This window comes from Arachis ipaensis, chromosome B10 (genome assembly GCF_059453495.1).
Source record: "Arachis ipaensis isolate K30076 ecotype BB chromosome B10, ASM5945349v1, whole genome shotgun sequence".
Taxonomy (NCBI): Eukaryota; Viridiplantae; Streptophyta; class Magnoliopsida; order Fabales; family Fabaceae; genus Arachis; species Arachis ipaensis.
The window spans coordinates 10,145,957-10,253,421 of record NC_142435.1 but is presented as its reverse complement, the minus strand read 5'-3'; the positions used below and the strand labels follow the sequence as shown (position 1 = coordinate 10,253,421).

Genomic DNA, 107,465 nt, shown 5'->3' with positions numbered 1-107,465 from the left:
CAGAGACGAAGAAAACTTGGGCCAGAACGATCCCAAGTTGTGGAAGAACAGGTGCAAGCACTACTAGAGGCAGGATTCATAAGAGAAGTCAAGTACCCACTATGGCTAGCCAACGTCGTCTTGGTGAGAAAATCAAATGGGAAGTGGCGAATGTGCACCGATTACACTGATCTCAACAAAGCCTGCCCAAAAAATCCTTACCCACTCCCAAGTATCGACGCTCTAGTAGATGCTTCCTCCAGATATAGATACCTCTCGTTTATGGACGCATACTCGGGATACAACCAAATTCCCATGTATCCACCAGATCAATAAAATACCTCATTTTTAACGCCGAAAGTAAATTACTGCTACATCGTGATGCCTTTCAGTCTCAAGAACGCAGGAGCTACTTATCAAAGGCTAATGAATAAAGTCTTCTCAGATCACATCGGAAAAATCATGGAAGTCTATGTGGACGACATGTTGATAAAATACAAAGCGAAGATACATTATTGTCCAACCTAGCTCAAGTGTTCGACACTATAAGGAAGCACGACATGCGACTCAATCCCGCAAAATGCACCTTTGCAGTAGAAGCAGGAAAATTCCTAGGTTTCATGCTCACACAAAGAGGAATTGAAGCAAACCCGGATAAATGTCAATCCATACTCAACATGAAGAGCCCCACCTGTGTCAAAGAAGTACAGCAACTCAAAAGGAGATTGGCCGCCCTATCCAGATTCTTAGCAGGGGCAGCGATAAGATCTCTCCCCTTCTATGCTACTTTAAGGAAGGGAAAGCAGTTCGAATGGACGACAGAATGTGAACAAGCCTTCCAAGACTTCAAAGAATTCTTAGGACGGCCGCCTATCTTATCTCGACCACGAGAAGGAGAACCGCTCATATTATATCTCGCAGTAGGAAGCCGGGCAATAGCCTCAGCACTAGTCAGAGAAGACGAAAAGGGGCAACAACCCGTCTACTTCATTATCAAAGCGCTACAGGGATCCGAGCTGAACTTCCAGAAAATAGAAAAATTTGCTTATACTCTCATCCTAACATCTCGACGACTTCGCCCGTACTTCCAGGCTCACACCATTAAGGTTCGAACTAACCAGCCCATAAAAGGAATACTACAGAAAACAGATTTAACAGGCAGAATTTTACAATGGGCAGTTGAGTTATCAGAGTTTGACCTCCAATATGAAGCTCGGACGGCCATCAAATCACAGTATCTGGCCGACTTTATCGCAGAATTCACAGATGCCCTGGAAAACCCCACAGAATGGAATCTCTATGTGGACGGTTCTTCAAATAAAACTGGAAGCGGTGCAGGTGTGATAATAGAAAGCAACCAAGGAACCCAGGTTGAGCTCTCCCTCAAGTTCGGGTTCCCGGCCTCAAACAACCAGGCGGAATACGAAGCGTTATTAGCTGGTTTGAAGCTGGCTAAAGAGGTTGGAGCTCAAAAACTCAACATTTACAGCGACTCACAAGTAGTCACCTCACAAATAACAGGGAGCTATCAAGCCAAAGATCCCACCATGAAAACATATTTGGACAAAACCAAGGGACAGCTCGGACAACTCGGGGAATATAAGATCTGCCACATACCCCGCAAACAAAATGCCCGAGCTGACGCACTCTCGAAACTAGCCAGCACCAAACCAGGGGGTAACAATAGAAGCCTCATCCAGGAAATGCTACAAAACCCGTCAATCTCAGAAGAGGAAAAAGTCCTAGCCATAACAAGTCAGGACTAAGGATGGATGACCCCCAAAATCAACTACCTCAAAGCAGGAACACTCCCCACAGAAGAAAATGAGGCAAAGAGATTAAAAAGGGAGGCACAGTACTACACCATCATAAACAACATCCTGTACAAAAGAGGGATCTCAATACCATTACTAAAATGCGTGCCGACCTCCAACACAAGGGAAGTGCTAGAAGAAGTACACGGCGGCATTTGTGGTAATCATCTCGGAGCACGATCTCTCGCCAAAAAAGTACTCCGGGGGGGATTTTATTGGCCAACTCTGCAGAAAGAAGCTACAGATTTGTAAAGACATGTCCACCATGTCAGAAACATGCCAACTTTCACATCGCCCCACCAGAAGAGCTCATCAGCGTGACTTCGCCTTGGCCGTTTGCAAAATGGGGACTCGATCTTCTCGGTCCCTTCCCCCAGGGGTCAGGACAAGTTAAATTTCTCATAGTACGGGTAGACTACTTCACAAAGTGAATCGAGGCAGAGCCCCTAGCCAACGCCACCGCCCAAAGAAGCCGGAAATTCTTATATAGAAATATTGTCACAAGGTTTGGGATTCCATATTCAATAACCACAGACAATGGCACTCAATTCACAGATGCAGGCTTCAGAAAACTAGTAGCCGACTTAAATATAAACCACCAGTACACCTCCGTTGAACACCCACAAGCCAATGGACAGGCCGAAGCCGCCAACAAAGTTATATTGGCTGGGTTAAAATGGAGATTACAAGATACAAAAGGAGCTTGGGCAGAAGAGCTTCCACAAGTCCTATGGGCGTATCGAACGACGCCACATTCCACCACGAAGGAATCCCCCTTCCGGTTAGCATATGGAATATAAGCAATGATCCTAGTGGAGATCGAGGAAGGATCGCCTAGAGTGGTTCATTACAATGAGGGAGCAAACTCCCAACTTCAGAGGGAAGAGCTCGACCTACTACCCAAAATCCAAGAAAGAGCTCGGATCAGGGAAGAAGCACTAAAGCGTCGAATGGCTTCCAGATATAATCAAAGGGTAGTGCCGAGAAGTTTCGCGGAGAATGATCTCATTCTAATCCGAAATGATATTGGAACAACTCGACCAGGAGAAGGAAAGTTGGCAACTAACTGGAAAGGACCCTACCGAGTTGTAGAAGTACTTGGGAAGGGCTACTACAGACTGTCCGGACTCGATGGACGAGAGCTTCCCAGATCATGGCACGCCTGCAACCTAAGAAGGTACTACAGTTAGAAAAAGTAAAAGACCTCATTATTGGATGCACTCTTTTTCCTAAAAAGGTTTTTTAACGAGGCACCAAGTTGAGACTCAGACACTATCTGACTTAAAGGGATGAAAAATTTCCACATGTATATATTTGCACTTTCCTTTGAATAAAATATATTTTAGATATTCTACAAGATTTCAAGACGCATTAATCTGAATCATTCATCGTCCGATTATAAAGCAACAGATTGGCAGAAAGTGAAAAACAATTTCACTGCACGATCACGATAAAGATAACCGTCCGATAAAGGTGAAAACGCAATTCACCCAAAAGACGATCTAAAGATAACAACCACTTTCTACAAATCGGCAAAGATGAACACAGAATAATGTAAGAAGTTATCGAAAGCAATCCGGAAAAGAACCTGACGAGGTCTTATGAATTGCTAAATAATAACTTAAAGACTGGCCGACGTTAAGAAGTCGGACCAAGTCAACTCAAGTTATAAGTAAACCCTGGAAAGAGGTCTGGCCAATCCTATTAAAGAGGATTACTTTAACTTAGAAGGGTCCGACATGACAAAGTCAGCCCAAAATGAAAAAGTTATAAAAGTAATCCCTGAAAGAGACCTGACAAAGGTCCAAGAAAGAGGATTACAAAAAAATAACTTAGAAGAGATCGACCTAACGAAGTCGGTCTCCTACAACAAAAAAGTTATAAAAGTAATCCCTGAAAGAGACCTGACAAAGGTCCAAGAAAGAGGATTACAAAAAATAACTTAGAAGAGATCGACCTAACAAAGTCGGTCTCCTACAACAAAAAGTTATAGAAGTAATCCCTGAAAGAGACCTGACAAAGGTCCAAGAAAGAGGATTACAAAAATAACTTAGAAGAGATCGACCTAACGAAGTCGGCCTCCTACAAAAACCAAGTTATAAAAGTAATCCCTGAAAGAGACCTGACAAAGGTCTAAGAAAGAGGATTACAGAAATAACTGGAAAGAGGACCAACGTAAAGAAATCGGTTATGAAGTGCTAAAAATACAAGCAAGAGCGAGAAAACCGAAAAAGCAAGTTGGACCCACAACCTCAAAGGATCCAAGCTACAAACAATAAAGTACAAAGCAATCCAAAGAGGTCGAGCCGCAAGGTTCCAACACTCTTAGAGAACAGAAGAGATACCAAGTCAAGCGCAAAAAGCATGATATAATCTACAAAGTTATAAAGCTTCAGAGGCCACCAAAATTTACCTCAAAAGGCTAGCAAGCTACTTTTGTTTTTCAAAGAAAAAGTTGCTAAGCAAGAAACTAGAAAATGTCAGCAATTAACAAAACAAAGTTTAAAAGCCCACAAGCTGGGCCAGCTGCATAAATATCCAGAGAGAGATCAGCAAACATCAGGAGCCTTCTTGGCAGCATCAGGACAAGGAGAAGGAGGGCGAGTCTAAATAGGCACAGCATCCACAGTTCCATCCTCCCGGTTCAGAATCTGGCAATCCAGATCGGCTACAACCGGAGGAGCTGAAGAAGTCGACACTTTGACAGAGGACACAGGGGGAGGTTCAACGTCATCATCCTCGTCATCAGGGACAATTTTGCCATCCCTGACAACGTTATCCAGGCTGAAGAGGGTAAGGTCGGCCTCGGGAGCAATAACCCGAACTTGTTCCTTCAGGTTCTCGTAAACATCAGTTACGCTGCCAATAAGATGACCTTGAAGCTCGGAGTAATCAGCTCGAGCATTCTCCAACTCCTCCTTTAGGCGCACAACCTTCCGATAAGATGTCACATAACTGTCCTTATGTCTCATAGCCGTATCCTCGGCCAGCCTCACCGAAGCCGCCAGAGAGAGGGAACTCGCCTTCTCATTCTCCAGATCCTTCTCCAACTTGGTTACCTTTACCTCAAGCTCTTCCTTCAGGCCCTTCATTCGGTCGAACTCCTGTTTAGCCTCTTCCATAAATTCCTTAGTGGCATGGAGAGGAAGATTCTGAGCAGTTCGGTACAGAGCAGCCCTCATATACGCCATCTTAACGCTGTTTCGGGTCATAAATTCCAAATGATGAAGGATGGACACATCGTCCATGGAAAGGGCACCATAGGGACCGATTTGCTGATCCACAAATTCAATTGCATTAAAGTCGGGAGCATCAAGGTTGAAAGGCTCAGCTGTTTTTTGTTTCTTATTGGGAGGAGCGCCAGAAGGAGCGCCAGAAGTTGGGTGAGAGTCAGCCAGACGAACTCGGGGAGTGGGGATCACCTTCCTCGCCCCAGGAGAACTCGGCATGGACGGCTTCACACGCACTTGGGAATATCCCTCCCCGGCCGCCTTGGCCGAGATGTTTTTAGCAGAGTCGCCTGCTGTGCTCTTTTAAAAGCCTTCATGGATCCATTATTCTTCATTGCCTCTGCAAATAAAACACAACAGTAAGAAATTAAGCTGCAAGTTGGAAAGGCATTTACGAGCAATATAAACAGATAATAAAGGGAAAATCAGGAACGCAAAATACCCAGCTCAGTTTGAAGAAGAGAGGGATTGGTTAAAAATTTCTTTGTATCAAGATGGGGAGGTTGACCCCAGTGTTCTTCCAAGACAGTCACGAAAGCCTGCTCAGCTTCATCCAACATTTTCCATGTGTATCTGGACACTCTCACATCTTTTTGCCATTCCAAAGGAAAGGCGGGCTCATCATTTTCATCCAGAAAAAAGGGCCGAGCTCCTTCAATAGCTCAGACCTTGAAAAAGTAGTTTTTAAAATCACGAAACGATTCGTCAAACATGGAAAAGACCTTCTTTCCCTGGGAAGATCGAAAGGAGACCCAAGCCGCCTTCTTTTTTACTACTCCAGGCTTCGTCAAGACAAATAGATAGAAAAAGAGAGATTGCGAGGCGGGAATACCAAATCCATGACACAACAATTGGAAAATTTTTATGAAACCCCATGAATTAGGGTGAAGTTGAGAGGGAGCAACATTACAGGACCATAACAGGTTGGTCTCAAATTCAGTGAAAGGAAGGGTGATACCCAGCTGACCAAAGAAGAAGTCATAAGCGTAGAAAAAAGGGCGATCTCTAACAACCCGAGTAGAGAAACAAACTCTCTCTTCAGAAGAGGGAGGGACAAGTTCATAATTCTTCTCATCACCAGCATTACTAAAGACCCTATGAAACTGCCTAAGCTGCGCACAAAACTCGGAATCAACCAAAGAGACACACATAAGAACCATTGAGTCCACCCAATCGGCCATGCCCTCGGGAACCTGGGAAGACATCTCTACAACGTTATTGCGAGAAGACATGAGACCAACTAATCCTACAATAAGAAAAGAAGACGGGATTACCAAAAACATCTCAGACGAGGGGCAAAACAACTCGACCAATATGATACAGGCGAACAAACAGAAAAGAAAAACCCCAAGACTCAAACCAAAGTCCTGGGGCATCCTTTGGAGGCAGTAACAAAGCAAGGTTTCAGGAAATTTCTACAGCTTACGTCCCGGCACTCATCAAACAAGAAAATAAGGTTTCAAATGAAACAAAGGAAGTAAAAACACAAAGTCATCTAAGTCACTACCTTTCTACAGTCTATCAGCAAAAAGCATTGTCAAACATAAAAAATGCCAAGCAGAAAATTATCAAAGACGCAACCTTTTTCAGAATCAAGCAAAAACCATCATCGAAGGCGCAAGCAGAAACGGCGACAACATGCAAAAGCCCTAAAAAAGATTCAAGCAACAAGAGAAGCAAAAAGATTCGCACAAAAAACGAAGAAATTCCAGAACACGCAACAATCAGGCACAGTAAAAGCAGAAAGATCCAAACTTTCTCTGAGCAAAAATCAAACTTTCTAAAAACAGACATATAAAGAAATAGAGGAAGAAAAATCGAACCTGGAGAATAGAAGAAAACCTCGAAAGAAAGCTGAAGAGCAGAAGCAACAAAGCCACCCCTCAAAGCGGAAAACTGCGAAGATGGAAGGAGAAATCTGGAAATCACCCCTCTTCCACAGAAAGTAGTAGCATAACAAACGTCGCGGGAAGAAACTACGAACTCCAGGCAAGAAACAGAAAATGAGTGAGTAAAGGGAGAAGTTACGAAGAAGAGCGAAGAAGAGAAACTGTTTTTGATTGAGAAATTCAAAATAAAAAGCCAAGAGAAAACGGGGCAATTAATACCAATTAATGAAGGTATTAAATCCTCTCACGTTCCCAAGAACAAAGCACTGATATAAAAGCGCGCGTTTTTTGAGAAAAACGTTCTACATTCAAAAGATTCTACAAAAGGAAGAAGTCGACAAAATGCTTGAGTTCGGCTTCGTCAGAGAAGGACCGAAGTCAAAGACTCGACCTCAACAAAAAGACCGAGCTCAAGCAGGGGCACTGTTCATACCCTGGGTCGAGCTACCCAACCTGGGATTATTGGCGACAAAGCGACCAACCTCTTCAGGTCAGGCTACCCGACCTCTTCTCAAAAAGGTCGGCCAAATCAACAGGAGAGCCCAATAAAGGGCCCAAATAGAGGAACACGACCCAAATCCAAAGGCAATCCAAGCCTATAGAGATAAAGGCGGTTCCATTGAAGATAAGCTGACCTCACCAGAAGATAAGATAAGATAAGATAACCAACTTATCTTATCTAGAAAGGTCACTCTACAACCACTATAAATACACTAGAGCACCCAGGTATAACTCATACTCTGATTCTACATAAAACCTGCTTAATACCCATGCTAACTTAAGCATCGGAGTCTCTTGCACGTACCCCACACCCTCCGGTGACCAAGGATCAGCAGTACAGCCAGTTCAACAAGTCGGACACAACAGCTCCGGCCGCCACCAGCCAGCCGGACACGTCATCTCCGACCAGTACAGAAGATCTCGTCTGAGATCGACCTCCAGTTTCAGGTAACCCTCGGAACAGTACGTATGCATAGGGTTGTGCGTATGCACTCCCAGAAGAGTTTTCTCAAAGTGTGCGTACGCATAGAGGTGTGCGTATGCACACAAAGTAAAATTTTTCATTTTGTGTGCACGCATGGATACGTGCGAACGCCCTCAACAGAATGTACTTCCCAACGTGTGCGTACACATGATGATGTGCGTACACACCCAACAGTAGTCATATCCCTATGTGTACGTGCGCACTAGAGTGTGCGTATGCACGTTTTCAAAAATTTACAGGGTGTGCGTGTGCACAAAGGTATGCGTGCACACAAGTGAAAACATGGCCCCTGTTCAGAGCACGCGCACAACAGTGTGTGTGGGCACACATACCAGAAATCACAAATTCTGCAACATCACAGAATTTTAGATTTTCGATACCAACTTCCAACGATCATATCTTTTTCTACAAAATTTTGATTTCTACAAAATCTATACTGTTTTAAAACTCTTTGAATTATCCTTAATTTGATACAAAATCAATCAATTCCAAAATTGTAGTTCAAGATATGATCTGCCAAAGTTGACCTAAAATTCATTTTTATCAAAAACCTCAAAACTCAAATTTCTCTAAAACTCTCAATTCAAAGCCAATTGCTCTACATCCAAACCAGTTCTAATTTATCTAAATTATATTCATATATATTTCAATTCACTCCACATCCTATGATACACATTTTCATCCTTTCCACACCCAATCATCATTCAATCTATAACTCTTTCAAACAATATACAACAACATCACACATCAACGATTTCTCATACATAAATTCATCACTTACCACCCCTCATTATCATAATAGTCATCCACCACCAATCATAGCTCAACATCAATAATTCATCATCATACAACATTAACTCAAAATCAACACCATTTATAAACAACAACCTCATTTCAACATTTATCACAATCAATTCAATCCTATCCTAAGGTTCACTAGCCTAAGTATCCAGAAATATACATATTACATATAAAAAATCAAAACTATACTTTGGCCGATTCTCAATATGCACAAAACACCAAGATGAGTCCAATTCAAGCCTCCAATCACCAATCAACTCCAACAAGCATCAACAATCAAATTTTTCCAATCTATGCACATTAATTTACCATAAATCAATACCTAGGGTTTCTAAATACACAAATTCACAAGGAATAAGAGCAAGCTTACCTTATCAACAGTTTTGAGAGCAAAACTCAATAGCAACCAAGTGCTAGAGTGTACCTAAACACCCAAAATCACAAAAATATCTCAAAAATCAAACCTAAAATTTCAAAATTCTTATAACAGCAGAATAGGGAGTGAAATTCGAAATATTACCTACACAAGTTAGATAGGACTAACGGACTCGGCAAAAGCTTCGGGTAGCCGCTGACAGCACGCGAATCGAAGTACCGTAGCTCAAGTTATGAGCAAAAAAATGAGGAAGTGAATAGTGTTCTTCCTCTCTTCTCTCTCAACTCATGCAGCTGTGATTTTTGAGTTATGAAGGGTGAAGTGATTAAAACGGCCTTTAATGAGAGTATTTATATGTTGAGTTTGGGTCCAACTTAGGTCTGGTCTAACCCGTTAGCGTTTTTGGCCCGTTTGGCCTAACTTTGGGCCAAACCTTTAAAATTAGCGCCCGGTTTAGAAGTCTAATTGTTTTCTTAAGCTTTTCTACTGTTTTCATTATTCTCGCACAGTACCAGACAAATTTAAGCCGGTACTGCCAGTTAATTTATCAGTACACGTTTTTACGTAATTTTTTGCAGAAAATTACATTTTCTAACTCAGAAAAATCTATTGAGTCCAAACATCATATTTAAATTTTCTAATTCACATTCTAAATTTTTTTTATCCTATTTTAGACAATTAATTTAATTTAATTAAGCTGTCAATTAGTCGCAATTCTTACATTCTGGGCAACAAAGGTTATTTAGTCAACTTGGTGGTTCATTATTGTTCTCCCCCTAAATGCCATGTTGGTGGCTGAAGTAAAACTTAGATTCTAAAAAATCACAATGAATGGTCACATGAACACAACGAGTGATTGAATTGTAGCACCTATACCCCTTTTGGTGTGTAGCATACCTAACGAAAACACATTTTTCTGCAGAAGGATCAAGTTTGGTTCTATTGACTTTAGGGGTATAGACAAAGACGGAACATCCAAATACTTGAGGTGGTAAGGTTAGAATAGGCGAGATTGCGGTCTGAGTAGGCAAGACTTGTAAGAGTGTTTTGCGGTAGAGAACTTGGGTAGGTAGGTGATTCAGTAAGTAGGCAGAGGTCGCTATAGCTTCAGACCAAAAAATTTTTGGAACTTGTGCATAAAAAAGCCTGGCTCGAGTCATCTCAAGTAATTTACGATTTCGCCGCTCAGTCACACCATTTTATTGGGGTGTATTTGGGTAGGAAGTTTGATGGATAAGGTCATTTTGCATAAAAAAATTACGCATTAATTAGTTTATAAATTTTTCACCATTATCTGAGCGAAGTATTTGGATTTTCGTGTTGAATTAAGTTTGAATCATTTAGAAGAAAGCAAAGAATTTATCAGGTACTTCATATTTGTGTTTTAAAAAATATACCCAAGTCATGCGAGAGAAATCGTCTACAAATAACACAATATTGAAAATTATTATGGGAAATAGGAGATGGGCCCCCACACATCAGAGTGTATTAGAGAAAAAATAGAATTGACTCTAGTGTTGGTGGGAGGAAAAGAAACTCTATGATTTTTTGCACGAATACAAGTTTCGCATTTGAGGGGTCTAGTGCTACTTGTAAAAAGACTAGGAAATAAAAATTTGAGGTACCCAAATGAAGAATTACCTAGTAACCGTGTTCTGTGAGCAAGCATGGCATGACCCTGGTGTGCTACTTCATCAACGTAGTAAAGGCCTTCTCGCTCAGTATCACGCCTAATGATCTCCTTCATAAGAATGTCCTGTAAAAGATAAAAGGTAGAGTATATCAGTACCACACAATTTAGTTCCTTTGTTACTTGACTAACAGATAATAATTTTGATGATAGTGCAACGACATAGAGGCAATTTTTTAATTTTAATTTTTTTGAAAAAGTAATAGAGCCTCTTCCTTTAATATCAATTAATTCTCCACTAGCTGTTTCAATATGGGCTTTTGAGAGTATAGTCAAGTTGTTGAAATCATGGAGGTCATGAGTCATAGTATCGGTAGCCCCATAATCGAAAATCCATTCATTTATTTTTTTTTAATTGGATTCTAATTTTGGGTCTCCCTTTTTTCCTCCTTTCCTTCTGGCACAGTTTCAGCCCTTACCGCCGCTACTACCTTGCCATTGCGACTTGCTTCCTCTCTTCTGGCTTCGCTGCCACTACTGCTGGTGACCTCTGGAATGCTCACAGCAGCGGCTCCTTTGCTCTGATTTTTCGGTGACTTGGAATTTTTTTCACCAATCTGGGTAATCAATTCACCAATCTGGTAGGTTTCAAGATCTGAAGTCGGGCTGCCTCCCTACGGATAGTGGTGTAGGCGAATTCGACTGAAGGAGATGTCTCTTGCTTCAATAAATTTCTTCTGATTGTTTCGAATTTTTCATCAATTCCAGTAAGCAACTGATACAACCTCTGTTCTTGTTTTAATTGGTTGAAAATCATAATATCTTTAGGGCATTTCATGGGATTTGGTTGTTTTCTGTCGATGGCCATCCATATTGCTTGCAATTTGTTCCAAAATTTTTCTTAGGTATCCTGCCATTGTTTCTGAGTGTTGGCTCGTTGATGTAGGTCATAGATCTGCATCGGATTGGTACTGCTTCCATAAGTGGTTGACAGACTGTCCCATAGTGCCTTTGCAGTTGGAAATTGAGACACGTTGTTCATTAGGTTTGCTTCGATATTCTGGATAATCCAGGTAAACACTGTTTGATCTGCTTGTTCCCGTTGATCATATGCTGGTTCTGTCTCTGCCGGTGCTGGAGGTATCCTTGTTAGGTGAGCCTTCTTTCCTCTTCCACCAATTGCTTTTTTCACCAGAGTTGCTTATAATGGATAATTATCTCCATTTAATTTAAAACCAATTGACAAATTGTCAGAATTAGTTTGTAATAATTACATTCCAAGACTATTGCGTAGCATATTCACAATTTGTAATGTCAATTCGTCAAAAATGGTTGATTTGGATTGATAGTGCTGCTGGTTTCTTCAGATACAGACATGTTGGGTTTTGGTAGTATTGCTGGGACGGTGATGATACTTTTGAGTTTCCAAAATCTAATTCTGCTCGGATACCATATTACGTCGCTACAAAGAATTTAGAAAAAAAAAAGGATAATTTAAAAAAATATCATATTCATTCTTTCTTTTGATTACAATATTTTTACCAATATATAAATCAAGAGTACATTACTACGTACGCTAATTATAGAATAATATCCTAATAAATTACATTAATTTTTTTTTATTCTCTTTAATATTTTCCTAATTTTGTTCCTAACGATGATGTTCTAATAAGTCAAACCTACGTATCATTTACAAGTATATCTAGGCAAAATTAGTAGTACATTTGAAAGAAGAAAAAATAGGTAAAACTAGAGTAGGAAATCAATTACTTACTTGTACACATACTTTTTAAAGAATAATAAATAAATAAATAAATAAATAATTAACTAGTTCTATTTGTTCAGTATGTTGGTGCTTGAAATTTTCTCCTTTAGATTTAGGGTAGAAAACAAAAGGTCAAGTCAATTTTTATTCTTAATAAATCAAACTTGTAATATATTTAACTGATCTAAATTTAGTTAATAATTTATTATAGGCTTTATTTTAAATATTGAACCTGACATAATCTGTAACCTAATAAAAAGTTTTATATATATAATTTTTTATCAAAATATTTTTTTTAATTTAAAAAATATATATTTATATATAATATACTAAATTCAATCTTTATAATAATATCTAAACTTTTAAAATATAAAAATATTTATCATAAAGTATAATAAATTTAAAACTTTTTAATAATATTTTAATTATAAAAAATTATTTTTATATTTATTTATATTTTAATTAGTCCAGACAATTCTAACAGGTCTAATAAATTATTTTGTGAGTCTAAATTTGACCTATTAACAGAATTAAACATTTAAATTAAGTTAGAGTTAAAATTATTTTATGACAAGCCAGAGACTATACCTTATCGTGTTTTTTCTTCACAAAAAAGTCATGGAAGAATGGAAAGATTTATGGCTTTTCCTGAAGAAAGGATTAAAAAGAAAAAAAGTGCCCCCTTTTGAAGACTTTGATTTAAATTATTTCTCATGAAAATGGCAAGAAGCCAAATTGGAAGTCAAATGGGTCCTAAATAATTCATTTGAGTTTGAAATTACCCTCAAATTTGTAAGGCCTGAAAGCTGTTTTGTGGAAAAACCAATATTGTTTTTGTTCATGATATCGATCTTCAAAATCACTATTTTATCTAATAATCAAAGTCATTAATCAGTACACTAAACAAAAAAGTCATTAATCAATTGGGAGTAGTATTTGGGTGCTGAAAGAATACTACATATATACAAATTAAAAAAATAATTGTGCATTTTTATATGTTAAAGTACATTTTACATTTTACCAGGTTTAGAAATATATAGATATATATGATTAGTCTTAAATAAATTAAATAATGTGATTAATTATGCTAATGTCTGCTTTTGAGCTGACAAAATATCTTGTAGCATCCATCAAGAGAGGCCGGTGGTGGTAGTAATTAAGACCTAAGAAAAGGGAATGCGTCAAAATCGGTGTTCAATCTTTTAATGATAAAGAATTATCAGTGTATATATATATAATTATATATATAATGAACTAGAAACTCTAATATAAGAAGCAAGCAATGCAAGTTTGATAAGTGTTTGCTTTGATTTGGGGTCTCCACCCTTTTAAAGTATGAATAATAATGTTTGCTTAACTAATTAAGATTATTGCTGTTGAGGGGTCATTAGTTAAATTAAAATTTTGGTATGACTAGGACAAGTATGACATTGGTCATGAACCATGTATCTCATAGCTAGAAAAAGAATATAATAATATGCACCGTACCTCCTCATATACAGGGGTGGCAATAGGGTGGGTGGGACAGATTTTTTTTTCTACTCGATTATGCTCTATCTTATAATAACTTGTATTGAATTCGTTTAGTTGTTATTTACGAATAATAAAAAGTTAAATTCTAATCCATTTTTGTATGTATTCGTTATCTCTATTCACTCTTATAATTATTAAAATTTAATAAATAAAATTTAAATTTAAATTTATATAATTATTATTACATACATAATATAAATTAAAATAAAAATTTAAATATGATTAATATTTTATATATATATATATATATATATATATATATATATATATAGCAGGTAAAAGTGAGTTTAACCTATATCCTGTATTTACCTCGCTCAAGAACCCACACTAGTACGGAAGCAAATAATTATCCATTCTGAGCAAGTAAAAATAGAATGAATACCTACAAATTTAAATAGTGTTGTCACCCTATTCATGTATATGTCATTTTAACATATATTATATCAATGTGGGGCAATTAAAACTTAAGTGGGATATGTTGAATGAATAAATACATATTTTGTAATTAAATTTTAATTCAGTTTTTAAAAGGTTAAGCTTTTTAAACTATTAGTTTCTTTTAATAAAAAAAAAAAACAGAATATTTATGAATCTAATTTCTTATAATAAATATATAAATTTTGTATATTTTTATTTTTTTCTATGCTTTTCTTTTGTTTTAAGAATAAATTATTATTTTTACTCACAAATATTTTGAATGTTAACAAATTTATCTACTAAAAATAAAAAATAATTTGATACCTATAAAAAATTTGTTTTTCGGCTGATAAAAATACCTAAATTTTAAAAGATTATTTAAATTTTTTTAAACTACCTACTTAACTTAACAAGGTATCCTATCTCTAATTCTTAACATTTTTTGCTACCAAAATTCATTTTTCATAAATACAAAATTATTTTCATTTTTTCGTGAATAAAACTAATTGTATTTGGTTTTGGTGTCCAACACAATCTCATTTTAATCACATTTTCTTTTTTTTGTCTCTCTCCCTTTTTTTCTCTCTCTTTCTCTCTCTCTATTTTATCTGAATACGAGTTGAGTATCCCATATATTAACACGGATGATGAATTAGAGCTCATCATGTAACATATTTGTAAACAAAATTATTTTCAATTTCAAATTGAATCCGTTCGAACAATAATAATCATGTTATATATATATATATATATATATATATATATATATATATATATATATATATATATTAAAAAATATATATCTAAAAACTGAAAAACGTAGTTTCTAATTGAGGCTAGACATATACAAGAGCAGCACCAAACACGTCCCAATGAAATGGTGGTGGGGCTACTTGAGTTGCTTGAATATCAGAATCATAAGTCGCCATCCCAATATTACTACTATCCATTTAGAAATGAATTAGTCAAAGATTTAGGCCATGCTTGGGGTTATGGCATCGCAATACTCATAATTTGAAAAGTTCCGTGGCCGAATTATATTGGTATCTAATATTTCAATAATATAGTTTCGCAATGTTATTATCGGCCATCAATGTATGGAATATATATGTCGCAATTGAAGGCTAAGATGAGTGTTACGAATTTTTTTTTCAAAAATTTAAATTATATAAATAATCATATTTCTAATATGATTCTTTAAGTAAAAATATCTTTTAGAATTTGTTTAAATTTTTATTAAGTTTAATTATTCTGTTGGTCCCTATAGTTTTGCGAAATTTTTAATTAGGCCTCTATACTTTTTTTCTTTTTAATTGGGTTCCTGCATCAATTTTTTTTTCAATTAGGTCCATTTTAGTAGTAATTGGCTTAATTGTATAAGGACTCAACAAAAAAAATTAGTGCAGAAACTCAAATAAAAGGAAAAAAAAGTATAGAGACTCAATTGAAAAAAAATTGGTGCAGGAACCCAATTAAAAGAAAAAAAAGTATAGGGACCTAATTGAAAATTTCGCAAAATTTTAAAGACCAACAGAGTAATTAAACCTTTTTATTATAATTTCTTTTATTTGTCTTATACTTTTTTTTAATAATAATAATTAAATTTTAAACTTTTTTATTATAGAAAATTTGATATTATATTATAAAATTATTTTTTTCAGAGACTTAAAATAATTGGTTAATAAATTAATTGGTTAATTATTATTTGTTATTAATTGGCAAGGTTGTTAGGCAGCATGCATATATTTATATGCATGCATCTTCATTTCGTTTAGTTAGATTGTGTTCATATGTGCTTTTCATAGCATATTATATATATGATGGATTCCCTACATCTACTAATTATGATTTGATATTTTGATTGTCTCTAGTCTCTACCATTATTTAAATGTCACGCTCACTGAACACACCAAATAATTTGGAATATATTACTATTATTATACTATGTATATACCCTACACAAGGTTGTATCTCTCTCCAACCAATATTCAGATTACAGAAATTGACCTTCTGAATTTTTTTAATTTAACTTTTGAACCGTTAGTGCTTGCTTAGTGACTGCTTGTGATTGGTTTAAATATTTTCAAGGATTCTCAACAATTTTTTATTTTTCTGGTTAAAAAGTACAGAACAACATAGAGCATTAGCCTTTAAGAAATATAGACAGTATTATTTGAGAAATGCTAAAAGATTATTAAAATTTATTATTTTTTATTATTATTTTTAATTATTAATTTAATTTTTTTAGTTTAGTAATTTAATAATATATTTTTATTTTTTATTATTAATGACTAATTAATGACAAAAAATAATAAATTTTGATAATTATCTAACATTTTTTTTAATTTTAAAAGAATGTAAGTCTATTGATCAAGTAGATTTTTTTCAGGTTTTGTAACAAAATATGATCGATAATATATTCTTCAGGTATTATTTGTTTTTTTTTTTTTGGGATTCGATCGGAAAAGTTAGTTTCATAGCGACTTTGTAAAAATAAAAAGAAAGAAAAAGAAAAATATGTTGATTAGTTATGTATGTGATACATCCAAATAAGTAATGACAATATGAAATAAACACATCTTCAAATAATAACTTTGCTTTATAATAAATTAATTAAGAAGTGAAGAAAATTAACTTTTAATTAATATTAATTTTTTTGTAATATTTTAATTCTCATTTTTGAAGGATTTAAAATTAAAATTTAGTATTTAGAATTTAGAATTATTTAAAATTTAAAATTTAGTGTAAAAAAAACACTTAATTGACAATTGAATAATATTGATTAATTGAATTGTTTCAGTGCATTGTTTAATGTTTTCACAAAATAATTCTACATCACGGGTATGCATATAATGGTTCATATTGGAAAACTGAATTCTTCAGTTGTTGTATATATGCTGACATTATCATCATGAATATTGAATAAGTGCATATTATTCGGACCAACTTGGATAGACAGCTATAGTCTATCCTTATAGATTATTAAAAACGTGAAAGGTTTAACTAATACGTAATATAATGGATACAACGTAAATTAAAGTTATTCCGGAATATTCATCCAAAATTAATTTATGTACTGGAATATTAGTTGATAAATCATAACTTCATAACATATATAGTCGTTAACCAAATTAATGGTGCGGGTCTACGTGAACTTCTCAATTTGATAAAAAAATATATATATATATATATATATATATATATATAATAATTAATAAATATTAAATAAAATAAATTCTGATTATTTTTTATTTTTTTAATATTATCGTTTATTTAATACATAGGTTAAATAACTTTAAATAATATAAACCTGTTTGTTTACATTATATGATTCTCAGATCGAAAATGTTTGATAACAAAAAAATTTAGCCAAAAAATAATCATAATTTACTTTATTTAACATTTATTAATTTAAAATATTAATTATTGTGACAATTAATGAATATAAGACAAATTCTGGCTGTTTTTTTTGTCTTCCTAACATTACTATTCTCAGATAAATATATATATAATCGATAATACTAGAAAAATAAAAAAAAATAGTCAAAATTTATCTTATTTAACATTCATTAATTATTACAATAATTAATAAATATTTAAATAAGATAAATTATAACTATTTTTTGTTAATTTTTTGTTGTTATCAAACATTTTTGATATACAATATTAAACTGAAAAAAAAAAGTGAGTCATTATAAGTAACATGTGTAATTTAGGTTCAGAAATCAGAGTGAACATTCTTGTTAGGTTATCGTAGCAGTTATGTGGATGGCGAATCAGTGGTTGAGCAGTATAATTAAGAGAAGAATTTTATTATTAATAACCAATAATTCAAAAACACCCTTTAAGAGAATTCGGTACTTTGGTGCATAGAGTTTGAAAAGTACACAATTTAATTAGTAGTTATAAGTTACAATCAACTTGGATTAATCGAATAGTGAATTCATTTAAATTTATGATAAATTAATTTTTAGATCATTGGATTGAAAATACTGTAGACAAAAAAAAAAAACTAATAGTTACATGAACATTATTTAAAAGTATTTTTTAAATAATATAAAAATAAAAAATAATTATCTTTTAGATAAATGAATTCATCTAAAAAAAGAAGGCTAAATAGTAATTCAGAATAGGTCTTTTTTTTTTAATTCAGGTTTGGCTTATGACTTCTTCTTGAATTGCTAGGATCCAAAGAACTTTGTTCAACGTTGAAAAACAACATCTATTTTTCCTAACAAGAGATGCTATGCTTGGTCCCCCCAAGTTGCATTTATTTATTTATTTACTTATTTATATGAACCATATAACAAGGGTCAAATGTCAACTGAGTCCACAGTCCATACCCTAAAGGAAGAAAAAATCTACCTCTAAATGAACCAAAATTCTAAGACAGCTATTAGTGCCACTTTCTACACTCTTTATTACAAAGTTTCTCCGCACGTTTTGTATGTGAAACCAATGCATTTTATTTTTTAAATTTTTTCACACTAAATATATCCAAAATACTTGAAAATTGTACGTAGAAATTTCAAAACTAAATACATATAAATAATTGTGCCTTGTTGGTGCCCATTATTGCATACACAGCTTTAGGTTTTTCGTTTTAACACTACAACACAACTGGCATTTTAAGGCGGTTCTGGAATCATATTGCGGTGGTTAAATTAAACGCAAAAAAATAGACCGGAAATAAATAGTTAGTGACGATTTTAGCTAACCGTTGAAATAACCACCACGTAATGAAAATAGTTTTGCAAAACCGCCGTTAAATGGCGATTCTAGCTTTTTTTTTTAATTATTTTATCTCTTTTAAAATATTATGTTTATTCAACTTTACTTTATTAGTTATCGATTAATTTAAAGAACTTCCAACTAAATAGAACACCCAAATAACATAACAAACCAAATTATATATATGCAAACATAACTTATATAAAGAGATTGCAATAAGTGCATGATTCAATATAAAGTAAAATTTTCTAATTTGAAGAAAATAAACATAAAGCACTAAACCAACTTAAATTCAATAGTATCTAATAACATTGATTGAAAGTCATTATTTTTGTTGCGAATCATGGTTGCCAGATGAAGTTGGTCTTGCGCGCGACGAGGTCGGTATACTGCCCAAATCATCCAGCACTGCAGCAACGTCAGCTGGCAAATTGCCTCCTTGTTGTTGGATTATATATCCCCAAACCTTCCCCGTCGACTGTCTCTTCGCCTGCTCTTCTTCTATCTTAGCAGTTAATTCTGCAATTCTCCTCTCATACTCTTCATTTTTCTCACCAGAACCCGACGGTTGTTCAATAGCGTTACCAAATACTTGGGTGGGACATGGTCCAGCACCTAAGGCACGAACTCATCTTGGGTGCTCCTTTCTAAGAACTTTTGCTAATGAATCATTTTGTGAAAGGTGCTTAGAGGATTCATACTGCCTCTCAATATTCGCAATTGCTTCCTACAAATATACAAGAAATTGGAAAGGCATGATTTAACAGTAGCACGATATATACAGTAATCTAAGTTTAAAATTTTCAGACGTTACTTACACTAACAGCACGCGCATCGGAATGGATATACGAGCCATTTTTTTCTTATGAGTGATGATAAACAACTCTCTTCTAGTAACGGGCCTCCCTTGTTCTTTTTCCTGTATCATTAATATCGATACAATTATGTAAATAACAACACCATATTCAGGAAGTTTAATCAAAATCTCAATGCAAATAATTACTTATTACCACTTCGTCTTTTTTTCTAGCCAATGTTTTAAAGCCTCCAGTATGTGTGTAAAGTTGCTTGCTCCAATTTAAAGCGTTTTGTTTACACTTTTTCTATGAACAAATAACAGAACAAATATAAATGAGAAAGGGATGTTGAATATAAAATGTAAAGGGTATAATATGTATACACAATGTATGCTTTTGTGGAAATAATAAAAAATACCGAGGCTTAGCTTTGTTTCTTCCTTCTGGCGATATTCAAGGAACCATTTGCATTCATTTTCTTCTATTCCTGACGGGCGATGCTTAAGATTTTCCTCAAAAGTCCTTATTTCTTTGTAACACTTATGATACAAGTTGTTTCTTGTATCCTTCCAATTTTTTCCTATCCTTTTTATAATTCCGCGCTTTATTTTTCCTCTGGCGTCGTCCTCATAGTGAAAGACTCGCTGCAATTAGTTGCCATTGTTATTAACCAAAACCAACTAACAAGCATAAGACTGGTAATTTGAAGAATAACCACAACCATTATAAGCTACTTTAAATTGAAATATTATAACACTCAACTCCAGTACAAGCAGTCGCAATTATGTATAAGATAGAAATGCTGAAATAAACATGTGAAAAATAAAATTTGAAAATATAACCAGCCATATAATTTACCCATGCAAAAACTCTTACCCCAAAAAAAATTGGATACTAAAATTGCTTAAAATGTTGAAACTAAAAGATGTACCTTAATCATGTCGTATGCATGTTCCTTCTTAGTTTTGTTCACGTACTTCCAACTCTCTTCATATATGGGGAATTGGTAATAGTCAGCACCCAAACTCCCTAAGAAACCACTGAATAGTCCAGTTGCCTGACTAATTGATTGCATCTCTTTGTTAAATGGGAGTATTATCTTTGTATTGGAAGGAAGTGCTATGGCCTCCTTCATGCTCAGCTTAGACTGTTTTCTCACCCCGTCCTCTAAGAAGTATATGAAAAAAAAATTACTATCTGATCATTGCACAAAAGAGAAATAGAGGTAAAGGACTTTCAAAATAACTATTTACAAAAACAGGAGGAAAATATTATATACCGATGATAGTAACATTCCAGTAATCTGTATCTTTGCATTTCTCGTCGTTGTTCTGACTTTCGGCTTCTTGGGCAGCAAACAAGTCGTCAGTGTGATCATCAAACGAAAGAACTTCATCCGTCTCCGGGTCGTAATCCTCATCCTCCGATTCATGATCATCCACTTCATCGTGATGCTAAGTCTCTGTGCGTTCTGTGAGAGTTTGAGGGTCATTAGCTGTACTTGAAGGTGCAAGTCTTTTATCGTTGCACGGTGCACGAAACGATTCATTGATACGGGAAGCTGGAGCTCTATTAGATGACGACAAAAATGGAGGAGCTCTATCACGTGGTTGCTCACGTGATATCTGAGGTCCTCTAGTCATGGATCCAACCTTAATGCAATATGAAATCATTTAACATTACATTGAACAACAAGATTTAATATTAAATATTAATTGAATTCATAAACTAGTATATTTTCGACGAAAAGTTTACAACATGGATCAATAATTTAACTGAAGGTTACATAATTTTCACATTAGGTTACGTAAAGAAATGTTAACCACGAACACTTACCGTAGTCTCCTCAGTTTTGGAATTAGTTTCGGCATTTTCTGGGGGTTCCCGTATAATGTTGTACCATGATTTTCGAGGCATTCTTACAAATCTTGACAAAAAACAATATTACTAGACAAATATAAAGATTATGAACAATTTAAAAAACCATTAACACAATGATTAATAGATAAATAATAATGTTACAAAGCAAAGCAAGCATAAAGTATTTGTTATAGATAGATATATAAGGTGCCAACATAGGTTAGTGACTACTTCATAACAAGGGAAATTCTGCTGGCTTTGGAAATAGACCTCTCAAAATCAAAATGAGCAATTAGATATAAGATAGCAAGAATCTTCAATTCAGAAAATGATGCTCTATGTTCACAAAATAATCCTTACACTTAGTCATTTTTAACGTATATATATAACAGTTTTCCAAATTAGATGCATGTGCGACAATTTTTGTGTTTGTGTTTTTTTTTTCAGAAAAGTAAGTGTAAAATTTTGCAGGCCTTATTCGGTGATAGCTTGTGTTGGATGATAAAACAGGATTTTGGCAGAAACACCTGCATGCTTGGCATTCATAAAACTTCTTTGTTAGGATAACGTGTAGTACTATTCTTTGTCAGGATAACATGTAGTACTATTCTTATTCCGTATAATCTTCCGCTCTGGCTTTGTATGAAATAGACATATTTTATTCTATCCACGTTTATTCCTGGGCCAAAAATGCCAGGCAACAACATAGATGTTTACTTGTAGCCTTTGGTAGATGAGTTGAAGAAATTATGAATGATGTTGAAACGTATGATGCCAAAGAGGGAAACACTTTCAAGATGTGTGCGGCACTAATGTGGACTATTAGCGACTTTCTAGGATTAGGAAACCTATCTGGTTAAAATACGCACAGTGGGTTAGCTTGTCCTACGTGTAACTTGGACGCTAAGCCTCATCGGCTGAAAGACAGTAAAAAATGGTATTTCATGGGCCATTGCCGCTTTTTGAATTAGGGATACAAATACAGACTAGACCGGAATAGATTTGACGGGCAAGTCGAAGGTAGAGATCCACCGAAGAAGTTATCCGGAATAGATGTATTGAGAAAACAGTCTAATGTGCACGTTTCATTTGGGAAGAGGTCAACTGTGACATCCAAAAAAAGACGTAATGGCCAGGATGCGGATGAAAATGACTCGCATTGAAAAAAGAATAGTGTTTTCTTTGATCTCCCATACTAAAAGGATCAGATGTTGCGTCATAACCTTGATGTAATTCATGTAGAGAAAAATGTCCATGACAATGTGGTGTTCACTATCTTAAACGATAACGAAAAATCAAAAGACAATCTTAAAGCTCGCAGAGATTTATAATGCATGGGCATAAGGCCTGAATTGTGACCGGGCGAAGGTGGTAAATATCCTTCTGATGTATTTGCGATGTCAAATTTACAGAGGGGTGTATTTTTGAAGACTCTGCAGAATGTGGTCTTTCCAGATGGTTACTCTAGTAATGTTGCTCGTTGTGTTGATTTGCGATAACGTAAGTTGTCTGGGTTTAAAAGTCATGACTGTCATATTCTGATGGAACAATTACTTTCAATTTTGGTAAAGAATTCCCTTCCGAGTCCCGTGTCCAATGTGATTGCAAATTTGTCATCATTTTTCCGAAAACTTTGTGGGAAAGTCATAAACCCTGTGCAGCTTGCTGACCTTCAGAATCATGTTGTGCAAACCCTGTGTCAGATGGAAATAATTTTCCCTCCATCCTTCTTTACTGCCATGGTTCACCTCACGGTGCATCTTGTTGATGAGGTAACTCTTGGTGGACTAGTACATTATCGGTGGATGTATCCAATAGAAAGGTTAGCTTGCTGATAAACCCCTTTAATACAATCAGTTGAGCTAATTGTGTATATAATAAGCGTTATGTTGTATTTATATAATAGGTATCTAGGACGTTTAAAGCAATATGTTCGTAATAGGGCACAATCAGATGGCTCAATTGTAGAAGGCTATTTATCTGAGAAAATCCTGACTTTCTGTTTTAGATATTTAGATAATATTGAGACTAGAATCAATCGACTAAGGCGAGTTGATGATCAACCCGTTGATGTTACCCATAATTCAGGGAAAACTATGTTCCCAACTATTGGAAAAGCATTAGGGGATATTTCGCATTTCGAACTCACTCCAATGGAAAAACATCAAGCACATCATCATGTGCTAGTCAATTGCGATGCCATGGTTCGATTTGTTGAGTAAGTATATACATATATTTTTAAAATACCAATATAACTCTTTTCTCCTAGTGACTAGTTAGACTAATTTTCTTTTCTCTCATAAAGTACATTTAGGGAAAAGACAAAGCGAAGCTTGCGGACTCAGACAAAGTTGCAAGCTAAGATAGACAGTGTTGTGCATACGAAATTTCCTTGGTGGTTCAAGCACGAGTTGATAGAATATTAACCTGACCGATATGTGTTTTTAGCCTAGAATTAGTGCTTTATGAAATCCGATTTTAATATAAAGTATGTTGCAATTATGTGGTTCCAGGTTTTAATGGAAATTACGATTCATTCGAAATAAATGAAGTTGCTTGCGTGCGGCCCCATGATTCAGGGAAGACGTTTTGGGACGTATAACGTTAACAGGTACAAGTTTAGAACTATCACAAAGGAAGACGGGCTGAAAACTCAAAATAGTGGAGTATATGTATCATCTAATACAAGAAGTTATGCAAGCATTCGTGATAATAGAGTGGTTGTTGGCAGTGTTTTGTATTACGAAAAAATTGTAGACATAATTGAATTGAATTATATGTAGCTGTCATTTCACAGTGGTATTATTCAAATGTGTTTGGCTGATACCACTACCAGTAGAGGCATCAAACAAGACCATTTGGGCCTTACCAGTGTTAATTTCTCTCGTCCGATACACACTGGTGATCGAGAAGAAGATGGACTGTACATATTGGCCTCAGAAGCTCAGCTTGTATACTATATGGATGATGAAGTAGCTAAGGAATGGAGTGTTGTGGTTCATATGAAACCACGAGATTTGTATGACATGGGAGAAGAGAAAGAAGAAGTTGAAGTTTGTTTTTTTCCACAGCTAGGGTTGAACATGTCAGCGGAAGGTGACATTGAAGATTTACACAAGGGAGGATGATATAGAAGACCCACAGAAAATGCTTTAGAGAATATCGATGATGTTGCGTAATGCTTATATGAAAATTTTTAACATAATTTGAAAAGGATCTTTGTGTCATGAACTAAGTTAAATAAACTCAACGTTGTACGTTGTTTTCTTTTGTTACAAAAAACTTTGTGTATTTTCGATTTGCAATTAAGTATTTATTGTATTGTGAATTTTCATGAGTAAAAGCAGATTTTTTGTTTATTTGAACAATTTTTTTTATGAAAAGTTAGTTTACATTAAATCTTTAATGTTGCGTCAGTTGTTGTTTTTCTTAGTGTTGCAATTTTGATAATCTTGATATCTATTATTCAATATCAATTCCAATAGAGTTACATTTTTTAAACATTAGTGAACATAACATGATGGTGGAACAGGACAAATGAAAACTGAGGATTTTTCATCATCCTCTGCAAGGACAACATTCGCTACAGAGTTTTTGTTTAAGAAATTTGTCCAAACTACCAACAAGGGAGATGGTAAATGTCAAAAATTTGCGTTCAGTTTTAAAAGTGTCTTAGCATATTGTCATCTGGTTTTTTCTAAATCAGTATTTAATGACTTGAGAGTTCTCAGTTTCTTTTATGTATACTTATTTTGTTGTATGCATGTTGATATTTTTAATATTAACTAAATATTCCGGAGAAATAGTTCCTGACAGTCTAGATGGAGAAGAGTCTGATTCAAAAGACAATTTAGATGATATCTCCTCTGTTACAATTGACTGATCCATGCAGTTTGATCTCAATAAGGTTCCGAAAGAAGACAATGAAAGTTTATAAGAGCAACAAAGAGAAGATGATATACATGTTAAGAAAATGTGCCTTGATCTGAACAAAAGGCCATGCTATGGAAATAAAACATAAAATCCTGTAAAACGTGAAGCCCATAGATTCTCGACAGAGTATTTTTCGCTAGGTCAATACGATGTTGAAGAGAAATTTTGATATTTTATTATAAGAGTTGCGTTGATTTCCTTAATTTAATGATTTGGGTCGCAGTTATATTTATCTACTTTTAGAGTTTCTTGATTTATGTTTAGTAAGGCATAACTTCAGAGAGGAGTAACTTTAATTTATGCTCGTTAGAACTTTATTTTAACTTTATAAATTCATACTACGACTTTATTTTCTTATTTTACATTTATGTTTGAATGCAAATTTAAATGACAATAAAGTAAATAAGAAAATTTTATTGGTAAATTTGTTAACATGACACTACAAGGGATACGGGACATTGTGGCGGTTCCTGGAGTGATTTGCGGTGGTTTTTAGCCGCCGCAAAACATGATTCCAGCGGTTCCTTAAGCGTCGCCTATTTGGGGCTGGTTATATGATTTTGCGGCGGTTCTCAGGAACCGCTGGCACAACCGCCGCAAAACCTAAAAATAGCGTCGCAATGTTTGGAGTCGATTTTAAACCGCCGCAATCTGCCCAACCGTGATCCACACGAGATAATCGACGGTTTGAAACCGCTGCTGTTTAATGGCCACGGATTTGTTCACATGTAATGGCCGGCGGTTTGCAAAAGGCTGCTGTTTACTAGCCACTGTTTTTTCGAATGTAATTGGCGGCGGTTTCAAACCACTGCTATCTCCTAACATGATTTTTCAAATTTCTAACGGTTATTTCGCAACCGTCGCTATTTTTCAGATAAATGGCTGCAAAAATACTGTATTTTACACTGGCAATCAACGCTCTTTTTTATTTTAATGTACAATTTATTTTTATTTTTATTTTTTTATTGAATCCTTAATATTAGTAAGTTAAATTATTTTATATCTCGAAAAATAAATTGCAAGGTAAACGACACTAGCAAAACCATTAATTTAATATATATAATTATCCGAATATCAATAAAGTGTACTCCTTACTAAGAGTTGCATAATCAACACCAAAAAAGTGTATATCTGAAAGAAAAAAAAAGTTCCACAATCCTAAGATCTACTTTCTATTCTGTCCCTCCAATGCACTCATCCATGCGGCAACGTCTGATGGCAGCTTCCCACCTTGCCCTTGAAGTAGACATATCAAAGCACTCTCCATTGGCTGCATCCTGACCTTCCCAGCTGTTACTTCATCCTCCACTGCCTGTCTTTTTGTCTTCTCGGCTGCTACTTCATCCTCCACTGCCTGTCTTTTGGTCTTCTCGGCTGCTACTTCATCCTCTACTGCCTTCCTTTTCAATTTCTCTGCTGCCAACTCTGCTTGTAGTTCAAGAAGCACCCTTTGGGTCTCCTCCCTTTCAAAATTATTGCTCGGCTGATGGGAATTCATATCGAAGACTTGAATAGAAGTCGGCCCCAACCCCATGCCACGCACCCTACCCGGGTGCTCCTTTTCGAGAGTTTGAGCAAGCGAATCATTCTGAGACAATAGTCTAGAGGATTCATCACGTTGCTCAATAGCCTCAATTCTTTCCTACACACATAGATAACCAATTATAAGCATTTATTAGCTAGTCGCTAACCGCACAGACTTCCAATAAAATTTTAAAAACTAAAACATAGGAGAAACTACTTCCCGATTCTCAACACATTACTTACTCCAATAGCCCGAGCTGCATCATGGACATAGGAGCCATTAGCTCTTTTGTGCGTTAAGAGATACAACTCTCCTCTACTAACTCTCCTCCCTTGTCGTTCCGACTGTACCAATAATGATGACAAAGTGAATAAGTAGAGGAAGCGATAGTTCAAAAACATTCCCAAAATTAGATTACCTCTTCTTCTCCGAGCCTTGCCAAGCTTTTTGATCTGCCAGTGTGGTTGTAAAGCTGCTTTGATCGATTCTCAGCATTTTTCTTACACTTCTCCTGTCATGCCATCAAATTAAGAGTTACTAGAGACTAGTTCTGACTAACTCAATGTGACATAAATGGACTTTTTCTGTTATGAAACAAAACTATATTACATGTGTCTCTTCGCTATTGCGATAATCGAGAAACCATCTCCAATGGTCTGCAGTAATTCTATCTGGGCGGTTTTCAATATTTTCTTCAAGTGAAAGTTTTGGGTCATAGCAGTGATGGTATAATCTGTTCCTCGTTTCCTTCTAAGCCCTTCCTAGCATTTTGAATATTATATGGTTGATAATTCCTCTACTATCTTCTTCAAAATGGAACATTTCCTGGAACATTAAAATTAAGTTGTCAGTAGTGTTCAAATTATGAGTTTGGAATGGTACGAGGAAATAAAAATAACATTTTACCTTTACACATTCATTATAGACCTTGTCCCTGGTGCGAACTTTCTCTAGTCCTTCTCGCAGATTGGGAATTTAGTGTAGTCAGATCCTAGCAGTCCCATAACGCCGCTCAGTAGACCTGCTTCATCCCCAACTGGTTGCAGTGCACTGTTAAACCTGAGTACGATCTTTCTTCCATTAGGTGGCTTCATAGCTTCTTTCACACTCAGTTTGACCTATTTGATTGTGCCATCAGATTCTGTAAAACATATTTATTCTTAGTTAGTTACCATTGGAGCCAAGCTGCGATGACATCATAGAAAAATAGCTAAATGAAAAATAGAATTAAATGAATTCTCTTATACCAATTGTTTTAACATCCCAAAATTCTGTGGTCTTGCGTCGCTTGCGCTTCTGAGCATCCGATGCAGCAAAAAGGTTATCAACATGTTGGTCAAAAGAATCTACCTCATCTGCCTCTGGGTCTAAGTCTTCGGCGTCTGGCTCCGAGTTTTGAACATCATTCGTGCAAGCCTGTGGAGTAGGCAGTGGTTCGCTGCAGGGCAGACGAAAGGGGCGTAAAGACGAGGATGCGGGAGCACCACTGCCATTGGGTGGCGGAATTGGACAGTCTGCTCTCTACGAAGTTGAGGCTGCATCAAATCCTACTTGAGGCTGCTGACATGCTATGTCTACACGGGCTTTCTTCGTGAAACGACCTATCCTGGGCATCTTTTCTAGCTGCATTCGGATCAAAACAAAGTGATAATAATTAATATATAGATAATAATATGTATTAACATGCAAAAATGACACTGGCATACTCTAGTTACTATTATTTGAACTCGGGTATTTATGACATTTTGATACTAAACAATTTATAAAATGAGACCAAAGACCGCAGTTAAGGGTGATAATAGATAATTTAATCAGAATTATGAAATACATTAACAATTAAAGGTATTAATAAGTAATGATAGTTATGGTAAATCAATATTATGTGATACTAAGCTTACTTGGTATACAGGAATTATGCCCAAATTTGTGGTTTGGAATACACTACCAAGTCATACCTATTTCAATTGTATATATCATCATATAGCTCATTATATTAATGGTGGGACATAGCGTGTCATCACCAAACAAAACACATACATATAAACTATAATAAGAATAATATATAGCATGTGCAATTCACAATTCATAAATTCATTCCAAGCTCATATATAGATTAGGAGAGTACATGAGTACATGAGTTGAGAGACTCTATTAACAAAGAACTCAAAGTTGGGTCTAAAAAGGTTAACCATTAATGTATTCATAATTACTCTATAATGCCTATAATCATCATAATATTCTGCACTATTGGAGGTTAATTTTGGGATTGAGACTTAGCAGTAGCATGTTTATCAATTAGAAAATATCATGTTTAGTTATAATAATTAGGGGAATGTTGGAGAGTTGAGACTTGAATACTAAATGCAAACTAACCGTACTAGAGAGGTCATTACTTATTTCTATGTTAACAACGTCACAAGTCATTGCAAAATTTGGACAATGAACATTGTTTGCAAGAAATTTCTATGTCTTGGGTAGCAACATTGATAAACCACTATTTTATGGTTTATCTTGTATTTAATTGAGTGGTTTCATCAAGTCTTTACCCACTTATTCATATGATTTGTATGATTTTACAATCCCTTCCTAGTTTTGTTCTATGGTTGAAAACTTGCTTCCTAGAGATCTTTAATTTGTATATTTTAATCCTCCTTTATACCATTCGATGTCGTGATCCATGTGTTAAGTGTTTCAGGCTTTATAGGGCAGGAACGGCTTAGAAAATGGAGAGGAAGCTTGCAAAAATAGAAGGAACACAAGAAACCAAGGAGATAACCAGCGAGCATCGACACGCACGCATGGCTCATGCGAGCGCGCGACATGGAGAAATTTGCAGTGACGCGTGCGTGTGCCTCACGCGTACGCGTGGATTGGAGTTCGTCACGAAGACGCGTGTGCGTGGATGACGTGTCACGCCAAAATGACCAGCGACGCGTGCGCGTGACTAACACGTATGCGTGACATGCGCAATCTGCAGAAATAACAAAAAACGCTGGGGGCAATTTCGGGCCGAGTTTTGACCCAGTTTTTGGCCCAGAAACACAAACTAGAGTCAGAGAACGTGCAGAGACTCAACAGACATTCTCATTAGCATAGTTTTTAGTTTTTAGATCTGAATCTAGAGAGAATTTACTCCTCCTCTAGGTTTTCTTTACATTCATAGTTTTATAGTTTTATGCTTTTGCTTTGGATATTGAAGAGTCATCATCTCCGTTGAAGATACTATTCTAGTTTGTTTTCCTATTTCCTGTTTATTTATTCCATATTCTTAATTCTTGTTTAGAGCTACAATTGGATTACTTTTAGAATTTATTTATGCAAAGGATTACTTTTACTTTTAATTAATTTTGAATCTCTATTTTATTTAAATTATTATGTCTCTTTTCTATTCCAAACTTCCAATAACGAAGATGGTATCCATGTGGATAGAGTAGTCTCCCAACTTGACATGGGGGTTGATTAAAAGGAGACACTTGAGTTGGAATGCTCAAGTGCTTAGTTAAATTGAAAGTTGTTGGCTAATTCTATATTTACTAACGCTAGACCTTCCCAAGGGAGAGGACTAGGATTTGCGAATAAGAGTTAGCTCAATCACTTGACTTTCCTTTATTTAGTAAGGGTTAACTAAGTGAAAATAACAACCTCTTTATACTACACTTGAGAGAATCCCAACAAGGATAGAACTTCCGATTAATCATTCCCTCAGTCAAGGCTTTTTAATTTGAATATATAAATCTCTTTTAATTTTTATTGCTTTAATTTACAATTATTTATTTACTCATTGCCCAAACTCAAAATCACCCAGAAACTCTTGATTGATAACTTAGCACCCTTTCTAGCAACTCGTTGGGAGACAACCTGGGACTCATACTCCCAGTATTTTTATTCTAAACTTTTGTGACAACCTTTCTAAATTGATGGAGCGGATTTCAGCCGGTTAAGAGCTATACTTGCAACGTATTTCCTATATTGAATTCTTAATCGGTCGACTTGCCGCCACGCATCAAACATCTTCCGTGGTTCACACTTTAAGTTGATTATTAATTTCTTCCTATCGCCTAAATAGTGTCACTGTTAACACTGCTCACTTATAGACCAGTCACTTCAAAGTTGAAACCTGAAATTTAAGTCAATAGAAGTATCTAGAAAAGTAAAAAACTCAAGGAGCACTACAGCCTTTAGAGAATTCATGTTTTGTTATTTGATTATGCTTATATTGATCATACACGTTATTCTAATACTACATTTTCTAAGTTTGAACTAAGACAATTCATTTGACCCAAAATATATAGTCATGGATACATAACAAAAGTGCAAAGTCTTTGATATATAGCAAACAATATTTGATAATTAGAATCCTAATTCTTGTATATAACACTCCATGCCCATTCTTATTAGTTTAAATCACCTCTCCTGTATTTGAAAGTTACTAATTTCTAAAAGATTGAAAATTTTCCCCTTTTCTAAGGTCTAATTGTTCGTGTCATCATCACCAAGCATTAGATATTTTTTAGCATGAAATATAAGTTAAAAGATCCTATATGGTAAGTGGGGAGTGGGAGACTTGAGAATTATGATAAACTGGTTTAGCGTTATTAGTATTGACTGAGAAAATACTAATCGCAGTCAAACTGAGAATAAAAAACGCAGGCAACCATTATCAGCAGCAATATTCAAATATAACAGTGAGAAAATAAAAAACGCAGTCAAACTGAGACTTAATACCCAACTTAGAACTCATGCTCCTCATCAACAAAAGCCACTCCCCATTAACAAATTAACTCAGCTAACCACATTAGGAGAAACTTGCATGTAAACTTTAAACTCATTATTGGCCTCTTTTTCAAACACTAAACAAGCAATTGAGCACAGGGTGTCCAGTGGTGCTTACCCGCAGGTGGATGATTGGATTGAGGGTGAGAGTGGAACCACCGGGCTTTGGGCAGAGCGAGAAGGGGCTCCAGGACACTGGATCGCCGCAGAGAAAGGCGTGGAGGAAAAGAACCAGGATGAAGAAGGCTTCTTGGTGGTTTGACAATATTGAATGGTTTAGTATTAGGTGAATAATAAGGATTAGGGATGTGGCAGTGGCTTTTCTGGTTTGAAATTTAAGCATAAACAAAAATGTGGTTTGAAGTTTGAACTTTGAATCGATTTAACAAAAACAAAAATAAAAATAAAAATGATCTCAATTACTATTTTAATTTCTTCGTCTTTTATTTTATTTTATTTTAATCTTGTCCGTATATTTTTAGTAAATTTTAATCTTTTAATTTATTGAAAGAGTAATTATGAAATTTTAAGAATCAGTTTAAAAATAATGAAAATAAATGCAACGTTTAAAAAATAGGTGAATGGAAATATCAAAGAAACTTCTAAAAACTTAAGATATGGAAATATTCTGCATGAATTATCGATTAGTTGCAAGCACACAGAACTCAGAAAAATCACTTATAAATCAAGTATATATCCTTCAAAAAAAGTGTAATAATATCTGCATCCAAATAAGTGAATTTATATCCTTTTACTAAGTTTTTTAGTTTAATGAAATAAAACAAGATATAAAAATTCTACAGACATATGTTTCAAAAATTATTCTTCTAAGGCAGATTGACCTCTCTTGTTCTTTTAATTAATTTTATAATATATATACATATTAGAAAAATAAGTTTTTAATAAATTTTATTATAAGATAATGAGATCTTCAAAAAATATGTTTTAACATAAATTATTCTTCTTCAAATTATACAGAATTAACCTGTCATACAAAAATAATTCTCAAAAATTTTTAAAAATTAAAAATTTCTTAAGACAAAAATGTTCCATTCAATTTTTTTTGAATCAATTTTAGGTATTTATTCTATAAATAATTTATCCTCTATAAAATACAAGGTACAAGTCAGAGAATGTCATTTTGTCAATATGATAGTCATGATTACAGAATGTAGTTCATTAAGCAATTTCACCACCTAGGTTTATGCATTTATATTTGTATTACATTTAAAAACGTATATATATGACAAATCGGTAATATAAAAGTCTTGAATTCGTATGAACCAGTAATCCAACAACTCACAATATAAATTAATTCAAGAATTATATACTAATTTGAGATTAATCTCCTCCGAATTCATAGCTACTTCATCAAATTCAACATCCAAAGGAAAAAATACAAACAGTCACTTTGTTCAATTTAGTCCCAACATTTCATAAGATAAGTCAGACTAATAATAAAGCGTTGAGTCAACAGATATCATTTTCCTCTGGAGTTTTATTGAGGTCAAAGGTTATGATGGAAGGTTGGTGTCCTTTAGAGACAACCTCATCAGAACTATCTGGCACAACGTCTTCTTCGAGCAATGAATCTTGAACTATCTCGCCTGTCTCTTCTGGAACTTCTTGAGTCTTTTCCCAAGCCAAATCTGACGGATACACCATAAACAACCAAGTTAATAAAATTTACAAATTTTACAAAAACCAAATCACAGAATAGCTCCGTGTTATAAACTGCTGGTTTGGATTACGTTCCCAAAGTTTTGTAAGACCTCTTTCTATAAGAGTGAATTCCTCTCGAGATGCAATTTCAAGTTCAACCTGCAGACTATTCTGATAGCGTGCCTGCACAAATTTAAAGAGGTTCCAGCTAAAAAGGTGTAGTAATTGGTAGCTAGAAGTCATCAACAACACTAACCAGAGGCACTTTCTAGATACTTCAGCAACATTTAATGCTTCACGTTTCAACTTAAGAACATGTCAAATGGACATCGTGGTATCTAAGTAACTAATAAAGTACCATTCAAAAACTCTCATTTTTAGAACCAGCTAGACCAAACAGAAATATAAATCAAGTATAGGTGTTCTATTCTACCTACACATGAATATGCTAAGGTCAACACCTGGAATCTGGAAGGGGAGTATAAGATAGAAGAAAAAAAAGGAATACAAGATACAATAAGGAGGAATAATGTATGAAGCCATCCTGAATCAAATTGATAAAATAATCTTCAAAATAAATTCCAGGAAAGATATCAAAATCATTCAAGCACACAAAGTACTAAACAGAAGAAAGAGTACAGAGAGTATCTTAGAGACACCAGATCATTCAATAAAACAGGAAAAAAAGAAGAAAGAGCAAATTACCGTGTTTGCACCTCAATAATTATCTATGGAAGTAAATTTACTAATATAACTTCTACATCAGCAAGTAAATTATAAAATAAAATCTGTATCTTTTCTAAAGCTTGATGCCAAGTGCTAGGTCAGCTATTGTAAATATCTTATTCCTAGGTCAGCTACCTGGCTGCCAGCAACTACATACAGTCAACAAGAGCTAGAATTCAACCCATTTATAATATTCAATCACGTTCATTGCACTAATAGGATACACTAACAATGTTCCAACTAAAACAAGAAAATATCACACTAATACAGTAATACTACAATTAATAATCTGGAAAATCCTTCATCATGCTTCAGTGTACAAATCATGCTTATTGCAATATTCAATGAAGAAAATTAACTTACTAAATTACATCCACCTCCAGTTCTTGGTTTTCAACTCTCTTCTTCCAAACAATCTCCTTAGGAAGTAAAAAGAAAAAAAATAGAACAAACTAAGAGGAAAAGGGAACGACTTGAGGTATACTAACTTAAATTGCTATGATCCTGTTGGAGTAAATAACAATTTACTATAACATGCTATCGTGCCTGCTCAGATTTGAGAGCCAATTATTCAACATTTAATCTATGAACATGCATATATTTATTTGCTTTCCCATTCAGTACCTCATTTCACAAAATAAAGGTCAGCAACCAGCCATATCACCATTGAATTAAACAATTGTACCCAACTAGATGGCTAAACAAATAACAAGAAATCCAAATTTTACCTGCACCTCCTCCAGTATTTGTTGCGAAAGAAACAGGTTCGTGCTAGTGACGAATCCGAAGCCGAATTTCTTGCGGTACTTTGTTGCAAATTGAAGCAATCCCTGCAATGTTCAGGGTTTCAAATATGTTAGGCCCTTCGAAAGTGCCTTGTAATTTATGATAATAAAATATCTGGATTGACTATGGCAGGTTGAAATATAGCCAAACAGCCGTTTTACGAGCAGACATATGACAACGTACCATCCTAACATCCCCATGCGCAATAGTAATAGCATCACCTATGTGCCTGTGTGTTGAGAATGTATCCAGCCATGACTGAATTGGCAATGTGTTGAACCACAGGTCTCTTGCGAATGATGTTGCATGCTCCAGCGAAGCAAACGGGGAGGCCTCAATCATCGCCTTACAAAACAAGATGCTAGAGGCACAAAGAAAGAGGTCCCTCTCTTCCAATTTCCCTGGCAACTCCGATCATGTCAGTCAATATATAACGTCAATTACAATCTACTAACATCTTGCTAAATTAAATAATTTGAGGACAAAATATGTTAATAAAATCACATTCTCCAGGTAAATTACGTGTAAATAATGAGCAATATACATCAAGTGTTTCCATGTTCTAAAAATCTATTATATTTTAGTTGCTAATTAATAATTATGTAAGTTTATAACCCTCAACAGTGCTATACACGGAAAAATACTGCACATGTCCTAAATTAGTATCTGAAGACATCTATATATAGGCAGCCTCTTCGCAATTATCGATGGCATCAGTGGTTGGTTCCTCTAAATCGTTGTCCCGTCTCAATGACAAACCTTCAACGTCAAACTCAGCCAACCCAGTCAGAATCGGTTGGGGAGAAAGTTCGAACTGACACTGTCCTATGTCTTCACCCATTTCAAGCATGTCCCTTGGGTTCACATGGACTACCACAGTCCATTCTTTATCAGCGTCATCCTCCACATAGTATACTAGGCGAGCCTCGGATGCAAGAATATACGGTTCATCATCGTTTCGATCACCGGTATGAATTGGATGAGAGAAGTTAACCACTGTATGTCCCAAAGAGTCTTGTTTTATACCTCTGCTAGAGGTGGTGTTTGCCCAGATACATCTAAACAAGATGACTGTGAATTGAACATTGTAATTTAACTCAATGATGTCCACTATTTTCTGTAATACGAGACGCTACCAACAGCAACATTACTGTCGCACTTGCTTGCATAACTCCTAATGTCAGAAGTGACATACACCCCACTATTTTGGGTTTTCAACCCTCCCTCTCTCAAGAGGGTTCTGAACTTAAATCCATTTACGTTGTAAGATGTATAGCGGCTAACTTGAACACTGGGCTCACATGCAAGCCACTGCAATTTGTTCGGGTGCATGCTGCTTCCCAATGGAACCTGGCAGTGAACAAATTAGATGTTCATTATCTTGGGTTACGAACAATATGACACCATTTGAATATGTAAATGGATTAATGATACCAGGATTCACCTGACGCTTGAACCAATCGGGAAATTCTCTGTGCACAACACTGTCTATGTGAGACTGGGACCTTGTCCTACTTCATAACTTTCTCTTTGTGATCACCATAAACTCACTGGAAACGTCACAACAATTTCATGTTAGGTTCTCCAACTATAGTAGATCATACGAAGTCAATACTTTCAAATGCACTTACTCTATAAATTTTTCCACGGCCAGGCAATTGACCAATACGTGACGGTGAGGCTTGGAATTTTTCAGTTGGTGTGAGGGTGTAAAAAGAAGCAGCCCTGACAGCCTTTCCAACCTCGGAGAACATGGTTGCACTCTCATCAGGCATAAGTTCACACGGTTGATCGTCAACACGCATTGGCCGATTAATCCTACTCTCGACATTATCTAGGTACCTTGAACAGAATACAAGAATCTCCTCAGATAAGTATCCCTTTTGCAATTGAGCCCTCTGGTTGTGATCTGTTATGCACGTACTGCTTGAGATGGCATAGGTACCTTTGGGAATATAACACGTGTCATAAGCACTGATTAAAAGAAAAATAAAAATTTTGTTTGATAATTACCGTTCGATTGGGTACATCCACTGATAATGCACTGGGCCACCGAGACGCACCTCCTCGACCAGATGCACTGTCCAGTGAACCATGACTGTGAAGAAAGAAGGAGGGAAAATCATCTCCATGCGACATAGCGTATGAACCACGTGATCTTGAAGGAGAGGAAGTTGTTTAGGGTCTATGGATTTTCTGCATAATCGGCGAAAAAAGGATGACAAATCCGCCAGGACAGAAGACACCGGGGCAGGCAATGCATTCCTTAATGCGATTGGAAGTAGATATTCCATTAGAATGTGACAGTCGTGGCTTTTCAGGCCCGACAACTTACGCTGTCGTAAGTCCACACAGCGGGAAATATTGCTAGAGTATCCATCCGGAAAGACCACGTTCTTGATAGTCCTTAGAAAGAGCTCCTTCTGTGAATTGGTCATAGTAAAGATGGCGGATAGGTACTTTCCATCTTCCTGTGGCCACAAATCATGCTTGATTCTCATTGACTGGAGGTCTCTTCGAGCTTTAATGTGGTCTTTAGACTTAGCTTTCTCATTCATTATGGTGAAAACTATGTTATCGCACACATTCTTCTCTATGTGCATGACATCAAGGTTGTGACGCAATCCATTGTTCTCCCAATATGGCAGTTTACTGTCCGCGTGTCCTTTTCCTCGTAACCGATTGCACCTTGCCAAGTTGCACATGCACACCCTCTAACTGCCGGTTTAATGTCTCCACCAGAGACTTTGATAGGTGGAACTCTATCCTCTATCTTTCCATCAAAGGAGTACCGGTCTTTTCTGTATTTGTGTTCATGATTCAGAAAGCAACGATGACCCATGAAACACCATTTCTAGCTGTGTGTGAGCCGGTTAGTTTTAGCATCCAAATTGCACGCAGGACAGGCTCTCCCACCGTACGTGTTCCACCCAATAAGTTGCCCAAGCCTGAAAAATCATTTATTGTCCACATCAATGCAACATACATCTTGAAGTGGGTTTAGGTACACATCTATGTCTTTTCCAGTGATCAACGGCTCTAGGTACACATCTATGTCATTTCCAGGTATTTTAGGACCAGCAATAATCATAGAGAGGATAAACGAAGTGGGTTTCATGCAAATCCAGGGGGCATGTTATACAGGATAAGAACCACGGGCCAAATTGAGTAATTCGAGCTCATGTTCCCAAAAGGGTTAAAGCCATTGCTAGCTAATGCTAGGCGAACACTACGCAGATCACCAGAGAAATCGGGATATCGTATGTCAAATGACTTCCATGCCTCGGCGTCCCTTGGATGCCTATACATACCATCAGAGTTAGGACCTCTCTTATGCCACAGCATGTCAACGGCTGTCTTACTAGACATATATAACCTCTGCAATCGTGGAATAAGGGGGAAGTAACGAAGAATCTTCACCGCTTGTGGTTTGCCGTTCTTCTTAACAACCATCTTGATCCTCACCCTAGAGTTCTTCTTAGTCTTATGCTTCCATCTCGATGTCCCACAATGCTTGCATTTAGTCAGCTCTTGGTCATTGTCCTGGTATAACATGCAGTCATTTGGAAATGTATCTATCTTCTTGTACGCGAAACCGAGTTTTCTTATGACTTTCTTGGCATCGTGCACAGTGGATGGAATCCGGGCATGCTCAAAGGCGTCCACGATCAACTCCAATATCATTCCGAAGGCCTTATCGCTCACTCTGCACATGGACTTTATGTGATAGAGCCTCACCAAGAAAGACAACTTAGAGAACTTTGAACATCCTGGGTATAACTCCTGCTCCCCATCTTCGAGTAGGTCATGAAAGTTGCGGATCTCTCGACTAGGTTCATTGTATAAGTAAGGCAACTCATCCACAGCGCCGCCATCATGTTCATTCTCAGAGTCTTCTTCATGGCCGGGAAGTCCTGAGAAGTTGAATGCCTCGTGGACCATATCAATCATCGGGGCGTTGAAATTTTGTTCAGATTGATCTTCTTGTCTGTCACAAGAGCTCTCGACCCCGCGTCTCTTACCGTGATGGATCCAAAATGTGTAACTAGACGGGAAAGGGTTTATCACCAAATGATCAAAAGCATCCTCTCTATTTTGTAAGAGGCGGAACCCACACTTCGGACATGGACAACGTATCATCCCATCGGATGATGCATTGGCAAATACAAAATCTAAGAATCTGGTTAAACCGTTCCTATATTCTGCACCAACTCGCGACTTTGAAATCCAACTCTTATCAATATCTAGTTTAATGAAAAAATAGAACGATGACAAATCATAAAACAAAGTCAGACCACGAGAAAAAAAGTAAATAATTAACACTTGATATAGAATGGGAGAATAACTCTTAAACCGAATAATAAAACACACATTTACTAGCATCCAGGATAATACACAGCTAACAGAAAATTGCAAGAAATTTGCTTACTCATTGAATAATTCTGCACTTTCAAAAAAAATTACTGAAAGAAAGAAACTCTGGGTCCAATGCCAAATATTTGAAATGGAAAATAAAATTCTTTCCTTAAAAAAGAAAAAAAAAAGAGGTATATTATATTAATCTGAGAAATAATAGAGAAATTAATATAGTATTACAATATAATGTATGGGTTGGCGAACTAACCAATATAGAAATGGAAATGGGTTAATCGAAATGGTAAAAGCGATAACATGGAGGATAGTTTTATGCTTGGAAACACGCAAAATGAAAGTATCAAAATTTATAGTAGAAATATGACCAATATAAAGGAGAAGCTGAACAACACATTCCGTATTTATCCACAGTCATATGCGTATAGGTGGGTTATTCTTACTCTTCTACTTTCACGTCAATAATTTGATGATACGTGGCTTAATAAGTAATTATCCGCTAGTTCCTAACCCAAATGTCTCCATGTTTCACAATTGAGAAAACATAGTCGTGTCAAAGCACATAGATAACTTGATAACTAATTGGAACATGATGATTGAGTTTATGGGGTGTTCAAGTTTAATTGACCTTTTTATGTTTAATATTTAATTCTTAAAGAACCAGTTTGAAGTTCTTATATATTAAAATTGTGGAACTGAAACTATATGAAATCTAACTGACCCATTAATTATTTCAAATAAGAACACAAGATATATAATAAAGTAAATGAAGACTTCACTTGAGTATGGAATACATAGGATTGACTCATTATTTTGTACATCTTGTGAGGTTGTAATTATCTTCACCTAACTTCTAAACTATTAACTGTATATTATTCAAGAATTTCATAACCAATAATTGCTTTCTTTCTTTCATTCGTTCAAGCATTTGCTGGTATAGTTCTTAAAAAATTCACATTAAAAGTAGTTAGCAAAGCAGAACTATAAGCCATCTTTGTTAATAGGATAAGATTAATTATTTGGATTCAATGTACCTCTAGAACCAGATATGGAAGTATTTTAAATTCATCATTATTTTAAAGTTTGATAGACTTATAATGTATAAGCATTTCTTATATAGTTTTAGATGCAGCATGATGATGAAATATAATGTATAAAAAGTTCTGAAATGTTTCAACTTTTAACCCACCTGAATGGACAAGTGTAAGCTGAAGGAAGCTTTGATTCTGGAGTAGGAACTGTGAAGTTATGGGATAATATAGCTCCAAGGACTGTGATAAGTCTAAGTCAATGTTATCAAGCTGAAACAAGCAGAAACATGAAAATATTAATGTGTGAACAGTGATATGATACATGTCACAGTCAACGCGCTAATAATTTACACATAATTTTCAACCCCTTTGAATTGTAAGTACCTAAGCTAAAGTCATATGGTCATCAAGCAATCCCATAATAACTGTAGTGGTTATGAGAAGAATAATGAATTTATAGATTAAGAGGGAAGAAGATTGTGTAAGGAGCACATTTCGTAGCATAAGAAAAGGGACTAGAGAAAAATTAAATAATGCATAGGAGGACAATCAATAATATTTAAAAGATGAACTTTAGGAAGAAAAAGAACTTAATTAAGTTTAAAAGTTCCATCAGAATAATATATTATATGGAAAATAATTATTTTTTTAGTGAGGAATATGATGCCTCGGTGTAACTGATCAAGACAAAGACTAAAATAATCTTGGAAAAGAATCAAAAGAAAAAGATAAGCTGACAATTCAGTTATACTAAGAGAAGCCAAGTTGTGAGCTTTTTTACCCAATGAACAAGTGTAATAATTTTAATCTTTGCCTCTTATTTTCAATGGCATAGAAAAACATTGAAATACAAAAGTTCTTTGAATATATATCACTTTCTATCAAACTTTAAAATAGTGATGAATTTAAATCCTAGTATAGAACATCTCAATCTCAGAAAAGATTAACAGGACAAGAGTAATTAATTGGATTGATTATTTGGAACATGATGATTGAGTTTAACTAGATTCCAATTATTGAAGTATAAATCAACAAGAAAAAGAAGCAAGAAGCTCTAGTTCAACTTCAGGGTCAATTGACCTTTTCAATGTTAATATTTCAGTCTCAAGTAACGACGTACCATATTCTTCCCTTTCAAGTTCAATCACTAAAATTACATTTATAATAATACCTGTCACAGTTGCAGGTACAGGAATACACCCAAAGTAATTTATTTCAGATCTCCGAGATATCCGCTCATCCAAGAACCTGCTTCAAGGCAAACAAATTAAGTTAAGACAAATTCAGAATGTAACTCCGAGAATTAGAGGAAACATTGAACAATGGTAACCAAGATATTGATAAGCTGATGAGAGATCTTGCGATTAAAACCATGGAAATTTTAGCATTGAAACAAGAAGTAAAAACATTCAAAAGAGATTCTCGAAAAGATGTTACTAAGGTGGTGAATGATCTAGAAAAGAAAAATGCAGAACTCTTAACAAAGAAGCAAGAATTAGAAGAGGCATTGAAGGAGAAATCAACGGTGCTAAAGAGGCATTGGAACAAGAAATAAAAACATTCAAAAAAGATAATCATGATGTTACTAAGCTGGTGAATGATCTAGAAAAGAGAAATGCGGAACTTTCAATGAAAATTATAGAGAATGAGGCCTTTTTTTATAAATAGAAACTTTACATAATCTCATCATTCAAATTGGGTTCCACTCGGTCAACCAAAACAACTAACCCTCATTCCCTCTCTCTATGATACACTTTTTTTTTACTTAAAAAAATGACGTATTAAAATTATGTTTATGCAAGAATAATTTAATAAGTTGGTACTCCCTTAGATAGACATTGACTCATAGAGCGAGGATCATATCTGAAACGTGGACAAGGGGGGATGTGAATATAATTCCATACTCAATAACACATGAGGAATTGATTCATCAACTAAAAATATGGTTGTGTTCAACATGTAAACCTTAAATTTAGCACAGAATATATTGCATTTTAATTCCATAATCAAATTTTTCTTGACAAATAAAAATAGTAACAATAATCACAAAGATTTGACTAACCTTTTTATTATGATTCATTCTCCACTAATTTAACTAATCCAATAAAATTTGTTCTAACTCACAAGTTGGGAATGAAGCTACAGTGTCCAATGTGTGGCCCTATAATAACACATAGCCCTTTCCCTTAGAGTTTGTACACACAAAGAACAATTTAGAAAAAAACATGTTGAAGATTATTCAGAGTCTTATTACCATGACTACTAGTACGAGACAAGAAGAGTTGCATGTCTCTCAATCAGAGTATAAAAATCTCTGTCAATACAAATTCTTTCCAACTAATTTAGCTGCTAAGGTTATCCAGATAAAAGTAGAAGATATACATCAAGTGCAATGAAGCTACTTCAAGATTTATAGCAGCAAATAATGGAACAGAGCTCCGCCAGAGTGGCTTACTTGGGTAAACATTATATTCATAAAAGTTGTAATCAGAGAGCTACAACTTTTCAGCTTAGTTCGATGAAGCTAAAACGACAAATGTGTTAATATCAGTCTTTTTATTTATTTAATTACATTATTTCAAATCTTACAACTTAGAGAATTTTCAAAAATTTAGGTCATGAAATTGTCTTAGGAAACTGTAGAGCAGCACATGCTAAATGAGCCGAGGCAATAAACACAAACACATCAGGGATTCAGATATTGGAAAAAAAATAAATTTGAGTGTTAAATTGAAGAAAATTTTGGCCAAAATTAATCAAAGAACGTTGTTCAAACCAAAATTTAGAAAGCACAAAGAGTAAATTGATGCAATATTAATTTCTCAACAGCCACAAAACTTAAATTGAGACATGGGAGAGGAACATACGACTGAGAGGGGAGTCTCTTGTAATCGGCAACGCACAGCAGGGCCAAAGGGGAGAAGGCTGCCAAAGATGACATAGGGACGGATGGCTTGGGACGACGCCGACGACGTCATAGACATGCACGGCAGAAGGAGAAGACTCGGACGACCCCTTCTACTTCACCTTCGTGCATCGGAGGTACACGGCTGAGGGAGGAGACTGGTGACCGGAACGAACGATGAATCGGACGCAGTTGGATCTGACAGCGGGAAGGGTAACGACGGCGGGAAAGGAGACCAGTGCTTGACTTACCTTGGCTCTGACGAAGGGTTCTCGCGCCAAATACTGAAGGTTTATGGCGCAAAATAATTTTGGTTTGGGTATTTTAGTGAAGCAAAACCCCCTTCCCCCCAAGATTATTTGCTGCGGTGAGGGCCCAACACTGCCTCGGGTCAAATTATTTGGAGCGGGGGTTAATTACGTAGTAGGAACCGCAACAATTCAACTAAATTGGGGCGGTTGGGGACAACGGCCAGCAATTTTTGGCTGCTAAGTCCCGCGTCTCTTGTGGTGTGAGTTAACATATATAGCTTATTTAACTTGTGCACTTTTTTACGTAAAACGAATCTAAAAAAGGTGTTACAAGTTTAAGTAACAATGATTAAAACATATATAATTTAAAATAGTAGTGTTAACTTAACTGGATTATATCCAGATAGTTGTTACTAAAGAAAACATTGAAATATTATACGCATTTTGCGGCGGTTGGAAGAAAACTGTCGCAAAATGTAAAACAATAACTCACCCGACGTTATACATAGTGGCGGTTCGAGAAAAACTGCCACTAAATACAATACTGATTGTAGTCGCACTCTTAACCGTCGTGATATACATCGCAGTATGTCATTTTGCGACGATTTTATAAAACTGCTGCCAAATTTCCGCTGCTATACATTATTATATTGTTGAACCCTTTTTGGTTGTGCATGTATAGATTTTGACTCTACTTAAAGGATAATAAGGCGTTGGTTGACGACCACCAAACATGAACATTATTATATTCATTTAATTTTTAGTAGGTAGCTATATATTCTCCCCCGTGAATGTAAAATTTTTATGACTCTATAGTCTCTACTTTCTAGGCTTCATGCATCTACATTAGACTTAGCTTACTTCACAATCCACAAAACTCATGATTTGGAAATGGAAAATAATATTGAAAAGTTTTTAAATGTATATGATACATTAATATTTCAATAATCTTAATTGTTGATTTTAATTAATATATATTATATATTTTTTATAATTAAAATTAATAATTAAAATTATTCAAACATTGGTGTACGATATACATGAAATATAATTTTTTAATAATATTTAATTTACTACACTACTAAACTCATGTTAGGCCGACCATGTAGCATTATAATTTAGAGTTAAATTGATAAATTATTTTTTTAGTCAATATTAATTAATATTTTAATATTATTTTTTATTTTAAATTTTAAATTCTCAAAAAAAATGTTACAATAAAATAAATTAACAAATATTAATTAATTAAAAATTAAATTTTTATAATTATTCTATTATTTATTAATCATGCCATATGCAATGAACCTCTTTATTTAATTTGTTTATTTGGATATGACGTTGGTGTAAATATGCATATTTTTCACGTCCTCTAATCTTTCCCTGTGAGCTATAAATTATTCCCGAAATTAAATAAAAGTCCTAATCCAAAATTACCCAATCAAGATGGCTTATAATTGACATACTAAAAAACGAAACATGTCTTAATCGCCATAATATTGTTAGGTTTGCATGGTTGAAAATTATCCACACATACAGTGATGCTCTCCGTGAGTTCCATCGTAACAAAAGTTGTTTATCGTCACATAATCCAAACAAAACTCATTAATTCACGGACAAATTACGCCTCTGCCCATTTTGGACTTCTTCCCTTTCCTTTTCATATATCTTCCACAAAATTCACAATATTTCACTATAATCAAAGTTCTTATTATTTAGAGTCCCGCTAGAAAACTAACAAGATATTTGTACAATGTGTACAATGGACCGTTTATTTAGTCATATGAGTTAAAAATAAAAATTACTCATAAAATAATAAATTTAAAAACTCTTATTCAGTTATTTCACATCAAATTTTAAATTTCAAATTTTTAAAAAATCTAATTAGTTATTTCAAAAAAATAACCATCTGAAATCCTCCAATACTCTCTTCTTTTTTAATCGGCGGCCTACCCACCTTCATCAATAATCATTCCATTTCACCGTCGTTACTTGGGTTGCCACACGCCACTCACCCTTAATAAAAATAACCATCCACTTAAGGATAAAAATAATCATCTGCATACCTAATGAATTGAACATCTAACATATTTTAATTATATATAACTAAACTCAATCCGATCAGAATAATCATCTATATAAAAATAAAATAACCATCTGCATACCTACTAAAATGACTATCCTAAATTGACCATTAAAATAGAAGAAGAAGATGAATAAACAGAAGAAACTATTATTGTAGTGAAACATAATTTTGAAGGACTAGTCATAACAAAAGCGGCACTGTTGTAAAGCATAGGGCTCAAATCATGAAAGAAGCTAACCATGCTTGGATCCGAAGAAGAAGAAGAGCATGGTATCATCGGTGAGAAGAAACTTGAAGGAATGGAAGAAAGCGAAGGCGTATCGGAGGAGGTGAGGATGGTGTCGGAAAGAAGGCACACACCAGCTGCGACGGAAGCGCTGGATGTCCGGATTGCTGCGGTGCCATTAGTTCGACCCACACAATATGCGCGTCCTCCCTTGGCGGTGGCCTGTGCGGCAACGGCACCAGTTGGAACAGTGTCGGTGCGATTTCCGATGGTGGCTGGTGACCGTGGCGATAATGTACCAGTGAGACTCGATGAGAAACGCATAGAACGCTGACAAACTATATTGAGAGAGAGGAAGGTAATTTATTTGTTTCTAAAACCGACGGTAATCTTAATATTTGATTTAAATTTTAAATTGAAAACTATTTTAAAATTAATTAGTTACCTAAAATTTAGTTTTAATTTCAAATTAACTCTATTGTACACATTGTATAAAATATACATTGTCTCTTCATACTTTTCCTATTATTTATAATACTGCTATATATATATATATATATATATCTTCTTTATAAAAGAATTATAGTTATGTACAATAAAAAATGATAGTACACCGCCTGTCAATATTGCTGCTTAATTAAATTATTGGAACGCATATTTTCCAATAACTGTTTATTAACTGAATACATATATACATGCATGGATGCACGTAAGTATGTAACCCATGGTTATTGATTATTATTTATGAGATTCATGTGGTTGAATTCAATAATACACAACAAATTCGTTTAATGGTTGCATAACAAGTACCAACCAAAGTAACTAACAATGTGGAAAGGTGACGTTAAATGAATGTGTGTTAGCACTTAGCAGTGAATATATATAGTATAGTATTGAGTGGTGGTACCTGCCATATATATTGCGTGTGTTGGTATTCAATGAATCTTCAATGATAGAGGAGTTGTTTAATTACTGCTCCATTTAGGGCAAATAGTAATATTCAGAACCAATCCTAACAAATATACAACAATATAATTATAAGCCCATCCTTTTTTGATGGTTCGATTATCATTTTAATTTATACATCCACAAGTTTTAAAATTTCATAATATACTGATGTTAAAGGAGTAATAATTCTAATTCATTTTTTAAATTCTTGAAAAAGTTAAAAAAAATTCAAATATACATGTTATTTCTAAAATCATAAAATTAAAAAATAAAAATAAAAATTTTATTTATTTAAAATGTATTCTTAAAGTATGTATTAGAAAAAAACTTGTTAATAAAAATTAGAGTAAATATTTTTTTCAATCTCTAACTATTTGTGTGAAAAATAAAGTGATCTTCTACAATTGAAAATTCTAATTAATTTTCAATTATTGAAATAATTTGTCTAAACTTGCGGTCCTGTAAATGGCGACTTGCTAGTGTATTTATCCGGAAGTCTTTAGATTAATAATTAAAATTGTTTAAACTAATTACTTAAATAGTTAGAGATTAATTAAAAATGTTTAAATTGTAAAAGACTGATTTATATTTAGTCCAAATAATTATTATGGACCAAAAAAGAACATAGTGAAAATTTACATATAATTTGATAATATTAGGAGGACAAAAAAATAATTAGAATTTGTCTTATTTAATATTTATTAATTATCAACAATTAATAAATGTTAAATAAGATAAATTATAGTTATTTTTGATTATTTTTTTTACTATTAAATATTTTCGTATATAATTTATACGAAGTTGATAATTAAAAATTATTAAATAAAAATTTAGTCAAATTTATTAAATTATATAATAATTTTTAATATCAATTTCGTATAAAAACAGAAAGAATTGGGATTGCGTGTGATGTTTCGGTTTGTTATGGCTAGCGCGAAAATGGAATCACTGATTCATAAAACGAACTGGTTGGCTTCTTCAATCTTCGTTCCCCCAACTCGCACGTGAATTACCATTGCTCATTCTTTTCATTTAAACCAAAGTGGTATTTCTAGCTTTCAATTATACCGCTTCATTTGTTGTTTTTGTTTGATAATCTATCCTCATTACTTTCTTAATAATGATGTGATTGTGACTTTAATTTATTAAGAATCAAAGACTGGTGCATGAATCTTCATGGATTATCTCTACTAACTACTTTTTTAATTATAATCCCCTTCTCCTAATCTAATCTCATGTGGTGTGTGTTAGCTTTACCTTTAATAAATAATTTGTCTCTTTTTTTTTTTTGTTAAGCCACTACTCTCTCTTTATATGCATGGTTCATCATGTACTTCCCACCAATATAATAGACTAAACAAATTAAAGCGAAAACCACTTCTGTTCAAATTCTTTATTATCATTAATTCTTAAAAAAATTTATGGATATTAGTGTGATTAGGTCAATCTCCTCAATATACTGTTGGAAACATTTTAAGTGCACTGGAAGTACCGGTGCACCAGTTATTTTAACCGTTGATCTGAATTATAAAAAATATATATAATATATATTAATTGAAATCAACACAACTGGTGCACCGGTACTTCCCGGTGCACTTGAAATGTTTCCTATACTATTATATATATTATGAACAATTTATGTTTTTTAATCGAATGTTTTTTAAATTTATTTATGGCTGGTTTTTAGCACTTTTTATGACATTACAACACTCAGTTGTCTCGTACATCATTACTGAATCCTTATTTAGTACTGTTTTAGAATAGAAAATGATTGTTCATATTAAAAACAGTATATGTTCTTTTGAAAGACTATATATATTATATACATAGATAATCTATAAATATTAATTTGAATACGACAAAGTGGAAGGCCTATAAAGCAATAGAGAATTCAAAATGGCCTTTGCAAATATATTATAACTAAAGGCCAGGGTTCATCAAACAAGGAAATTGTCATTATCTTAATATCAAGTTGCATGTAAATTAAATAATGCTAAGGTTACTTGGAAGGTATCTGATAATGATACTTTCTCGCATTGTATCTTAATTAATAACTACACTGCCTAGCTAGCCTCTATGCAATGGAATTTTGGTTTATGTCTTTTTGAATTATCCAACAACCGCCAAAACAAATGCATGTACATCGATAATGATATTAGTGAGTGGCCATTCAGTTTAAGAATTATTCTATATATTGGTTTTCAATATCGATAAAGTGAGAGAGGATAAATAGTTTATTTTGTATATTATAAAAAATATATAATTTTTCATTCAATTTATGTAGTTGGCTGGCACCGTCCCATGCCATTATGTGCTTCTAGTGTTTAAAAAGTGAAAATTGAAACGCTGAATTTGCACAGTGGCCATCCAGATTCCAGACCGCACTATGGTTTTGATTTCTGAACCAAGTTGCGCTTCTGTTTTTAAAATTAAATAAAAAATCAATTAATAAGAGTAAATAAATGTGTTTATTTTATATCATTTATAATTAAAATAGTAATACTTTGACGTATTGAGTAGGATAATGGCTCAGAAGCCATAGTCTGGGGAACCATCTACTATTCTCATCAATTTGATTGCTCTACACTTTCTGATGATATGACGTCAGCTTCACGGGGACCCTCTGGCCGTCTGATTGGAATCAGAGGGTGCCCATTGCGTGTGGATTTCCACTAAACAGAATAACCAAAGCACTCTACTCTCAGTCTGGGGATTGTCAAACTTATTCAGCGTAGACCGCCACGTCACCCGCCCGATACTCCAGAACATCCAATCAGATGCTCCCACGTGGACCCTCTCCAACCATACCCGCGTATAAATACCCCCTTCCCTCCCGCTTTCCATTCACCTCATCCTTCAATCTTCATAGAATCTTTGACCTTCTAAGATGGCCTTTAATTACCACATTGCCACGCTGTTGGTTCTGCTTCTCGTGAACTTCACGGCAGGGGCGCTAGTACAGCAGCAGCCCCTCGTTCTCAAGTACCACAACGGCCAACTCCTCAAGGGAAGGATCACCGTTAATCTCTTATGGTACGGCACCTTCACTCCAATCCAACGCTCCATAATCGTTGACTTCATAAACTCCCTCAGCTCCGGTGGTCCACCACAGCCTTCCGCAGCATCCTGGTGGAAAACAACTGAAAACTACAAAGGTGGAGGCTCCTCTGCTCTCCTCGTAGGGAAGCAAATCCTACACCCGGCTTATTCCCTCGGAAAGTACCTCAAATCAACGCACCTCCTTTCTCTCGCTTCCAGCTTCAACGACGTGTCCGCCATCAACGTCATTTTAACGGCTAAGGATGTTTCCGTTGATGGTTTCTGTTCGAGCCGTTGTGGAACTCACGGCTCTACTCGTTCCGTCAACGGGAAGGCCCGGACGGCGTACGTGTGGGTTGGAAACTCAGAGACTCAATGCCCGGGCCAGTGTGCGTGGCCCTTCCACCAGCCCATCTACGGCCCGCAAACTCCGCCGTTGGTGGCGCCAAACGGAGACGTTGGAGTTGACGGCATGATCATCAACTTGGCTACACTTTTGGCGGGAACCGTAACTAACCCGTTCAACAACGGTTATTTCCAGGGGCCGGCGACGGCGCCGCTTGAAGCGGTGTCGGCATGCACCGGAGTGTTTGGAAGCGGGGCGTACCCAGGGTATCCGGGTCGGGTTCTGGTGGAGAAGACGACGGGAGCGAGCTACAATGCGAACGGAGTGAACGGAAGGAAGTTCCTGTTGCCGGCGATGTGGGACCCGGTGACGTCAGCGTGCAAGACGCTTGTGTGATAGTGAGAAAGAGGTTTGTACTTTGTAGTGTGGTGGTGTAGATATACTGATTTAAAAGTGAATTGTGATGAAGTTGGGGAAGGAAGAAGATGATGCAGGTTTCGTGTTGCTTTTGAAAATTACTAGTTTGCCATTTTAGATTGTTCTTGTCATTTACTGTATGACGTGTAAATTAAATTCTGTTTCGTCACTTCATGTAAAGAAGTTAAGGGGGGGAAAATAGTGTATGTATAAGTGTATAACGAGGAATAAAGAAAAATGAAATTTATATTTATTATTTATATCATGTGTTAATAATAAAAGTTCACATATAATTATTTTTATTTAAAATTAATAATTTTTTATTTTTTATTATTAATTTTACATAAATACAAATACTTGTAAGTTTTCACCATAGTTATTTAAGATTGTTCTTTTGGAATTTGAAAACCGAGAGAGAGAATTTGTGTTTGTTTTTCATTTTAAAATTTTCCTTCTATAGAAGTAAAGTGAGATGATCCAAAAAAGGTGATGGATGGTGAATGAATAAAGTATGAAGGGGTTTCTTTTTAAGAGGAAAAAAGAATGGTAGGAAATAGGAATGATGAATTGAGGGGGTGTGACATAGGAGGCCACATTGTTAAATGTTAAATTTTAGCTCCCCGTACTTCATTCATTGTTAATTGTTAAGTGAAAGCATTGTAGAGGAGATTAGGTTTATCTCGTTTTGTTAGTTACTACTGCTACATCTGCAATGTCTTTTCTCTCTTTCTATCATCTATTCTTTCTTTTCAAAACAACCAAATCAAATCAAATCTTATCCCCATCAATTATAAATTGTTAGCCTTGTGTATGCAATGGATGAAAGAAATTTGGTACTTGAGTGATACATCAATGTAAAGAAGAGTACCAATATACGGTGTTTCATTGATTTTTAAAAATTACTGAAATACCGATGTATCGGTATACTTAAAAACTTTTCTATCTTATGTGGCACTCGCTAGTCTATCGGTGGAGCTATGCATTAAGATTTGTTATTCCAAAACTTCTTTCATCCATCATGAATCCACGAACAAAACAAGATCCTCTTACTCTCAGATCTAGAGTGAGCTTAGAAACCCTTTATAAAAATTTTGTAGTTTTTTACTATTAGGGAAAATTAAACCCTTCAAAAAATTGTGACAAAAAATTATTGATTAGAACGCTATAAAAATGCGCAGCTTTTTTTCTCTTTTGGTAATTGTGTGCCCATGAAGATATACTTAAAAACATTAAATTTTCATTCATCACTCATTACTTAATCTAAAATAAATACGCACATACTTGTCCCCAACAACACTAGAACAAAACTTGCTACTATAACCTGATGCACCCCCTTCTCCATACTTTGACTTAACTGTCTTATAACACTTACACAGTATATAATTTAATAATTTATGTTCTTATGGCCATGGTGGGATTGCTCACAGAATTTGGCCACTCTATATTGGAGAGTGTAATTTATGTTCGTACAACACCATGCTGTGATCCAAGAACAAAGGAAGACACCTTCTTACTCCAATATTTAAAGTGAGGTTAGAGACTGCATTCTTTTCTTGCGCAACCTCTCAGCAATGTTGAATGCAAGCTCTAGAGATTGAGAGGCGTTAAGCCTTGGATCACAATGCGTGTGGTAGCGCGAGCTCAAGTCGTCATAAGTGATGGTCCTCGAACCTCCAACACACTCTGTCACGTTCTGCCCAGTCATTTCCAAATGAACCCCTCCAGGGTAGCTTCCTTCTTGGTCATGGACATCGAAGAATGCCCTCAGCTCAGCCTATTGCAAATAACAACATACAGGAACATGAATTTGTAGTCAGTTGCAATAGAAGTTATGGTAATATGCAATAGCATTCAACCTTGAGACTATGATAGAGCCAGATCGTGAATGCCATTAAGAAAGCACAAACATAACAGATAAATAAAAAATCAATTTGATTCTACTATGTTCAGTTCATCTGCATTTTTAATGTACTGCTGTAATTTTCTAGCACCTACGAAAGTAAATGAAGAGCCAAATAATCATTTAACTAATTATGTGTCAGATCCGTATACTCGCTTTGTTCATCATTAACCTAACAAGGATTACAGCATCTGGTATTTTCCATATTGGTAAAACACTTCATGGAAATTTTGATGGATCATGAGGGTTGGAAAAATCTTATTGGAAATTCTTATTTGAAAGCTGTTGCCAACCGCCAAACAAAAGAAATATTCCAATGATAGTTCTGCAGAGTGTTATGTGAGACAACACGAAAGTCTCTAACATCATGATCCAGAAGCAGACTTTTTTTCCCCAACATTTCCATAGGATCAAAAACAAGATGTATTATAGACCACATAGTCTTTTCAGTGAAAACTTCTGCATTGTGTGAAAATTGATATAAAACAAGTACATATATTTAGATGGAATAAAGTATATATGAAAATTACCCTGATTGCATCAAAAGAACGGGTTTTAAGTCCAGATGGAGCTTTGATGGTGTTGCCATGCATGGGATCACTAACCCAAGTGACAATTTGACCTGCTCCGCGCACTGCTCTGATTAGATGTGGAAGCTTCACTCGCATATTCTCTGCTCCCATCCTAACAATTACAGTAATTCTTCCAGGCTTGTTTTTGGGGTTCAGAATATCTATCAGCTTAACAAGTTCATTTGGATCCATCTTATCACTCACCTGAAAACCACATGGCCTTTTCAGTGGGAGCAAATGCATGCATAGCACATTAAAGATGCTCAGAACTAATTAACAAAGTCTATCAAATGCAAAAGTAATTTTGATAATCAAAACAAAGTTGGTTTAATACAACGTAATCAAACTAAATAGAAAAAAGCGCAAAAGTAATTTGATCAAGCAATATAGCGCTAAATCCTTTAAAGGGACAGTATACCTTAATTCCAAGTGGATTTGCAACTCCTCTCAGGAATTCAACATGAGCACCATCCAGTTGGCGGGTGCGTTCCCCAACCCAGAGCATGTGAGCTGAGCAATCATAATGAAGCCCGGTAGTAGAGTCCTCCCTGGTAAGTGCTTGTTCATAAGGAAGAAGCAAACACTCATGGGAAGTCCAAAACTCTGTTGTAGTCATGATTGGATGCTCCGATGTTAGTCCGGCAGCAATCATGAAGCCAAGAGCCTCATCGACTCGATGAGCCAATTCACGATACCTGTAACCCCACACCACCAAACAAGAACTAATGTAACAGGATGTTGAAAACTTTCTGAGAGAACAATCTCAAGAATAAAAAGTCTCTTTTTCAATTTAAAATGATCTGTAGTTCTGTATATCATTTGCAGAAAGCACGAAAAAGAAAAGTACTAATGCATGAACTACCACTTTAGATCAGAGATGTAAATTAGTAGAGGACCACTACAAGAAAGTTGAAGATATTGGAACAACATAATGAACATCATCCCATCTTTTATTGTTTCTACTTTTTTATTCTGATTTTTCTTCCCATATGTTTGTGCCCGAGATGCCATTTTCCGAATTAAAATTAAGTGCAAATAATCTCAGACTACTTCCAATTTCGTTCCCACTTATTCTAACCCTTTTGTTTCCATGATCTTTTAAGCAAGATGGGAAAAAAGTGCATTTTCAAATACATCCATCCCAAGCGCAAACCACATTAAAGTTTAACCATATAAGAATAAGATTTTTAAATATGGCCTGATTTGAGATTTTAGGGGATAGAAAAGATGCCTGTCTCCCTGCTCACTACGCTCCATGAAATCCAGATTCCATTGGTTGACCCTTTGCATGGCAGCATAACCTCCGGTGGCAAATGCACGCAACAGGTTCAGAGTAGCCACAGATTGGGTGTAGGCTCTTATCATCCTCTGCGGATCCGGAATTCTCGATGCAGCATCAAATGCATCCCCATTCACATTATCACCCCTGTAACTAGGCAGCTTCACTCCGTTCTTCTCCTCAAAAGGGTCTGACCTTGGCTTCGCAAACTGGCCCGCCATTCTCCCCACCTAAACCACCATATCCAACAGTTTTAAGAATATCATACATTCTGATTGATTCATAATATAATGCTAAAGCATACACATAAAACAAGCTAAAACTGAATGCCTAAATGGAAATTAAAAAATTGTCTCCAACTTTCCATCAAATCATTTATAAATGTAAAACATGATTCATGACAGTAGTTGTGTGCAAGTAATCATTGCTATTTATAGATCAAATCATTAATTGAGGGATTGGATAACCTCCAACCCAAGAAAGGCACCCAACCTTTTTTTACCAAGGTAAATTTGATCAACCACAATACAACACTCTCCTGATTCTTCATCAAAATGGCTCCAAATTTCAGATTTAATTACAATTTGAATGAATTGTTGAGAGAATTGAGTAAATTAGGGATGACGATAAAAAAAAAAAAACCTTGATAACAGGCATTTGACCACCGAACATAAGAACAACGCCCATCTGAAGAATGACACGGAAGGTGTCACGGATATTGTTAGCATTGAATTCCTTGAAGCTCTCAGCGCAGTCACCGCCCTGAAGGAGGAAGGCGTTGCCCATGGCGGCCTGAGCGAGCTTCTCCTCGAGGCTCCTGGCCTCTCCGGCGAACACGATCGGAGGGAAGGTCTCCAGAGTGTGAAGAACCTGATCGACGGAGCTCTGATCTGGATACTCCGGAAGCTGAAGCGCCTTCTTCGTTCTCCAGCTGTTGAGGCTCCATTTCGTGGATGCTGGAGCTGAAGCAGAGGCAGAAGCGGTTGATGGTGACGCTGATTTTGATGAGGGCTCTGCGGAGTTTGCAACGACAATGGATCTGCGTGGTTTCTGGAAAGGTGCGAAGAGACAAGGTTTGAAGCTGATAAGGGATGATGATGCCAGAGCCATTGCAATTTGCAGAGACACTCCTATATCTGATTCAGCGATAAACAACTTTATGGAGTAGTAGTTTAATATTACCCTAAATTTATACTATTATAATTTATAATCCTAAATTCTAATTTTTATAACTTAAATGTACACTGATAAATTTATTAATTAAAAAAATATTTAATATAAATGATATCTAAAATTATTTGTATTAGTATATTAAAATTAAATCTTTAATTTATATATATTATTTTTCAACTAAGTTTTGTTTTGTCTTAGTTGGTTTTTTCCCATGTGAGAGTGTCCGAAAGGGAATCTGACAAGGAGCGATGAGGATCTGCGCAGACATTAACGGTGTCTGAGTGAGTCGGCTGTAATCTTGGCAACTTGATACTTTGAAGGGTAAACAGAAACAGAATAGAGAATACAAAAGTTGGTATATTCTACTATTCGAGGGAGTAAAATAATGATAAATGTCCTTTTTGTGAGTTGAATAATTCAAGCCTTATCCTAAAAGTTTCCAAGTTGACATGCTAAATATTATAATCATCAATAATACTCTTCAATAGTGTGCTTAGATCTTTGTTTTGTCCTTTTGAGGGTAGAAATAGAATGGAAATTTCTGGGGGGAAGAAAAGGTTGGTTTAAGTAATTGATCATTTTCGGCCAAAAAAAAAAAATCTAGATAATATTAATTTAATCCTTTTATTGGATACTATTATTAATTCAATCATTAGCTTTCTATTATGAATAAACTCGGACAAATTAACGAACTCAACTACCCACCCATAGGTGCTCAAATGTTATGAATTTAAATTTTAACGATTTTATTTTTCACTAATTCAATCGTAAAAATGACCGTGACAGCTTAAAAAACTATAATTCTTAATAATCAACACTAAAGCCATCTGATTTACGTTTTCTTTTCACTTAATTGGTTTAGTGGGTTCATTGGACTAATTAAACAACACGCAAACAATGGGGTACAAAAGAGTATGTGACGTATAAAATAGCGAATGGTCACAGTCTATGCATGGCCCATTTTCATAAAGAAAAATATCGGCAACAATAATGCAATATAGATGAATAGGCAACTCAAAACAAAACCCACGAATTACCACATTTACCAAGGATAATTTTACAATAACTTCATTTTAATATTCTATACTAAAGCAATGCAAAGTAAAAGCAGGCCCAAGCACAACAATTTTACAAGGTTTGCTGTTTAAGTCAAAGCTTAATCCTCACAGAACAAAAGAACTCAATCAAATGAATATATGGTTGGAAAACTCCCACATAGCATGCCTAAAACCCTATGGTAGTTGGTACTAGATGATGGAGAAGTGGGGCATTCTGTTCATCCAACCAGAATTGGACAATCAATAGTAGGGGCTATAGCGCATTGGCATTCTGAACCTTGGAACCTTTCTGTAATTAACAGACAAATCTGGTTAAGTTTTACTATCGCAGCATAAAAACAGAACACATTGGAGAGGGCAAGAAGCCAAGAACTAAGTGCATATACCCATATCCATAAGGAGCATAGGCGAAAGGAGGTGCATATGGCGGTCTGCCTCTAAATCCCATGTGTGGATTAGGTCGGCGGCCACGGAACTGCTTCATCCCGGGTATGTTCGTCCTCTTAGCTGTTACCTGAAAAATGTTCAAATAAGCATACATGGTTAAAAAAATTGAAGTGAACGGTGAGAGCCTCTAGCTGTAACCTTTAATTGACGCCCATGCAATTCAGATTCATTCAGCAAAAGGGCCTCTTGAACAGCCTCTGTTTCAATAAACTCTACATACGCATAACCCTTGGGTTGGCCAAACTTATCAGTCCGAATGGTGACTCTGTTTACTGTTCCACATGATTGAAAATGCTGCTGCACTTCTTCAGGAGTGCATGAATAGTCCACCTGTGGAGTGTGTCAAATCCAAGAGATTACATGATGGCATCACAGCTAAGAAACAAGCAAAACCAAAATGATTATTAAATGGAAATGGTTTCAAATAATTGTCAACACTTAAACACCAGCCTTTCAGGATAAAAGATGAGTCATCAGTGTCCTATTTACTAGTACAACCAGATAACTTATTATCATTTGCCTAATTATCCATGCAACATTCAATGGAAAAAATAAATATATCTGAAAATACAAGCTTTATCAACAAAAGCATCTTAAGTATATATATAATAAGCATATTTTATAGTAATTTTATTGTGATAGCTTTGGTCACCATGCCAAAAAGATAATCAGCCTTATTTTGCAGGAACACTCCTCCTTGCAAGTTGCAAATAATTATGTTAGTACTGGTTTTCCCGCAACTAAAACGCAAAAGGCTTGATATGTCTTCAACCAATGGGCAACAGCAGGCATGCTAACATGCAGGAAACCTTCCGGGACAAAATACTTTGTCCTGGCCTATATGACTGCAAGTATCAAGATGCATCCTCCGAAATGCAAGGTACACTTTAAAGAATAGAGTACCATATTGCCATTAGACAACCACAAATGAAAAGATCTGGGAAGCTAAATTTCAAAATCCATCAATTAGTATTCAGATTCTTGGTAATTTATAAAAATATAAACTTTTCTTTTTTTTCCTTCACAGCTATCCATTGTGCAAGTTACTCTCTATAGTGCACCTCAATTCTTTTTCTTTCTTTTTTCTTTAGTTTTTGAGGTAAAAGCAGTGTTAAAACAGGGGAGACAATTAAAAAGACCCAAGTTAAAAGAAATCCCTTTTGATCCTACAAAAGGATAAAATAAGAATGTCGAGGATCTCTCACCATGGAAAAAGGAGGTCTACATATTTCTCGAGCACTAGGCACCACTAAAAGCATCCTTTGAACTTGCAACCAAAATGATATAAAGTCATATAGTACTTGACCTAGAGAGCATGTCCTCTTCTCACCAGTAGGAGTCCTGGCTCATAATCTCCAATCTAACAATTCCTCAGTCAATCCCAACGCAAAAAGTTGGCAGTATGCCAATTAAAACTTCTAGCTAAAGGCTTATCATTTTTATCCTTAAATATAACAAATTGATTTTTTTTTCCTTTTCTTTTTTTCTTGGTTCATTATTTCTTTTCCCTCATTCTCTCAAAATATGAAAATTCACAAAACCTCAAAGATCACTTCCCTTAACTAATTTTACCCTCTCTTCTATCCCTCAAAGGTTTTTTTTTTTTTTTTGCATTTTATATTTTATTTTTTCACTCTCAGTTAATTTCAAGTTCTTAATGAAAATTTTTTTCTCCTCCAGCCATATGTTATCCTATACTTTCAACGGCAGCATTACAATAGCAGAAAACTCGTAGATGGAAGCATAACCTGCGATTGTAGTCAAAACATCACGTCAAAGCAGGATGCCACCAAATGGAAACACAATCCAAATGCAAAACAGAACAAGCATATTCAACAGCAACGAAAGATTTGAACTTCCCAGGATAAAATATGCAAAGTCCAATGTATTTATCCACCAATACACATTGGCTCATAAACAAATGAATTAGACAAAAGTTATGACGTTGATATCTTCGAAAGAAGTTAAGACATTAATATATTCAGTCCATATCATGAGTGGTGAGGAAAAGACAGCCAAACAACATAAAAATTTCTCAAGTAAAGAGGGAATGAGAGAGCTCACATTGCCTACAAAGACTGAACGAGAATCTATCTCCTCTCTGTTGACCTGACTAGCAGATGCAGTTCCGAGATCTATTGGGAGATTAGAATCAATAACAGACAATGGAGTCTAACAATACACTGGAATAACATTGTTTACACATTAACATAGATAAGAATGAGAAGGGAATGAAAAAGAGAGAGAAAAACATAACAAACCACATAAAAAATGGTCTAAAAGTATAATGCAATAATATTAAGCATGAAGCCCTGTGAACTCTAAAACAGAGGTCAACAAAATTCAGTTTGAATTTGTTCATAACATGAATATTCAAATGAGTATACAAGAATATAGCTTCTCTTCACAGCCAAGTGAGAGAATGCTACTCATTAGCCAGTAACAAAACAAGCCAAATCGTAATCATCCAACCAGAAACAAAACATCTTGTAGGCAAAGGAGTTAGGACACGTTCTATGATCAATGCAGAACGAGAAATCATTTACAAAATAAAAATTAAAATAGCTACCCTGAACAGATCCCATTTCCTTCTCGACCTTGGCTTGCATCTCTTTAAGAGCAGCAGTTTCATCTTCTATATCCTTCAAGCGCTTATCCATGTCATCAAAATCCTGCACTCACAATAGCAGTGGCGTATCATCAAAATTAGGGTTTCGGATTCGAACATCAGCAGCACAGAAGAGGGAAGCGCGATTCAATGAAATCAGGTGAACTCAAAGAAACAGAGAATAGCAACAAAAGAAGAAAGAGATAATACAGGTTCGTTGTTATCTTCGGCGTTCATGTCGACGTCGTCGTTTTCCATTTCTCCGTCAAAAGAGAAACGCCGGCAGAAGCGCACCCTCCTTTCCCTTCGCCTTCTCTTTCAATTTGCGAATCAGGGTTCGTATAATAACTTGGGCCCCCTACCAAGATATTTTTTCGTAATAATTCAAGTTTCAATTTTTCAATATTTATTTGAATAGAACTCGGATTCGCCACCATAAAAAAAAAAATAAAAAATAAAAATTTAGGTACAGACTACAGTCAACTTGATTTGAAGTTAATAATTGAGAATTATTAAATAATTTAATTAATTTGATTAAATTATTATGTAACGATTCTTAATTATTAACTTCACATAAAATAGATTACACCTAAATTTTCACCTTAAAAAATACAATTTTAATAAAAATTAATAAAATTATAAAGTTATATTACATAATTAGCTAACAAAAATATTGATCCCAATAATCCAACAAGAAAATATGGCTTTTCCACCCATTAAAATTGGGACTTATAGAAAATATACCATTGAAGTTGTCATAGCATATGTTTGATTGGATAATAATATTGACATATATATAAATTTTTTTACAAATAATGATTATGTTTATAAAAATTTTCAATTTACTTTTATTCTCCATAAAAAACTTTAGCATTTCAAAAGTTACTTTTATTGTAAGTCACTATCACAAAAAACAATGATTAATATCTTATTAAAACTTTAGTTGTCTAACCATTTGCATTTGTAAGTTACATTTTTTAATTGACCATAATTATGGCTTTGAACTTTTGATCATAATGATGAGTAACTATATAAAATTCTTTGCACAAAATCAAAATTTGAAATCTTAGTATAACAAAGCTAGATAGAGTTTTTGAAGTGATAAATTTTTATAATGGTATTTTAGTCTAGGAGTATCTATAGCAGAAACAAAAATAGTGTTTCCTAAACAATCATGCAAGATCAGCTTAGTTGTCATGCACTCTCATCACTCAATAATGCAGAAATTTTGCACCAATCTTATGCTATTTCCACTTGAAGGCTGCAACAATAGGCTTCACTTTTTCCATGGCCTTGATGATCACCAAGAACAAGACTCTATACAAAACCAACATCCCCAACAATATGAAAAGATCAACCCACTTTGAGTGACACATTTCCACTTCCCATAAGTCTCTTAGCATTTCTTCACCACTAATGTTCTTCATATGCTCCCCAACTTGATCATTATTATTTTTGTTGGTAAATATTAGACCTTCAAACTCATTCTTGAACAATCCTTGGTATGCATACTTGTGAATTGAAATGTAGTATAAAGGGTATTTCCAAATTGGTTTAGGAAGATCACTTGGCAACTTATAGAATCCACCATTTAACATCATTACTCCCAGAATTCCACAGCCAGTGATTATTCCAGTCAAGAAATTTGGAACCATGCTGGCAACAATCATCATAAGGCTCTCAACTAACATCACAGAAACAAAAAGGACACAAGTGAAGTACACAAAGTGTTGACAACTATGGTGAAGATTAGTTAGGTAATAAACAAGTGCTCCTGGTATCAGTGATATCAATAATATGTATGGAATGGATGATAATGTTTGTCCAATGATGTATGCAGTGACACCATAATGCCCATTAAGTCTCTCTTTTTCAAATACCTGAATGAAAAAAAGCAAGAGAAAATAGTCAAATACCCCATTAGTTAACTATATTTGGTGCCAAAAATTTGCATTTGCAAATGACATGAACATAAAAGGATTAGCCTACCTTCATTTCCTCTACAAAGGAAGGAAATCCACCAATGGTTATGAAAGTGAGGAATGTGGCCACAAACATGAGCAATGAGCCTCTAGCCTAAAATCATTAACAAGATTGATGAGTTGGTTATTCTTTGGTATATCTTTTGTATCTAGATATACATTAAGATTTGTGTTACCTGAGCTGATTCTTTGCTTGAACCAATGTTGTAGAAAATTGTACCAAGGCATATAGCCAAAGCGCCATAGATGAATAGGCGTAGCCAGTAGTAGCCTAAATCGCGATACATATTCAAGTATGATCTTCTTGTAAGAACAATGCATTGAGTAAAGAATGCAGCATTGCTTTTCTTCTCCATTGCACTAGAATCCTGCTCCCATTAAGTTTGTTTATCACTAGGTATCATATTTATACCAATCAATAAGAATGTAAGTAAATGCACTTACACCAGTTCTTATGGCAACTATTTCTGTTTGAATTTGTTGACTAATTTCAGATGATTGGTATGATTTTACAAGCATATAAATAGCTTCTTCTGTGGTAAGTCCATCAGTTAATCCTTGCTCAGGGTCCTCCTAGGAATATAAAAGTACATCAGCAAAATAAACAAATTAGTTCACAAGAGGTAGAAAAAAATTGCACTAACCAGCTCAAAATCCTTATTAATGGCTTTCACAAAATGATCAGAAGGATTCTGGAGAGTTGGGCAGGGAAAACCATTCAATGCAAAAAACTGCATGCAACTAAGAACAAGTTAGCTTCAAACTACACATGATAATAATTGTGCTGACACACATACTAGGCTTCTTCAAATTCGAACCTTATTCGCAGCAGAAGCAGGGCCAAAGTAGACTAATTTACCATTAGAAAGAAGACAAAGGTTGTGAAAGAGTTGGAAAACTTGAGTGTTAGGTTGATGAATAGAAGCAATAATAGTCCTTTGAATGCCATCAGTTTTATTCAATCTTGCTATTCTGTTCATAACATAAAAAGAAGCTGCACTATCAAGTCCACTAGTTGGTTCATCAAGGAATAGAAGGTTAGGACGTGTAATAATCTCAATGCAAATGCTAACTCTCCTTTTCTGGCCACCACTAATGCCTTTGGAACCACACCCTCCAATCCTTGTGTGAATGGCATCTTGCAAACCCATTTCCTTGATTGTGAATTCAGCTCTTTCTTTCTTTTCAAACTTGGACATTGAATCAGGTAATTGGAGTTGAGCTGAGTAGTACACTGCTTCTTCAACTGTTAGTGTGGTCAACATAGCATCATCTTGTGTTAGATATGCCTGTATATAACATGTTAAAAAAGGCTTCAGTTGAGTGTGGAAATGGTTAGAGGGAAACAAGAAAAATAATATTGTAGAAATAATTGTATTAGTCTCTTCTTACTGATGTTCCATAAGCAAGTGCTTGTTTTCGTCCATTGATTAAGATATCACCTGTCTGTTTTGCTTTTGAATTCAACCTACCTGCAATATAATTTGAACATGGCAATTAAGGCCTTAACTTGGAAGTTCTTCAGCTTTTGAAAAGGTTCGTTTTGTTGATATAATTATAATCTCTCTATGTTGCAGCACATTTTGTGTTGGTTTAGAAACTAAAGAAACTCATATTTGCCTCTATTTCTATTTATTACGATTTAAGAAAGTCGCACGTTTATTAAAATTTGGCCAGCACTTAACCAACAAAAGAAAAGTGAGTAATCCCACACAATTATATGTAATCTCACACCATTAAAAATACTAATGATGACTAATTAATGGCTATAAATCATAAAATTTGCTGACTCCTAACACTTCTCAGATAGGTACCTGCTAAGGCATCGAGAAGTGTGGTCTTGCCACAACCAGAAGGACCCATAACAGCAAGAAGCTGTCCTGGCTTGGCATACCCTGTTTGGCTTTCAAGGATTATTGCCTTCTTCCCATCCTTTCCACTTGGTTTTGACATTGTCACCCACAACTCCTCCCATGTCAAATAAACACCCTCTCTCACCACAATTGGAACATCTTGTCTTGATGACCCATCTTCAACATAACCACCTCTTCCTCTTCTTGTTCCAAGAGGTGCACAAAGAAAGGAACTCATGCTATAATTGATTAATTATTTTGTGTGTAACTTGCCTTTGTGAGTTGCGTAGCTAGTAGTTTGAGACGCAAGCTTAGTAGTTAGTTACTAACATAATGATCCAAGTGTATAGAAAATGACCTTGCATTTTAAGTCTGCTATGATGTTATGAACTTATGATGTTATTTAAAGCTGTGTTTGTTTATAAGGATAGGACATTGAGATATAGATACAGAGACATAAAATTATTTTTGACAGGTGAGATATGGAAAAAAATATTGTATCATGAGACACTAAATTGATGTATTTTGTATATTTTCTGACTGGAAAAATACAAAAATACAATATAGGTACGATCACACGTGATAGTCTTGTTATGTGCTTGATGGAGAGACAAAAAACTTAAAAGGTCAATTCTATAGTACCTATGAATTGGTATCTAAATTTTGCGTAACTTACCTTTGGTAGTAAGTTTTGATTTTTTTTAAAAAATATTTATTATTATATCTTTTAAATTAAATATTATTTTTTAATAAAAAAGCACTGTGTTTTAGACACCATAGTATTCACCGACTTTAAAAAACGTGCATTATCTTTTTCCACTGAAGAAAAGTTGGGGAAGTTAAGTAAGCTATGTATGTACTATGTAACAGTATATATGAAAGGAAAGTAGTCAGAAAAGAACAAGAGTGCGCAAATTACAGCGCCATATGCGCATATATATCCAGATACACATATACATACATGGTATTTGGTATGAGTAATTGTCTTTAAGTAGTCGCCGCCCCCACCCAATTATGAAGCTACGTACCCAATGCAACAACCAACAAGTTAACTGATCTCTTGTTCTCTTTTTTCTCTTTTTATTAGGATAGGAATAGAATATAGCACTGTACAATAAGAGAAAATTACACTCCCCTCCTTCGAAATGTTAAAATAACACTCTCATTCCCTCTATTTTATAAATGTACATTTTCTTTTCTTCTAACTTTTAAAAAACCTTCTCTTTAATCTATTTTAAACTTTTTGTATTAACTAATGTTAACTTTATCCATTTTTTAAAAAAAATATTTTTTTTTAAAAAATACCCATTAATAAAAATTTTATTTTTTATCATTAAATTTTGCTTACCAAAATATCTTTTAATAAATTATTCTTTTATTGATTAAATTATATTTTTTAAAAAATTTAATAATTATATAATTTTTTCTAAAATACCCTTCAATAATTTTTTAATTATTAAATTATAATTTCACCAAAATTTTTGTTAATAATTTTTTTATATTTTACTATTAATTTTTCGATATCTATATATATTAATTTAACATTAAATAAAAAATTTTAGTAAGATTATTTTTCAATATCAATATATATTAATTGTTATATATATATTAACAGTAGTAAGATTTTTTTAATTAATGTTAAAATAATATATATTGATATTAAAAAATTAATAGTAAAATATAAAAATAATTGTTAACAAAAATTTTGATAAAATTATAATTTAATAATAAAAAAATTATTGAAGAGTAGGTATCTTAGAAAAAAATAATTTAATTATTGATTTTTTAAAAAATATTTTAATAAAATACAATTTAATGAATAAAAAAAATAATTTATTAAAGGATATTTTGGTAAGCAAAATTTAATGATAAAAAATAAAATTTTTGCTAATGGGTATTTTTTTCAAAAAATAATTTATTTTTTCTTAAAAAATGGATAAAGTTAATATTAGTTAACACAAAAAATTTTAAATGAATTAAAGAGGAGGTTTTTTAAAAGTTAGAAGGGAGGAGAATGTACATTTATAAAATAGAAGGGAGGACCGTGTCATTTTAGTATCTCGCAGGAGAAGGGAGTGAAATTTTCTCGTACAATAATCGCCAAGGTTCAAGGACTATGGAAGCTGAAGTTGCCCCCACAAAGTTAAGATCTTTATTTAAAAAGCTCTACATGACTATCTTTCGGTCTTTACTCATATTCACTGTCATTGTCTATTTACATCGTCAAGTAATAGAAATGATCCTTCACTGTTTGTTCTACTGCTCTATAAGTAAAGAAGTATAGTCTCAAAGTTCTTTTAGAGACGGTCTTCTCTCATAAAATTTTGATAATTTTTGAACATGATGGATTGCAGCAATAAAAATGATTAACTCGTTGAAAAATATTGACTGAAACTCTCAATTGCTTATCATTATTTGTTGGCACTACTAAAAAACTCACAACTAGTTAGTTAGTCTTTAAAAACTACACTTCGATGTCATCTGCCATTTTTGCAAATTCGGTCAAGTTACTTTATAAAATTCCGAAAAAAAATCTCTTCTACCTCATCATGTCGTCATCTTCCTGAAGATAATTCTTAGTTTCACTCAATTCATCTTATTACTTTCTTTTTTCTAACTTATTCTTAATTTGTCTATACACAGTTGAATGTATATTATTAGTGTATTTTTTAAAAGATTCTCACCTTTTCCTATGCTATCCTATTTTAGATATCTTTATATTTTTTTTTTACTAATTAATAAAATATAACCTACTACTTTTCAAAAAAAAAAAAAAACAAAACAAAACAAAAGACGTTTATTTGATTGATTAATTTTTTTGCCTTAACGGTTTTTTCATAAAATGACAATATTGTGTACAATAATTTCCATCGTTCCTACTGACGTCGTGCTAGTTTAGAAAACAAACATCCTTGCTGAATTCAATGCATGGCACTAGTTCTCATAGTTTTTCATGGAAAATTTACTATTCAACTGTTCAGAAGTGATCTTTTCATTTATACAAGACTTGAATCATAATTATAATGATTGATTATTGATTATAAAATCAAATATTTTGATCATCTTTAACTAATTCAATAATTGTTAATAATCCTACAACATTAGTTATTTTTTAAATTATAACATAAATAAATAAAAGGGTGGATTAATAGGTATTTTTCACTAGTCTAAGATTTTTTTCAATTGCACATAGTTATTTATCATATTTAATTAGTTATAATTTAAATACAAATTAAAAACAATTGTCATAATCTTTGGAGCAAATGTTAAATTAATATGCTCCAAAATATCCAGTAATATTTATTTTTTTTGGACAGAAAATTTAAGCCCAAAGCTAGGAGGGCCTTAGGCCCAAAGTAATATTAAAAAGGCACAAACAGAGGGTCAGCTGCTGGATCTAGTAAGTAGTAACACAAGACATCAGCAAACCCTTCACCGGAGCAGTCCTGAAGAAGATCGCCGTCAAGCATTGAGGGAGGAGCCTCCCATCGCCGCCACCTTTTCCAACTTGTGCCCATTAACTTCCTTCTAGGTATCATTCAAACTTTCTCTCTGGGTCATTACTCATTAGGTATCATTCAAACTTAGAACCAAACAGAGTGTTTTTGGGCCTGGAAGAGCATGGTTCAGGCCCATAAATGACATCCAAAAACCGACATTGAGAGTCGGTTATTTCGCAAAGGATTTTTATTTTTCTAGAATTTCATCTTTGAATCTGTTTCATTTCTTCTCACTTCTCAGAACTCCGTTTTCGCCTTCTTCGTCACTTTCTCACTCTTTCAAACCCTAATCTTCAGACTCCCTAGGGTTTACGCTAATATCAATTAAGAAGCATCAGAAACGCAACGAAAATGGCGTCTTTGGATCAAGAGATTGCAAAGACGCAGGAAGAGCGCAAGAAGACGGAGCAGCAACTCGCATCCCTCACTTCTCTCACCTTCGACACTGACCTCTATGGCGGTTCCGACAAGGGCTCCTACCTCACCTCAATCCCTGCCAACGAAGATGAAGAGAATATCGATGCCATGGATAACGAGGTTCATCGCAAGCTTCCCTCCTATACTGCCCCCAAATCTCTGCTCAAGGAGATGCCCGGTGGTGATGACAGCGACGCCGGATTGGGATTAAGGAAGCCGCAGAAGATTATCGACAGGGAGGGTGAGTACCACCAAAAGAGGCTCAAGCAGGTCATCTCGCCGGAGCGCCACGATCCCTTCTCTGCTGGCGAGAAGACACCGGACCCCTCCGTCAGGACCTACGCCGATGTCATGAGGGAGCAGGCGCTGAAGAGGGAGAAGGAGGAGACCTTGAAGGCCATTGCTAAGAAGAAGAAGGAAGAGGAGGAGGCTGCTAAGGCGGCGCCACCACATGCTCCACCGGCGCAGCAGCAACAGCAACAGCAGAAGCGGAGGAACAGGTGGGACCAGTCACAAGATGAGGGTGGTGCTGCAAAGAAGTCGAAAACCTCGGATTGGGATATGCCGGACACAACTCCGGGGAGGTGGGATGCCACCCCTACCCCGGGGAGGGTGACTGACGCGACTCCGGGAAGGAGGAACAGATGGGATGAGACTCCTACGCCTGGGAGGTTGGTGGATTCAGATGCAACACCTGCTGGTGGTGTTACCCCTGGTGCTACGCCTGCTGGGATGACTTGGGACGCTACCCCTAAGCTCTCCGGCATGGCTACCCCAACCCCGAAGAGGCAGGGTTCTAGGTGGGATGAAACTCCTGCTACTATGGGCAGTGCAACCCCTTTGCCCGGTGCTACCCCTGCGGCTGCTTATACCCCTGGTGTGACCCCTGCCGGTGGGTTTGGATTGGCCACTCCAACCCCCGGGCAATTGCGTGGCTCTGTGACCCCGGAGCAGTATAATTTGTTGAGGTGGGAGAGGGATATTGAGGAGAGGAATAGGCCTTTGACTGATGAGGAGCTTGATGTCATGTTTCCTCAAGAAGGGTATAAGATTTTGGAGCCACCTGCTTCATATGTGCCTATTAGGACCCCTGCGAGGAAGCTTCTCGCAACGCCTACTCCGATGGGGACTCCTCTTTATCAGATCCCTGAGGAGAACCGTGGTCAGCAGTTTGATGTTCCTAAGGAAGCACCTGGTGGGTTGCCATTCATGAAACCCGAGGATTACCAGTATTTTGGTGCTTTGTTGAATGAAGAAAATGAAGAGGAGTTGTCACCTGATGAGCAGAAAGAGAGGAAGATCATGAAACTTCTGCTCAAGGTGAAGAATGGAACGCCCCCTCAAAGGAAAACAGCTCTAAGACAGCTCACTGATAAGGCTCGTGAGTTTGGTGCTGGGCCGTTGTTTAACAGGATTTTGCCTCTGCTCATGCAACCTACACTGGAGGACCAAGAGAGGCACTTGTTGGTTAAGGTAATTGATAGGGTTTTGTATAAATTGGATGAATTGGTTCGCCCTTATGTGCATAAGATTCTTGTTGTGATTGAACCTTTGTTGATTGATGAAGACTACTATGCCCGTGTGGAGGGGAGAGAAATCATCTCTAACCTTAGTAAGGCTGCTGGTTTGGCCACTATGATTGCAGCCATGCGACCTGATATTGATAACATCGATGAATATGTTAGGAACACTACTGCTAGGGCTTTTAGTGTTGTTGCTTCAGCTCTTGGTATTCCTGCGCTCTTGCCCTTTTTGAAGGCTGTCTGTCAAAGTAAGAAATCATGGCAGGCTCGGCACACGGGGATTAAGATTGTTCAACAGATTGCTATTTTAATTGGTTGTGCAGTTTTGCCACATTTGAGATCCCTTGTGGAAATTATTGAGCATGGTCTGAATGATGAGAATCAGAAAGTGAGAACTATCACTGCTTTGTCTCTTGCTGCTCTTGCAGAGGCTGCAGCTCCTTATGGTATTGAAAGTTTTGACTCTGTGTTGAAGCCACTATGGAAGGGTATCAGGCAACACCGTGGTAAGGTGTTGGCTGCATTTTTGAAGGCCATTGGTTTTATCATTCCATTGATGGAAGCTCTATATGCCAGTTACTATACTAAGGAAGTGATGCTTATTCTGATTCGTGAATTCCAGTCACCTGATGAGGAAATGAAGAAAATTGTTCTGAAAGTGGTGAAGCAATGTGTGAGCACCGAGGGTGTGGAGGCGGATTATATTAGAAATGATATCCTCCCTGAGTTTTTCAGGAATTTCTGGGTTAGGAGGATGGCTCTGGATAGAAGAAATTATAAGCAACTTGTCGAGACTACTGTAGAGATTGCTAATAAAGTTGGTGTTGCTGATATTGTTGGAAGGATAGTTGAGGATCTTAAAGATGAGAGTGAACCTTACAGGCGAATGGTTATGGAGACTATTGAGAAGGTGGTCACGAACTTGGGATCATCTGATATAGATGCAAGGTTAGAAGAGCTTCTCATTGATGGTATTCTATACGCATTCCAAGAGCAGACCAGTGATGATGCTAATGTGATGCTTAATGGGTTTGGTGCTGTTGTGAACTCCCTTGGGCAGCGAGTGAAACCTTATCTTCCTCAGATTTGTGGTACCATCAAATGGCGTTTAAACAACAAGAGTGCAAAGGTGAGACAGCAAGCAGCAGACCTTATTTCAAGGATTGCTGTTGTTATGAAGCAGTGCCATGAGGAACAACTGATGGGCCATCTTGGTGTTGTGTTGTATGAATATTTGGGAGAGGAATATCCCGAAGTTCTTGGGTCAATTTTGGGAGCTCTCAAGTCAATCGTCAATGTTATTGGTATGACGAAGATGACTCCACCTATCAAAGATTTGCTTCCCAGGTTGACACCAATTTTGAAGAATAGGCATGAGAAAGTGCAGGAAAATTGTATTGATCTTGTGGGGAGAATTGCTGACCGTGGTGCAGAGTTTGTGCCAGCTAGAGAATGGATGAGGATCTGTTTTGAGCTTCTTGAGATGCTGAAGGCACACAAGAAGGGAATTCGAAGGGCGACTGTGAACACTTTTGGTTATATTGCAAAAGCCATTGGTCCACAGGATGTCTTGGCAACTCTTCTGAATAACCTCAAGGTGCAGGAGAGGCAGAACCGTGTCTGCACTACTGTAGCAATTGCAATAGTTGCAGAGACGTGCTCGCCTTTCACAGTGTTACCTGCTTTGATGAATGAGTACCGTGTGCCAGAGCTCAATGTGCAAAATGGTGTCCTCAAGTCACTCTCTTTCCTCTTTGAATACATTGGTGAAATGGGAAAGGATTACATCTATGCTGTGACTCCATTGCTTGAGGATGCTCTCATGGACAGAGATTTGGTTCATAGGCAGACGGCAGCTTCTGCTGTGAAGCACATGGCGCTGGGAGTAGCTGGATTGGGTTGTGAGGATGCTCTAGTTCATTTGCTGAACTATGTCTGGCCAAACATTTTCGAAACCTCTCCTCACGTGATCAACGCTGTGATGGAAGCCATTGAAGGGATGAGGGTAGCCTTGGGTGCTGCCGTTATTCTCAACTACTGCCTCCAAGGGCTGTTCCACCCAGCAAGAAAGGTTAGGGAAGTGTATTGGAAGATCTATAATTCACTGTACATCGGAGCTCAGGATGCTCTTGTAGCTGCATACCCCATCTTGGAGGATGAGCAGAACAATGTGTACAGCAGACCAGAGTTGATGATGTTCGTGTAGATCATAGTTTAGGCACTAATTGATATCTGTTGTTTTAAGCACTTGTCAGTATTTTTATTATGTCCATATTAACAATAATGTTTTATCATAGCTGGACTTACCTAGTGATGCCTACTTTTGAACGCTAAATTTATATCCTTCTACGTCGTACTATTATTATGCATGAATGAATGAGGAATTCTTCTATCAGCGGTGTCTTGTTAATATGCAGTGGCTTCAAGAGTTCAATAAGTCGCTTGATGATTTTGATACATGAATAGCATTTAGGGGTCGAGTACAATGGTATATGCGTGAATTTCCTGTGTTCCAGTATATGACTAACTACTGTAATGCTTAAGTTATACCCTTGTGAGTTCTGTTTTGGATTGGTGATGTTATTAGCGATTTTTCGTGTATCTTATTTATACACTTCTAAGTCTAAACAAATATATGAACCCGTTGGACTGATTTGTTGAGAATTGATCTGAAGCATAGTCATATTATTCATTAGCCTACTGAGTTGGCTTCATCTCTTGGCAAGGTTAAATTTTTGGTAGCTGGTTAATGGGGTTTGAAGTGTGCTTTTCGAGGTTGTTAAGAAGTTATTTACTTATTTTCATTGTTTGATCAGCGAAACTAGAAAAGATTGTGTTTTTGAGAATGAAAATTGCCTTAGGATTACTCATAATGCTTGGTATAATTAGGACCAAAGATACCAATGAAAGCCTTAGATAGCTAGCTTTCTGAGGCTGTTATACCAAAAGAATACTACTGTTAAAATTAAATTCAATAATGTAAAGAACTGGAAGCATGACGAAAACTGATCATGACCCTGCAATTAACGCGTGTAATTTCTTGTGGTTTGTGATCATTTGCTATCAATTCTAATCAATAATGCAAATAAAGGAATAAGTTTGCCACGTAAGCAAGCAGTTCACAATATCCTATCCTTTCTTCTTCACAGCATGCTTGAATATAACATTTCTAATCCCTTTCAAATTCCGATTACATTTCACAACCACCTAGGGTCAGTATTGATAACTACGATCACATGATTGAATGTGGTTTTCGGGGAAATGAACCAGTTGCAGGATCTCCGATTGTCATTGCAAAAATTGTAGGAGGCAATGGCATGATTCGAAAATATCAGCTGCTAGTGAATGAATCATATGAATGTGTCTGAAAATCACTGCGGATTGGCGAAAAGATACTGAAGTAAGGGAGCAACAACTGCTATGCTTAAACTGTTTCCTAGCAAAGCATACCTGCAAAAGAAAGTAAGATTGATAAGATAAACAAAATCAATAGAATTAAGCATGCCAATATGGACACTTATCTGACCTTGGGTCATGAAAAGCAGGTAATATTGAACTCAAATTCTAGACAGCAATAACTACATCCAATGGATGTTTCTACATGGAATTGACGCTAAGGTATGAAATAGTAAATGGCATACCGTTGTTTGAGACTAATGTGATCTGGAAACTTGAAATCTTCAGGAAACGAATGAATGTTTGCAACCTAGTCATGGGACAGCAAGAAGTACCTTGTAGATTAGTTATATGCACTGAAATGAAGACAATACAATTTTACCGAGCATTAATGCTAAGTACCAAAATAGAAGCTATAGAATAATGGGATATAAAGAAATCACCCACCTCTCTAGGGGTAAAATATCTAAGGCACTGCTCCTTCAATGATGCTTTGTCCCTCTTCTCTGGCTAAATGTACAAAATGGATGACATCAAAGAGTGAGAACAGTTTCATAGGTACCCAATGTGGTAGACTGGTAGTAATCCCAAAGATTGTATCAACAATTTAGTCCATCAAAGTCACAACTATGAATAGCTACCAAAAATGTTAGATATAATGATGATTGTAAAGCACAAACAGCATCATAGTGCTTGAAAGGCAATAACATGAATTACATTGTTATGAGAATACATTAAACAATACATCAAAAAAGATTTCTACCAATTAGAAATCCTACCTGAACAGTCGCCAAAAGGGATCCAGTTCCCTTCACATATCTGTAATAACTTTTTGTAAAACAGCAGCAGCGCTTTGAATCAGGATAGACAACATCTAGGCTCTTTTAAGGAAACAAGAGTTCAGAAATAATACTACTACTAAACACCCCCCCCCCCCCTCCCCAAAAAAAAAAATTATAATACGCCGATTTGAATATACTGCAATAATTAATGTAAGGGTGGATACCCATAGCACTTCCCCACCGCTCAACCAAACTCAGGGGAACATAATACTGCTGTAAAGAGTCACAGACATTATCATCACCTTTGCCCAAAGTTGCAGATTCAGCCTCAATATTATTGCTAGGATTCTTTAACTCAAGAAAACTTTCAATAGGTTGACATGACTGCAACAACTTATGCCTGTCCTCTTGTGATAAATCATCTTCAATAAAGGCTGTATCAAAATGCTCATATAATGGTCCTGGAGATTGAATCAGTTGTCTGTTCCAAATTTCATTAACAAAAGAGTAGGGCTTTCTCTTAGCCTGAAACAATTAGATAACAATCAGATGATCGTATCCCAAAGCATATAGGATAGCTCCAGCTGTTTCCTTGATGACATAGAATACAACCGAAACCTTTTAAAATTCTCATTTAAGATAAAGAAAGCATACATCAAGGACCATAATACCCTACCAGACAAAAATATCGAGGCCTAGAATATGGGATTCCAAACTGTAGTGGGCTCAAAATGAACTCCTGTGTAACAAAATTTGTTCTGTCCAATATTTCAATCAGTTTTGCATGTGTGTCAGATGTCTGTATGCAACACGAGTACAAAGAAAAAGGAAGTGAATAGAGAAAATCATTAATGAAACGAGACTTGTACTTATGAGTTAATCCAAGTTGACAAACCTCGAAGCCTACAACATTTTCTACGAATAACAAGCTTGGAGGCTTCAATAAGAATGGCATAAGCTCAAGAATCTGAAGAAAAGAAAATGCCCGAGCATCACCAGTGTCCTTCTGGAGACCTAACACAAGATCATTGAGCAACTTTGGCTAAAATAAGATAAAGTAACCCATAAAATAGGAAAAAGAGAAGGAACAAAAAAAAGGTTCACCTTGCCGCGTGTAAGGTTGGCAGGGAGGAGAAAGAAGCCATGCATCTGCGCCATAGCCGTCGAGATCAGCCGCAGTCAAGCATTGAATATTTCCCTAAGCAAAGAAACATAAACAAAACCAAGATCAGCAGCACAATATTTTTATCTCGGCTATGTCTCTGTAGCTAAGTATCCAAATTCATGTAGTATCGAAAACAATACCCAAAGTCAAACTCCGAACATTGAATGACGAGAAGACAAGCCATTCATCTAAATGAAGAATAACACTAAAACCTCATAATCTACAAATAAATCCCATTCATTTTGAACTTAAAGCGATTACATAACATAGCATACTATACTAAAACCTGACTATTACTAAGTGTGAATAACCTGGAGACACTGAACTAACTAGAACTATGCACAAGCACGAAACTTTAATTACTGTACCAGAATTCATTAACTGAAAGAATTAACCATTACGCAGAAGCACAAAAAGCAAAAAACCTGATAAGGACGATGACCGAAATTATGCTCGTAAACGTCGTTGGCTCTGTCGTTGATTTCAAATGCTTCAACCACTTGAGCTTTCACCCCTGCTCGAATCAGAGAGTACCTCTAACAGAAACAAAGCATTTGAATTCAATGAAAAGAGGATTATAGGTTTTTATGGGAGGAGGGGGGAAGGGAGCGTTAGTTACCATGCCGCCGATTCCACTGTAGAACTCCAGCACTCGCTGGGGTTCGTTTCCGCCGCCATGGGACTCTGCTGCATCCGCCATTAAAGCCGATGTTCGCTGCTTCTGCTAAGGTGTGTTTGGCTTCATTTCGGGAAAAAAGCGTTTATAGTTTGGGTAAAGTTTTTTCAACAGAGATACTTAAATATAATAAATATAAATAAATTAATTTTTTAAAGTAAGATGTTTATATTTTTATGTTTATTAAAACTATTTTAATATTAAAAATAATTTTATCAAACAACAATTTTTTTTGTAATGTGTTTATTGAAAATCATGTTTATTTTAATTTATCAAACACAATTGACAATTGCTATAAAACATTATATTTAAGAAATTAGTCTTAATAAACTAATTGTTTTTTTCACTTTTTTTTTTGGTAAAAATTAAAATTTGGGACCTAAGTCCAAAAGAAAATTACAAAATGGGAATAAGTTGGGATAAAGTTCTCTGTCTACAATTATCATTTAGGATTAATCTAAGATTATAAGGAGGATTATCAATAAATTGATATCGTAATTGATTTTTCGCTATTTTAGATTAGGCTAATTGTAATCAGTTTAAATTAGTCGAGCCATCAGCTCAGTCATCTGCAAGTAAGCTTTTTCATAACAGATTAGTAGTTGACTTGGGCGGTTAAGAAACACCAGGAGCAACTAAAAATTTCAGGCTAATTGTTTGCGCAGGAAAAAAAAAATAGGCCCATTGACATTTGCCAACAAGTCCAAATGAAAAACAAAAAAGTTGTGACCTTCCTTGATTTGGCGCCAAAACCCGCGACGATTGCAGCAGTGTGAGAGTGATGGAGGTGCAGTTGCAGAGCGATCCATGGGAGTGGGAGAAGCCAATGGCCACTTATCTGCTCCGCTACCACTCCGACCAGCTCCGATCCATCGCTTCCTCTCCCGATCCCAATCTTCACTATCCTCTCTTCATTGAGTAACTCTTCTGTTTCATCAATTTCACTTTTTACTTTCTACAACGCATATTTAAAACTGAAACAAACCTCTTTACTCTTTCTTTAGCTTCGCAGAGTTGATGGAGGAACATCCTCACCTTGCGCGTCTCATATTCTCCCAACCCACCCCTTACTTGCAAGCCTTCGACAATGCTGCTCTCTTGTCTCATGTTCGTTTTCTTTCTTTTTTATCTTTTCATATTTTTATTCATTTGGAGGAGAAAGCTGCAATTCACTTCGATTTGTGTTGCGAGTCGTGCAGAGAATTGTGGTGAGAGATTTAGAGCAAGAGAAGAATGTTGTTGAGAAAAATTTCATTCATGTTCGAATTAACATCAGTGGTTCTCCCCTTGAATGCTCTGGTTTGTTAGCATTAAACCTATTTGTTGTAATTCCCCTTACTTAAGGAATAAGGACACTTTATATTTTGACATTTTTTGGATGATGGAATTAGAGACGTTTCCGACCATAGGGCGTGTTCGAGTGCAGCATCGCGGAATTCTTCTCACTGTGAAAGGGACTGTAATCAGGTCTGGAGCAATCAAGATGCATGAAGGAGAGAGGAAGTATATGTGCAACCAATGCAAGAAGAGGTCAGCACTTTTTTTCTTTTTTCAATCCATGTTTTTCGTTAAATTATATGTCCTAAGAATAAGATTAGGGATTATCTCAGGATTATCACGTATTCACGTGTGATAGTAGATGTTAAGATGAAGTTTAGTAAATGATCGTTAGCTTTGCTGCATTTTGTTCATCACATTAAGCAATATGTTAATTGGATTAACAAAGCATTCGTACAGCTTCACAGTTTATCCTGAGGTTGAAGCTCGAAACTCCATATCATTACCTTCAATTTGCCCCATGCAGGTATCTTCTACATCTGAGATTAAATATTTCATTTCACCACAGATGGACCATGTATTAAAATGTAACATTAGAAATGTGTTCGCTTGCACTGCTGTGTTAAGTTTCTTTCTCTAAGTTGGGGAGTGCAGCATATTAAACCTGCAAATTTTCCCAGGAAGCTTAAAAATTGATTTTGGAAACTCCATCCCGCAGTACTATGTCTTTGTTCTTCTGTAGATCCGATGATAGCATATCTTTCATTTGGTTATTTTAATTGTTCCTAATGGCAGAAATTGAAGCCCTGTGGAGGCACAAAATTTCAGTATGTAGAAAATACTGTAGTATGCCATGATTATCAGGAGATAAAAATCCAAGAAAGTACACAGGTGCTAGGTGTTGGGGCCATTCCTCGTTCAATTCTTGTCATCTTGCATGATGATCTGGTTGATGTTGTTAAAGCTGGAGGTATTTACATCAGCTTTGATTCTTTTTCTCTTCAATATGATTGCATGCATGCACATGGTATTTTAACAACTGTTTTCTTCCTAGACTAAGAAGTATGTAAGAAAGCTGGTTAAAATAACTTAATGTATTATGTCTCTACCTAGATTGAATATTCTGGACATACATTCTTCTATTTTTAGTTAAAATAAAAGGTAACCTTTTTTTCCCCTTAACAATTGATGATCTCTCACAAGCTAAAGCTAGAGTGCTGGAACATAAATGCAATTTTTTTTTTTTTTGGCTGGTTGAGGACTTCAATTCTCTTGTACTTGCAGATGATGTGATTGTCACTGGTCTCTTGACTGCAAAATGGTCTCCAGAGTTGAAAGATGTGCGCTGTGACCTTGATCCTGTATTAATAGCCAACAGTGTAAGGTGAAGAAGTTCTCTTTCTTTGCCTTTAAAACCTTGTTAAGCAAAAAGAACTTACTAGCATTTGTCATTCTTCTTGTTTCTTTTCATGGAAAAATGTATAAATATTTATTTATGCATCTCCTAAACTCTCTCCCTTACTCATAATTTATGGGCAGTCTGGTGATACTTGTGGTTGTGATGCAAACCTTATCTCCTAACTCGGCTAGTCATTCATTTCTCATGTTCTTTTAACTGGTACTGTTTTCTTATGAAATTCCTCCTCAAGAAGATGAGTTTTTCTCAACCTGCCGTTGAATGATGATAATTAATGCTAACTACAGTTCATATAATAGAGTAATCATTTTGGTTGATTGTGTTTTGGCACAGTAGTTTCTGTGTCAGCGCCCCTTTGGTAGCTGGTCTGAGGATAGATCCGTGCCACCCATATTCTTCAGGACTTAATTGTAGATTTTTCTGGCTTCACCATCTTCCACCTTCAAAATGCTTTCTTTCCTTTGGCCGTGTCTTCATTTGCAAAATTTGGTCTATCATGAATGTTCCTTAATGATTTAATTATTCCTAGGAACTGATTTGCCACTGCTTGTCTGCTTCCCTTTTCTGTCCTATTGCAAACCACATAATAGGTTGTCAGTCAGAGAGTATAATTCACATATTATACGTATAAAATCCTATGTGGAGCACACATTGAATGATTTCATTAAATTAAGTTATACTATAAATTGAAGTCAGTTACTCTCAGTTTAATGGAAGCAGAGCATTCTCCTTGTTTCAGGAGGACCAATCAATTGAAGTCAGAAATGGACATTTCTGATGACTTAGTTACAAAATTCAAGCAGTTCTGGGACCATTTCAAAGATGCACCCTTAAAAGGTGGTATCCAAGAACACGTTTCGTCATTTAATTTCATATTTTCTTAACTTCTTGGATGTTTCAAAATGATCCAGGGAGGAATGCTATTCTTCGAGGAATTTGCCCACAAGTATTTGGCCTGTTTACTGTCAAGCTGGCCGGTAAACACATATTTATGGTGATGGCTATTTATATATTGCTATTTTTCTCAAGGATTTGTTGTTGCTTTGACATATTTTATATTTTCCATTTTGATAAACAAATGACGTCTATCTATGATGGATTCTGACTTTTAAATTCCAAAATCCCAAATACTTTTGTGCATGTTGGAAAGAAAGTTTATGCAACAGACTTAAATATGATACAGAGAAAGACAAGGTAGAAGGGGTTAAATTTATGAAAAATTTTAAATCAAAACAATTTTTTTTGCAAACCATAAATAAGTACTTAGATTAGATGCAATAAGACTCAGTTGATCTAGGCATGTGGAAATGAGGATCTTATAGATGATAACATGATCTCTATAGGTCCCATTTAGTTTCTTTCAAGAGAGGAACCTCATAAAGATCGTAGATGGAAATACTTGAATTTGCAAAGATTTTATATAAAGAAATTAGTCCTGGACTGGAGTTAGATGGGCAGCAAAAGTGTGATATGGAGGCTCTCATTCATTTTGTTTCTATATTCATGTCAGTAAACTAAAATACTACTATCAAGATATCAGTTATGATCTTTCTCATTTCATGTCTGTTGTCTTTCAATCAGTTGCATTAACACTTATAGGAGGTGTTCAACATGTTGACGCTTCTGGAACAAGGGTAAGAGGGGAATCCCACTTACTCTTGGTTGGTGATCCCGGTATGAAATCTATTGCTAATGTGATTTATATGAGCAATGCTACTATTGTTATTACTTGTTTCAAGTTTGTAGCATAGATGGTTTTTTTATTGCTTCATGAATACTACAACAACCCGTGAAAGTGACTTCAATTAGACAAAGAAAGGGGAGTTCTACCAATTAAGTTCTTTGTTGTGCTTCAGTTATGCCACTACTTGTTTAATGATGTTCAACCAAGAAAAGGAAATTTGAAAAGTGATCACATAATAGTCGGACTTATACTAGAAATTTCTATATGCTGTTAACTTTAGTGCAGTTTTCTTAATTATATATCTGAACTGTTTGTTAACTGTTCTGTCAATTCTTATCATCGACTTAACGAGATGACAAAATAAAGTTGGTCCTCGTTTTCTCTAACTTGCCTCTTTATGTTTGATATAGGCACTGGAAAGTCTCAGTTTCTGAAATTTGCAGCGAAATTGAGCAATAGATCTGTTATTACCACTGGGCTGGGAAGCACAAGTGCTGGATTGACGGTTACTGCAGTCAAGGATGGAGGCAAATTTCCATACATCAATTTTTACTGATAAATAGCCCACATTATTAACTCATCTAAATGTAGACATGCATGAATCTGTGTATCTTGTAATTGGTTTAGCTAAGTGCATGGCCAATTTATGGAATTTTTAGGTGAGTGGATGTTGGAAGCTGGAGCCCTTGTTTTAGCAGATGGAGGATTGTGCTGCATAGATGAATTCGATAGGTAAGCACTTTATGAAGGATACAAGAATGCATATAGTCACAGTAAGAGGGTTAACAAGATTTACATCACATTTGTTCTACTCTTCATCATCATACCAAATTTGTCACTTCAAGTTGGTCAGGGTAGTTCTCAGTGGATGCATTTATGAGAAGTTTAGATTTATGGAAATTCCAGCAGAGTTGTTTATGATACTTAGCATTGTTTATATAAACTTCCTTTTTCCCAGCATGAGGGAACATGACAGGGCAACAATACATGAAGCCATGGAGCAGCAAACAATAAGTGTAGCCAAGGTAGAGTGGAATATTTGAATATTACGCAAAACCTGAATGAACTTTGCTTTTCTCAATACAGACGTGTATCTTGTGGTCAAAAGCATCGCTTACATACTCTCATGCTTTGTCCAGGCTGGTCTTGTAACAACACTCAGCACTAGAACAACGGTATTTGGTGCCACAAATCCTAAAGGGCAATATGACCCCGATCAACGTATCACTTCAGTCAATATATATTTGTGTAATACTATTCTAAATTGACGTTTAAAAATTGTTCGGTATTACTGATGTACAATTTCTAGTCCACGAAAATTTTTCCTCTAGCTGCTAGCTTAGAAATTTCTGAACTATCAATGTAGTAATTATAGCAACCTCGTTTGCCGCTAAATTCTGAATTTACAGTTGCTTCAGTTTATTACTTGTCCAACTTAACACAAGGTAGCTCTGTCTGTCAATACAACACTCTCTGGTCCTTTACTTAGCAGGTTTGATATTGTCCTTGTGCTCTTGGATACAAAGAATCCTGAATGGGATGCAGTAGTTTCATCTCATATTCTTTCTGAGGTAAACTATAACCATGTGCATTAAAAAGCTTCCTGTGGGTACAGATATAACACTTTTATGAAAACTAATATTCAGGCAGAACCTGATAGAGCCAACAACGATGAAGATCTAGCAAAAGTCTGGCCACTTTCTACACTCAAGAGGTGAAATATGCAGCTGACGACCATGGATAACATGCATAAAAAGGAAAAAGAAGTTTGAATGCTATCTTGCATTGGTTTCTCTACATCCCAACTTAATTTCTTGCTTCCTTTTTTTCCCTCTTGCTATCCTAATTAAAAATAGGATAAAGCATTTCTTTCTCATTTAAAATAGTGAAGTTAGTTGTATACCAAATCAGTCTCAATTGAATTCTTTTTGTCCCATAGAACGTTTTCAAATTAGATAGAGCTTTTAAGTTTCTGAATTTCTTAATTTTTATGTAGTTGGCTCGGTAAGAGACTCTTGGTTATTTCTAATCTTGCAGGTACTTACACTATGTGAAAGAAACTTTCAAGCCAGTACTTACAAGAGAGGCCGAAAGAGTCATATCTAGCTATTATCAACTTCAAAGGAAGTCTGCAACTCATAATGCAGGTTTCAGATAAATATGTCCCTTTCTAAATCAAGTTTAATACTCATCAATTTATGTCGTTAAATTAAGTTGCAAATTTGCAATGTAGCCAGGACCACCGTCCGGATGCTGGAAAGTTTAATACGCCTAGCTCAAGGTATGTAACTGGAACTATGGTGAATTTACCCATTTAACTTCCTTAACCTCTTATGTGCTTTTGATCTTTAATGACAGCTCATGCAAGGCTGATGTTCAGAAATGAAGTGACCCGATTAGATGCCATCACAGCAATTTTATGCGTAGAGTCCTCAATGACTACCTCAGCTATAGTGGATTGCATTGGGAATGCCCTGCACTCCAATTTTACTGAAAACCCTGATCAGGAATGTATCCTTGCTAGGTATCTCTCCTTGCATTATGTAGCTGTATATAAATTGTACAATCAAACTTGTCTTCATCATGAACCTATGCTCCACTAGAAAACCATTTTTTCCAGAAAATCCATTGGTAGCATGGTATATTCTTTATCTAGACATTTTTCTCGACGGCATTTTGATTTGCTTTCAACAAGAACTTCTTAACTACGTGCAAAACAGATGCTAAGCAAGAAAGACTGATCCTGGAAAAGTTGGGATCAATAGATGACTTCTCTGATATGAACAGAATGGGAGACTGAAGGACAAGGGAGGATAACAAAATTGAAGTCCTGTATATTGAATCATTAAAGTGATTATTTTTAGTTAGCTCTGCTATTAGTTGGCACAGGATAACAAAATTGAAGTCTTGTAGATTAATCACGAAAGTGATTACTTTTAGTTAGCTATGTTATTTAGTTGGCATAAGGAAGGGGACAAAACATTTTATTTCTCTTACTAGACAATTAGATAGATGCCTTTCCTATCTTTGTCTTTTCTATAGTCTTTATTTACTATGTACTTTCGGTCTGTTCAGAGGGGCACTCAATTTGAATGATGATTTTGTTGTATTAGCCTGAATATAAATGTTTGTAGGTTTGCAACTCTTATTTGGCAATTAAAGCGAGTGTTAAGGTGAATTTCTTTTCAAATTTTTACTTTCATTTAATAAATCTCAGAAGCCCTACGCTTACTTTGCTTAATGAAACTAAATTGACTCAGTTTAATTTCATTTAATATATATTCATTGAACTAACACTTCCAAACCATAACTAAAATTTGACATGTAAATTAGATAGGTAGGACAGCTAACAGTCAAATGCCACTGTTGAGTCCTTTTGCTTCAAAATGGCTTGAAGAATAACGGTTAAACTCAACCTTGTGACCTTACATTCATATCCATCTTTGCAGACAATAAATGAATCTCGCAGAATATCAAGATTTCAAGCTTCACTTACTAGTCTCGTCTTCTGAATTCTAATTCTGATGTGGAAATGCATAATGACTAATGAGGTATTTCTTGCAGCTCTCTCAAACACGTTTATTTACCTAGTAGTACTCATTTCTATTCGACTGGATAAAGTATAGTAATAAATATAAGATTGAGTATTGTTGTTATCGAGAGTTAATACCTCCTAGTTCTTCCTTTCACATTCCTCAAGTGCATCACAATTGAGTATCTGAGTCTTCTGCAATGTCTCAGATACTCATACAACAGCAGCAGCAGATTACACATTTCAAAGCTCATCATAACCTCATTTATTGATGAGTAATTATTGGATAACATTATTTGCAAGTATTGTATAATAATTCAATCTGTCACACTACAGTACAGGATAAGAATGATGCTGCACCGAAACCAGAGCTTCACCTATCACAGGGCCACTAATTCATAATTAACACTAGTAATCAACTTAAAAATGATATTAGTGTACTCCATCATGGTACATCCTTGAATGTACGACATGACTTGTTCAATGCAATTATATTTTGTCAATTTACAGTATCCTAAGTGGGAAGAAATAATAACATATAGTCTTAATGTTTATTAAAATGCCATGAATAAAGTAAGCTTGAAAATAGCACCACATTATAGATAACACTGACAAAAGAAAGAATAAATCACAAATAGGAACACCGTCAAACCAGGCTAAACCTCCATCAATGAAGATCATATCGATTTCAAATCTTGAATGTAGGTTTCCATAAAACCCTTTATCAGAATTTCAATTATTGTTTGTAAACTAAATGTGACCCTGCTAAAACTAAGAAGACAAATAAAGCTGAAGGCAGAAAATTGAAAAATTGTGTTTAGCTCAATTGTCCTTTACATGAAGGACCTTTTCTTTCGTTTTCTTTTGGCCGGGAAGAAGAAAGGCCAATTGAAACTGGGAAAAACTGATATTTACTTACACTGAAATGGGAATCAATACAGTCCCAAAAATTTCCACCAGAAAGCGCCAACACCTCCCCAGATGATAGCATTGATAACAAACATAACGAACCCCATTTTGAATATATCAGGAAGGTCGATATAACCAGCTGCCAAAGAAGGAAAATCACAACAATTTCAGCCAAGAAATTCCAGATTAGAAATATTATGCACGGTATGAAGAACGGGGATAGAATAAAGTTGCTAAACAAACACAAGCTAAATAATTGAATAGCCGGAAAGACAAAAGAGAAAAGAAAAAGACGGACAAACCTCCGAAGTATACAGCAGCCTGACCACTACTATAGTGTGTTATTGCACCAAAAAGATTTGTGTTGTAACCTAAAGCGAGCGCAGCCAGAACACCAGGAACACCAGCTGCCCTATGCATAGCAAGAAATGCAGAGTATAAAGCCCCCACGTGTCCTGTCTGACTTGCGAAAAGGTAGTGGATTAAGAAATAAGCTGCCTGAAGAACAGCTAGTGAAGCTGGCCAGCTCAAAGAGAATGACCGAAGCGAGTTGGCTACACAATCAGACATCCAGGTTACGATACCAAGGTTTGTCAACTGGCCTGCCATGCCCACAAGAATGGCAAACCAAGCCAAGGTATCCCAAGCCGATTTCTCATTCAAGCAGTCATTCCAGTCAAGAACTCCTAATACAAGTAGTATTGATAACCCAATCATCGCAGCTACAGCACTTGCTATGCCGAGACTGTCTCTGCAAGAACCCAAAAAATAATGATGATTCTGAATTCAATTCAATGATAGTTTATACAATCCAAAAATGTCAACAAACCAATAAATCATTCAAGAAAAAATTCATGTATATTTATAGTATGAGTATACCAAGCATACCCAAAGATCCACAAAGAGACGGCAAGAAGCATCGTAGAAACCATAATCCATTCATTTTTTGTGACAGGGCCCATAGTTTCGAGTTTCTTTGCAGCCAGGGCAGGAGCTTCCGGTGTGTCTTTAATTTCAGGGGGATAGAGCTTGTATAAAACCAACGGTGTAACAAGAAGACAAACAAGTGCAGGTAAGCTAGCTGCCTTGAACCAAGTAACCCAAGGGCTAGAAACAATGACCCCAAGCTCCTCTGCTAATTTGATACACAGCAGATTTTGAGCTGCAGCAGTTAGGAAAAGAGCACTAGAGTTACCAGCAGACTGTCACAGGTCACAAAGGCAATGCACAAGTCACTTCATTATCTCATGATCGCAATTTGCAAATAAGAAACAAAATACAGAAGAGTAGAATTCAGCTACATCAAAATAGATTATGATCATTACTATGACACATTTGTAATACCCAGATATAGTTGCAACAGCTTTCATAAAACAATACTTATACTAAAACCAAAACATAGCCAATAAAATTAAAAGAAAATAGTAATTTATACAAATCATTGAAACATACAGCAATTAAGCAATATTTAAGATAGATTTTCAGTTCTTTCACAAAAGCCAAGCTGAAAAAGAACCTAAATTCTATGTTGCACAAATACAAATACAATGCAAGTATCACACAGTCCAGTGTGATACTAAATATAAGACATTTTATGAAAACTCACAAATTTAAGAATTTTAGGATAGCAGTATTTGATGCAGATGCTCATATGCTAGTGAACATGTAGCATTTGTGCATCATAGCTAAAAACCTTATGAAATCTCTGCCTGAAATGGTTAGAAGTTTTATAGCGATAATTCTCATATAATACTGTCCAGACATTCCGTTAACCAAAATCCATTAATTATTCTAGCCATGATTACAAATCTGTGAATACTATTAACACCAAACCGACCTGAAACTGGTTCTGAACGAGATAAGCACCAAGCCTCTTAGCAGTAGGATTGCCAGGTTCACTGCCAGCGGAGAGTGACAGTGACTTGATGATCGGCAAGAACACACCACCAGCTCTTGCGGTGGTGCTCGGCATTGCCGGAGCAATAAGCACTTCACTGAATGTCAAACCGTAAGACAAACCCAAAGTGCTCTTCCCCATCCACTTCACAAAGTAAGTTGCAATTCTATCTCCCAAACCAGTTTTCACAAATCCACGGGCAAAGAAGAATGAAATCACAATCAACCAAATCACTTCGTTGGTGAAGGCACTGAAGGCTGCACCAAAGGTTAAAGTTTTGGTTACCACAGCAGTTGTAAGGCCCAGAAAAGCCCAGGCTCCAACGGGCAACGGGCTCAGGACAAGGCCCGCGATGGTTGAGAGGAAAATTGAGAGCAATTGCCATGCCTCTGGAGTAACTTCCACTGGCTTGGGAACTAAGAAACGAACAATGAGGCCTATACATACGGAGATTACGAAAGGAATGGGCTTTGCACCCTGCAGTGGCGGTGGCGGTGGTGACGGAGAATTTGAGGAAGATGAAGAAGCATGAAGTGGATTGTAATGGGGTCTTGAAGAAGTGTTAAATTTTGAAGCTTTGGAGGGAAAGGAGAAAACTTGAGAAATGAGGGGTGATTTGGGAGATGGGTTTGAGCGTGGTTGTGGATTCAGTGGAAGTGAGAGTTGGGATCTGTTTGTCATGATGGGTCGAGAACGGTGGTGAAGGGAGAAGCGTGAAGATGAGAGTGAGAAAGAGGTTGAGGTGGAGAGCGAGTGCAGCGCAAAGCTCTCCATTGCTAACAGCAACAACGGAAACGAGTGATTCTCAGAAGGAGAGAGTAAGAACCAGCAAGCAAGAAGGCGAGAAACAAGCAGATTGGGGAATTGGAGAGAGCCTTTTGTTTTTTGAAGTTTTATGACTTATATAATAAAGTTTTTTTGTGATTTAATTCGGTAATTCCAAAGTGGGGTGTGGCCATTGTTGTGGCAGAGGAATGGGATCTTTTAATCTTTTGATGTGAGGAGGGAAATCATAGGAAGTTTCTTAACATCTTCTGTTTGTTGGGTTTTACACAAAATATGCAATACTCTTATTTCAACATTTAGGTACCCTCATGACGAGGATTATGTTAAAATCTAAGAGCTAAAAGAAATATCATTTTGGATCTCATAAAGTGAAAGAGAAGGTAAAAATTTCATTAATTTTATATAGAATTAATAGTTAAAAATTATTAAATAATTTAATAAATTGATTAAATTATTATCTAATAACTCTTAATCTTAGCTATTAACTTCGGGTAAAATTAACTATATCATAATAGGAGGTTCTCTTATAAATAGAGAAGAAAACTATGATGTAGATTCCCTAACTATTATTGGTGGCTTACATGATGCATTTACAAAGTTACATTACTATCATATAGTAACATTTTTTTGGGCACGTACGCAGGCTCCATTTTTCTCATGGTTTGGGATTTTGCTTGCTTTAGTTGAAATTTTTCTCTTGCCAAAATTTTGTGACTCATGTTCCATTTGTTAGATGTCAGTTTCTGCTATTTCAGACAACAGGATGAAAAGACTTTCATTTTTCCTCTATTATCCTCATGTTATAAATATTAAAAATTCCAAACTAACAAAATTTCTTGACATATGTGACTAATTTTCTTATGTTGTTCTTTTTGGTTACCATGTATTTGAAGAAAGAATGAGAAAGTGATGTGAAAAAGAAGAAATTACAATATTGATCTGCGTAAAAATTTATATTTTATAAACAAAAATTACAAATTTTAATGAAAAATTATATTTTGCTTTTATTTAAGAGCAACAGGAGAAGGGGATGACAATACACAATTTTGAGTTTAAATGAAATATAGGAGATTTAATTACTAAATTATGAGTTTAATAGTTCTTCTAACAAAAAACTTTTTATTTTAATAATTTGAGTTAAGTTTTAAAGTGGTATCTAAAGTTATATTTGAAATTTAAAGTGGTCTCTAAAATTAATATTTACTTAATTTTGTCTTTAAAATTATACGCGAGGATTTATAGTAGTTTTTCGGACAGTTTTCGTTCATCACTGATCATCGAAAAATTAAGGTGGATTGATTTCTGTCATATTAACACGCGAACAGTTATTAATGTGGCAAATAAAATTTTTTTGTTTGAGGGAGTTAGAACATTGTGTGTAATAAATTGATTAGCAATATGCAAAATTATACAAAATTTTTTTTTTTTGAATGAACAAGCTCAACACAACAAGTGGAGCGATGAGAATAAATAAATAGGAGAACACCAGTTAAAGGCATAAACTATTCAGTACTACATGATACCCCTTGTCATCTTCGGCATTGCCATCAACAACAAAAGGGATCCACACCTAACCACTCCTTAAAGTTCATGAACGACTGGTGGATAATATCTTCAACCCCTTTTCCTTTATTCTGAAAGATCCTCCTGTTCCGTTCAAGCCAGATATTCCATATTATAGCACAGAAAGATACCATCCACCTTTTGCGTTCCTGCTTACTAGTTGATAACTCAGTCCAGCTCTGAAAGTGTTCTTTTAGTGTCCCTGGGCATGACCATTGCCTCCCAGCAAACGTTAGCCATGCACACCAAACCTGCCAAGCAAACTCACAAGCAAGAAACAAGTGGTGACCAAATTCAACACCTTTATTACACAAAACACAGACCACATCTTCTTGGTTAACCACTCCCAACCTACTCAGTCGCTCCTTTGTATTGACCCTTCCAGTCAAGACGAACCAGATAAACAATTCAACTCTTGGTGGGACTAGACCCTTCCATATTGTCCTAGTAAAGCTGAAACTCGCTATATCCTCTGGAAGCAACTCCACCTGCAATTCCTGCACAAAGGAGTTAGTCGAATATACACCATGTTTATCAAACTTCCACACCACTCTATCCTCTCTCTCATATACAAGATTAACCAGTCTTAATGTTTCATGCATCTGGTTCAGAAGGTCCAGCTCCCATTGGAACAGCTCTCGCCTCCATTGGAAGTTCCATCTCCACTCTAACCCGTCCCAAAATCCACAATCCCCTATGACGGATCCTCTTTGGTTTGAAACTGAGAAGAGCCTCGGAAACATATCTTTCAGGAGCCCACCACGCAGCCAGATATCCTCCCAGAATCGAGTTCTTCTCCCATCACCAATCTCCATAGACAGTCCATTAATCATCTTCTGTCTTACTTGTTGATCCTTGAACTGTATATGGCAGATATCCTTCCATGCCCCCCCCCCCGAGTGGGTAATGCCTGGGATGACAGCATCACCCTAGGGTTCAGATTGTAGCAAGAGCATACCACCTTCTTCCATAAAGGGCAATCCTCCTTCGAAAATCGCCACCACCACTTAAATAGAAGGGCCGTGTTACGCACCATGGCATCCCCTACACCTAATCCGCCTAACTTTTTGGGGGCCTGCACCACCTCCCACCTGACCATGGCCATACCAATCCTACCATCCTCCTTGCTCCATAGAAACCTTCTCTGTAGAGAAATCAGTTTCTCTGCAACAGTCTTTGGCATCTTATACAAACTCAAATAATAGACAGGCAGACTGTTTAAAACAGATTTAATAAGCACCAGTTTACCAGCTTTATTGAGAACCTTGGATTTCCAGATGCTCAGCTTCTCCTCCATTTTTTCTATAATGGGTTTCCAAGTCTTCACCAACCTCGGGTTTGCTCCTAGTTGGATGCCCAAGTATTTTACCGGAAGAGATGCTGCCTTACAGCCCAGTACTCGACACATACGCTGTACCCACTGAGCGTCACAGTTAATAGGAATCAAGCTAGACTTATCAAAATTAATACTCAGTCCTGACATAAGCTCAAAGCAGCGAAGCATCCTCCTGTAATTCTTTATGGTCTCTTCCTCTGGGGGGCAAAACAGAACAGTATCATCCGCAAACTGAAGATGTGATAACTCAACATGGTCTCTCCCCACCAGCAACGGCGAGATTCGCTCATTTCTCACCGCCTCACCAAACATCCTATGTAGAACATCAACCACCAGTACAAACAGAAACGGAGATAGCGGATCCCCTTGTCGCAAACCTCTTTCCATCTTAAAAGGCTTAGATGGCGATCCGTTTATCAGCACTGACATAGAAGTAGTACATACACACTCCATAACCCAACTCCGCCATCTCTGTCCAAAACCCATCTTCTGCAGCACCAGGTCAACGAAGCTCCACTTGACTCTATCATATGCTTTCTGGAAATCTAACTTTATGATTACCGCTTCCTTCTTCCTCGCTTTTATCCATTGAACAGTTTCGCAAGCGATCAGTGCCCCATCATGAATCTTACGTCCCTTAACAAAGGCGCTCTGAGTCTCCCCTACTAGTCGTGGCATGATTGCTCGCATCCTCCTAACCAGTATTTTCGAAATGACTTTATACACACAACCTACCATACTGATTGGTCTCAAGTCTTTGATCTCCTTTGCACCAGTGAACTTAGGGGCCAATGCTACCCAAGTGAGATTCGCGTCCGCTAGTAGCTTGGATGTAAGGAAAAAATTCATCACCGCTGCCGTAAAATCAGATCCAATTTCAGCCCAACACTTCTTTATAAAGTTCATGTTGTACCCATCACTTCCCGGTGCCTTGCAAGATTCACAATCCCACACTGCTTCTTTAATCTCTTCAGGATTCGGCATCACCTCCAGAGCCAGAGCATCATCTTCACCAATTCTTTCTACTAGTCCATCCCTGAACCCCACCAAAGGAGACTCTTCCTGATGATACAAACTCTTGTAGAAGTCTCTAATCGCAATCTTAATCCGAGCTTGATTCCTTACCAATCTTCCATTAATGAGCAGCACATCAATCCTGTTGTTTCTCCTTCTTGCAGAAGCTAAATTATGGAAGTACCTCGTATTCTTGTCAATGTCCTTCGCATGTCTAGATCGCGACATCTGCTTCCAATGTAGTTCCTTCCGTACATACCATTTCTCACAGGAAGTCACCAGCGCCTTTCTTCTAGCCTCCATTGTTCCATCATAAACACCATCTCCCACCTTGTCATCAATCTTCTTGATCTCTTCCTCAAACTTCATGATTTTCTTGTCCATCTCCCCAAAGTTATCTTTATGCCATCTTCCCAGAGGAACTGTCAGAGCCTTCAACTTATCAGTAAATTGTGCCTCACCAAGCCCTCTCCATTCCTCCTTAATCATTCTTAGGAAACCTTCATGGGTAAACCACGAATCAAGACTTCTGAAAGGCCTCGGCCCGTCACTCCGCCTCCTATCTTCCACTATAATAGGACAATGATCAGACAAACCCCTAGGACCACCTCGCATTCGAGTCTCTGGAAATTTTTCAAGCCATTCCAGGCTAACCAGAACCCTATCAATACGGCTGCACGATCGACCTCTGAACCATGTAAACTTGCGATCAGTAATCGGCAAGTCCACCACACCCATGTCATGTATCCAATTCTTAAAGTCTTCGGCTGATAAGGGTAATGTATCGGTCCCCCTTCTTTCTTCCACCTGTACAATCTCATTAAAGTCCCCCATGAAACAACAGGGAACCTGACATAACCCAGCTATGTAGCTCAACTCCTCCCAAACAACAAGCTTCTCATCTCTAGTATGCGCACCATAGACCAAAATAAAAGCACAATTAAAACTATACTTCACCATCTCCCCTTTAACACACAACCATCTCTCTCCTTTATGGCTATTCCTTATTTTAAAAAATTCTCCATCCCATATTAATAACAACCCACCAGATGCACCATCAGATTCAACAAATTCCCACTCCGCGCAACTATTCCCCCAAATATTTTTTATATCAAATTTAGTCACTAACTGTCTTTTAGTCTCTACCAGGCCTAACATGTTTAATCTAAAAATTCTTTTCAGGTCCTTTATCATCCTGAGCTTACCATCCCCCCTCAACTCCCTAACATTCCAAGAGCCAAAAATCATTTCAAAAACTTATTGCACACCTTTTTATGAGCTTTTGGTCTGCTTCGCCTCGCTTTAGCCCGTTGTTTCGCCAGCTTTTTTTTCAGAGCAATTTCTTCATTCTGCTGCTGTAGGATCGCCATAATGTCATCTTCTTCGTCATAGAACACAGCTCCGGATTCCTTTGCTAAGTCCCAAGTTCTTTTGTTTTCTAACATCTGTTCCTCCAATGTTAATCCCTCATTGTCGCTGGCTTCATCGACGTTGACCTGAGCTACATCCTCCAAGCCACCGTTGTCCACGTCATAATCAACTTTCTTGTTAGGCTCCGGTAAGATTCTGACATCAACTGATCTTATACCAGGCCCATTCTCACCAACCTATGCATCTTCTTCACCGTTCCAATTATTATCATCACCGTATTCAGCATTTTCTTCCGCGCCCATAGCTACTGGACTGCCATCAGGCCCTATTCCATGGAATACCAATCTGCCTTCTCCCACCTCCACCTTCTGCTTATTCGGTCGCAGCACGTTATGCCCACCAGCACGCTCCAAACCTGTCACGGCGCAAGGGAGAGATTGGGCGTCTTCTGACTGGGAAGCCACCGCCGTTGACGTCTCGCCGATGCCCTTCCCTTCTCGGCCTCCTTCTTCTTGGTTTCCTCCAACCGCGTTCGCCCAACATGCACCACCAGCAGTGTGATCTGGTCGACGCAGAGATCCTGAGCTCGCGGTCGCCAGCCGTTCTTCCAATGGGCATGATCGAGCTGCTCCAGCCGTAGGAATCGCGGCCCCAAGCTGTCGAAGAATCCCAGGTCCAGGCAGTTTCTTTCCGGGTTCAGCGAGGCGTGTCTCTCCTTCAATTCCCCTACCCGCTGGCTGCTCACCCGACCCGGTACAGATCCGATGCGGGCTCTCCAAGTGAAGCCCACGATGGAAATTGGCTTCACCCAGCTGCTTGCTTCCTTCAGCCCATAGACTATCAAGGCCCAAAACACAATTGCAGCATCTATAACTATGGATGGGCTTCCTTGCACAAACAGCTATGTTGGTGTTTTTTTTCTCTCTACCTGGCCCATTATGTTTATCACCATAATCCCATGAAGTAGTCATTTCAGAATCCTCCTTGTCATACCCCACGAAATCCGCCATGCTTTCATTACCTCTTTTATTAGGTTGATAAGTTACTAATTCCGTTTGATTGTGTCTTAAATTATCATAACTCCATTCATTCAAAATTGTTTCTGAAAGTACCATTCTATCCTCATCTTCAACCTCCTCTCGCATCACTCCGATAAGCACTTCCGCTACCTGATCCGCACTGTGTGTCGAAGTTATGGGCCTTACCACCGGTATAGCTACGTCATCACAAGGCTTTGTAATTAAAATTCTCTGCTGTTTACCGCTATCCTCACCATCCCTCATCATTCCCACCTTAGCGTCCACACCATATGTTTCACAGCCTACTTCTTTTACCAATATGTCGAAGCCACTGGTGCCTATTGTAATATGGACCCATTCTTTGATTACGTCCATTACACATGTATCAATTTCTACACGACCAGCACTAAATGAGGAGCACGATTCCGTCCCATTATCACAGCGAACCACCTCACCCCATTGACTGCCTATTAATCTGAAAGTATCACCAGACCATGCATGTAATGGCACCCCAAAAACTTCTAGCCACACCCTACGAGTTTCACTTCTCTCCGATTCGTCCCACCTCCATACACTGTGGAAGAACTGTAGTAGGCCATTCATATTGAAGGTGTAAGCCTCTTCTGCATTCAATAGACTGTCAAAGGTCAATAGTGCTTTAAAGGCACCCATTTCTCGCACCTGGATAACATGTGGAAAGATTATCGCAATCGATTCCCTCAGCGCTTTGAAGTCAATCGCCTTCGTCGACCCCCCTACCAGGCTCTTCTGTAACCAGTTCAGGTTTTCTTTCACCACCTCTACTTCCACCTTCTTTGTCCACCCATTGCCGTGTGGATCCTGAATCTTATTATCGTTGATCAAAACCTTGTTAGGAGGATCTGTGTTCTTCTTAGCCTCTCTTCCTTCTTCTGGTACTTGTCGATCCATAGCATTTCGGCGGTCCCCTCGTGGAGGAATCCTATTTTCGTCCTTCACCTCTGATATTCTTCTATATTTAGCTTCTCCCACAAAAATAACCTTGCCTCTCAACCTCATATAATTCATTTCCGCTATGGCTTTTGAGGCTCCTCCTTTAGTGGTGTATCGTATGAACGCAAAGATGTATAAGCCACCATTCTTGTGTTTCCTCGATAAGTATATGTCGTTTATGCGTCCAGTCCAGTTAAATAGTTGAAACAGCTCTCTCCTCGAGATGTCAAATGGGAGATTATCCACAAAGATAGAGAAAGACTCACTCTCCAAGCGTCGATACTCATCTCGGTTCCAAACTCTAGGATCCTTTACCTGACCTATCGTTCTACCCCTCCCTGTGTTTCCCACCCACACTCTCTCTCGCTCTCTCTCTCTCTCATTTCCTAAAATATTTAATTTCAAATGTTACTTACAAATAAAATTATACAAAATTTATTGAATTTTATTTTGTCTTAGTTATGAAATGATATATTTTTTTCTCTTATCTTTGCTATTGTACCAGTTGAAAAGTTTATAATGTAATTTACTATGTTTTTGTTGATAAATAATTATTGGTGTTTTACATTATTATTGACTTATTGTATTGATGATTGAATTTTGAAGAATGAGAGTAGAGAATAAAGTTGAAGAAGAAGAAAATAAAGAAGAGAATTGAAGAAACAAAAATTGGGGATTAAAGATTTAAAAAGGAAAATGGACCACATCGCAAACAAAAAAATTAATTTTGTTTGCCACGTCAGTAAGGCGTTGGCGTGTTAGCGTAGTAGGAGTCAGTCTATTTCAATTTTTCGATGACCATTGATGAACAGAAATTAGGACAAAATATTAAAATAAGTCAAGGGGAAAAAATTTTTACGTAAATTCGCCAAATCAAAATCTGGTTCATGAATCAACCAATGTATGTTTATATGTAGTTCGAATCAAGTAGATTCGAACTTGATTTACACATAATTCGAATCATGTTGCTTCGAATTATACACAAAACTCACACACACACTAATTCGAATCAACCTGATTCGAATTACACACATACAATAATTCGAATCAGGTTGATTCGAATTACACCCTCATTTATTAAAAAAATTAATAATTTAAAATTAAAAAATATATATTTTATTTCATACATTAAAAAAGCTAACAAAATATTTAATTACGAGACTTCTTTAAAATATTAATGAGTTATCAATTCAAATTCCATACAATACTCTTTTGTCCATTTTTAATAGCTCATGAATATTTTTTAATAATTTTTTTTAAATTATATGGTGAGATATTATATGATTCGAATTACGCATGGGGAAGTTCAATCACTCTAATTCGAATTATATGGTGAGCAATTCGAATTCTATACAATACTCTTCTGCCCATTCTTGATAGCTCATGAATATTTTTTAATAAATTTATTTTAACTATACCACAAAAAAATATTTTATTCTATGCAAAATAATTTAAAAAATTGATTAAAAAATGTTAGGAGTACTATAAAAATTTGTAATGTTCTAATGACTTAGGTAAATACATGCATGTACACAAATTTTAAATAAAATACTCTACATAGTCAATAATAATTTAGAAATTAAAAAAATATTTTATTCCATCCAAAACAATTAAAAAATATATTTTATTCTATACAAAATAATTTAAAAAATAGCTTAAAAAATGTTACGATTACTATAAAAGTTTATAATATTCTAGTGATTTAGATAAATACATGATAAAAATATATTTTCTTTAATTTCTAAATTATTATCGACTATGTAGAGTATTTCTTTAATGTTCTAAGTCATTACAAATTTTTATAGTACTCCTAACATCTTTTAAGCCATTTTTTAAATTATTTTGCATAGAATAAAATATTTTTTGTGGTATGATTAAAATAAATTATTAAAAAATATTCATGAGCTATCAAGAATGGGCAGGAGAATATTGTATAGAATTCGAATTGCTCACCATATAATTCGAATAAGAGTGATTGAACTTCCCATGCGTAATTCGAATCATGTAATATCTCACCATATAATTTAAAAAAAATTATTAAAAAATATTCACGAGCTATTAAAAATGGACAAAAGAGTATTGTATGGAATTCGAATTGATAGCTCATTAATATTTTAAAGAAGTCTCGTAATTAAATATTTTGTTAGCTTTTTTTAATGTATGAAATAAAATATATATTTTTTATTTTAAATTATTATTTTTTTAATAAATTTTTTAATAAATTATTAATTTTTTTAATAAATCAGGGTGTAATTCGAATCAACCTAATTCGAATTATTGTACGTGCGTTGATTCAAATTAGTGTGTGTGTGAGTTTTGTGTATAATTCAAAGCAACATTATTTGAATTATGTGTAGATCAAGTTCGAATCTAGTTGATTCGAACTACATATAAACATGCATTGGTTGATTCATGAAATAATTTTTGGTTTGACGGATTTGTGTAATTTTTTGCTCCCCTTGGCTTAATATAGTGAATTGTCCCATAAATTATCTAAAAGATTACTATGAGTTCTTGGAGTATAATTTCAAAAATAAAATTGAGTAATTATTAAATTTAGATATCACTTTAAATCTCAAGTATAATTTTAGGGATCACTTCAAAATTTAATTCTAATAATTTTAATATATTTTAACATAAATTAATTTAAGATACATTAACTTAAATTGTTACTTTACAGAAGTAATGAATATGTGAATTGCATGATAAATAACATACGAAACTCAACTATTTTTTTTTTTGGAATAAAAATTACAGCCTAACCTCAGTCAATTACCTCAACATATTATTATTACATCTTTTCAACGAAAAGAAAGGGTACTTTTATTTATTTTATTTTTTTAATTGATACTTTTATAGATTTATTTCTTCAATAAGTACCTTAACCATTAGGATGCTTGTAAAATATACCAATTGTACCCGTCCAATAAACAATTCATAAGATGTGCTGAGTTAAAGTTGAAATATTTAAAATATATTGTGGATATATATTTTTTTATATATTAAATTATAAATATATTTAATAAAATTAAATGAAATATATCATGTCGGTTATAAACTTACAATAATAAGCGAAAAATTCTAATTACAACAACCTCAATTTCTATGATGTCATGTGTAAATAAAAAATTAATTATTTATATAAAATATATGTAAATATAGCAATATATAATAATTAATTTATTGAGTAAATACATGTAAATAGTAGTCATAATATCACTTTCATTAGGAAAAAGTAACAAATATGATAATGGTTGTGTAAGCAGTTATTTGGTTGGGAGAAGCGGAAGAATTGACTTTGGTTTTGGCGCCAGTTTATTCTAAAAAAGTACAAGTGTTTGGTTTGGCTATATGAGCAGTTGTAAATTTTTGCTTTAGAAGAGGAAAGTCGTCATTGAATAGGTGCTCAAGATTATCTTTCTAGTCAGAAATCGATTTTACATTGTATTTGGAATTATCTAAAAGCTCAGCTTGTATGACATAGGTTGCATATTTCTTGTCATTTTTTAAATTTGAAGAACTGGTTCTTATATCATAGCAGAGAGCATCCGTTCAGGTACTTTTTGGAACTTTAGCGGATATGGAGAGTAAGGAATAATGACATCTTTAATCCTCATGAGACTTGGCCTCCAGAAAAAAGTGATTTATCTGACATTAGCTTTAGAAAAAGAGTTTAAGAGTATTTTTGAATTACAACGTATGTCTCTCCCCTCTATTCTAAATGGTTCTTGAAATTTCTCATTGGTACTTTCAAGATTAATTGTGATGATAGTTATCCTAATTTTGGTGATAGTGTTAGTTTTGCTTGCATTATTAGAGATTGTAATGGGAGTTAGCGAAGAGAGTGTTTGGAAATGATTGAGAGTAATAGAAATTTTCAAGGGGAATTGTTTGCTATTTGGAGATGATATCTCTTAGCCTGGGATGTGGGTCAACGAGATGTTATTTGTGAGACGATTGTGTGGAAGCGTTTAATCTTGTTACTAATCACCAAGATGATTTTGGATTTATTGATCCCTTAGTGCTCAAAATAAGGATATCATGCATTGGAATTGGCATATTGACTTTCGTTTGATTATGAGAGATGAAAACACGGTGACAGACATTATGACAAAGATGGCGATAAGGTTATAACTTTATCAAGTGGAATTTCCTTTTTCTTAGAAGGAGTTTAAGAATAATCTTAAACAGACTATCCCTCTATTTAAACAGTTTCTTTGTTTTTCTTGATTTTTTAGCTTATTTAAGTAAAAAAAAAAAAGAGATAAATACCAAATCGGTACCCAAAAGATTTTGGCGTTGACAAAATGGTACCTGACTTTTGTTGTTGACAATATAGACTCTAAATGATTTTAAAATTTGACAAGTGTGTCCTGAGCTCGCCGGAGTACATTTCCGATGAGAAAGATGCTGAGGTAGCCACCGAAAAATCCAAGGTTGAATTTTAATTAATTACTCAGTCCAACCTAAAAATTCCAAAATCCCCTAACCCTAATCCCCCTCCCTTCCCCCTCTGAACCTGAATCCCCCTTCCCTAACGCACCATCTCACTCATGAGTTGCCCTAAACCTGGAAATCTTCCTGAACGCTAATCTAGCAAAAGATCTCCCTTCTCCATCACACTCTCTCACTCTTTCAATCATGAATTGTCCCAAATTTTTAGATTAATTTACAATTCAAAAAGATTAATAACAATAAAACTAAGAGAAAACAAACAAATTCATATACAATAATCAAAATAAAATAAAAAAAACTTAATACAGATATCACCGAAGTAAGAAGCAGATTTAGACAAGGTCAGAAGAAGAACAACAGAGACAGAAGAGGCAGGACACGACGGAGCCAAGATGGAACACAGACAGAGGAGGCAGTGCAGCGACTGGTGGCGAGCAGCAAACAGATACAAGCGGCAACTAGTGGTGAGCAGCAAGCAGAGGTGACGGAGACGAGGCCGATGAGTGAGACGCTGCTGTTATGTGTCTGTTTTTATGTTGGACCACAAGGAAGGAAGCGAGCCACCGCGAAGCATAACAGTGAAGGCGCACAGTGGGTTTAGGCAAGACGACAACAGTGAAGGCGCACAAACGATGCAATACCGACGGAAGTGACAAACAACGCTGGAGGATGCAGAAGATCCGACGACGAGATGGCGACCATGCGGTGTCAGTGACATTGGCTCTGTAAGATTGAGAATGTTGAGTTCCACTGCCGTTATGGGGGAGAATGAGTTAAGAATGTGAGACAGTGCGTTGGCAATGAGGGATTAGGGTTCAAAGGGGTAAGGAAAAGGAATTAGAGTTCAGAATGGGGAATTTTAGATTGAGGAGGGGGGGAGTAGGGTTAGGGAGGGGGAGGGAGGGATTAAGGTTGGGGAGAGGGCAAAGTACATTCAGGAAGGGGTAGGGAGAGTGCGTTGAGGAGGGGGAAGGAGAAGTGCGTTGAGGAGGGGGAAGGAGAAGTGCGTTGGAGGGGAAGAATTAGGGTTGGGAAAGGTTTTTGCCATGTCATCAAAACGTAATGGCCACGTTAGTATTGTGCTTGCCAGAGATTTGCTCCAGCAAGATTGGGGACACGCTTGTCAAATTTCAAAATTATTTAAGGTCTATTTTATCAATAACAAAAGTCACGTACCATCTTGTCAACATCAAAATCTTTTGGGTACCGATTTGGTATTTACTTAAAAGAAAAAAAAAAAGGAAAGAAGGGGTATATATTACTGCAAGGAAAATGCTACTTGTACAATAAAATTTAGCATTTATTCAGCCTTTAAATTAATATTTTATTATTTTAATTTTTTAATTAATTATATTTCCTATTTTTAAGGAACCACTTTTATTTAAATACTTATCACCGTAAAATTTGTAACCACTTGCAATACATTAATTTTTTGTAAACTAAACCATAAAACTCGAAACAACATTTTGTGTACTAATTTTTAAAAAATCAGTGAAGTTTTCAAAATCAATTAAACTCACTTCAATTAACTTTTTTATTTAAAACATTCAAAACTCATGTAAAAAACACATTTAAAATTATGTATTAACACATCTAAATTATTGTCATTGTAGTTATAAATTACATATTGAACACTGAAAAAATTAAACTTAAATACACATTCAAAAGTATAAGAATGTACTCTAAATATTTTATCAACACATCCAAAATTCATGTAAAAAAACTTATATATGTACATAAGAACATAATGAACAATATAAACACATCCAAAATTAAGTATTGACACATTTAAATTAGGTTAATATTAAAACTCTCAAATCAAACATACGAGTGCAAAAAAAAATATTATAATCACAAATACATTTAAAAAAAAAAGAAAAAAAAACATAGACACTTCCAATATTATACATAAATTTAAAAAAATAGAACTTTTTATTAAGCGAAAAAAAAAGGATAACATAACTCAACCAAATTTTTTTAGAATTTTGCAAGTAGAAATACGAGAGACAAAAGGAGTGCGACGTGAGGGAGGAGACAGGGGGAGGCACGGGAGAAGGGGGCGGTTGTACGTGGCACGAGGGAAGAGACCAGGGACAGAGAGGAGCCCATCGATGGAGGAGGTGCGGGGTGTGCGCAGGGGAAGTATGCGTCGCGGGAAGGAGCGCGTCGTCGAATGAGGAGTCGCAGAGGAGTGCGCAACGCGGGAGAAGACGAAAGTGGCCACAGATGAGGAGGGGGAGGCGCTGCGCTCTGGATCTTTACGGAGTGAAGATTTTACTAGTGATTTAGGCTTGGTTTGGTAAAGCTTTTCAAGAGGTGCTTGTGCTTTTTAAAAGCTCAAACTCCTTATTTTGTGTTTGGTAAATAAAAAAGATAATGTGCTTGTGCTTGCAGCTTTTAAAAGATGGGGGTACTTTTGAAAGCACCTAAAATAGAGCTTTTTAAAGTTGGCTTGTGCTTTTCAAAATTTAAAAGTTTAATATAACCTCATATGTTAACTAATTTTCAAATTTAATGCTTGCATTTATGTCTATTATAGTATTTTTAAATTTTAAAAGCTATTTTACCAAATACAATTGTTGTTGCTTGTGATTATTAAAAGTAATTTTTAATTTGATTTACCAAACATAAATGTTATAACTTTTAAAAAGCCATCTTTTAAAAGTTAGCTTTTATTTTAGAATTTTAAATTCGAAATTTTGAATTCTACTTAATTTGATTTTTGGATGTGTATTTAAATTATAATATATTAATAATTAAATATATTAAATCTAAAACAGGAATTTAAAATTGAAATTGAAATTTTAAATTTTAGTTTTATTTAGTTTATATTTTGAATGTGTATTTAATTTTAAAAAGACACTAAATCTATTTATAATTTTTAGATGTATTTATTTTATTTGTTTTTAAATTATTGTAATAAAAGACTGAATATTGAATATTGTACAACTTTTAAAGGATACCTAATTGAATTGTTACCGCAAAAAAAGCATATTATATTGATAATGATGATTATAAGCCCAAAACCTGCTTTGTCAAACAAAACCCTGCTTAGTTCCTACCTTCTTCATTCAAAGTCTGCGTTTTTCACTATGCACCCAATGGCTTCTTCCGATCTCTCCTATTATTCTTCTTTGTCATTTCTTTCCCACTCAAGGTCTCTCTCTCTCTCTCTCTCTCTCTCTCACACACACACACACACACAGAGAAACCGCCACAAAAATCTTTTTTTTTTTTTTGGAGTGGAATATATATCAGCTCATGAAGTCTCTATCAATAAATTTCTTATATTTGTTATTTTTTATGATTTCCTTCTATTTGATATTTGCATGTTATAATGATTATAATTTCATGATTATCTTGTTCTGAGTATAGGGCATGCAGACACTACAAATTGCAGAATGGACCAACACTAACCGCCATAAATACTTGCATGATAAATGGATATGATTTACCATTTATCCATCTCAGTTCCAAATTTTTTCCAAGTGACATTGCTGTTTGTAGACAAAGAATCAAAGCTACACTGATATCTGGAGTAGGAGGAGGAGGAGGATTTGATATAAATGAAAATTATGAATCTGTTGGGATTGAGTTACAGCCTGATGATGCAGTACCATTTGGATCAGTGTCACCAGAAGTTGTGCTAACAAGAACTGATTCTTCTGTTGACAACAATGAATTTGATTTGGCCGAACCCACCAAGGGTTTTGTTTTCATTCCTGAGGCCACAGAAGATATTCTCCAGGGAAAGGTACATTTATGAGGGTAAAAAAGTCTTTTTCTTTTTCCTATAACTTATTTTGTTAGCACAGTGGAGGTCACTGTTATTGGTTGGTGTTTGTTATGCATAGAACTGAGATAATCTGTGTGAGCATGAAAGAGGAAGATCTAAAAGAAATGGAACTTCCTTTGATGGAGAAGATTAACAGAAAAGCTTTTATCTAATTTTTACATGTATGATTAATTTAGTTTGTTGGATATGGTAGCTTTTGTGCCTAAGTAATTTACATAACATTGATAATCTTTAACAAAGTGTCTTCAACTTGAGAAAGATTACTGAAAATCTGCCATCTAATGTTTATTATAGTATTCAAGATTCCTCTCTTTTAATTTAAATTTAGTTTAAGCATTTATTGATTGAATTTGATACATGTCAACACTACGCATTTGCAGGATGCTAAACTTGGTACCACCACAGTGGTATCGGTTGACGATACAGCAACGACTGTGGATCATGCTGCACCTGCTGGTTTGATGATTGTTGATGACGGTTTGATGGCTCGATTGCCAAATATTCGTCAGTTTGTAGCGCATGAAAGTGATAAAGTTGCATCCATTGCTGACTTGCTAAGGTCTGTGGCCATTGAAGTTTCATTTATGCATATTTATGTCCTCTGTCTAGATTTTGCTTTAAAATGCAAATACCATAGCTTAAATCACTTATGCTGTCTTAAATATTTGAAAAGAGCCTTATATCAAAATTTATACACCTGATATTTGTTGTACTTACCTTGTGATGATTGATTGTGGAGTATCTTCTGTTCAAATCTTGTTTCTTTTTTGGTTATTTCACATAGTGAGTTTGCTTACTGTGGTGGCAGATATCGAAGAAAGAGAGATAACTTAGTAGTTCATGCTGCTGTAGCCGCCTCTGCCTCAGTGCCTACAAAGCAGGCAAAAAGATATTGGAACATAACTTTGGAAGAGATGATGAAAGCAGGAGTTCATTTTGGCCACGGTACTAGAAAATGGAATCCGAAAATGGCGCCTTACATATCCACAAAACGCAAGGGTATCAACATCATAAATCTTACTAAAACAGCTCGCTTTTTATCAGAAGCTTGTGATTTAGTTTTCGATGCAGCAAGCAAGGGGAAACAATTCCTAATTGTTGGCACTAGGAAGACAATAGCTGATTTAATAGCACAAGCGGCAATAGGAGCTCGGTGTCATTATGTTAATAAGAAATGGCTCGGCGGCATGTTAACCAATTGGTACACCACAGAAACAAGGCTTCGGGAGTTCAGGGACTTGAGGATAACACAGAAGACAGGCAGAATCAAGAGTCTTCCGAAAAAGGATATCGCCAAGTTCAAGAGAAAACTCAATCACTTGGAAATATATCTGGGTGGCATAAAATACATGACAAGGTTACCTGATATCGTGATAATCGTTGATCAGGAAAAGGAGTATACTGCACTTAGAGAATGCATCACTTTGGGAATTCCAACCATCTGTTTAGTCGATACAAATTGTGATCCAGATCTTGCAGATATTTCGATTCCAGCTAATGATGATGCTCTAGCATCAATCAGATTAATTCTTAGTAGATTAGTGTTTGCAATTTGTGAGGGTCGTTCTAACTATGAGCAAAATTCTTAACAATATACAAAAGTTGGTCATGCTTTTGGTCACTTGAGACTGATTTGAGATTAATGCAGTGATTAAGTTGAGGAGTACCTCTCATTTATGCTGAACCATATGTATAAAATTCTTGAATATGGATATATTGCATCTTGCTTAAATCACATCTTACCTACTAGAACTCTAGTAGTTGATTATGTTAATGTTGCAAGTATGAAGAGTGTATGAAATTAGTCACACGTTTAAGAAAGTAAGGAAGAATGAGGAGTTTATAAGGTGAGAGATTCATTAATTTACTACTTTAAAGTTTTGAGTTGGATATAGTGTCATTTCATCTTATATTCTTTCACTTGATTTTTTTTCCGTGGCCCAACAAATGGTATCGATTTCAATATATTTTTGGTCAGGCACCATAGAATATTCCAGAAAAAGGTTCATCTTTTGTCATGTCTGGGCCGTAGCCCAAACGAACAACAAGAACAAAGTTATACTTGTCTATTATTTTTCCTTTTTTTATTGTGTGGGTTAACCACCGTATGGGCTACCATTTTTGTCTTTTTTGTTAGCCATATGTCCATATCTATTTATAATACTTTCCTCTTGGGCCTCATCTGAAAGCATGACTCTCTTGGATCGAAAAACATAGGAGATAAAAAAACATCAAGAACTTACCAAAAAAAAATCAAGAATACAACCAAAAATAATACCAAATGAAAAATAAAGTAGTTATGAAATAATCTGTTTCAACAATTTTATCAGGAAGAAGGACAAAAGTACACCTGAAAGTTCATACGCTGGACAGTAATACACTTGAATCGTTTAATGAGTCACGCGTGCACATTAATTATATACTCCGGCGGACAGAATCACCATTCCGGCCATCAGCGTGTGGCGTGGTTAGTGAGAGTGGACATGTGACTCTATTTTATCCTTGCTGGTACGTTAAGAGTTAGTGAGCTGGCCAATTAGTGCCAACTCAGATAAAATATTTTATTTTAATGTTTAATTAGGTAAAATTAACCCTGAAACCCTAACACCTTCGTTCTCCTTTATCTTCAGAAGAAAGAAGCTCTGTGTTGAAACCCTAACACCTTAACCAATAACTAAGAACATGGCCTCACTCAAGGAAAAATCAAGCTCTTTATCCCTAAATTGTGACAGCGCTGTTGGTGGCGGGTCTTCGTTGTTGAGGAACAAGAAGAAGAAGAAGAAGTTTGAGTACAACAACGGCAAGTGTTTGCACGGATTTGAAGCTGTGGTACTCAAGTCTGGAACACAGTGGAATCCAGACAGATTGTTTCTGCGATGTCCTCTGTGGGAGGTAGGTTTCGAAATTGCCTTTCTTCTTGTTACTGGCGTTATCCGTTTGTTTCGTTCTTCACCCCTCCTTGGATTGTTGTGTCTAATCTTCAGAGTGCTGAACATCGTTGTGAGTATTTTGTTTGGCTGGACGAAGTAGAAGGAAAAATAAGAAACGTGTGGGCAGAGATTGTATCTGAAGAAAGGCCATTGACACAATCATACAAGAAGATGAATGAATTTACAGAGTGTTCCAGCAAGTTGGAAGAAGATGTGCAACTTTTATAGAAGACAGTTGATATGATTAGGGGTGAAATAACTTGTATTAAGAATATGGTTATGGGTGTTTGTTTAGGGTTGGGTTTTTGGGCATTGTTGATTGTGATGATATATTCTCAGAAGTGAGGATCCTGTGTAATAACTTTCAAACTTTCAAAGTTGCATTGAATAAATGGAAGAAAAAAAAAGGTCTCCTTTTTTATGAATCACATTTTGTAATTGGTGTAACATCAACCATTGACATAAGAGAAAAATGTAAACCTGTGAGAATTTGGTTGAAAATAAGCAATTCATAAACAAGCTAACTCATACAATATCCAACAACATCTTGTAAAATCAGAAGTCTTTGCTTCATTGTAATCACAAAATAGGCAGAGTAGTTACCATAATCATTGAGTTTTCATACAAGCCAGAAATACCTGATTAACAAGCAAAGTCACAATGTATATAACATAACATACCACATACTACTAGATTGCAAAGAAAGGTCCCAAGATTTATGCTGATAAACAAAATAGCCTTCCCCACAAAAAATAAGACATGCACATTAGTCTTCAATAAAGGTTCTATGTCTCTGTTGCAGCCCCTTGCATGGTCCCATCTTCACTTGGGCCAACTTGATCAGTTGCTGCAGCTGGGCCATTGCTTCTTCCAGGAACTCCTCTTGGGACTAGTTTTGATGGTCTTGGGCCCGGATTTGGTTGGTGCCTCAGAGTTGGAGTTGGCATAAACTGTTCAAACCTCTGCCTTATTGCTGGGCTTGCAGTATTCATGGTTTCAGTGGAGACCATAGGTTTAGACTTGGGTCTTGGAGCAGTAGCAGCATCACTAGGGTTCTGTTGTTGGGGTGGTGGTGGCTGTGCAGGGTTATTAGTAGCAGCAGCTTCCTCTGCTTCCATAGCTGCAACCTCATCATTCATATCAGCATGCTTTTTTTCACAACCCCTACTATTGTGGCCACTCTACAACATATAAACATGAGAAAATGTAAATATAACAGTATCAGTGATCTCTAGAACAAACTCATAAAACATGATATTCATACCTCTCCACAGTATTTGCAAATAATTGTTCCATATCTCCTTTTAAGCTTATGTGGGTTGGAATTTGGCCGTGCCTCATTTTTCTCCTTTCTTTTCTTTTTTGGTTGGTCTTCCAATGGGTGTCTTATAGTGAGGGGGCAGTGGAGGATAGCCTTAAGCTTTATCCCAAAATTCTTTGCTTGGTACGAGGTTGATGTTATGTTGGTATGCTGAGTTATATGCAGCCATTTTCAGCCAGTTATGGATCTGGTCTTCTGGCCTACGACCCCTCAGAGCAAGTGCTGCACAAGCGTGTTTGCAAGGCAAGCCTGTGAGCTGCCAAAATCGACAGGTGCACTTTTGATTTTCCAAGTCAACAGTAACCTTAGTAGGATACTTCTCAACCTCATAAATTTCTCCACTATCATCCCCTACCCATGTGGGAGTCCATTTATTACTTTCTTTCTTCTCTCTCTCAAGCCTGCTAAGTTGTCTTGGTGCAACAGAACCAACATAGCCACTTAGAGACTTTTTGTTCCTCGCCATAACCCTTTGGTCCCTCAACTTCTCCTCCAGCTGTTCAATAACCCATTTTCTATCAGCTGACTTGTTGGTGTGGCTTCTTGCAAAAACATGTTGGTTGACAAACGTCTTAACTTGAAAACTCTTTGGTTCATTAGACCTGGAACAGTAGATACTCCAAGGACAGTTGGCCTCACAACAAATTGCCTTACACTTCAATGGTTCCACTCGGCTAAACATGATACTCCTTCTAATTTGTATATTGAACTTCCTAACAGCTCTTTTGAATTGCTCCATAGTTTCAAATTCCATCCCCAGCTCTAAATGTACTAAGCCAAAAGCAGCATTCGGGTTTCCTTGAGGTCAAACATTGCGCTCTGCCTCATACTCACTATCACAGTCTGACGAATAAGGGCTGTGCAGCTCCTCAGACTCACACTGATGGTAATCTGGATCAGAGTCATCATCATCACTCTCTGATGACTCACTGATTGCACGAGGGACAAATATTTTTGGAGCTTCACCTATGCCTCCTTGCACAAAGGTCTGTCCACTAGGAGCTGGCCTCTTATAAGAATTTCTT

At 35.8% G+C, this 107,465-nt stretch overlaps 11 protein-coding genes and 1 pseudogene across 17 annotated transcripts; 4 read left to right on the top strand and 8 right to left on the bottom strand.

The window, feature by feature from the left end:
• Positions 1-26,905: 26,905 nt before the first annotated feature.
• Positions 26,906-29,689, bottom strand: LOC110268411 (uncharacterized). Its single transcript, XM_088488721.1, has 7 exons — positions 29,639-29,689; positions 28,526-28,786; positions 28,287-28,383; positions 27,875-27,957; positions 27,684-27,776; positions 27,508-27,609; positions 26,906-27,382 (listed from the first exon to the last, which is right to left on the bottom strand). Exons 1-7 carry the CDS (start codon positions 29,687-29,689, stop codon positions 26,906-26,908), a joined length of 1,164 nt encoding a protein of 387 aa, XP_088344847.1.
• Positions 29,690-33,508: 3,819 nt separating this feature from the next.
• Positions 33,509-35,605, bottom strand: LOC107620089 (uric acid degradation bifunctional protein TTL-like). Its single transcript, XM_088504459.1, has 4 exons — positions 35,396-35,605; positions 35,155-35,256; positions 33,790-33,883; positions 33,509-33,687 (listed from the first exon to the last, which is right to left on the bottom strand). Exons 1-4 carry the CDS (start codon positions 35,552-35,554, stop codon positions 33,509-33,511), a joined length of 534 nt encoding a protein of 177 aa, XP_088360585.1. The 5' UTR covers positions 35,555-35,605.
• A 283-nt stretch (positions 35,606-35,888) lies between these two features.
• LOC148579126 (uncharacterized) lies at positions 35,889-39,595 on the bottom strand (annotated as a pseudogene).
• Positions 39,596-49,875: 10,280 nt separating this feature from the next.
• LOC107623617 (protein EXORDIUM-like 2) lies at positions 49,876-51,089 on the top strand. The gene has a single exon (XM_016325948.3). The coding sequence runs from the start codon at positions 49,915-49,917 to the stop codon at positions 50,806-50,808; it is 894 nt and encodes a 297-aa protein (XP_016181434.1). The 5' UTR covers positions 49,876-49,914; the 3' UTR covers positions 50,809-51,089.
• A 957-nt stretch (positions 51,090-52,046) lies between these two features.
• Positions 52,047-55,776, bottom strand: LOC107621581 (phospho-2-dehydro-3-deoxyheptonate aldolase 2, chloroplastic). The gene is made up of 5 exons (XM_016323615.3): positions 55,223-55,776; positions 54,533-54,810; positions 53,720-53,996; positions 53,260-53,505; positions 52,047-52,603 (listed from the first exon to the last, which is right to left on the bottom strand). The coding sequence occupies exons 1-5, from the start codon at positions 55,688-55,690 to the stop codon at positions 52,352-52,354; spliced, it is 1,521 nt and encodes a 506-aa protein (XP_016179101.1). The 5' UTR covers positions 55,691-55,776; the 3' UTR covers positions 52,047-52,351.
• Positions 55,777-56,761: 985 nt separating this feature from the next.
• LOC107621580 (polyadenylate-binding protein 2) lies at positions 56,762-60,301 on the bottom strand. The gene is made up of 6 exons (XM_016323613.3): positions 60,077-60,301; positions 59,828-59,930; positions 59,323-59,393; positions 57,397-57,588; positions 57,198-57,325; positions 56,762-57,100 (listed from the first exon to the last, which is right to left on the bottom strand). Exons 1-6 carry the CDS (start codon positions 60,122-60,124, stop codon positions 57,052-57,054), a joined length of 591 nt encoding a protein of 196 aa, XP_016179099.1. The 5' UTR covers positions 60,125-60,301; the 3' UTR covers positions 56,762-57,051.
• A 631-nt stretch (positions 60,302-60,932) lies between these two features.
• LOC107620088 (ABC transporter G family member 1-like) lies at positions 60,933-64,082 on the bottom strand. The gene is made up of 8 exons (XM_021112926.2): positions 63,663-64,082; positions 63,241-63,320; positions 62,667-63,137; positions 62,493-62,579; positions 62,293-62,421; positions 62,025-62,216; positions 61,856-61,942; positions 60,933-61,746 (listed from the first exon to the last, which is right to left on the bottom strand). Exons 1-8 carry the CDS (start codon positions 63,937-63,939, stop codon positions 61,111-61,113), a joined length of 1,959 nt encoding a protein of 652 aa, XP_020968585.1. The 5' UTR covers positions 63,940-64,082; the 3' UTR covers positions 60,933-61,110.
• Positions 64,083-67,100: 3,018 nt separating this feature from the next.
• On the top strand, positions 67,101-71,533 carry LOC107621579 (splicing factor). The gene has a single exon (XM_088505555.1). The coding sequence runs from the start codon at positions 67,553-67,555 to the stop codon at positions 71,345-71,347; it is 3,795 nt and encodes a 1,264-aa protein (XP_088361681.1). The 5' UTR covers positions 67,101-67,552; the 3' UTR covers positions 71,348-71,533.
• Positions 71,534-72,137: 604 nt separating this feature from the next.
• DNMT2 (DNA methyltransferase-2) lies at positions 72,138-75,263 on the bottom strand. 6 transcript variants are annotated; one of them, XR_015905342.1, is made up of 10 exons: positions 75,104-75,263; positions 74,910-75,020; positions 74,424-74,517; positions 74,215-74,333; positions 73,996-74,118; positions 73,544-73,844; positions 73,317-73,411; positions 72,985-73,047; positions 72,783-72,893; positions 72,138-72,591 (listed from the first exon to the last, which is right to left on the bottom strand). XR_015905342.1 is itself a non-coding variant. In XM_016325729.3 (10 exons), the coding sequence occupies exons 1-10, from the start codon at positions 75,182-75,184 to the stop codon at positions 72,513-72,515; spliced, it is 1,131 nt and encodes a 376-aa protein (XP_016181215.1). In that variant the 5' UTR covers positions 75,185-75,258; the 3' UTR covers positions 72,138-72,512. The 6 variants fall into 6 exon arrangements, 3 of the variants coding, with proteins under 3 accessions (XP_016181215.1, XP_088361646.1, XP_088361655.1); XR_015905344.1 differs by having other exon boundaries at positions 72,783-72,847; positions 72,985-73,164; positions 73,996-74,077; positions 74,189-74,333; positions 75,104-75,250; XM_016325729.3 differs by having other exon boundaries at positions 72,783-72,847; positions 75,104-75,258.
• A 468-nt stretch (positions 75,264-75,731) lies between these two features.
• MCM9 (minichromosome maintenance 9) lies at positions 75,732-82,729 on the top strand. 2 transcript variants are annotated; one of them, XM_016327037.3, is made up of 20 exons: positions 75,732-76,078; positions 76,165-76,267; positions 76,360-76,459; positions 76,552-76,690; positions 76,898-76,964; positions 77,234-77,408; positions 77,723-77,822; positions 78,595-78,692; positions 78,767-78,832; positions 79,437-79,529; positions 79,950-80,066; positions 80,199-80,271; positions 80,498-80,564; positions 80,679-80,760; positions 80,989-81,110; positions 81,186-81,253; positions 81,577-81,686; positions 81,773-81,820; positions 81,898-82,050; positions 82,260-82,729. In XM_016327037.3, exons 1-20 carry the CDS (start codon positions 75,942-75,944, stop codon positions 82,337-82,339), a joined length of 1,998 nt encoding a protein of 665 aa, XP_016182523.1. In that variant the 5' UTR covers positions 75,732-75,941; the 3' UTR covers positions 82,340-82,729. The 2 variants fall into 2 exon arrangements, 1 of the variants encoding a protein (XP_016182523.1); XR_015905338.1 differs by having other exon boundaries at positions 75,776-76,078; positions 81,777-81,820.
• Positions 82,730-83,725: 996 nt separating this feature from the next.
• On the bottom strand, positions 83,726-86,958 carry DIT2.1 (dicarboxylate transport 2.1). Its single transcript, XM_016325840.3, has 4 exons — positions 85,818-86,958; positions 84,869-85,182; positions 84,283-84,731; positions 83,726-84,119 (listed from the first exon to the last, which is right to left on the bottom strand). The coding sequence occupies exons 1-4, from the start codon at positions 86,649-86,651 to the stop codon at positions 84,004-84,006; spliced, it is 1,713 nt and encodes a 570-aa protein (XP_016181326.1). The 5' UTR covers positions 86,652-86,958; the 3' UTR covers positions 83,726-84,003.
• A 14,475-nt stretch (positions 86,959-101,433) lies between these two features.
• LOC148579125 (small ribosomal subunit protein uS2c-like) lies at positions 101,434-103,921 on the top strand. Its single transcript, XM_088505505.1, has 4 exons — positions 101,434-101,550; positions 101,769-102,147; positions 102,570-102,748; positions 102,998-103,921. Exons 1-4 carry the CDS (start codon positions 101,486-101,488, stop codon positions 103,776-103,778), a joined length of 1,404 nt encoding a protein of 467 aa, XP_088361631.1. The 5' UTR covers positions 101,434-101,485; the 3' UTR covers positions 103,779-103,921.
• The last annotated feature ends 3,544 nt before the right edge of the window (positions 103,922-107,465 follow it).

Coding starts and splice junctions, on each gene's coding strand:
- LOC110268411 (XM_088488721.1), bottom strand. CDS start 29,689: ATGACTTGTGACGTTGTTAACATAGAAATAAGTAATGACCTCTCTAGT. Junction 28,787..29,638: donor GTAATGACCTCTCTAGTACG/GTTAGTTTGCAT, acceptor TCAACTTCGTAG/AGAGCAGACTGTCCAATTCC. Junction 27,777..27,874: donor GCAATAGCGAAGAGACACAT/GTAATATAGTTT, acceptor ATGGCATGACAG/GAGAAGTGTAAGAAAAATGC.
- LOC107620089 (XM_088504459.1), bottom strand. CDS start 35,554: ATGATTGAGGCCTCCCCGTTTGCTTCGCTGGAGCATGCAACATCATTC. Junction 35,257..35,395: donor CGCATGGGGATGTTAGGATG/GTACGTTGTCAT, acceptor TGAACATTGCAG/GGATTGCTTCAATTTGCAAC. Junction 33,884..35,154: donor AAATACTGGAGGAGGTGCAG/GTAAAATTTGGA, acceptor AAATTTGTGCAG/GCACGCTATCAGAATAGTCT.
- LOC107623617 (XM_016325948.3), top strand. CDS start 49,915: ATGGCCTTTAATTACCACATTGCCACGCTGTTGGTTCTGCTTCTCGTG.
- LOC107621581 (XM_016323615.3), bottom strand. CDS start 55,690: ATGGCTCTGGCATCATCATCCCTTATCAGCTTCAAACCTTGTCTCTTC. Junction 53,997..54,532: donor CGTAGTGAGCAGGGAGACAG/GCATCTTTTCTA, acceptor GTGGGGTTACAG/GTATCGTGAATTGGCTCATC. Junction 52,604..53,259: donor GTTCTTTTGATGCAATCAGG/GTAATTTTCATA, acceptor TATTTGCAATAG/GCTGAGCTGAGGGCATTCTT.
- LOC107621580 (XM_016323613.3), bottom strand. CDS start 60,124: ATGGAAAACGACGACGTCGACATGAACGCCGAAGATAACAACGAACCT. Junction 59,394..59,827: donor GGAAATGGGATCTGTTCAGG/GTAGCTATTTTA, acceptor ATCTCCCAATAG/ATCTCGGAACTGCATCTGCT. Junction 57,326..57,396: donor TGCATGGGCGTCAATTAAAG/GTTACAGCTAGA, acceptor AACATTTTTCAG/GTAACAGCTAAGAGGACGAA.
- LOC107620088 (XM_021112926.2), bottom strand. CDS start 63,939: ATGAGTTCCTTTCTTTGTGCACCTCTTGGAACAAGAAGAGGAAGAGGT. Junction 62,422..62,492: donor TTAATAAGGATTTTGAGCTG/GTTAGTGCAATT, acceptor TTATATTCCTAG/GAGGACCCTGAGCAAGGATT. Junction 61,747..61,855: donor CCTTTGTAGAGGAAATGAAG/GTAGGCTAATCC, acceptor TTTTTCATTCAG/GTATTTGAAAAAGAGAGACT.
- LOC107621579 (XM_088505555.1), top strand. CDS start 67,553: ATGGCGTCTTTGGATCAAGAGATTGCAAAGACGCAGGAAGAGCGCAAG.
- DNMT2 (XM_016325729.3), bottom strand. CDS start 75,184: ATGGCGGATGCAGCAGAGTCCCATGGCGGCGGAAACGAACCCCAGCGA. Junction 74,518..74,909: donor TCGGTCATCGTCCTTATCAG/GTTTTTTGCTTT, acceptor TTCTTTGCTTAG/GGAAATATTCAATGCTTGAC. Junction 72,848..72,984: donor GATATTTTACCCCTAGAGAG/GTGGGTGATTTC, acceptor TCCCATGACTAG/GTTGCAAACATTCATTCGTT.
- MCM9 (XM_016327037.3), top strand. CDS start 75,942: ATGGAGGTGCAGTTGCAGAGCGATCCATGGGAGTGGGAGAAGCCAATG. Junction 81,111..81,185: donor CATCTCATATTCTTTCTGAG/GTAAACTATAAC, acceptor ACTAATATTCAG/GCAGAACCTGATAGAGCCAA. Junction 82,051..82,259: donor TGAAAACCCTGATCAGGAAT/GTATCCTTGCTA, acceptor CGTGCAAAACAG/ATGCTAAGCAAGAAAGACTG.
- DIT2.1 (XM_016325840.3), bottom strand. CDS start 86,651: ATGGAGAGCTTTGCGCTGCACTCGCTCTCCACCTCAACCTCTTTCTCA. Junction 84,732..84,868: donor GTCTCTTTGTGGATCTTTGG/GTATGCTTGGTA, acceptor GGGTTCTTGCAG/AGACAGTCTCGGCATAGCAA. Junction 84,120..84,282: donor GGCTGCTGTATACTTCGGAG/GTTTGTCCGTCT, acceptor CTTCTTTGGCAG/CTGGTTATATCGACCTTCCT.
- LOC148579125 (XM_088505505.1), top strand. CDS start 101,486: ATGCACCCAATGGCTTCTTCCGATCTCTCCTATTATTCTTCTTTGTCA. Junction 101,551..101,768: donor TCATTTCTTTCCCACTCAAG/GTCTCTCTCTCT, acceptor TTCTGAGTATAG/GGCATGCAGACACTACAAAT. Junction 102,749..102,997: donor TCCATTGCTGACTTGCTAAG/GTCTGTGGCCAT, acceptor CTGTGGTGGCAG/ATATCGAAGAAAGAGAGATA.